This window comes from Podospora pseudoanserina, chromosome 1 (assembly GCF_035222485.1).
Source record: "Podospora pseudoanserina strain CBS 124.78 chromosome 1, whole genome shotgun sequence".
NCBI lineage: Eukaryota > Fungi > Ascomycota > Sordariomycetes > Sordariales > Podosporaceae > Podospora > Podospora pseudoanserina.
This window is the reverse complement of record NC_085920.1, coordinates 7448147-7579231: the sequence shown is the minus strand read 5'-3', so window position 1 is coordinate 7579231 and position 131085 is coordinate 7448147. Positions and strand designations below refer to the sequence as shown.

The 131085-nt window shown below is 52.8% G+C and overlaps 36 protein-coding genes across 36 annotated transcripts; 16 read left to right on the top strand and 20 right to left on the bottom strand.

The window, feature by feature from the left end:
- Positions 1-1599: 1599 nt before the first annotated feature.
- QC764_121140 (uncharacterized protein) lies at positions 1600-5346 on the bottom strand (the record flags this gene model as incomplete). Its single annotated transcript, XM_062943373.1, has 1 exon — positions 1600-5346. The coding sequence occupies one exon, from the start codon at positions 5344-5346 to the stop codon at positions 1600-1602; it is 3747 nt and encodes a 1248-aa protein (XP_062806465.1).
- Positions 5347-5513: 167 nt separating this feature from the next.
- Positions 5514-7756, top strand: QC764_121130 (uncharacterized protein; the record flags this gene model as incomplete). The annotated part of the gene is made up of 3 exons (XM_062943372.1): positions 5514-6376; positions 6434-6865; positions 6926-7756. Exons 1-3 carry the CDS (start codon positions 6263-6265, stop codon positions 7754-7756), a joined length of 1377 nt encoding a protein of 458 aa, XP_062806464.1. The 5' UTR covers positions 5514-6262.
- A 2526-nt stretch (positions 7757-10282) lies between these two features.
- Positions 10283-12304, bottom strand: SEC2 (rab guanine nucleotide exchange factor S2; the record flags this gene model as incomplete). The annotated part of the gene is made up of 1 exon (XM_062943371.1): positions 10283-12304. One exon carries the CDS (start codon positions 12302-12304, stop codon positions 10283-10285), a length of 2022 nt encoding a protein of 673 aa, XP_062806463.1.
- Positions 12305-17066: 4762 nt separating this feature from the next.
- On the top strand, positions 17067-18591 carry QC764_121116 (uncharacterized protein; the record flags this gene model as incomplete). Its single annotated transcript, XM_062943370.1, has 6 exons — positions 17067-17129; positions 17204-17779; positions 17835-17859; positions 17895-18168; positions 18234-18405; positions 18481-18591. The coding sequence occupies 6 exons, from the start codon at positions 17067-17069 to the stop codon at positions 18589-18591; spliced, it is 1221 nt and encodes a 406-aa protein (XP_062806462.1).
- A 171-nt stretch (positions 18592-18762) lies between these two features.
- QC764_0024840 (uncharacterized protein) lies at positions 18763-25679 on the bottom strand (the record flags this gene model as incomplete). Its single annotated transcript, XM_062940097.1, has 2 exons — positions 18763-19522; positions 20170-25679. The coding sequence occupies 2 exons, from the start codon at positions 25677-25679 to the stop codon at positions 18763-18765; spliced, it is 6270 nt and encodes a 2089-aa protein (XP_062806461.1).
- Positions 25680-28884: 3205 nt separating this feature from the next.
- On the bottom strand, positions 28885-32508 carry QC764_121100 (uncharacterized protein; the record flags this gene model as incomplete). The annotated part of the gene is made up of 2 exons (XM_062943369.1): positions 32065-32508; positions 28885-31963 (listed from the first exon to the last, which is right to left on the bottom strand). Exons 1-2 carry the CDS (start codon positions 32109-32111, stop codon positions 28885-28887), a joined length of 3126 nt encoding a protein of 1041 aa, XP_062806460.1. The 5' UTR covers positions 32112-32508.
- Positions 32509-32852: 344 nt separating this feature from the next.
- sed5 (Integral membrane protein SED5) lies at positions 32853-35292 on the top strand. The gene is given in 6 exon segments (XM_062943368.1): positions 32853-32875; positions 32895-34122; positions 34178-34473; positions 34531-34596; positions 34656-34761; positions 34819-35292. The coding sequence occupies 5 exon segments, from the start codon at positions 33679-33681 to the stop codon at positions 34855-34857; spliced, it is 951 nt and encodes a 316-aa protein (XP_062806459.1). The 5' UTR covers positions 32853-32875; positions 32895-33678; the 3' UTR covers positions 34858-35292.
- A 427-nt stretch (positions 35293-35719) lies between these two features.
- Positions 35720-36938, top strand: GAR1_1 (H/ACA snoRNP pseudouridylase subunit). Its single transcript, XM_062943367.1, has 4 exons — positions 35720-36142; positions 36198-36331; positions 36397-36643; positions 36700-36938. Exons 1-4 carry the CDS (start codon positions 35788-35790, stop codon positions 36897-36899), a joined length of 936 nt encoding a protein of 311 aa, XP_062806458.1. The 5' UTR covers positions 35720-35787; the 3' UTR covers positions 36900-36938.
- QC764_121070 (uncharacterized protein) lies at positions 36910-38521 on the bottom strand. The gene is made up of 3 exons (XM_062943366.1): positions 38115-38521; positions 37300-38061; positions 36910-37251 (listed from the first exon to the last, which is right to left on the bottom strand). The coding sequence occupies exons 1-3, from the start codon at positions 38166-38168 to the stop codon at positions 36952-36954; spliced, it is 1116 nt and encodes a 371-aa protein (XP_062806457.1). The 5' UTR covers positions 38169-38521; the 3' UTR covers positions 36910-36951.
- A 173-nt stretch (positions 38522-38694) lies between these two features.
- Positions 38695-39701, top strand: QC764_0024780 (uncharacterized protein; the record flags this gene model as incomplete). Its single annotated transcript, XM_062940095.1, has 3 exons — positions 38695-38931; positions 38994-39542; positions 39591-39701. The coding sequence occupies exons 1-3, from the start codon at positions 38821-38823 to the stop codon at positions 39699-39701; spliced, it is 771 nt and encodes a 256-aa protein (XP_062806455.1). The 5' UTR covers positions 38695-38820.
- Positions 39111-39448, bottom strand: QC764_0024790 (uncharacterized protein; the record flags this gene model as incomplete). Its single annotated transcript, XM_062940096.1, is given in 3 exon segments — positions 39111-39291; positions 39353-39381; positions 39398-39448. The coding sequence occupies 3 exon segments, from the start codon at positions 39446-39448 to the stop codon at positions 39111-39113; spliced, it is 261 nt and encodes an 86-aa protein (XP_062806456.1).
- Positions 39702-39780: 79 nt separating the features above from the next.
- QC764_121050 (uncharacterized protein) lies at positions 39781-40500 on the bottom strand (the record flags this gene model as incomplete). Its single annotated transcript, XM_062943365.1, has 2 exons — positions 39781-39954; positions 40006-40500. The coding sequence occupies 2 exons, from the start codon at positions 40498-40500 to the stop codon at positions 39781-39783; spliced, it is 669 nt and encodes a 222-aa protein (XP_062806454.1).
- An 842-nt stretch (positions 40501-41342) lies between these two features.
- Positions 41343-41597, bottom strand: QC764_121040 (uncharacterized protein; the record flags this gene model as incomplete). Its single annotated transcript, XM_062943364.1, has 2 exons — positions 41343-41469; positions 41530-41597. 2 exons carry the CDS (start codon positions 41595-41597, stop codon positions 41343-41345), a joined length of 195 nt encoding a protein of 64 aa, XP_062806453.1.
- A 1471-nt stretch (positions 41598-43068) lies between these two features.
- On the bottom strand, positions 43069-43939 carry GNA1 (Glucosamine-phosphate N-acetyltransferase-like protein; the record flags this gene model as incomplete). The annotated part of the gene is made up of 2 exons (XM_062943363.1): positions 43376-43939; positions 43069-43294 (listed from the first exon to the last, which is right to left on the bottom strand). Exons 1-2 carry the CDS (start codon positions 43663-43665, stop codon positions 43069-43071), a joined length of 516 nt encoding a protein of 171 aa, XP_062806452.1. The 5' UTR covers positions 43666-43939.
- Positions 43940-45041: 1102 nt separating this feature from the next.
- Positions 45042-48533, top strand: QC764_121020 (uncharacterized protein; the record flags this gene model as incomplete). Its single annotated transcript, XM_062943362.1, has 1 exon — positions 45042-48533. The coding sequence occupies one exon, from the start codon at positions 45042-45044 to the stop codon at positions 48531-48533; it is 3492 nt and encodes a 1163-aa protein (XP_062806451.1).
- A 298-nt stretch (positions 48534-48831) lies between these two features.
- QC764_121018 (uncharacterized protein) lies at positions 48832-49815 on the bottom strand (the record flags this gene model as incomplete). Its single annotated transcript, XM_062943361.1, has 1 exon — positions 48832-49815. The coding sequence occupies one exon, from the start codon at positions 49813-49815 to the stop codon at positions 48832-48834; it is 984 nt and encodes a 327-aa protein (XP_062806450.1).
- Positions 49816-51142: 1327 nt separating this feature from the next.
- On the top strand, positions 51143-53265 carry QC764_121010 (uncharacterized protein; the record flags this gene model as incomplete). The annotated part of the gene is made up of 3 exons (XM_062943360.1): positions 51143-51265; positions 51335-51639; positions 51783-53265. The coding sequence occupies 3 exons, from the start codon at positions 51143-51145 to the stop codon at positions 53263-53265; spliced, it is 1911 nt and encodes a 636-aa protein (XP_062806449.1).
- Positions 53266-54801: 1536 nt separating this feature from the next.
- QC764_121000 (uncharacterized protein) lies at positions 54802-57553 on the top strand. Its single transcript, XM_062943359.1, has 6 exons — positions 54802-55702; positions 55758-56102; positions 56154-56315; positions 56368-56955; positions 57262-57432; positions 57460-57553. Exons 1-4 carry the CDS (start codon positions 55627-55629, stop codon positions 56910-56912), a joined length of 1128 nt encoding a protein of 375 aa, XP_062806448.1. The 5' UTR covers positions 54802-55626; the 3' UTR covers positions 56913-56955; positions 57262-57432; positions 57460-57553.
- Positions 57554-57663: 110 nt separating this feature from the next.
- Positions 57664-62092, bottom strand: PMT1 (Dolichyl-phosphate-mannose--protein mannosyltransferase 1). Its single transcript, XM_062943358.1, has 5 exons — positions 61144-62092; positions 60791-61080; positions 58981-60731; positions 58394-58796; positions 57664-58332 (listed from the first exon to the last, which is right to left on the bottom strand). The coding sequence occupies exons 1-5, from the start codon at positions 61434-61436 to the stop codon at positions 58184-58186; spliced, it is 2886 nt and encodes a 961-aa protein (XP_062806447.1). The 5' UTR covers positions 61437-62092; the 3' UTR covers positions 57664-58183.
- Positions 62062-64266, top strand: PRP21_2 (SF3a splicing factor complex subunit). The gene is made up of 2 exons (XM_062943357.1): positions 62062-63655; positions 63713-64266. The coding sequence occupies exons 1-2, from the start codon at positions 62341-62343 to the stop codon at positions 64009-64011; spliced, it is 1614 nt and encodes a 537-aa protein (XP_062806446.1). The 5' UTR covers positions 62062-62340; the 3' UTR covers positions 64012-64266.
- Positions 64267-64554: 288 nt separating this feature from the next.
- On the top strand, positions 64555-65576 carry PRP21_1 (SF3a splicing factor complex subunit). Its single transcript, XM_062943356.1, has 2 exons — positions 64555-65331; positions 65399-65576. The coding sequence occupies exons 1-2, from the start codon at positions 64932-64934 to the stop codon at positions 65425-65427; spliced, it is 429 nt and encodes a 142-aa protein (XP_062806445.1). The 5' UTR covers positions 64555-64931; the 3' UTR covers positions 65428-65576.
- On the bottom strand, positions 65497-68306 carry RIM2 (Pyrimidine nucleotide transporter, mitochondrial). The gene is made up of 3 exons (XM_062943355.1): positions 67805-68306; positions 67010-67751; positions 65497-66945 (listed from the first exon to the last, which is right to left on the bottom strand). Exons 1-3 carry the CDS (start codon positions 67978-67980, stop codon positions 66724-66726), a joined length of 1140 nt encoding a protein of 379 aa, XP_062806444.1. The 5' UTR covers positions 67981-68306; the 3' UTR covers positions 65497-66723.
- A 415-nt stretch (positions 68307-68721) lies between these two features.
- On the bottom strand, positions 68722-71751 carry QC764_0024660 (uncharacterized protein). The gene is made up of 2 exons (XM_062940094.1): positions 70807-71751; positions 68722-70748 (listed from the first exon to the last, which is right to left on the bottom strand). The coding sequence occupies exons 1-2, from the start codon at positions 71698-71700 to the stop codon at positions 69630-69632; spliced, it is 2013 nt and encodes a 670-aa protein (XP_062806443.1). The 5' UTR covers positions 71701-71751; the 3' UTR covers positions 68722-69629.
- A 2766-nt stretch (positions 71752-74517) lies between these two features.
- Positions 74518-75862, bottom strand: ARC19 (Arp complex subunit). The gene is made up of 5 exons (XM_062943354.1): positions 75548-75862; positions 75141-75467; positions 74918-75043; positions 74817-74861; positions 74518-74758 (listed from the first exon to the last, which is right to left on the bottom strand). Exons 1-5 carry the CDS (start codon positions 75548-75550, stop codon positions 74750-74752), a joined length of 510 nt encoding a protein of 169 aa, XP_062806442.1. The 5' UTR covers positions 75551-75862; the 3' UTR covers positions 74518-74749.
- UBP6 (deubiquitinating enzyme) lies at positions 75827-78032 on the top strand. Its single transcript, XM_062943353.1, has 2 exons — positions 75827-76044; positions 76117-78032. Exons 1-2 carry the CDS (start codon positions 76029-76031, stop codon positions 77790-77792), a joined length of 1692 nt encoding a protein of 563 aa, XP_062806441.1. The 5' UTR covers positions 75827-76028; the 3' UTR covers positions 77793-78032.
- Positions 78033-78164: 132 nt separating this feature from the next.
- On the bottom strand, positions 78165-79435 carry QC764_120920 (uncharacterized protein; the record flags this gene model as incomplete). Its single annotated transcript, XM_062943352.1, has 5 exons — positions 78165-78614; positions 78789-78821; positions 78901-78954; positions 79076-79289; positions 79347-79435. 5 exons carry the CDS (start codon positions 79433-79435, stop codon positions 78165-78167), a joined length of 840 nt encoding a protein of 279 aa, XP_062806440.1.
- A 16614-nt stretch (positions 79436-96049) lies between these two features.
- QC764_120900 (uncharacterized protein) lies at positions 96050-97406 on the top strand (the record flags this gene model as incomplete). Its single annotated transcript, XM_062943351.1, has 2 exons — positions 96050-96637; positions 96714-97406. The coding sequence occupies 2 exons, from the start codon at positions 96050-96052 to the stop codon at positions 97404-97406; spliced, it is 1281 nt and encodes a 426-aa protein (XP_062806439.1).
- Positions 97407-101782: 4376 nt separating this feature from the next.
- QC764_0024610 (uncharacterized protein) lies at positions 101783-102552 on the top strand (the record flags this gene model as incomplete). The annotated part of the gene is made up of 2 exons (XM_062940093.1): positions 101783-102493; positions 102541-102552. The coding sequence occupies exons 1-2, from the start codon at positions 102200-102202 to the stop codon at positions 102550-102552; spliced, it is 306 nt and encodes a 101-aa protein (XP_062806438.1). The 5' UTR covers positions 101783-102199.
- Positions 102553-102942: 390 nt separating this feature from the next.
- QC764_0024600 (uncharacterized protein) lies at positions 102943-104496 on the top strand (the record flags this gene model as incomplete). Its single annotated transcript, XM_062940092.1, has 3 exons — positions 102943-102990; positions 103145-103387; positions 103682-104496. The coding sequence occupies 3 exons, from the start codon at positions 102943-102945 to the stop codon at positions 103769-103771; spliced, it is 381 nt and encodes a 126-aa protein (XP_062806437.1). The 3' UTR covers positions 103772-104496.
- Positions 104497-104970: 474 nt separating this feature from the next.
- SHB17 (Sedoheptulose 1,7-bisphosphatase) lies at positions 104971-106612 on the bottom strand. Its single transcript, XM_062943350.1, is given in 5 exon segments — positions 104971-105237; positions 105308-105376; positions 105438-105665; positions 105718-106352; positions 106370-106612. Coding segments are annotated over 4 exon segments (738 nt in total). The 5' UTR covers positions 106158-106352; positions 106370-106612; the 3' UTR covers positions 104971-105236.
- Positions 106613-106824: 212 nt separating this feature from the next.
- QC764_0024580 (uncharacterized protein) lies at positions 106825-107825 on the top strand (the record flags this gene model as incomplete). The annotated part of the gene is made up of 2 exons (XM_062940091.1): positions 106825-107223; positions 107670-107825. Exons 1-2 carry the CDS (start codon positions 106957-106959, stop codon positions 107823-107825), a joined length of 423 nt encoding a protein of 140 aa, XP_062806435.1. The 5' UTR covers positions 106825-106956.
- Positions 107826-108767: 942 nt separating this feature from the next.
- On the bottom strand, positions 108768-111681 carry QC764_120870 (uncharacterized protein; the record flags this gene model as incomplete). Its single annotated transcript, XM_062943349.1, has 3 exons — positions 111393-111681; positions 109846-111344; positions 108768-109793 (listed from the first exon to the last, which is right to left on the bottom strand). Exons 2-3 carry the CDS (start codon positions 109981-109983, stop codon positions 108768-108770), a joined length of 1164 nt encoding a protein of 387 aa, XP_062806434.1. The 5' UTR covers positions 109984-111344; positions 111393-111681.
- Positions 111682-113286: 1605 nt separating this feature from the next.
- On the bottom strand, positions 113287-115183 carry QC764_120860 (uncharacterized protein; the record flags this gene model as incomplete). The annotated part of the gene is made up of 5 exons (XM_062943348.1): positions 113287-114404; positions 114454-114828; positions 114896-114928; positions 114992-115071; positions 115129-115183. 5 exons carry the CDS (start codon positions 115181-115183, stop codon positions 113352-113354), a joined length of 1596 nt encoding a protein of 531 aa, XP_062806433.1. The 3' UTR covers positions 113287-113351.
- Positions 115184-116415: 1232 nt separating this feature from the next.
- PAN3 (PAB-dependent poly(A)-specific ribonuclease subunit 3) lies at positions 116416-122373 on the top strand. Its single transcript, XM_062943346.1, has 9 exons — positions 116416-116464; positions 116554-118515; positions 118593-119310; positions 119417-119550; positions 119616-119730; positions 119851-119984; positions 120046-120146; positions 120209-120542; positions 120610-122373. The coding sequence occupies exons 4-9, from the start codon at positions 119481-119483 to the stop codon at positions 121797-121799; spliced, it is 1944 nt and encodes a 647-aa protein (XP_062806431.1). The 5' UTR covers positions 116416-116464; positions 116554-118515; positions 118593-119310; positions 119417-119480; the 3' UTR covers positions 121800-122373.
- On the bottom strand, positions 116559-118677 carry ucp10 (UBX domain-containing protein 10; the record flags this gene model as incomplete). Its single annotated transcript, XM_062943347.1, has 2 exons — positions 118048-118677; positions 116559-117968 (listed from the first exon to the last, which is right to left on the bottom strand). Exons 1-2 carry the CDS (start codon positions 118183-118185, stop codon positions 116559-116561), a joined length of 1548 nt encoding a protein of 515 aa, XP_062806432.1. The 5' UTR covers positions 118186-118677.
- Positions 122374-122492: 119 nt separating the features above from the next.
- On the bottom strand, positions 122493-123585 carry lsm7 (U6 snRNP-associated protein Lsm7). The gene is made up of 3 exons (XM_062943345.1): positions 123154-123585; positions 123021-123092; positions 122493-122955 (listed from the first exon to the last, which is right to left on the bottom strand). The coding sequence occupies exons 1-3, from the start codon at positions 123395-123397 to the stop codon at positions 122819-122821; spliced, it is 453 nt and encodes a 150-aa protein (XP_062806430.1). The 5' UTR covers positions 123398-123585; the 3' UTR covers positions 122493-122818.
- Between the last annotated feature and the right edge of the window lie 7500 nt (positions 123586-131085).

The window sequence follows — 131085 nt, the reverse complement described above, 5'->3', positions numbered from 1 at the left end:
CCTATCATACCCAAGGAAAAGGTGTATGAGAATAGGCGAGTACCGTAGTTGGGTTAAGCCTTGCGGTCGTGTAAAGTATACGTGTCTAGGTATATACGTATGCCGTTGTACATTGTCGTAGTAGTCTCCCCAGGTTCTATTCTCCCTCCAAGACGTGCCTTGGGCGAGTGGATCCGGTCTAGAAAACGGCCAGCAACGTGTCTGTAAGTGATCTGCCGCCGGTTGTGATGCTTGGTGGTGGTGGTGGTGGTGGTGGTGGTGGTGGTGGTGGCGGTGGTGCGTGGAATCATGGTCACTCGACCTTTACAACGAGACAAGCTGGTGACAGTGAGGGCGTGGCACAAGTGCAAAGACGCCGTACTGGTCGTGTCTTTCTCCTGTCTCTCTTCCTTGGCAAGGGGCAGAAAGGGTTTGCTGAACAGCCCCCCTCTCCCACCGTATCCGCGTCGTATTGTGCGTTCGATACCACATGCGGCTGAGTCATGTGGATGGCAATATGGAAACTAGACGGGACGGCATCCGGTTGGGGAGAAAGCTCGGGGTTCTGTTTTGGAGGAGTTACAGGCCCGGGTGGTCCATTAGTTTGTCCGAGCAAATTCCCACAAAGAGTAACCACGAGCCACTGCCGGGGACTGAGTGGGTAGGAAAGAAAGTGAGGAACCGATCTCTGAGGCCCTTGTGTGACATTGTTGGGTGGGGATTCCTGCCGGCGTGTCGAGAAAGTCCCCATATATCTGATCCAATGGAAGGGGTATGTTTTGACTAGGTCGGAGGGCATACGGGCCTTTCCCATGCAAATGGATGTAGATGGCAAATATACTGCTTCGGCGGTCCTCCTCTCACCATAGCCTCCTTACCTGGTATCCATGCCTTTGTCAGCCCAGCTAGTCCGGTCGAAAGGCCCGGATGAGGGAATCGTAGCCGAAAAACATGAACTGCTGGTTTGGGGAGCTGCCACTCTGATGGGGTGGGTCATGAAGCATCCAAAATAGCCTTGCCTCTGCGAGCTGAAACATGTACCGTGATGACTTTTGACTCGATAGACTACAGTGTTGTACAGCAGGCCCTAGGCAACCGGGATGCGCATTACCGCCCGTCTGGTTGACTGGCCCCCTTGCGTGGTGCCTGGTAGTGGCAGTTATTACCCGAGCGTGGTGCGATGGTTCACCTTGTGTCCAACTACCTACCCAAGATTTGGTAACCGCATGTATATTTTCTCGTGTCTGTCTGCCGGCTCCAACGGGTGAAGTGCACATCCCAGCGGCAGGATACAGTGGTGGTTTTGGGTACAACATTTGAGCTCAGTGTGGTGCAAAGATGCGCCCATGCTTTGTTGACAAATACTTCATCTCGACATAGGTTCGTACGTAGTACTAAAGCTCCGAATCAGACCAGCAAATTGAACGCAGCGGCGCCACGGTGAGCATGTACCCAGAGCAAACAGTACAACGACTTGACTCCTAATATGGCCTCCATCCGCCTGCAGGGTTTGGCGTCCCTGAATCCATTCAGCATCAACCGGCCGGCCTGCTTACTCTAAGAAACATACACTGCACACTCCAGGAGCCTCAATATAGACCTAGTATGCAAACCAGCAACCTAAGCCTCAGAAGGTCGGCCACTCCCGAAGAGGTCATGGGCCTCCCTGCTCCAAGGCCCTACATCCACCCCAGAGTCCTTTGCTGTCTCCTTCGCCGAGGTAAAGCCCGGTAGCTGCATCTTATATTTAGGGCGCCCGCCAGCGGCTGCTCCGGGCCGTGCTGTCTCAGGTGGCCGCACAGTCAGCCGTACAGGGGCGGGCTCCAACGGTAGAATAGATTGGGGAACTTGACCAGCAGCGTGTGACTTGAGGGCAGCCTTACGGCCGCGAGTGGCCGGGTTTGCGATTTTCGGTCTAGTAGGAGCAGCAGGTGGACCCTGCAGTGCTTGACCGTTGGGGTTATTTGATGCAACCAGAGAAACCCCAACATCCCGCGGGACGGCAATTGGGTTCTCCTGCACCTCTTGATGACTGACGGCTTCGTGTGACCTTGAGACACCCTCCGCTTCCTCTGCAATCAAATTCGGTCCCTTGGCAGAAACTGGTCGCATCGATACAGAAGTCGAGCTCGTGTCGAGCGATGGCATGGTCTGCTGATGAGCAACTGCAGACTGCCCAGCCTTATCTGCCCCCGGAGCAGAAGCGAGGTGGTGGTGCGGGGGCTCGCCGCTTGGGAAATCGCAGATAGATTGTTCGAGGTGGGCTGGCGTGGGAGCTTGGGCAGACTCCGTGACCAGTGTTTCCCGGCTTGTGATGGTAGGTTGCAAGTTATCCCGTCGAACAGCCGAAGGTACGTCTGTTGTTGACTCGAAGGCGGGCAAAAGGGGCAACACCCTGCTGGTTTGTAGACTTTGTACGACTGGCACAGTCACGGGCTCTGGTTCGGGGATGCCTGTTCCTGGTGCGGGAGCCTTCGGGCCATTGGAATAGCCCAGAGAGCTCATATCGTTGGCCTCTAGACCTGGGGGTGTGTCCATCAAACCGGGAAATGGGGAAAGAGGTGGCAAAGAAGAGGGCAGAGGAGCAGGGGTACGAGCTGGAAAAGAAGTCGGAATAGGGGCTGGCCGAGGCTCTGCTACGGTAGCCACCTCCATGACGGGGGAACTCGACGGTATGAAGCCAATGACTTCCCTGCTTTTGACACTCTTTCTGAGTCTGGCTAGCCTTGGAGCCACAGGGACTTGGGGAAGCTCCTCGCTGTCGCTCTCTTCCGAAACTGCTACTGTTGTGTTGCTCCTGGTCTGACGTGTAGGCGGGCGTTCATCATCGCTTCCAACAAATGCTTTCGCTGTGCGTCTGTTACTGCGGCGCATTGGCCTCTTCTCACCGGCACTCTCTTCTGATACCGATATATCTCGGCTGGTGCTCTGGCAGCTTGCTGGCCTTTCATCATCGCTTTCGTCTAATGCCATTGTCATTCGCTTCTTGGTTTTGCGAGCTGGCAGGCTGTCATTGTCACTTTCATCCAGTGCCAATGTCACCTTTTTCCTGGGTAGACGAGCTCGAGGCCTCTCGCTGACGTCCTCTTCATCTGTCATTTTGTCTTGCAGATACCTGAGGCTGGTTTGCGGTTCAGCGATCGGTCCTGTCGGGGCTCGCGGCAACTCCGGAGGTTGAATGGTGCTCCCTCGATCCTGGGTGGTATCTTTGACCAAATCGGCCGTCCTTTGCTGACCTGGTGATCTCTTTCTTGAGCGCTCAGCGTCGTAAAGGCCTGCAGTGCCCTCGTCATTGGCTCCCATCATATTGGTTTTTGAAGCGGCAGGGGGAGGAACGGAGAAAGTGTTGTTAGAGTCCAGAGATGGGTCATCATTGGCCCGAATGTTTGATGGCTGATCCTCATTACTGGCCTGAGAATTTGCCAGGCTCTCGTGTCTGGCTCCCAAGCTATGTACATCTTGCAGGAGAGGCGGTGTTTTGGGCTTGGGGACTGTCTGTGCCTCTTGTGGAGCATCGACAAAGGACGCAAACAGATCGTCCTTCTCTGACATGGTCATAGGCGCTGGATTTGGAACAAAAGGCTCTCCATCGTATTCCAACTCGGCATGGGATTGAGCATGGCGTACTTTGGGCTTTTTGGACTTGTTTCCTTTCTCATTAAACACAAGCAGGCCACGCTTCTGGCGTGGTTGGATACGCAACTGTGGCCTTGGCCCTTCAGGTGGCATAGTAAGTCCAACACCCTCAGGTGCTCTTTCATCTTCGACTGGAAGGTTAGAGCCAGTGTCCTGGGCCTTTTTTGTTTTGCTGTTCCTTGTGCTCATCGATGATTTCGCTTGTTTCGTGGCAGGGGCTGCATTTGTGAAGGGCGTCTTGGTCGTGGGCTTCTTGGAACGTTGTTTGGGCATGTTCCTGGGAAGCGTGCGACTCTCTCCAATATCTTTGTCCTGTGTAGGCGCCTGGTTCTTGTCGTTGAGATTCGTGTCATCCTCTCCGCCCTCCACATCGTCATCATCATCATCATCATCATCATCATCGTGATCAAGAATTAGCACCGGAGGTGGCTTTTTCGGCTTTGGTGCAACGTTCTGGCCACGGATCTGACCTCTGTCGATATATTTCGCTGCGTTTCGGTTCCTCGTCGCAGATAAATCACTGTCCCCGGGGTCAGAATTCATGCGAGTATCCTCCGCCGGAAACTCAACCGCAACATCTCTCTGTCTTGCGCCGGCCTTATCAGCCTCGTTTTTTGCTGCAGGTTTTGAGGCGCTTCCCAAGGGCGGTAAACGAGTCTTCAAGAGAGGCGCTGTTACAGTAGACCGTGAAAGACCAGCTCGTACAGAAGGGTTAACTGGAATCTCCTGGACCCCACTGGTCGGTTCTTGTGGCTGTGGCCCATGTTCTTGAGAGGAGGGTGGTTCTGTATGCTCTCGTGCCACCGATGTAGTTCGTCGGAGAGCCGGGGCAGAACTCATAGGGACAGCTGATAAAGTGAGGGTGGCGCCAAACAGACTCTGGGAATACCCCATCTTACTAGGCGGCATGTCATCGCGTTTTCTCCTCTTTGACGGGTGGCATTCCCGCTCTTCGGGCTCTCCCGCCGGTGAATCATTTTCTTGGGAGGACGCAGGGCCAGAATGCATCCGCGTCGCTGATGCCGCAGGCCGCCGGACAGGGGCTGAGCTCATGGGTACCGCCGAGAGAGTGAGGGAAGCACCAAACAAACTCTGGGCGTAGCCTAGCTTGCTCGGGGGCATATCGTCGTGTTTCCTCCTTTTCGCCAAGGGAGTCTCCTTGTTGGCATCAGGAGTCTCCTGGTCTCGCTGACGCTGCTCAAAAGGTGATTCAGTCGGCACGAGAGCTCGTCCATGGTGGCCCGTCGGAGTTAGAACCTGGTCAAGACGCCTGTGATGGGATCGGGGACCGGCAATTTGAGCTGGATATACCCTTGATGGAATTGCTGGCGTGCGTAGTCCAAAGGCCGCAGGAGCCATCCTCGTCGCCGTACGGCTTTGACGTTCCTCCTTTTCCTTTGCTCTTTTGTCCAACAGATCAGTCAAATCCTGGTTTTGACGTCCAACACACTCCTGAACCTGCACAATGACCCCTCCCCGATCCAGCTTGATTTCCTCGCCCTCGTCAAAGTCCCAGTCTCGCTGCCAGTGCATGTCGCCCACAGCGTTTCCCCGGTCATCGTACACCATGACCCGCTTGTTGAAGGTATGATACTTGAGGCGTCCATCTTGCCATCGTTTTTGTTTCCGTTGCAAGTCGTGGGTGAAGAGACAGAGAAATTCCAACACCAGGGCGCTGCTCCCACCGCCGGCGAGCTCTGGCCTGGCTCCCGACGAAGTGATGGCGGGCATTGTCGAAAAGCATGTCGAGATGGTCGATACTACCACATAGCCTTTGACTGGTGATTGAGAGGGTGATTCCGGCAAAGTGCCAGGTAGGCAGCACCTTTGGACTCCGAATCGATTGACGCGCGCGGGGACATTGGGGTCGCGTTGCTGCGCGCCTTCACGTGACCCCAACCCAACCTACACAAGGCCTGTGCAGATATCCGCTATTTAGGCTTTTCCTAGCCATGATTGGTTGGCCAGCGGGCAAAAGCAAGACTTCACACACAAGTCGACATTGCCCGTTGGCCCTGTTTCAACAAAACTCGCCAGTGGATCGGACCATTGCTTGGGGGGTTTCGCCCACTGCAGTGCAGGAGCCTCCCGCTCGTTGCCTGGGCGTGCTGGGCAAAATACTCCGTATCGTGTGTCGGAAGTTGGCTGGAACCCCCTCCTTCTCTTTTTCTAAAATGCTCATCAACGCATATCACTGACCTTTTTGGGCCTGTTTTTGCTCTCTTCGCCCTGTTTTTACCAGGTGCCAGACCCGTTCCGCAACAGCTGCGCCTCGAAAAGTGGTGTTGGGACGAACATGAGTCTTCGCGCCATTGCCCATCGTTTCTGCGGCTTGTGAGACCCTACAGCCGACAAACAGGCCAGTTCAAATTACATTAATTACCTTGACCCCTTTGCTGGTTTTCTCTGCATCCTTCTCTTTTCATCCTGCCTGGCGACGGCTCATGATAGCCTCCTGTGTCCGGATCTGAGCCTGTCCCCTTCCACAAACACATGGCTACTGCATATGTGGCGTAAGTTACGTGTTGCACAGGAAGACCCCCTCCCCCAATCCAAACGAACGCCCCTCGGCCGAACAAAAACCTGGTTTCCCCCTTTTTCGGATTCTCACCAGGCATCCACCCCGTGGTGAAGTCGAAACGCCATCATGCAGTCAATGCAAAGACAGTTTGGCAAGCTCTTGAACAAGGGCCCCGGAGACAATGCCAAAGTGTCTGTTCTCCTGAAGGATTATGAGGATGCAGACAAGGTTCTTGCTACGGTAAGCTGATCGAATCCGCGATGGTGGCAATGCAGTCATGACTGATGTTAGAAGTAGCTGATTGAGAATGCTCGTGCATGGAGAGACTCGTGGGATTCCCTGATCAACTCGCAACACAACATGGTGGTTGAGTTCGAGGGCCTGTATGATCCCATTGTAGGAGCCACGGATGGCCATGGCCGTGAGGCAGCACCGACCCCTCAGTTACAGCTAGAACGCACTCTCCGTTTGAAGGAAACGTATGGCGACCTCAAGACAGAACTGTTGCAAGAGATTGTGGCCATTGAGGAACGGATTCTGAGGCCGGCAACGGATGCTCGGTCCTACATCACCCCCATTCGCAAGACGATCAAGAAGCGCGAGAACAAGAGACTGGACTACGAAAAGGTCCAGGACAAGACGCTGAAGCTCCAACGAAAACCCGGACGCAACGCCAAGGAAGATGCATCTCTTGCAAAGTATCAGGATGAGCTATCTCGTGTGGCTGATGTGAGCCTGCCCCGGAGCCCAGTGTTGCTCTCGGATCTCTCATGACTAATTCCCATCTAGGAGTTCAACATTGCAGATGAGCACCTCCGCCAAACGCTGCCCCCTATTGTCGAGGCGACCTTCAGCATCGTCCCTCCCCTCCTCGCTGCTCTGGTCCTCATCCAGAACAGGCTTCTGGGCCTCTATTACACCACCCTCCACAACTACTGCGAGGACTCCAACTTCCCCTCGCCGGCACCCCCAATGGAAGACGTGATTGCAGTCTGGAACGCCGCCTGCAGCCCCATCCAATCCCAAATCGAACACATCAGCTTCATCCGCCACAAAGGCGGCTACACCCAACCTCCACCTTCAAACGGCTACAGGCGCACGCCTTCTGGCCTCATCCCCAGCACCAACAGCAGCAGCAACAGCCTCCAACCCCGCCCCATGCGGATCCCATCATCTCACGCCCTCAAACCACCCTCTCCCTCCCCATCCCCGGCAAAAACACCCCCTTCGTCTTTCAGCTCCCGCCGGCCGGAGTGGGCCAACCCGACAGAATTCACCACGGCGTCTCACCTCGGCGGAGCGAATATCGATCGTTCAAAGCCGGCCCGTGAGCGGTCTGTTTCGCCAAATCCAGCGGTGGGAAGTATTATGGTCAACGGGGGGTTGGTGGTGAAGAAACGGCCTCCTCCTCCACCGCCGCCGAAGAAGCCCGCGTTGGTGCAGGAGCAGTGGGTTGTGGCGCTGTACCCGTTTGCTGGGCAGGGGCAGGGAGATCTGAGTTTTGACGAAGGGGAGCGGATCAAGGTGGTGACCAAGACGCAGACGGACCAAGATTGGTGGGTGGGGGAGTTGAGGGGGGTTAGGGGGAGCTTTCCGGCGAATTATTGCCGGCCTGCTTGAGGGTTAGGGAAACGGACAGATGGAACCGGGGTTATGGCTGGGGGAAAGGTATCAGAGGGGGGCATTTCTTGACGTTTCTTCTCGGGAATAAGCTTTGTTATTTGTGTTTTGCTGGTTTGAAAGGATAATGGAAGGATGTTATGGGTGGATGACTGGGCATATATGTATATATATATATGTATAGCAGCAAACTGTTTGGGTGGTGGATATAAAGGCATAAGCATGTTGAACTAGTTGTTGTTATCCCATGTCTGCTTCAGAGCGGGAGTAAGTATGATTCAAAGCGAAAAAGGAAGATGTCTGCCGAGAGACCACTTTCTGGCTCTGGGCGTTAGGTCAAGCAGGGGTAAAAGTAACACCTACGGTGTTATTTAGGGAGAGTCTCGATAGATGTGATAGCGGCTGTCGAAAATAAACATTTGGGTTTCTTCACTTTCCCGGTGAGGTTCGAGACCATTGTCAAAGGTCTACAAATGCTGAGCTTTACTTAGACATTGCCTCCCTCTTTTGCCCCTAACCAGGTTACCCCTTCATCACCACCACACGTTCCTTCCTTCCTGGCGCCTTCCACCACTGCACCCCCCCTTTTACACATTACTAAGCACTTTACCCCCTTACCATAATAACACGTTATTACCACTCTTCCATTCACAACAGCACCATATCTACATCTCACAGCACATCATATCTACACCCATCCTGGACATCACTCCTTCCACTTTGTTGGCTTTTACAAAGTTGGTGGCATAGCCTCGCCTCCTATCTCCCAACTTGAACCTGCTGGGATGACACCATGTCGTGAGGTAGAATTGGGATCTCGCCCTGTTCTAAAGAGTTTTACGAGTTGCTCAATAGTTCCTACATTTAAACTCGGGTCTCTCTCACCAGTATGCTCGCCTCCCTCTGCCCTGGGTGGGTGCCGAGCCCATGTGATTGCATTGAACCGTCGTCGATATGTCCCCCTCCCCCCTGTCAACCCCCCCCCCCCGTACGCTTCGTTCCCTTATTGCCAAGGTATGACCCATAAATTCCATAAACAACCGACGACCAGACATCACCTCCTCCATCAACTCAGCCCCGGCCATTTTTTTTTTTTTTTTTTTTTTTTCAGCAGCCTTTTTTCCCCGGGACCTCGAACAAAACCTTGGCGCTTTTTGCCTCTTTATACTCCCCCTTATCTAAAACCCAACCCAACCCAACCCCCCCAAGGTGTGAGCTTCCCTCTTCTTCTTCTTCTTCTTCTTCTTCTTCTTCTTCTTCTTCTTCCAACACAACAGGCCAACACAACAAAGACAAAACTTGCCGCATACCTCTGCCTCTCCCCCCCCCCCCCCCCTTCTCCACCTCCCTCCGGCACTCCACCACATCCCATACCCTTCCCTCCCCCATTTACCAATCTCACTCCACCGTCCACCAGCCATACGCCGAACAAAGTCATCTATCAGATGTTTTTATTTTATTTTTCACTCTCCATACCGATGCCGTAGTGTGGATGCGAAAAAATTCCTTTGCAGTGACATCTGATGTCCAGTGCCTGATTCCATGGTCGAGTGGTTTTTTTTTTATTTTTTTTTTTTTTTTTTCATACGAAGGCCTCCTTCTGGAAGCGCATGTTCCTGGTTCGAGGGACAGTGGTAATAATCCCGAGATTGGGAAGATTCAAGGTCTATGGTTTGGCCCGAGTTGGGGTTTGCTGAGGGAGAGAGTGTAAAACCAAAACAAATAACACAACACATTAATTGCACAGTCACAAAAGGGAAGCAGAAAAAACATCTTCAATGGGAATCTAACCATATCTTCATCCAAACTTGATACCCCCCTTTCTTCAGCCCCCTATCCTCCTCATGGTAAGGTAGACAGGTAATACTAATACTATGTATGGAAAATCAGGAACAGCATAAAGGTGAACAACAGAAAAGAAAAAAGAAAAGAAAACCACAATCCATTCGTTAGGTATCCTTACAATCCAGGGGTTCTTCTTCCCCCCCTTATCCCCCTCCCTCTTATCCCCCCCTCTTATCCCCCTCCCTCTTATCCCCCTTTACCCACCCACAACCACAACCATCCATCCATGATTTGCATTCTGCTTTGCCAAAAAAAGAAAAAAAACAAAACCAAAAAAAAACGAGAGCGAAAAAAATTGAAACAGCGACACAAGGAAATCCCAGATGAAACAAAAAGACCCAAAAACGCCAGGAATGGTAATGGTCGCTTTTCCCCCAAAAGAAATCTCAGTACCAAGCCCAGACCGGATAGAGATAAATAGGAAAAAACAAAACGAATGAATGGTATGACCGAAACGCCAAATGTGCTTCTGCTCATCTATGACTTTGCCGTTTGTCCCCAAGAGGAAAACCAAACCAAAACAGCAGGTCGTGAGCCGGTATTAATACATTATTAAATGTCCTATAATCCAGGCTTTTGGGCTATGTGCTTATGTGTCGTCCATTGTCGAAGCTGGAACTTGTGTCGACAAGGTTGGGAATTATGTACTGGATTGGCGTGCTCGCAAAGATGAACAGCCAATCAGGGTATCGTCAAAGACAGAGGCTTAACCTCGACTTGTTGGACAGATGGTTGCGGCTTGAGGGACTGGACAGGCTCATCAAGGGCTGGTGGCGGAATCTGAGACTCTTCCACTGCGGGTGGTGGTTTTTCGTCCTTGATCGCCGCCAGGGGTGTTTTGGAGTCGTCCTCGACGACGGCAGGTGGTGTCTTGTCGTCGTCAACCTCCTCCACTTTGTCAAGCGCAGGTGGCGCTTGAGGAACAGGCAGCGTCTCGTCTGCGGGACGCTGCTCAGGCGTTTTGGGCAGCTCTTTGGCCGCGTCGACAGGTCCGGGAACCTCGGGTACATCTGCAAACTTCTCCGAGATTTCGTGGCTCGGCCTGGGGCTTCGCTCGCCGCGGATGCTAGGCGCAACACTGGAGACTCCTCGATGAACATGCCCTCCAGGCACGACGCCACCTCCGATGCGGCTCCAGAACATCTGATCTCTCAACCGAACGCTCTCCTCCCAAGCGGCCCGTTCAGCATCCTCGTCCTCGGCACGCCAATGGCCGTCCTTCACAATACGCAAAAACCCGAGGAAATCGCAAGTAGACCGAACCCGACCAAGACAGTATTTGCAAAGGGGATATGCGTTTTGTGCCGAGTCGGACTCGCTGGTGCGGAAACGATGTGTCCGAAGATACTGCTCTTCAGTCCTCTGCTCGCCGCATAGAGAGCATGGGATCAATTCAGGTCTCATGATTCTGCCAAATCTGCCAGTGGTCGTGGACGGCGCGGGCTCAACAACCAATGTTCCTTCCGTCATGGCAGTCAATACGCTCCGGCGAGCGAGCCAAGAAAGGCCAGGCGCACTGTCCAACCGAAGGGTCGGCTCGATATCCTCCGTCAAGACCCTCTTGTAGAACTTGGTCTCCTTCAAATGGGGCAGGACAGGCGCGGCGGCAGAAGAGGTTGTGCTCACGGTGGAAGCGGGGGTATTTGGCGTCTGCGGCGAGGTCGCCGGCGAGCCGGCGGTGGCATTGGTCGCAAGAGATGTACTGGACAGGTTGCCCGCCGTGACATGGGACGCCACAGACCCGAGACCGAGCCCAAGTGAGACCAATCCAGAATTTGAAGCATTCGAAGGAGTGCGCTGGGACGAGAGCCGCTTCGATGTTTGGACAAGATCCTTGAAATCCCGGAATGCCGCCAAGTCTGTGCGAAGGACCGGGTGTAGCAGCTGCGTGAAGCTGGTTGGGTATGACGGCGAAAGCGCAGCCGGGAGACTCTGACTATGGGTGTGGTGCGGGTGGTTCATGGTAACGGAGGGACCATCGCAGTCCTCGAATTTGCTGAAGGTCGGTGACGATGGGCAGGTAGGGGGAGCCTGCTCCTCATTCGCTGCCGTCATCTGCTCCATAACGTTCTTCAGCTGGACCAGCTGTTCCTGTTGCGACCTAAGAATGGCTTCCGTGTCGGCAAGCTGGGATTTCAGCTGATCATTCTTGCGCTGAAGGACTTCCTGTTCTCTTCGAGCCTCCTCTTTGGCCGAGATAACCATCTTGTTAGCCTCTTCAAAGAGAGCTGCCGTCAAGTTCTCCAGTTCCTGCTCAATCTTCTTTTTCTGCTGTTCCATGTCGGCACGCGCCCGCTTCTCCTCCGCCACACGCGCCAGAAGATGGCTCTTTTCGGCCTCGACGGTTTTCCTTCGAACCCAAACGTCCCCTGCCAGCATCTCCCTCTGCTCGGCCACCTGGACTTCCAACTGCCGAACCTGCTCGCGGGCCTTTTCCAATTCCAACCTCGTCGCAGAGAGATTATCGTCCAAAGTCGTCTGGTGGTTGATGGCGTTGATGAGCTTGGTGCTCAAAGTTGCGACCTCCTGGTCGAGATCGGGATGGTGGGAGGCGGCCATGGTTTCGGGGTCTGCAGGGCTCATCGCCCTGCTCCTAGGGTCGGGGATGGTGCTCAAGTCGTTCTCGTCATCATGTTCTTGGGGTGAGAAGAGCCGCTGCGGCTGGGGCGTAGAGGGAACAGAACGGGCAATGTCGGCGGTCATGGACGATTCGGCAATAGAATTGGCCCTAGCGTGGCCCGGCGAAGGCTTCGGCGAGGCGGCTCTCAAGATACTAGAGAGCGATCTGTTGTGGGCCACCCTGGGGCGACCGACGGACTGGACAGGCTGATGCGAGGACCAGCCGGCCACCGTAACGAAGCTTTGCCACAGCTTGTTAGTAACGGCCATGTGACGCCTTGCGGGGAGCGTTGGGGGATTATTGAGAGAAGCGCGTTCCCTGTCGTGCACATACTTGTAATCCAGCTTGGGAGATTTGCGAAGGACCACACCAGAAGCTGGCGGGTCCTTGAATCACCAAAAGAAGGCCGCTGCTTCCTCCGTTACTCGACCTCGTGGCCGCACAAGGAAATCGCGTCTGCTACCGGCGGGTGAGACAGCGAGATGAATGTCTGAGGTGTTTTGTCGGACGGTCACGGCCACCGCCAGCCGAGGCATGCGTCGATAAGCAGAGAAGAAGAAGAAAAGAAAAAAAGAAAAAATTGAGTATCCTAAGCAGCGCGCTCAAAATGGAACAGGAACACACGCAGTTAGTCGATGGTGGGAGGCAAGCTGTCCAAAACAAGACGATGAGGAATCTAGAGATGCAGCAGGAGGAGCAGTCTCCGGGCAGCGAAAGCGGATGCGGGCAGAGAAGGTGATAACCTGCAGCATCAAAGATGTGCAGAGCAGCAACGGTAGGACACACAAGACTCTGAAAAGGAAAAGCGCCCCCAGATTTACAGCCTCTAGACAGGGGTCAGCTCGGCTCCCATTGGACCCTGCCCAGTCCCCGATTGCTTGGAGCGGAGTCCAGACGTGCGAAGAAGGCACAAAAGCGCCTGTGGATTTGTGAGATGGGATGGGGTGAGTCCGAGGATATCGCTCAGTTTGGTAATGGATGGAGGGTCGGAGTCTCCATCCTGCCTATCTTGGGGTTGATTCAATTTGACTCTGGATGTCCGGGATGGCTCAACAACAGCTGGCCCGACTCCTGCGGCCGGACGGGCTGGCCAACGTTTGACCCGGCCGGAAGAGCCTTTCGGTTGCTGACTAATGAGAAATGATACGCTATGGCTATGGCGAGCGGGCAAACAGCTCAGCAATTGTGGCTTCCCTACGAGGAGTCAATCAGCAAAGCAAAAGTTGGCCGAGTTTTGGTGGTGCCTCCTCCCTCTTTGGTTCGATGGCCGGCCAACAATTTCTTCACTGGCGGATTTGAACAACGTCATCGATCAAGCCAAAAACCGGGATTCTTGTTTCGAATGCCATTTCTTAAAGGCCCCTGCTATGCGGCTCAGCTGGTCAAAGCGTTTGCTGATGGAGCGGAGAGGCGGGTCGGGGTCTGGAATCCATCTCCGGGTCGGGGGCTTTGACACATGGTCCGTGGACGACAAGCTTTGGTCTTTTTGCCGACTCGGGTCCTCGGGGCAGCATCCGGGTCCGTGTTGAGGATCAGGTCCAGAGTTTTGTTTTGGTGGACAGGAGACGGTAGAATGGACAGTTTCTGCGGCTTGAAATGCAAACTCTGTCACACTGTTTGTGGACTGACAGAGAGGCACGATGAAGCCAACACAAAACCCCGCACCCGTATCTCGAGTCTCGAATGATAAACCAACCACAAGAACTATCACCAAGGGCGGAGAAGGGGCAGCAGCGTTTACGTGATGGTTCCAAAGCCCCAAGATGCTTACGGGCATAACCCCCAAGACGGAACTTTTCGTCCAGAGATGATTGAATCAGGCAAGACTATGCGACTTCCCCCTCCCAACCCCTCCTCCACCTTAGCCCTCCAGGCGCGGAGAGGAATCAGACAGAAGGTGCCAAACTACAACATCTCAACAATCGGGGAAGCAAGAGCCAGCCGGACCCGAACGGCGTTCCGATCAGCAGGCACATTTGTGCTTGCTGTGCGTTCTGTGATTGCCTGTGCATATTTCTTGCTGGTTTACACCACAACAAGGTCCGTCATTCGTCCCCCCACTGAGAGCCATCGAGACAGCTGCACGCTATCATATCTCATTCTAAGACCTCAAGGCCTCGTGTTTCTGGCGTCTGTCTTGCCTGCCATGCATATCTGCAATGTGGATGGGATTGGGCCAAGCGGCAAGTGCCTGCTTGACGCATCTTGCTCAGCCCAAGGATACTGTTCCAGGTTTGTGTTGTCTTGGACGCGAAGGTCGTTTGTTGCCATCCCGAGATCTTCATTTTCACCTCTTACAGATAGATACATACTGAGTATACATACACAGACGTGGTTTCTATTGCTCAATACTCCTGTTGACAAGTTGACATTTTCGGCAACACCCGTCTGCTTCGGCTATCTCTGCACTACCTATCTCATCGTGGATGCCACACCCTTTCATTCGTTCGTTCTTCCGGAGCATCGCTGCCAAGTTGACCTCCACGCCGACTGAAACAGTGGCTGCATAGCAGCTGGGGAATATGGCACAACGGACGAACACTTGGAGCCACCTTGGCCAAACATTGCCACTCAACCTGTCAAACGACATTAGTGCGAGTTGCACGGCATGGGATGGGACGGGAACTGCAACCTGCTGTCACTTTCCCACTGTCACATATCCCAAGGTTTCTGTCCCAGGTTATGATTGTTTGCTTTGTGATCAGGGATGGGTCAATACGGGCTACAAAGACTCTCAGCATGTGGTGCTTTTTGGTCATGTTGAAAGGTTGCCTCATCTACGGTATTTGAATTTACCTCGCGGAGGAGTCACAAGGACTCAACAACATTAAGCCGTTGGAAGATGCGCAAGTCGACCAAGATCTCCAAGTGAAAGTTTTCCTCGGAGCCCCAAACAATCTGCTTGGTTTGAAACACGCATGGTCTGGCAAGGCGACACACCGTGAGAGAACTCCAGGCTTGATATCGACAATCTCCGGCAGAAACTTATCCTGTGCAGTTTCAAAGAGCGGTCAACTGAACACCACCTCCAACGGGAACAGGCGATAGCTATATCAGCTTCTTCTCACAGCACATCCCATGAACCGCCTGCAGGGCGGGACAGGAAAGGCTGCCAGCCCTCAAACATCGACCTCTTCTGGTTGGCTTGAATCGATCACCCCTTAGCCACCATTGGTACTAGTTGGCATGCCCGCATACCCCAGCATTGACGAGCCAACAAGAAGGACAGGAGGCTCGCATGCGCACACCATATGAGGAAGCAGATCGTCGACCGACCGAGCCAGCCTGTTTGTTCTTGGCTCCCGGCTTTTTCACCGACAGGTAGATTACTTCTTGATACGCACGTCGAACTCGAAGGGGTAGTTGGCTCGCGCACTTGATTTAGGAGCACCGACAGACGCCCTTGATGACCAATGATTTGCGCTAAGAAACGGGTGGGATCTGTCTCGGGCTCGGGAGAGGGGACCACCCAAGTTCTTAGATTTCTGCGTCCCTTCTTCGACTGCTTCTGGCATGGGTTGGGGGGTTGGGGGTTGGGCCATGTTGGGAGACTGCAGCTCCCAGAAATAACGCAAGCAAAGCCTGGAGCCTGGCCCCCTCGGAACAGGGTGCACGAACTGCTGGGACCCTGGATCTCTGCGGTTAGCCGCATTGTTGGAGCCCTGTCAAACTTCACGGGAAGGCTTAGTTCCCGCTAGATCTGCCAGAATCCGGGGAATAAACACTCACTGTCACTATCGACGTGACAGCTTCCAGGAAGTTGGAACGATTTCGAGCCAGGTTTTCCACCCATTTTATTGCCATTTCATTGGCTCGATCTTTACTTACAATCCTACGAATGAGAATCGATCAGATCTGACGCCCTTCGACGAGGAAATGCGGCGCATATCAACGGACTTGGCGCACTCCTGCAAGGCATCGGGTATCATTCCCCACCCCCTAACCATGAAGTTCGAGTCCTTCCTGCTTCTTGCCTGCCGCTCGGCATTTGCTCACAATGCCCGGGAAATAAGCCGTGCGAAGAGGCTCCCGACGACGAAGTCCAGCATCACACAGCATGGAAGATACATCCGTACCACCCGTACCACCCATACCCCCCATACCACCCATACAACCCATACCACCCGTACCACCCGTCTCCCGCTGCCATTTGAGCGCGCCGTTGGGTGTAACCGAAGGCACTTTATGCTGCGATGGAGGCTTCTATACGACATCTGGAAGAGATCGGAATACGCCATTACTAACAAAATGAAGTTTTATCTCGCCTCAAACTCAAAACTATTGGAAGTTTGCAAATGGGACTCGTTGAACTTCATCTGAAACGGGCTGACAGGCGTAGGATGGGAGGTCGCCGTCCTTTTTCACACAGTGCTGGCGGTGTCCAGAGCTGCTTCGGAAAGCTTTGGTCCTTTTTCCGAGCAGATATTCCAACACCGACAAAACAGTTTTTGTATGGCTGCGAGAGACCCGATTGGGGATGCCTCAGAGACTGTCCCCCACGTGGAGCTAGCCCTAGTTTTGAGGGTGTGAAGGGAGCAAATGTCCCGGGATCACGATCGACCTCTTGCAGGGAATTACTTCAAAGTTGGTAGACGCTGGGCCGAGGGGCTACAAGTCGAGTACTCAAGCATGGACTCGGTCTCTCTGACATCTCGTTGGTTGAACAGTGCAGATGGGCGACAGCTGGCTGCAATTCAGCAGGCCGAGATGGATCTTCCTGTACCTGTTACAGGTATAAAGATGAGAGTTTTTCTCTGATGCCACCCAGTCTTCGGTCGTCCTGTCGAGCTTTCATCTGCATCCTGATCTCTACAAACATACCTTGTAGGGTTTGACTCGAGAACAATGGTCGACACGAGTGCATATCCCGTCCCTCCACTCGCCGGGGACACCCACGGATACTGGTTGGTAAGTTTTCATTGGGCTATCCCCTTTCACACTGGGGTTCTTGCCCTGATAGTCGTCTTGCTGACTTGGAATAGGAAACACGGCCTCATGATGAGTCTCTAGACTCTAGGAATGTCGTGGATTTCCCCCGTCCCTTGAATCTTCCGGCTGATCTTAGCGTTCTCACCGCCGGAACTTCCGACTACGCTGGTTCGTACATCATCTGGCCTCCCGACCATGCCAACTCTCCCACGTCCTGGTATGACTGGGTCGCGAGGGAGCATGACTGCTACGAATGCCGGCGCAACTCACTCGGAAGTCATGGTCAACAACCCGAAGGCACCCAACAGCTTCCCCAGGGCACTATGGCACCACTCATGGAGATGCTTCCCCCGTCGTTCTTCGCTTCCCAGCCGGATGCCTTTTCATTCATCCACGCCCCGTTCCCCGAGACAACATACTCCTCTCCAGCTGTTCAGAACAATATCGGTGGAATAGTCTCCCAGCTGCCCCATCCGCAACAACACCCACCTCCAGAGGTTCAAGCACTGCCCGTAGCAGCTTTCTTCCAGCCATCGGCTCCTGACTACCGCCACCAAGCCTTTCAGCCAACGCGACACAACCCGGCTCAGCAGCACTACCAACCTCACACCATTGCAGACATGCAGCAGGTAGTTACACCCCAATATGACAGTTTGGCCAGCATCGATATCAACCCTCATCCAGACCCCCACTACCCAACCGCCACCCCGTTCAACTCTCCCACCACCACCACCGTCACCACAGACCCCTTTCTCTCCGACCTCCTCCCAGCCCCAGCCCCCCTCTCTCTCGACAACAACGCCCCCCAACACCCCGTACCGAGCCCCCCTATAGCCCACGCCCGCCGAACGGTCCCCCCCAACGCGGAGGAACGCTACCAGTGCGCCCACCTCCTCCCCTCCGGCCAGGTCTGCAGCGCCGAGTTCCCCCGCCACTGGGAACTAGACCGCCACATCGACACGCTCCACATCAAGTCCACGCGCACCACCTGCCACGACTGCAAGCCCTCACAGACGTAGTAAGTTTTTCTCTCTTGTCCCCTTGTCGACAAGGGGTGAGTATTGAGCAACAAAACAACAGCAGCCGACCCGACTGCTGGCGCCGCCACTGGAGGAGGACGCACGCGGTGAGATTTATCGAGGAGAGGGGGGATCAGTTTTTCGTGGGGTTGCTGGAGCGGCAACAAGAGCGGGCTGGTGACGGACAAGCAGGAACGGGGCAGCACAAGGGGGAGGTGGCGTTGACGAGGAAGAAGGTGAGGAGGTATGATAATGGGCTGGGGGGGGTGACGATAATGGGGGGCGATAATGGCGGGTTGAGCGAAGAGGAGGAGATTGCGTTGGACGTGTGGGAGGCGATGAAGAAGAACGGGAGGCAGGGGCCGTTGTTTGAGGAGAGGAAGAGGGCTATGAGGTGGTACATGAGGGAGGGGAGGAGCTGATTCGATTCCGGGTGGGTAGACTTGGGTTTTGGGACAGGTACCTGATAGATGTTGATGCCCCGCAGAGACAAAGCTGCTAGGCTTTTGTTGGCGTTTTAAATATCAGGCTTTTGTTTGCGCACCCTCTCAACAGCTTCTACCCAGCCCGGCGGCGGCGCTGCCCAAACCTCTTTAAAAGTCCTGCACCCCCGTCTCCCCCGTCAGCACCCTCCCCACCCTCCCCCCTCCTTCTCCTTCACCCTCACTGTCAGCCCACCCCGGCTCCTCCCCCTCGATCCACTCCTCCTCCCTCTCCCTCCGCTCCAACTCGTCAAGCTCGTCCCTGTCATCGACCTCGTCATACTCAAAATCCTCATCCTCACCCCTTACGAACCGATCCCTTAGAAACCCCCTCCACCTCTCCTCCCCCTCCTCTTTTGTCTCCGGCGGGGGTAGCAACTCGGCGCTGAAGGAGGTGAAGCTCGTCCCCGCGGCTTCCACCTTGCCCCCCCTCCCTCTCCCAGCCTGCGACACACCAGCCGCCGCCGCCGCCGCCCCGTTCTCGCCGATTTCATCCCCGGCCGGTTTCTCCGAGGAGAGCTTTGCCAACCGTTCCTCGCCCCGAAGGAGGGACCCCTCGAGGACGCGGGCGTACCCTTTGGACTTGGAGTCTGCTTCCCGCTCCCGGGGGGTGAGGAAGCGGCGGATCAGCTGGTCGTGGAGGAGGGGGTCCGAGAGCTCGTGGTCTGGCCGGTCGAAGTAGGACGGGTTTCTGCTCAGGTACTCCCGCCGGCGGTTTTGGACTCTGAGGCGGGCGAGCTCGGATGGGGATCTTTGGGGTCGGGGCCGGGGTCGGGGTCGAGAGTGGGCATCTTCTAGTCCCGTTTCATCTTGGGTATTGTTCTGAGTGGGGTTGCTTGATGGTGGTAATATCGGGGCCATGATGTCTGTTCTTGTAAAGTGGTTTTGAGTTTTGGGGGAAGGGGGGGCGCGATTGTGCGCGCCAACAATGGCTATTGAGTTGCAAGTGATGATGACGAATGGTGAGAACTAAATCAGAGCGCTGGAGAGCGGGAAAATTAGCGGTTTGGAAATGTGGGGTTGGCGGCTTAAGTGCTGTATTTGCCACTCTTTCAGCAGTGGTCAACATTCTGACTTTTGTATATTTATTGCCTTCTCACCTCTTGGTTCTCGATTTCAAGACGAGGATCGTGTCCACAGCGTGTCAAAATAAGTAGCAAATTGGACCATTTCACGTTCGTTACTGGCTTGCTAAGCGGTGAGGCTATTCCCATAGACTAAACCAGGGAGACAAGACGTAGATACACAGCGGTGATCAAAGTAAATACTGTCAAGAAACAAAAAAAGAAGATCAGATTAGATATTGACTTGGTAGCTTTTTTACCCAAAGAATAAACAAGAACGCTCATCAACAAAAAGAAAAAGAAATAGATCGTCTGCTGATATCGTCATCTCCCAAAAAAAAACTACCCCAAACAAATGAATAAACATATCCACACATGTATATGTACCATTCCAAACATTACAATGACATCACATCACTCACTCACCCACTCACTCACTCACCCACTCACTCACTCCCACTCCTGGAACTCCCCATAAGGATTCCACTCCTGCCCCGGATAACTCGTCGCGCTCATCTGCACCTTCTCATCCTGCTTCTTCTTCCCAGCATTCATCATCTCATCATCAAACACCGGAATCTTCTCCTCCATCACCATCCTCTCCTGCGCGATCCTCTCCTCCTCGGCCTTCTTCTTTGCCCGTTCAAAAATAGCAATGTTTTCTCTTGCGACCGCCCCGGTTTGTGTTGTCTTGTTGCTTGGTGAAGCAGGCTTGAGTGTCGCGACAGTAGCAGAGGCGATGATGGGCGATTCAACATCGGACAGGTCGTCATCGGAGTCGTGATCGACGGCCGGGGGAGAGCTGGAACGGGGCCGTGGTTCAGCCGGGGGCTTGAGCTCGAGTTTGGGACGAGTGGTGTCGTGGGATGGGCCGGCAGACTTGGTTTCGGTGGGCTCGGAGATGATTATGGTGTTTTCGGCCTCCATAGGGGAAGAGCGAGTCTGGACAGGCGACTGGCGTTGCTGTTCCTCTTGTTGTTGCGGTGTCTGTGGCTGAGGTGGAGGTGAGGCTCGCTGCTGCTGTTGCTGCTGAGACTCAGGTTGTTGTTTCGGCTGCTCTTGGGGAGCAAACTGCGAGTTGCGCGGAGTAGCATCGTAAATATTGTCATCTGGCACACGACTCGGTGACTGCAGGTGCTGAACCGGAGCAGAAGGGCCTTGTATGATTGGTTCTGGGCTGACGGTTCTCGAATCCTGAGGCGGACTGACAGTTCTTGACCCCTGAGAAACGATGCTGGCGCCTGCAATATGGATCGGAACAACCGTGCTTGGTGCCTGTCGATCCGGGCTCCTTGGCGGTAGGAACTGGCTGCCATTAGGAGGGGAGGGCGACTGCTTAGACTGCATGTACCGCTGCTGCGAGGGGAGAGAAGCAAGTCCGTTGCCGGCGGAGAACTGGCGCTGGTGAGTGGCGCTGCCGTTTTGCGGCGGGCTGACATTCCGCTTGAGGGGACTTGGCTGCGCAGAGGGCAAAGTGTCACTGTCCCGGCTGTCGAAACGAGCTGGTTCTGGCCGAGGTTGCACTTGTCTCTCAGGAGGCGAGACGTTAGGCGACGGTGCCTGAGGCGCAGCTGTCCGCACAGAGGATTGAGGTGACACCTCTATTTGGCGGGGAACAGCGGTCAAAGTACTTGCCGGGTGTGACTGCGCTGGTTGCTGCACTGGAGGAGGTGGCTGAGCTGGCTGAGCAGTTTGTGGGGGCTGAGTCTTCTGCGTGGGTTGGGCCTCCGGAGAAGGAACCCGCTCACGCAGAGACGGTTGACTGTTGAATACTGGAGGCTGCTGTAGAGCAGGGGCAGCACTGGCAGGTGGGGGTGCTGGAGGTTGAACCGGAACTGGTGAAGGTGCTTGGATATGAACGTGACCCTGAGACGCGGGAGAAGGATCACGAGCGTTGACGGGAACCGAAGAATTCGAGGGCTGGGGTGAAGCACCTTGAGCTCCATTGACCTGCTGAGAATTCACTTGACCAGGGACGGCTCCAGGCGGGATTTGAGTTGGCATCCCTCCTGGCTGTACCCATTGCTGGGGATAGCCCGCTGGAATCATCTGCCCTTGAGGCATACCATACAACCCGACAGGTGTAGGGCCAACATAGAACCCAACAGGCCCAGGAGCAACACGTCCCTCGCCATGAACATACCCATACGAGGCAGGAATAGGGACCCTCTCGTACTTTGGCTCGGTGGGAGGCGGACCAGGGCGAGGAGCTTGCTGCTGGGATGGCGGCGATGGTTGGATTGTTGGCGCAGTCCCTTGCTGTCTCTGGAATTGAGGCTGATTTTGGTATGGATGCTGACCAGCAGGACCAGTTTGCTGGGGCCTTTGTTCCTGAGTGGACGCACCAGCTGGAGGCTGTTGTTGTGGCTGCGGCTGGGCTTGAACTCCCACCTGATGAGGCGCGAAAGGCTGGGATTTCTGGCCTTGAGAAGATTGCCCGGCCAAGAACGGTTGGCCACCCATGGGCGGCAGAGCGTTGGGTGAATGAATCTCCATCTGCTTCGTCCCCTTTTTGAAAGCACCAAGGAACCCCGAGAGATTGCCACCCTTCTCCTTCTCGCCCTTTTCTGGCTTCGGTGCCGACGGCCCGGTTGCCTTGCTGCCCTTGAAGAGTTTCGAAATTGTGCTTTGTTCCTTTTCCTTCTGGTGAAACTGAGGAATCATAGGGTTGCCATTCGGACGAGGACCCGGACCGAACGGTGCGCGGTTGGGCTGAGGACCACTTTGGGCCGATCCCCAAGTGGGCTGAGTGCTAATCCCTTGGAGAGGTGCCTGACCTTGTTGAACTTGAGAGGACTGAAGGCTAGACTGGTAAGAGTGTCCGCTCGGGGGGCGAGGCCCAGCTCCTGGTCCCTGACTCAGTCCCTGAGGATGCATGTGGATAGAGGGCGTCTCAACGGTTGGCGAAACAGCAGAGATCGACTGTCTTGACGGGGCTCTGCTATCTTGATCCGGCAGCTGAACTCCGGCAGAAGGGTGGAACTGGGATGGTCCAGCATCTCGCGTTTCTTGTTGGAAGCTAGGTCCCGACACCCCGAACTGTGTCGGGCCCTGTCCTTGATAACCGGCAGGAGGACTTCCGGGAGGAGCAGATTGATCGTTATTCAACCCCTCCGAGGCGTTCAGAGGCTTGCGCGTGGGGTTTTGGGTTGGACTGAACCGAGAGCCCTGTCCGTAGCTCTGAGCTGGAGGCTGGCGAACTGCAACAGCTTGCTGAACAGTGAAGCTAGCAGGCGAATCGTTCAGATGCCGTCCTTGCTCAACGGCAGCCTGAGAAACAGGTTGCGATTTGCTCGAGACGGGAGACTCAAAGGCGGAGCCAGCAGGGGTTGGGTCGAGCAATTTGGTTGGCTGGTGTAACTGAGCATTCTGCAAGTAAGGCGTGGTTTCTTGCTCTTGTTGGCGGCTGACGGTAGATAGATTCTCTGCCTGACCATGCTGAAACGACAGCTGACTCTGGCTTTGTTGAGGAAGCGGCGGCGGTCGATGTGCGATAAACTCATCATCTAGCTGACCGTTATCAGAGGGCTGAGAGACAGGTAGCGTTTGGCCTGGCGATCCCGGACCTCCTCTCCCGAATTGCGACTGGAATAGTTGCTGGTTAGCCGCAGTGGAAGGGCGTCCATCTGGACCCAATGCTGGGCTCATGCCATATTGCTGTTGTCCTCCCCGCCCCGGCGAAAAGGGAATTGGTTGCCCCGGGGGAATTGGCAGCGAGACAGCAGGAGGACCATCCTTGGGCTTGGAGTCAGCTCGGTTGCGTAGGAATCCAAACATGCCACCATTGGGCTTCCGGGTCTGGTCGTATTGCGCAAAGCTGCCCTGCTGTTGTTGCTGGGCTTGTTGCTGTGGTTGCCCCTGTTGCTGTTGTGGTGACTGCTGATTCTGGGCGCCCGGAGGTGGCAGCGCATGACCTGGCTGCCGTAAACCGGTGACAGTTCGCTCAGGTCCAGAGTACAGATTGAAAGAACCGGGCTGCGGGCCAGCTCCCGCCGGAGGGGTGGGACCCTGAGGGTGCTGACCTTGTCCTTGGGCCTGTCCCTGAATCTGACCCGGTGACTGTCCCTGGAACTGCCCCTGAACCGGCCCCTGAGGTGTCCTTGGAACCTCCCCTTGAGGGATGCCTGGCAATGGACCGGGAGGTGGCCCCTGGAGGAACGACGCCGGAGGTGGCCCCTGGTTCATGCCCTGAAACTGGGCCTGTGCCTGAGGGGGTGATGTCTTGATAGTGAATGACGGCGAATGCTTATGCCCCTCTGATCGATGGAAGACATTCTTAAGAGCAGAGAAGCGCTTCTTCGGCGGTCCACCGATGCTTCCAGCTGGCTGGTTTTCCGTGGCATTGGTCGACGTGGAAGTTCTCGACATGTCAGGCCTCATCGAGTTCGGCTGCTGAGGTCCGGATGGTTGTGTGGCACCGATGCCGAAGAAAGTAGTCAGCTTCCGGCCCGGTGGCGCAAACTGCGATGGCGGAGGCGGGACACGTTCACCCATGGGCGTGCCCGGGCCATGCGCAATCATACTATCGTTGTCGGCCGCCCTTCCCCCAAATGGACCGATTGGGTTTGGTAAGTCGCCCTCGTCATCGCTTGAGTCAGAGACGACGTCGTTGCCAACCCCCTGATATCGCGCAGTACCGTCACCATCCCGGCGCTCGACTGGACCGCCCGTGGCTAATCTGTCTCTGAGTCCTGAGTACACGCCCGAGTTGCGCTTGATACGCCCATCTTCAGTAACCGTGATCCCAGGAGCGCCGGAGCCTGGCGGTGATACATTATTCTTTTGCTGCTGGTTCTCCTGGTCGGATCCCTGCGGGATGACAGGGCTTTGTTGAATAGTCGGGAGAGCAGGAAGAGGTTGCGTTGGGTGAGCTCTTTGGCTTGGTAACCCGTTGTAGTGCTGCTGATCCCTAAAAGCCGGATGTGTTTGCTGAGATGGCTGGGAAGCCTGTGGTTTTGGTCTTTGCGAGGAGTGCCCTCCAGAAACAGGGCCGCCGGTCTCCTTGTCAAATCCGTAGTATGATTGCTGCTGTTGCTGCGGGGGTGATGGCTGCTGATGAGGCTGCTGCTGCTGCTGCTGCTGCTGCTGTGCTTGCTGCTGTTGCTGCTGGTGCTGTGATGAGGCATTGCTTGGTGAGGAACGATGGCGGCTCGAGGGATGTAGAGGCTCTGCTAGATGTGACTCCTGCGGTACCCAACTCTGAGGTTGAAACCTCTGGGAAAGGTTGACCGGTAGCATATGAGGAAGCATCGGTCCCTGTCGACCGGAACCATCTGTATATTGCTGTGGGCCCTGCGGGGGCACTCCGTTCACTCCGTGTGGAGAACTGACGGCAGCTCCCGCTAACCCGCGGGACAGGCCCGGGGATGGTCCTTGTTGACCTTGACCTTGTAGCTGCCATGTTTGTTGCCCTTGAGTAGGGGCCTGGGTTTGCGGACCAGGCGCACCTTGGGTTGGCCGGTAAACAGACTGAACAATCGATTGCTGTTGTGGATGTTGCTGTCCCTGATGACTGGTGTTGGGGTTTTGTTGCGCCGTGCCGGAGTGCTGTTGATGTTGCTGTCCATACTGTTGGAGCTGCTGCTGCTGCTGCTGCTGCTGATGACCGTTACTATTACCCGGACTGTTGTTGTTGTTGTTGTTGTTGTTGTTGTTGTCACCAGAGAATCTTTCAGCGTTCAAGCCAAGCGATGAGCCACGGCGAATGGGCGGTAGACCAACAAAAGACGGAGGCCGCTCTATCCCATTTTGGCCCGAATGCTGCTGATGCTGCTGATGCTGCTGCTGCTGCTGCTGTTGTTGTTGTTGTTGTTGTTGTAGGTATTGTTGATGTTGTTGGTGATGATGTTGGAGCTGCTGATGTTGAAGCTGTTGATGTTGATGTTGCTGCTGGGCGCTGAGATACCCCTGCTGGAAGTTTCCCGGAGGAGGTAGTGGCTTGTAAGCCGGATTGTAGGATGCCATTGTAAGTTCGTGATAGCGTAAAGCGAGTACTTGGTGACGTCGACGACGTGTCGCGAAAGTAACGGTGGGAAAGCCAGCGCGGACGCAAGTGGGAGCTCAGATTTAGTTGTGCGTGGTTTGTGAACCGACTGTACGACCAGGTTGCAAGTGACTGCCGTCCTCCTTGTGTTGCTTCAAACTAATTCCCGATCTTGTCGCTAGGTCGCCGGCGCGGCGACTGCGAGTTGTATTGTCCACTGACTTCTTTTGGTTCGTATCTCTCACCAATTGCTGGTCTATTGCAGGTTGAGCCCAAGCGCCGCTTGTGCCGGTGTTGCGCAGCGCCGAGGACACCACCGGTTTTCTGGGAAAGTCTGTGTTGGAGGAGGGCGTTCGGTCGAGCTCCGATTGCAAGACCCGACAATCCGGTACAATTCGATCACCTAGGTAGGGCCTCCGTTGTGTCGGAGGACGGATTGTGTTGAACTGCCGCCCGACCGGAGGTGACTCGGGCACCGTATATATAACGTCGCCGCCGTCAGCGTTGGAGCTGAGACGAAGAGGGGAAAAGCAAAAGCTCAAGCTCAAGCTTGTCGATCGTCCCATGTGGAGGTGGGGGCTGGTCGCATCAGGGTCCAGGACGCCCACGTTTGTTCGCGATAGCTGGGACCGAGCCGTTGTCGTTCCCACGGTTGAGCTTGAAACAATGACGACGGTAGCAAAAGAGTGCAAAAGAAAAAGAAACACGATGCAGAGTAAGACGCGACAGCAGTTTCCTGTTTTTGAGAGGTCGAAATTGCTGGCAGAAGAGGACCCTTGTCTTGAATGCGAGGTTCAGCCCCCGCAGACAGGGGGTCAGCTTCTTCAAGGCCCGGGTTTGTTGCTGCTGATGGGCTGAGATGGCAGCCTGATGCCCTGTGGACCGGTGATGGGGACTTACAGTGCAGTTTCTGTTACTACCGGTCTGCTTTACACTGGCTCGTGTTCTTCTATCACCACTCTTCCCCTTTTGTTTATTGCCGTTTGATGCTGAGATCATGCTGCCTCGCTGGGCTGAGAGCCGTAGAGCAAACATTTCGCAACCATGCTATTTTTGCGTGGGAAACAACGGGCTCTGGGACACGATGAGTGGGTGCCCACAGATCCTTGCTAGAGTTACTGCGAACGTGGAGAATGGCTGGCACTATCAGTTCTCCAGGCGGGCTGTGCCGTAGGGTAGCATGTGCTGAGTATGCTGCCTCTTGGCTCCTGGTGATCATCCTCACCTTGAGAGTCTTGTGGTGCAATGCCCGGCTTTTGTGTTGCGTTGGAAGCCAGAGAAGCCGTGGAACAGAAGAGATATTTTGGTACGCTGGTTGCGTCTTTGGACCTCTCAGCAGCAGCCGGCTGGGCATTGGGAACACTGCAGGGCAGATCGGATTCGACTCCGAGGAGGTGATGTGGGTTTGGCCATGGAGAGGAAATCGATACTTGTGTAGCAAGATCCTTCAATTTGTTTCATCGCCTTTTTGCGGCCCCAGCCTTGTCCCAACTTCCTTTCTTTGCTGTGATCAGCAGTGCCCCAAACAAGACCCCCGAAATCGCGGTGGATGATGTGATGAGAGAAGCTAAACTACGGCGCGTGGCAGCGAGAAGGAGCATAAGAAAAGGGCAGTGTGTGTGTATAGTCCTTCCGTGGTAGGTACCGACCTACCTACCCACCTTGGTCACTGTAAACTGTAGCACATGAAATTCGGCATCATTGTTTTTTCAAGTGTTATATCACTCGCGTGTAGAGTCTTTACCGCCCCCCATACAAGTGGTCTTTGAACTCCATCTCTTTGATCAATAATGCTACTACGGTAGTGGTTGTCAGTCAAGCACAGAACTGATGATTACTTCAGGCATATCCGTATTGAATTCCACTGCTCTTCCTGAAAAGGGGCCCGCCCTCTATTCTCATGTCATGCTGCTTACCAAAACCTCCTCATCCATATCCTAATCTAACAGTCCCCCTGAGGTTCAAAACCTACGCTCCAATACTTCGATTTCGTCCTCCTCTTCGATCGATTTCCATCATCAAGAGTATCTTATAATCTTTTATCAGCTGCTTGCAAGCCCAAGCCTCTCCCAACTCCACAACAGCACTCCCTTCTTATCCTCTGACAGTGAACTCGCCACACCACATTTCTCGGCAATCATCAACTCCAGCTTCCTAACAGCTTCCCAAAGAGACTTGAACAAAAGAATTGTACCGCCCAGCCAATCGATGTTTTTCCCCCAGGGGAATGATTTTTTTTTATATATAAAAAAAAAACGGTATCAAGCACAGGTAGAACCGGCCCCAAAAAAACATCCATCCTCTGCACCGGTTTCCGCAGAATCTCTACCAACAACTGCTCAAACGACACGCGGGAATGTCCCCGGAACTAGCCGTCGTGACATCCCAGTGCCGTAGTTGATGGAGGGAGTGAGGAATCCCGATGCTGCCCCTGCCGAGCTTGTAAATGATCCATGCCCGTAGTTGATCATGGGTGTCGACCTTGAGTTGGTGACTGCTTGTCCATGGTGGGTAGGTTGATGTTGGCTAGATGTGCCTGATGATGACTTATGGTGTCTAGATCCCATCGTGTGCAGTAGAAGCAAAAAGACCAACGTGAGCGAAGTGTATCTAAAGTGCCGAGGACTGATACTGCAGGAACAGGAATATATATGAGGGAACTAATGTAGAAGGGTGGACAAGCCACTTGCTTCATGCAATGGAACGAGACTTTATATAGACTCCGAGGCTGCACAAAGGGTAGAATCACCTGGCGGCTACGCAGGGTCAAGAACTGATCGTGTTGCTCTCAGTGTGGCAAAACGCCGTTGACCGGTGATGATAACTGTGTTTCGGTTGCTGCAGAATGACATTTGGAGGTATTGGTCTGATGTGTGAAAGACAGGTCATGCTCTTTCAAGAGGTTCCATGGGCGATGATAGCTTTTATCTGTTCAACAGTCTGTGTGTAATTCCCGTGATCTTCAACGTTTGTATGCCATACCCTGATGCCACCTCCCTATATGAAAAAGAAAACCCTCCTCCTAACCAAAACAAACCACCTACCCACCTGCCCAAACCTGACTTCACGTGGCTGATGCCTGTACCTGGAAAAAGATAATGTAGTTTCCAACCGTATTAACACAATATACAACCCAACCCCAGCTGGGCAAGTTCGTGACCCAAAAAAAGAGAAAGAAGACACATATCATGAACTTGAAAACACCTTGTCACCCGTTTCCCGGAGCTTGTTTCTGCCCTTGCTGAACAGTCCCTTTCCAGCTTTCCCTGCTGCCATCAAGAGCACCTTGCTCTTCTGTACCTGTGCACTATGTTGCAGATGTGAAAATCCACTTGCGCCGTGTTGATGTGGTGGTGGCATAGGAATGTTCGCCGGGAGGCCATGAGCGCCGTTGCCACCAAACTGTTGAGATGGGGCTCCGGTCGGTGACAACCCTTGCTGCGATCCAAAGCCTGCCACAAATGCGTTTGTATGCTCGGGGTGCCGCGATGTCATTATCGTGAGCCACTCATCAAGCCCGGTATCGATTGCGGCGAACTGGGCTCTGGAATCGTTAAAGGTTCGAATCCTGTCAAGCGGCATTGGCATCTCCAGAACCTGCCGGAATGGAAGGATGTTGATGGATCCTTTTCTCGGCGTCACGGCCCAAGAAGCAAGTTGTTGTTGTTGTTGTTGTTGTTGTTGTTGTTCTTGTGGTGCAATATTTTCAGGGGTTGGCGATGTACGCTCTTCACCCGTTGGCGGCTCAACAGCAATCTTTTCATCTGCGTATGCTAGGCTTTTGCCATTAGGTCTGTCTGAAAGGACTGAGATAGGAGATGGTGGTTCAATGGGTGTCGCGTTGGCTGATCTAGGGGCAAGGGTACTGCTTGCTTGAGAGACGGTGTCCGCAAGAGGCACAGCGTCGGCTTTCAAGCCAGGAGCAGGACTTGATCGAGCGGCATCCAGCTCGGCAGGTAGTGTTGTGATGGTCGGAAGTGCCAGAGACTTCGGCTCAGCGGCCGGTTCTTTTACCGCAGGCTGAATACTCACAGGCGCTGGATCGCTAAATCCAGCCTCCCATGAGAATCGCTTACGTGTATCTTCCATCACGGGTGTGTTGCCAACTCCGCCCTCCGACGCTGCGGGTTTCGCGGGGCTAGTTGGTGAGCTTGCGGAAAGGGCGACAGCTTTCACATCCAGCGACGGAGCTGTCTCTTCTCGGGGGGGTTCCGCGACAGAAACGCTAGGGGCATCGGAGGGTCTCCCTGCTTCCGGCTGCTGACCAGTTGCGGCAGCGGCAAGCAACCCGGCTTCTACCTTTTCTTCGCTCGCAGTCCAGTAGTCATCATAAACATCACCCAGATAGCTGCTTTCCCGAACAGGGGACCGCGCGGCTGCTTGATAAGCGTCTGTGGTGTCTGCGTGAATATTTCCGAATCCTTCTGTTGACTGGACAGGACTGAGTGACTTCATAATCTCTTCGCTCAGAACATCGTTCTCCTTCAAAGGCGAGCTTGTGTCTGCCTCCAGCGTGGACCCAGTCCCGTAGGATGGCGGAGATAAGACAGGATGTACATCAGTGGTGATCTCTGGCGGGTCGCGACGTGGATTCAGTGGCGCCGTGGGCGTGATTTCCGAGATTTCCGTTGTCGTAGTGGTTGGTTCGGGAGCCGCAAGAGCGTCGCTCTCCACCTTCTCGGTCGTTTCGTAGCTCACCTTTGATTCGGGGCCGGGAACCATCGCAGATGTTGTGCCGAGCGAAGGGCTTGTGGTCCTGAGTGGTGGCAGCGCGCGAGGAGAGGCGGGGCGTGGAAGAGGTGCTTTTTGTGTTTCAAGCAGCCCGCTTTCTTTGACAGGACTTGCCCCGCCGTAGCTAGGTGCGTGGGAGCTATCCATATTGAAAGCAGCGTGTTCGGCTGGCGTGCCCGAGTTTGCGTCTCCGCCAGCCCTCTCAACTGCTGCTGGGACGGGCTCAATCTGAAAAGGCAGCAAAGCTTCACCTGGCGTCGCTGGGGTTTCGGAAACCCAACCACCCGGTAACGACGGTCTGAGAATCCCTTTTTCGTTGGACTGTTTGTTTGCTGCGGGTTCCCGCGGCAGATCTGCGGCTGGCTGCTGTTGGGCAGGAGTGTTCGAACCCGGCGGCGCACCAGAGTCCTGTTGAACCGCAATGGCGGAACTGGAAGTTTCGGCCCCGTGCTTCATGGCAGCCGGGCTGACCGGATGGTTTGAATCGTGGGTCAACGGTGTCTCCCCGGCTGTGGTTTCGGGTGCGGTCGACGCCAAATTGATACCCTGAGTTGCTGGTGTGCTGGGTGATTGCTGCGGCTGATGTTGACGAAGTGTAGGGGCTGGCGACTGTGTCCGTGAAGGATCATTTGAGACCTGCGCGGTGCCAGTAGTAGTGCTTGTTGTTGGGACACCAACGGCTGGGACACCAACGGCCGGGACAGAAGGTTGCCGGTTTGAGCTGTCGAGAAAGCTTGATGGGGAAAATAGGTCTTCGCCAAAGCCCGACATGCGGGTCACGAGCGGTAGCTGGGGGCTTGTTGAATATCGCCGGAGTTGCTTGCCTACATCAACCTTGGAATCTTCAACATGCGCCGGAGGTTGAGCCTCTGAGGTTGTATAATGAGGAGTGTAACTCGCAGGTTCATTGCTGGGCTCGTCGGATCCGTAGCTGTCAAGAAGCCCTTCAAGCCCATATTCGCTCCTTCTCTCGGGAACCGTAGCCAAACCAGGTCTCGAATCTCGATTCACACCAGTTCTTTCCTCATCTTCCTTGCTTCCCGCTTCTGCTCCTGCGGCATGTTGTGGCCGGTCGACAACAGGTGGCCCCGTAACACTGCTCAAAGCTGGCCTCGGAGACTCTAACGAACGCTTTCTTTCTTCCTCCAACTTGCGATAGATATCGGCCGGTCGGACGAACGGGGATCTGGACGGCGAAGCCAGCGAGCTCGGGCTTGTGGGCGATGTTGCGGCATCTAAGCTGCTCTTCCGTGGCTGCTGGTGAGATTGTGATGGAAGCGTAGCGAGCGACCCTGTGCTCTCCGGCATGGTTACAGCGCGCTGAAATTGCTGTGGTTCCGTCGGGGAGCGCGGTCCCATCGGTTTCGACTGCGGCGGTGGGTTCGGCTCAGGTTCGTCGTCTTCGTACTCGTCGCCCCAGTCATCACCATCATAGTTCTGAGGTTTGAAGTTTGCCCACTTTCTCGTCTTTTGTCTGCTAACGTTGACCTTGTACATGTCGTTTGCTTGCGCCGGAGACCCTACAGCAGGTGACCTGGAGAAGAGGGGGTGTTAGTTCAGCAGTATCATCGACGCACTGCTGTGCGCACCGAGGTTGGGCAACGGGAACGCAGCGGGGTGGCACAATCTGCTTACATGGACCGGTTTGTAGGAAATACATTCCCATAGGAGCCGTCGTCCATTGTGCCGTCCAGTTGGTTTTTCAGCAGCTTCGAGCCTGCAGACGCAGTAACAGCTCCTCCAATGGCGCAAATTCAGAGGCTTTTCGGAAGGGGAGCTTGGAAGTAGGAGAGCGCCCCAATAATGCAAGTTGGGTCTGTCGGCCAGAATGCGGCAAAACAGAGCCCGCGGGTGTAGCACGGGTTTCGTCCAGTGGCTCAAACCGGATCAGTTGTCGGCTCAAGTTGGTCGCGAGGAGTTGTTTGAGAACCAAAGCTTGAGGGACAGGTTCACGAAGCACGGCTGGTCGGGCGAACGTGGACAGTTATGAAGGAGAGAAGATGGGCAGATGTCATTCGGGGTTTCCCAGCGGTCCACCCGATCATGAACGAATTCCACTATGGATCTGCTGGGGTTCACGATTTGGGGACAAGGATCAGAGGCGCGCGGATTCGGGGTGGATTTGACTTTGTGGGGTCCGGCCAAGTCTTGCTGATGCCCAAAAAAAAAGAAAGGCATTCATTGTCTGGTCGAAGACAATCGGATTAATTGTGCACATGCATCTTGAAATTGTTTGAGATTGAGGACATCCAAGACACGAGGCCAGTTTGCTGAAGAATGACGCTTTGGAAGGCGGGTTAATCCCTGTGGTTGAGCTTCCACCAAGTTCTCATCATAGCCAATGAGGAAGATCCATTCCAGTTCTTCCAGAACCTCGCTCTTAACGGTGATGCAGCTGCCCCCAGCATCTCACGAAGTCTTGTGACAAGGCCACGGCCCCTGGTCTTTTTGGTGTGTTCCTGCAGTTACTGAACTGGTGGATCGAGAACTCCATACGACTGTCGGCAGACCTCATAGCTTATCAAACTATCACGAGCAGATGGCCCGGTCCCTTGCGCGGGGCTGTGTCGATGCTACCTGGCTAGATTGCGGGCACTGGATGCCCATTGCCGCGCGTCATCGGATTGCCCAGGAGGCGAGTGTAATTCGTACGGAGCTTCAAACCAGGCCTGGCTTTGCTGATTGCTCTCTGGCAGCTCTGCCGTACATAGATACACCTATTTTCATAAAGTGCACTCTTGCTGTATCACTCCAAGTAGCACCTGTAACTCTATATACAAAGTCGCTACAGCGCTGCTGATTAAGAGAGTGACGAGATCAGGACCCTGCGCTATTCGCACAGTCCCAGCCACAGTTCCCGCATCGTCTGCACTGTGCCCACACCTTACGCAAGTCAAAGGGGGTCCAAGCGTTCCTTGCCGAAACAACACCACGTTTCCTTCAATCACGACGACATCTTGGACATCGCCAACCGTTTCCAGCCGTCATAGGCGCCCCATTCTGACCATTCTTCCGACAAGACCCTCGCTGCCGGCTTTCGCATTTACGTACCCAACTTTTAATTAATCAACATCGCGTTCCCTATCTGGACACCTTTCCTCAGCTCGCCTTTCTTCAGTCCACACGGGCGCATCGCGACAGCAAAAAACCCGTATCGTATCCTAATCGTCTTCGATCACATCATCGGGAACAAATACCAGAGACAGCCACGACCGATATCCCAGTCTTCGTCACCGAGCGGCTTTCAAAATGGCCGTCGCGATCAACGACCGCACGGCGGAATTCCGTCACATTGTCAGCGCCGCGAAGCGCAAGCAAGTGGCAAAACCTGGATCGCAAAGACTCCTCGGCGGCAGTCAACAAAGCGCCGCCAACGGCGATGCCAAACCCAAGCGCTCAGAGTTTGCACGGAGTGCGGCAGAAATCGGCAGAGGAATCTCGGCTACTATGGGCAAGCTGCAAAAGCTGGCTCAGCTGGCCAAGAAGCGATCCCTCTTCGACGACAACCCGGTCGAGGTGAACGAGTTGACCTTCATCATCAAGCAAGATCTGTCCCGCCTCAATGAGGATATCCGAAATCTCCAGGCCCTTTCCAGACGGCTGCACCCAAAACCGGACCAAGAGGGGGAGAACAACAAGAACATTTTGCTTCTCTTGCAGGGCAAGTTGGGGGATGTCAGCGCGAACTTCAAGGTAGGACAAAACACACCCCAGTCGGATATCTGAACGCGCACTGATGCCGTGACAGGACGTGTTGGAGATCAGAACCAAGAACATCCAGGCCTCGAGGTCAAGGACCGAGGCATTTGTCTCTAACGTCGGGCAACATGCGCAGCTTTCCTTGCAGCAATCTGCCTCCCCGCTATACGGCACGCCAAACCGGGGGACACCATCACCGGGGAATGACTTGATTTCTCTGAACCCAGTGGTAGACCAGCAGATGCAGCTCCAGATGATGGAGGAGGGTGGCCAGAACAACTACATTCAGCAAAGAGGGCAAGCCATCGAAGCCATTGAATCTACCATCAACGAACTGGGGTCCATGTGAGTTCTTCTCTGAACCTGAAGATCAAGATGACCACAGCTGATCAATTTCTCCAGCTTCGGTCAACTAGCTGGCATGGTCAGCGAACAATCAGAGATGATTCAAAGAATCGATGCCAACACGTGAGCCCCTTCTTCCACCACTCTATTACGTGATGCCATTAGCTAATATCCGTATGCAGAGAGGACGTCGTGGACAATGTCGAGGGCGCACAGAAAGAGCTTCTCAAGTACTGGTCACGAGTCAGCAGCAACAGGTGGTTGTTAGCCAAGATGTTTGGCGTTCTTGTGGGTTACCTTCCCTTCAGGCCATGTCTATGCAGCTCGCTGATATGATGTTTCTAGATGATATTCTTCCTGCTCTGGGTGTTGATCGCCGGGTAGTCTTTTGGGTTGTTCCCAAAGTTACGATTCTCTTGTATAATTATGCCCTTCCTTTTTTTTAACTGCTGCTACTCGCATACGGGGACTACCGCGTACTTCATTTTTTTTTGATGTTCGCGCCGGCGTTTTCTCGGTAGAATCTTTCGTTGCAAGCATGGTAGACAGAACCTTGGTAATAATGATGGGTGGGCGTGTGGTCTTTTTTGTATCTTGTTTCTTGGGAAGACAAAGAAGGGGGCTGCCTGAATGGCTGTGTACAGAAAAGGGAGGCAGTGAGGCAAAGCGTGCCAGACTATCGCTGGTTGTCTTGAATGGGAAAGCATTGAGAGTTTGAAGAAGCCTAGCTCTGACCTGCAGATTGAAAGACTTGAAGACACGGGGAAACTTGTCCTGTATTTCCTGAGACGAGTGGTAACGGGAGCAATTTTCCACCTATCAAAGTGCCTAAAGACGGTGTTGGAGACCGCAGCGGTACGAGAGGGGGTCGGATGTGACTGTGGGGTTTTTGATGCCATCATGAGGGGCAGCTTTCACGTTGAGATTGTAGGCAGACCTCAGACTTGGCCGTCTTTGTCCCTATCCAGACGAGAGATCCCTGTATTTTCAAGCAATACGGAGAGAGCAGAACAGTCGCCTTCCGCCTGCCCGCTGTCGTGAGACTCCATGATCTGCCCTCGACGCGCTTTTGCTCCGTCCTCTCATTTAGCCGGATAGCTCTCTTTCTCCGCGTGGGATCCATGGTATAAGCTGGATACCTGCTGCTACTTAGCCGTGTTGAACACTCCTTGATCTGTATTTTACTTCCAGTCCAAAGCTGTTTCTCAATTCCTCTTTTTTTTTTTGTTTTTTTTTTTTTGTTTTTTTTTGCCCAGAATCAAACTGTCTCGCCTATTCGTCCGTCACTTATCTCACCTCAGGACAAATCCCAAAATGCCCCCCAAACACTTCACCCTCAACACCGGCGCCAAAATCCCGTCCATCGGCCTGGGAACCTGGCAGTCGCCCCCAGGCCAGGTAGCCTCCGCCGTCTCCTACGCCCTCCAAAACGGCTACACGCTCATCGACGGCGCCTACTGCTACGCCAACGAAGATGAAGTCGGCCAGGGGCTCGCGGAGGCCTTTTCCGCCGGCAAAGTGAAACGAGAGGACATCTTTGTCGTGAGCAAAGTCTGGACTACGTACAACACCCGCGTCGAGGAAGGATTGGACAAGAGCTTGAAGAGTCTGGGGTTGGATTACGTTGATCTGTTCCTGGTTCACTGGCCGCTGCTGATGAATCCTGAGGGTGAGTACGGCTTCGGGGCAGGTGAGACCAGGGGTTTGATGTTGATCGGAGATAGGTAACCACGACCGGTTCCCCACCAAACCGGACGGGAGCCGCGACATCATCCAGGGGTACAACCATGTTGATACCTGGAAGCAGATGGAGGCGCTGCTGAAGACGGGCAAGACAAAGGCCATCGGTGTTTCCAACGTATACCCCCCCCCCCCGGCCTTACCCTCCCTCTCCCGAGTTCCCGTTGCTAAAGAGAAAAACAGTACTCCAAGCTCTACCTTGAACAGCTCCTCCCCCACGCCACAGTCATCCCAGCCGTCAACCAAATCGAGAACCACCCCGGTCTTCCCCAGCAGGAGATCGTCGACCTTTGCAAGGAAAAGGGAATTCACATCATGGCGTACAGCCCCCTGGGGTCAACTGGTGGACCGCTGTTGAGCGCCGAGCCGGTGGTCAAGATTGCGGAGAAGCATGGCGTGAAGCCGAGCTCGGTCCTGCTGAGTTACCATGGTTTGTCCCCACGCCCAGTGTTTTTGAAGACGTGAGAGGCTGACAGTGAGAAACAGCCCCGAGAGGCAGCACCGTGCTCGCCAAGTCCGTCACCCCCGAGCGCATCAAAGAGAACATCGAGTCTCTGATCGACCTGGATGAGGAGGACCAGGCTGAGCTGAAGGCGTACTCTGACAAGCTGGTTGCGGAGAAGAAGTGGCAGCGGTTTGTGTACCCGCCATTCGGTGTCAACTTTGGTTTCCCAGACAAGCAGTGATCTGGTGAGCGGAAAGGGTATGGGTATTCAGACGTCTCTAGAGATCTCAGAATTACATATTGACCAGCACCTTGATCACCAATCTTCCCTCGTCGTCTTTGACTCGACCCGCCATTCCAAACGCTTTGGGTATGTTCTCAATACCTGTGAAGCGTTGCGTGATCAGGTGATTTAACCCAGGCAACTTTGATCGAAGACCATTAGCGAGCAGCTCAATGACTTTTGGGTAAGCATTTGCATATCTGAAGACTCCAACGAGGTCGACCTCTCGGATCGAGGCTGCTGAGATGGGAAGAGTCTGAACTGGGTTGCCCATGCCGATGATCATGACTTTGCCTCCTGGAGCCGTGGCCTGCTTGATGTCAGCAAAACGCAACGAGGTCAAGACTTCGGGACTCACAAAGATGGCAGCCTGCAGACAGCTCTCCACCCCCGTACACTCAAACGTCCCATCCGCCTGTCCCATTTTCTCCCCTACCATCTCCGCCACCTCCCTCGCAAACACCAGCTTCTCCTCTATCGTCTCCGGCCTCTTCATTGGCACGACCACCCCCTCATCCGCAAACCCATTCTCGGTCGCGAACTTGACCCTCTCCTCCTGAATATCCGCAATAATCACACTGGCCTTACTCACAACTTTACTAACGCCCGCGCAAAGCAAGCCCACCGTCCCAGCCCCAAAGACCAAAACCTTTGCCCCTTCCTCCAACTTTGCCCTCTGCAGCGCGTGAAGAGCAACAGCCATCGGCTCAACCAGTGCTCCATCCTCCAAGCTCACTCCCTCGGGTAGTTTATGACACCACTTCCGGGGGTGTACAATCTCCTCCTGCAGCGTCCCCTGGGCATGAGGCCACGCCTTGGCGGAAGAGCGGAACTTCATCTCGGAGCATATGTTGTACCTCCCTCGAAGACAAAGATTGCATGATTCACACGGTTGTCCAACTTCAAGAGCCACCTTGTCTCCGGGGGACAGATTGGTGACGGCTGAGCCGACAGCGGTGACGATTCCGGCCGACTCGTGGCCCAGAGTCAGAGGCTCGCGGACAAGGATGTCGCCATTGCGGAAGTGGTTGTAATAGTGAAGGTCTGAGCCGCAGAGGCCGGTGGCTTTGACGGTGACGCGGACGTCGTTTGGCGTGAGGGGTGGAAGCGGGCGGGTTTCCTGCCATGTCAGCAGAAGCCTTCGCAAGAACAGAGGGGGAAAAGGAGACTTACAAGACGGAGGTCTTTAGCCCCATAGAGGACCGAGGTTTTGACTTCAGTGGACATGGTTTTTGGTGTTGAGGTCCAAGTCAAATCGGTAGGTAACTATGGCTGAGGAGACACGAGGTATATGGTGAAAGATGTGACCAGATCTTCCAAGGCATGATGAGAATGATCAACATCGCTCAGGAAAACGATAGGATAAATAAATATCAAAGGGACCCCTCGAGCTCAGGCAGCCCAACGGCGAATCAAACCTCCCTGCCCAACATCTCCACTTGTACCGCCCACTCGCAGCAAGTGGGAGCGGCCATGTGATCGACTATTGGTCATGATGGAGGATCACAACCAGTCATCATCGACAAAAAAAAAAACAAAAAAAAAAACAAAAAAAAAACAAAAAAGCAAACACAATCATGAGATGTTGCAGATTACCAGGACCTTCCATGCGCCTATCCGTAGAAAGTGACACAAACATACCGAGAACCAGGGACGTGGGGCAGAGCGAGAAGAATGCGAGGTCCCATCCGATGACGGCTGGTGTCGAACGAGCAAGAGCTGCGGGTGTAAAGTAGACAGGTGGGGGAGGGGTCAGTCACAGTCTGGCCTCTCTACCTTGAGGCATCCCTTCCCTTGCAGCAGGCTGAAAGTTTGACTGCACATCCTGTACATCTATCTCCCTGGCCGAGTCTGTGAGCGATACGGACAGCCTAACGCCATGTTTTCCCTCAAAGATCACACTGCCCTCGTGACCGGCGGAACGCGGGGTATCGGGCAAGCTGTCGCCATTGCACTCGCCGAAGCCGGTGCAGATGTCATTTTGGTCCAGGTGCCTCTCCTCAGCATGACGGAAACCCCCCAGTCTCGAACCTGGACTGACGTATCACCCAGAGAAATGCAAAGGACGAAGAGACAGCAACCGCCATCCGGAAACTGGGGCGCAGAGTTACAGTCGTTGCGGCAGACCTCAGTTCTCCTGCAGAGGTGAAGAGGATCGTTCCCGAGCTACTAGACGAGGGCCGGGAAATACGCATACTGGTCAATTGCGCCGGCATCCAGCGGCGGTACCCCTGCGAGGAGTTCCCAGATGAGGACTTTAACGAAGTCATTCAGGTCAACCTCAACAGCGTCTTTACCCTCTGTCGGGATATTGGTGCTCACATGTTGACGCTTGAGCCCTCGCCCGTCACTGGCCGCAAGGGATCCATCATCAACTTTGCTTCTCTGCTCACCTTCCAGGGAGGACTCACCGTGCCGGCTTATGCTGCTTCGAAGGGAGCTGTTGGGCAGCTCACCAAGAGCTTTGCCAACGAGTGGACATCCAAGGGAATCACGGTGAACGCCATTGCGCCTGGATACATCGAGACGGAAATGAACACTGCGCTGCTGAACGACAAGGAGAGGCTGGCGAGTATCAGCGCGAGGATACCGGCCGGAAGGGTAAGTACACCCACCATAATACCTGGGCAATAACTGACAATCATGCAGTGGGGCACCCCTGAAGACTTCAAAGGGACAGCCGTATATCTAGCCAGCAAAGCAAGTGCATATGTGAGCGGTCATGTCCTCGTTGTGGACGGCGGATGGATGGGTCGGTAATCACCAACTTTATAATTCGTGAGTATGAAATACGAAGCAGACTCAAGCCAAAACCCTAGCGAATAGACCTCTGATTCCCTCACTTTGATCCCTGAACCGACTTCATCACAGACTCCATCCAGGGATACACCGAGCTGTTGGCCATCGGGTAGCCCATATGCAGAGCATTGGCGAAGAACCTGGCCTCCTTGGGCGAGCCATGCTCAAACAGCATCATCGAGTCCTCGATGGGCATGAGACCGTCCAGCGTGCCCTGTTCTTTTGTTAGTTTCATGCTCGAGGGGAGAGGCATGTAAAAGCTCACATTGATCAACAACAACCTCGCGCTCTCCATCTTCAGAATCCCCGTCTCCAACAACGAAAACTTCTTCTGCACCTTCTCCTTATACTCGTCCACGCTCCCAAACCCATGCTTATGCGCCATCGCCGGCGTCAACTTGAAGGGATACTCATGCCCATCCGCCCGCTCCAGCCACTCCCTATCATAAAAGTAATGAACCCCCGCCCCCTGAGCAACACTCCCAATGATCCTCTCCTTGTGCGTATGCGCCACCCGCACGGCATAATAGCCCCCGCTACTCAATCCCCAGACCATGACCTTCTTCATATCAAACCTCCCCTCTTTCGCCATCCAATCCAGCAACGAACTCCACAGCCTATCCGGGCTCTCAGGATCGGCACTATCAGCCGGGCAGTCCGCCGTCCCAGGGATCTCCACAACAACAGCTGCCCACCCCCGAGCCAAAAACTCCTCACACCGAACGGTATTGTCAGGCCGGTACCCATCCAACCCAGTCATGAGAACAACAGCAGGAAACGGCCCCGTCTTCCCGTCGGGAACCCGAACGTAGACAGGAATATCCTTCCTATCCCTCCCCTTGGCCTGGGAATGAGGCACAACCACCTCCTCCAACGGGCTCTCCCACGTCTTCCCCGCCTTGGCATACGTCGCCTTTTGCTTCTCCCACGCCTCCCACTTTGTCTTGTCCGTCACGTCGGGAAAAGAGGCAATATACGGGAACCTGGCGATCCTCAACACGGTACAGGCCCTCAGGTACAGCTCCGAGGCCTTGGTCTTGTTGCCTTGGGCGAGAAGCTCATCGCCCTGCCGTTCGAGGTTGTCGGCCGTGGGGATGAAGGAGGAGGTGTACTCGGCTGAGGTCCCATCGTTGACGTTGCGCGCGATGAGAGACTGGAAGATGGGTTCAAAGTCGGAGAATCGGCCGTCGTGGAAGGGGTAGAGGGACTTGGTGCACTTCCCCACTCGTCAAAACATGCCCGGGGTGGTGGGTGTGATTGTCGTTTTTTTGGTAAACAGGAACTTACGGGAAACCTCCACTTCGTCTCCCACAACGCCTTGATCCCCTCATGATGCGGCATCGTGGCCTCAAACGCCTCCCGGCCCATCAGCCATTCTCGCTGTTCCCCCGTGCCATCCACCCCCGAGATACCCCCGATGTTCTTCTTCGCCGGGACAGAGTGAGGAGACATGGTTGTTGATGTGGCTTGATTTTGATATCCGAAAGTTTTTGTCAAGTTCAACACAAATGATGAGAAGAAAAAGAAAAAAAGAAAAAAAAGACCCCAGAGAGCAGCCCGCAATGCAATGCAATAAAGTACAAAATAAACCAAATAAAAGAGTTAGATCACTCTGACAACCTTCTGCTTGGAGAAAACTGGCACTCCGTCCTTGGATCCAGCGTACACAGCGGTAGTAGTCGATCTTCTGCGGGCTCTCCTGACGGGGGAGGTTGCTTGATCACGGACTCTTTTAACAAGGCGTCAGCACAGGAGACATGCCACAACATATATAGAAGGGACCACTGACTGCGACTGAATCAGAGCAATGCGCACACGGGCGACGGTAGCGTTGAGATCCTCAGCAATGACGCCCATTTTGGTTAATATGAATGATCTGTCGGGTTTGGTCTTGGGGAATATCCGTAGTCCGAACGGTAGGTAAGCGGCTAGGCTGACGGGTTGTATCTATGAGTCGGGTACGGGCGAAGTTGGTGAGACGGTTATGTGTGTGATGTTTATATGCGTAAAAGCTGTTGTGGTAGCGAGGACTTGAAACTGCTGTGAGCTTGCTTGATAACTTCGAAAGAAAGCGTCAATAAACAGAAGCCGGGGAACACCTGAACATATATAGATCACCCAAATTGCAAGGTGCACAAGAGCAAGGCAAGGCAAGGTCGCATAGGTGACTGGAAGGTGGTCAGATGGAATGGCTTCCGGCCCGTCAATGGTCACCTTTTTCGCATTCACCTGGGGAACCGACATCCAACCTTCCAGACCAGGAAAAGCCGGGATGCACCTGGCGGAGCTGAATCAATCCGTCGAAGGCCGAACCTGCGTAGAGCCAGCCCATTCCTGGCCCATCTCCGAGGACAAGAAGCATTCGCGGTGCTCAGCAGACCATCCTTCATGGCTGCACAACAGACGCCTGTGTCGATCACCATTGGATAACGGGGAATTGGGGAATAAGAAAGTCCACTAGAGGAAGTCCGGTGGGGTGTCAGAAGAGCAGAGTTCGGCGTTTGAACTGCTGAGCCTGCAGCAGAAATGGCCGACCAACCAGTCAGGACGTGGTGTGTGTCGAGTTGGCCTGCTGCTGGTGGATGGGTTGTGTTGTTTCCCTTCGAGACCGCCCAGAATCACATGCCACAGGGCCGATGGATGTGTCCCAAGTGTGAGAAAGGGGGCCCTGGTGTTAGTGTAACGGTAGGGCCATTGTGGCAGCGTGCTAACTGCCGCCGACAGGGCCAACGGGGCCTTTGATTCCGCGCGGGGTTGCACCAATCTCGACTGCGTCCTTGGTCTCTGCTTCTGACGAGACTGGCTCCAATCGTCAAAACAAAGTCGTGCTACGGAAAACATCTTCTCATGCCGACATGTCTCGCTTGTCTGAATGGGCACACCGGCATCCGTCGAGTCTGGCTGTACAAGAACTGCGTATTGTCAATACCGAAACACAAGCACGCCAATCTAGACTTCTGGTTACATCACAACGGAATGAAACAACAACGCTGGCTTCATGATACTGTGCTAACTTCAGCAAGTGTTGACAGGAACATATGATATCAATGTGCCGCCCTTTGTGCGCCAAAATGGTAGCGTATGTCCGACATATCGTGTCGTCGTGACATTACCGATAGATCGTTGATCGTTCCTGGACAGTGTGGCAGTCTCGGTGCCAAGCTCCGTGGGGTTGCAAACACCAGCCATACTCCGCCCCCCAAGTATTTTGGAATGGGCCGACGTCAGAGGTTGGGTTCTTGACATTTGAGCTGCTGAACAATCCCGACCCCCTCCCAGTCAGCAGCTTCTCCGAGAAAAAAACAAAAGATATCCTGCGAAACAAACATTATTTGTTGTGATAATGGGCCATCTCGAGCCCCGCTCTCTTAAATCCACACTTGACATAGAAGCCCTCATTGTGCTCGCTGCAGTCCAGGATTGTCTTGTAGCAACCCGTCTCTCTGGCGATGAAGTCGAGAGCCTGGATAATTCTAAGACCCAGTTTCTTCCCTTGTTGGTCCTTCGCAACAGCGATGTCTTCGATGTGTCCGACCTTCCCAAGGCCGTGAATGCTGGAGTGCAACGACCACGTTAGCCCATCCCTGCTGCTGGGACGATGGTGCGAGACGGCTTCGGGGTGATAGGTTACTCACAACTTGCGCTCCACGATCAGCGCACCGGTACCCACGATCCTGGGTGGGTTGAGGTTGGTATCTTCAACCACGAGAATAAAGTAAGTGCCGTCTTGCTTGGCCAGCCACTGGTAGCGTTCGTCAAACTCCTGCCGGGAGATATCCCCCACGGTTGTCAGGACTCGAAGACAGTCGAGAAAGCCATGCTCGTAGTCTTCTGACCGAAGCGCGCGGAGCTTGTAACCCTCTGGGAGCTCAGCCTGGACACTGGGAGAAAGGAGGTCGGCCGAGAAAAGATCTTGGGTGCTCATTGTGAAAGTGATCGTCTGCGTGTTCTGGCTACGTGCGTTGGGCTGGATCGATCGAGCGATGTCGGACCAAGCGGCGACAAGATGGTACAGTTTGTCGAATTGAGGAAGGTAGTCGTAAGAGAGGAGAAGACGTACGGAACTCCGTGGGGGAGGTTCTCCTACCGGTTGGTGCAAAGACTGAAAGCGAACGTTGTCGGCTCAGTGAGAACAAAGATGGATCACGAAAGGGAATGCGGATGTGGAATCGATGTGTGGTCAATGGTCAAGGGCGTGGACCAGCCGCTAGGTCAGCGCTTCCGATTCAAGGGCTCGGGAACGGTTCGGGCCAGTCCTGTTTGTTGCACAGCGATAAGAAAGCGGGATCGCCTGCTGTTGGGAAACCCACCAGCTAGCTACCTAGCTCCCACCACGAAACTCGGACAACAGATCGATAAGAAAACACCCAGCCCAACCTGGAATTGACCTCTCACGAACCAAAGTAGTTTGTCGTTGATTTGTGCTATGGCCCCGACCCAGTCCGCCGGGAAAGGAACACTGTAGGCGTACCGCATTAGAGGCTTGACCGTTCATGTGTAAAAGCTTGGATGGGCGAGTGCTCGCTCCTCCTCCTCCTCCTCCTCCTCCTCCTCCTCCTCCAATGCTTTGGCATCCGTCTTGATGGCCCCGCAGAGAGAACAAAAGAGGGCAGCCCATGGCCGTGGAGTCTTGCCGGCTTTTGAGTGCCTGTTTCTGGCGGTCATGATGAAGTGATGTAGAGAGGACCGCAGCGCCGGTCAAAGCCAATCTCCAACTCATCAGCCCAACATTTGTGCATCGATACCCGCCACATCTGCCCCGCGTTGCTGGAGTTAGTGGAGTGCGAAAGGCGGGGTTAGCTGGGTTGGGTGCTGTTTGGCAGTTGGAGTCTGCTCGCTAATGCCGCTATGGCGCCCCTAGCGACCGGCAGATGACCGTCCCCACGTCATCACATGCCAAATTAGCCTTTGGGGGCCACAGAAATGCAGAGCCCAGTGACGCTGTGGAATGCCTCCAGCACTATCATGGAACGCATAATTGTGACAATCTCAGGGCTGGCCAGCCGTTCTAGCTGTTTCGCCACGTCCACCGCTCTTTTCTTCCTCCCCTAGAGTTCAGCAATAATAGCTGTTTCTCCTTGCTCTCGCCCCCTCCGTCGCCCATGATGATGAAGGTCCTCTTCTGGCCCTCCTGTCGTCCCCCAACACATTACGAAAAGTCCCTTCGTTGATCCCTTGCGCGTCGAACCAGCCTGCCTCGGGATGACCAGCCGAGGCCCTGTGCGATATAATCACCCTCACGTCCTTTGTTAATTTGACACCTATCCCATACCGCCCTCTGTTCTTGCCTTGCGCTGAACGATGATTATTGGAAACTATGGAGCCACAGACGATGTCGATATGGACGTGGATCCGGAGGACGCAGGTCCTGCTCGACTTGCCGTGATTCCTGACGAGGACATCGGAACCCAGATTCGCGATATCTCAGCCTCGAATCCCGGGAAGACCCTTCTGCCAACCCCGGTGGCCAAAGTCGTCAGTTTTGCGACCCGGTCTACAGGTCTAGCTCTACGTATGAGCACGGTAATAGGTGGATATGGCTTCGATGCCGCAAAGCTCACCACCTTGTCGAGTCTGGAACTTGGTCGCAGTATTCTCGGAGGCATCATCAGCAGAGCTGGAAAAGATGTCATCTCGCGTTCTGGCACAGATCTCGGAAGAGCAGATGCTGAAACTACACTTGAACGGAGCCTTGAAAACTTGCACAGGACCATGACCCAGATCGTCTTTTGGACCACAACCAGTTTTCACATGACGGGTACAACGCTCGCCATGTTCTCTGAGACTTCCCAGCTCCTCCTGTCGACCCTGGATCAGTTTTTCGGCTCAACAGATTCATCGCGGGCCATGGCAAGCATCATCACTTTGATCCGTCGCGAGTTTCAGAACCCCGCAACGGGCAGACAGGGAGAAAAGGTCGGCGTGATTGACTTGATGCTGGGCCTGTGTGGGATGGCATATCTGCAGAGATGGTGTCGGCGCCTGCTCGAAGAGGAGAGTCGTACCTTGAGGGTCGAGGAGGTAGTGTGGGACGTGGTAGTGCTGAGTGATGGTGTCCGGGTTGATGTGCATGAGGGGAGTCTGTATGGAGTACACAACGGATCGTACGCCGCCGAGGAGGCCTCGTCGAAGGAAACAGTGATCGCCATCAACAGCAACGGCGAACTCAACGACGATGACCGAAGTCGCCTTCCTGTGGCCCAACTAGAGCAACAAATCATGAGGTCTCTTCCCGATAACGCTAGAGTGTCTATCACCCGGCAGATTCGCACGACCGAGATTATCACAGTGGAGGTTACCGGCGGTGATGAGGATATCAGGGTTGACACACCTCCTGGCGTGGAACTGATTGAGGAGCCCCGGGCTGTTCGCCACAGCTTGTCCCAGACTCAACTGCGTGGCCGCCCGGAGAACAGCATCTCTGATTCTCGGTTTGTGTTCCGGCATTCACGAAGTCACGAGAGGCGAAGCTGGTTTCAAAAGGAGCACGGAGATGTCAGCCAGGTTCCCGGGTTTGTGGAACGGATGGACACGGAGTCTCCCGGAACGTCAGACGTGGAAACGGACGAAGAAGACCCGCCACCACCACCATCGGTCCCTCCTAAGTCATCGAGAGAACAATTACGACCACCTATCCGACGCCCCAACTTCCAAGGCTCTGGTTCGCCGATATCGCCGTCTTCCATCAGCAAACCATCCCGTATACCTTCTGCATCGAGACACGGGGTGGAGAACGCAGCAAATCAGAAGCGACCAAGGATACCCCCAACCGATTCCTCATCAAACAATGACAGGCCGAGCTCCTCTTCCGGGAGACAGTCATTCAACCGATTGCTGCCTTCCTACAAGCAGCAGAAGGAAGATTCGGGTCCCAGTATAGGCTCCTCAGCCAAGAAAGGGGGTTTCAGAAGCGCGTTTACCAAGCCAGGACGGCTCTTTAATAGAGAGGATTCTGGCTCAGAGAGCAGCGCCGGGAAGACCAAGGAAACTGCGAAGCCTGTCAAGCCCGCCAGGCCACCATCACATCTAGCAGTTCCTAGCAAACAGTCCTCTCTGATTCCAAAACAGCCTGTAATTGTGCCGCCACAGAAGACGACAGCGACAAAAACATCGCGGCCAGGGACTGCTGATTCACGCCGAAGTGTTCCGAGGAGCGAGTCGCGGGCTAGCTATATTTCAGTGCACAGCCGTCGGGACTCTTCCATCTCCCAAACCGAAACATTCTCTATCACAACCGCGGATGACTATCGGCCGGTCTCACCTTATCAGGAGAATTCGTCAACCAATCCTGTTGTTAGGAAGGCGAGGTCGGACAGAGAGCTTGGTGGTCCGCTTGGTGGTCCAGGGACTAACCATCGTCGGGTCAAATCTCACATGTATGCGCCCAGCATCTACACTCTCAGGGCCAATGAATCGCAAAGTTCGCTTGTTCCATACCAAAACTACCAGTCCAGGAGTGCCTACAGCGATACCGAGGCGTTGGGCACTCTGCGAAAAGCTGGGAAACTGGACACCATCTTTCCCAACGACCATTTTCTGACCAACATCACTCGATACATGAGATTCGCTTCTGCTTCTTATGGGTCAAACTTCCTCAGAGTGCTGGGCATTGCCAAAGAGATGCCCATCTTGCGCGCCCTCGATGACACCCACCACGAACTCCGCTGCTTCGCTCACCACACCGAATCCGATGCCAACAGCATTCTGCTCTCCTCCTTTGTCGACCCCCAAGGTGGCTCTGACGGCACGGGCTCCACCAACACTGGCGTACCCCTCGTTCATTACATCTCTCTTGACCACAAGGCCAAAGCCGTTGTGCTTGCCTGCCGTGGGACGCTTGGCTTCGAAGATGTCTTGGCAGACATGACGTGTGACTATGATGACCTTGTCTGGCGTGGCAAGGCTTACAAAGTCCACAAAGGTGTCCACGCTTCGGCCAAGCGGCTGCTCTATGGCGGTGACGGCAGGGTCCTCAACACGCTCAAGCAAGCCCTGGAAGAATTCTCCGATTACGGTCTCGTCCTCACCGGTCACTCCCTTGGCGGTGCTGTTACCGCTCTCTTGGGAGTTATGCTCTCGGAGCCACACCCAAGCAGTTCCACCTTCATCACCTCACCCAACCCTCATACTCGACTCCTCGGCGACGGCACCACAACTACTGCTTTCCGGCATCAAGAGATATGCCTCCCTGCTGGCCGCCCGGTCCACGTTTTCGCCTATGGCCCGCCTTCGACGATGTCGGCTTCTCTGAGCAAAGCTACTCGCGGTCTGATCACCAGCATTGTCAACGGCAACGACCTCGTGCCCTATCTTTCACTGGGAGTCCTCCACGACTTTCAGGCAGTGTCGCTGGCCTTCAAGACAGACAACAATGAGGCCAAGGTGGAAGTCAGACAGCGAATCTGGGACGCGTTGCAGTCAGGGATAGCAGACAAGTGGTATGGCTCTAGCGGGAGCGGTGGCGAGTCTTGCAAGAGGGAGGATGACGATCAGTGGGCTTATGCTGCGCTCAAGGTTCTCAGAGCGAGCATGATGAGCCAGAAGTTGCTGCCGCCTGGAGAGGTGTTCGTTGTGGAGAGCACACGGGTGTTGAGGCGAGATGCCTTTTTGGTGCCGGAGATTGGCGGAGAGGATCTGGGAAGACCAGCCCACCGAGTGGTGTTGAAGTATGTGAGGGATGTAGAGAAAAGGTTCAGGGAGGTGAGGTTTGGGACGAGCATGTTGACTGATCACAGTCCTGGGAAGTATGAGGATGCGTTGAACAAGTTGAGGTCTGGTGTGATGGACCACTGAATGGAAAGAGGAATAAGTCGGAGTAGGCGTAGCGTTGATTTCTTTTGTTGGGTGTTGTTAGATATGATGGATGACAATGGCGATGCTTTACAACCCCCCTACAACTATACAACTACTACATACACAGACACGAACTTATCCCCTCACGTCACCTCACCACTACCTTAGCTTAGCATATATCACGAGCAAAACACTATATCACAATTAGAAAAGTTTATACCCTTCAAAATATTTGACTTGATGTCTTTTCGCCTATTTCACTGTTTTTACACTTTTGCCATCCAAAAGACACCGGTTTTTACTCGGGTTTCTCGGTAACAATCTTGCCATCCTTGTCATAAAAGATCTCCTTGACCTTGACAGACCGCAAGTGGTCAACACCCTTGCTGAGCTCGCAGTCGTGGTGGAACAGCCACCAGCGCCCCTTGAACTCGACAATGGAGTGATGGGTGGTCCAGCCCAGCACTGGCTCCAAAATCCTCCCGCCATAGGTGAAGGGACCGTAGGGGCTGTCGCCGACACCATAGGCGAGGTAGTGGGTGTCGCCGGTGGAGTAAGAGAAGTAGTACTTCCCGTTGTACTTGTGCATCCACGCCGCCTCAAAGAAGCGTCTGTCGTGGTCGTCGGCGAGGATGGGCTCGCCGGTCTCGGGGGCGAGGATGACCACATCCCTGACCTCCTCGGCGAACTGGCGCATGTCCTCTGTCAGCTTGCCAACGCGGGCACCGAGGGAGGGGACGCCCTCGCCCGTCGGCTCCTTGGGCCCCTGCCAGCTGGCGTCGAAGACGTCGTGCCCCTTCTGGTAGCACTGCAGCTGCCCGCCCCAGAGGCCGCCAAAGTAGAGATACGCCTCCCCGTCATCGTCAACAAAGGTGGCAGGGTCGATGGAGTAGGACCCCTTGATGGGCTCCGGGTCGGGGGTGAAGGGGCCCTCGGGGCGGTCCCCGACCGCGACACCGATGCGGAAGATGCCCTCCTTGTCGCGGGCGGGGAAGTAGAGGTAGTATTTCCCGTTCTTGGTGGCCGCGTCAGGCGCCCAGAGCTGCTTGGACACCCAGGGGATGTCTTCTGTCTTGAGGACGACGCCGTGGTCGACTACAGGGGCGGCGGGGTCGAGGGACTCGGTGGAGAAGACGTGGTAGTCGGCCATGTCGTATTGGTCGCCATTGTCGTTAAACTGGATATCGGTTTCCCGATCGTGGGAGGGGTAGATGTAGATTTTGCCTTCGAAGACGTGGGCTGAAGGGTCGGCCGTGTAGATGTTTGTGATGAGGGGGGCCATCTTGATAAACTGATAAGGGAAGGGGGTTTGGTTTGTGGGGTAAAGTTGGAGGAGTAGTTGGGGTAATTTGCGGGGGGGGGGTTAGATCTTGCGGGGAGGGGCAAGTTTGGCTTGACTTGTGTGGTGAAGATGGGGGGGGCCGAGGAGGGGGAGGGTGATGAAGATGGTATGAAAAATAATGAAATCAAACAGAAGGGAGGATGTGACGGAGGAACTACCTCAGATATATACACATCCGGAGCACACAACTTGTCCACCCGGGTAGAAAGCACGGGGTGGGCGTGCCATCACAGTTCTTCTCCAAATGCTCTCCGCCGCGCTGGGTCATATGGATCGCGTGGATGTCGGAAAGAAGGAGTTCCTGGTCCCATTCCCTATTTATCCCCATTTAACCGTGCGGGCTGCATCCCGACCAAGACGCTTGGCGGGTATCGGCGGGGTGCTGTGAGGTCCGGGTGATATTGAAAGTCAAGAGACTCAGGTGAGAGAGGAGCTATTGGAAGGATCAGAGGTGGTGGTTGGAGGGGCTGGAGGTTCGGGCTGTGAGAGCATCGATTTCCATGATGTCAGTGAGAGAGCTCTTGGGCGAGTGACAGATGCAGAGGAATAGTTGTGCTCCATCCCATCTTACAACCGCCACTTTATCAAATCTGAGCCACGAAATGGCTCACGGTTGAACAGGATAAAGAAACCATCGCACCCTGAACCGAGACGGGGACATGGTGTTGAGGAGTTGTCGTTGTCGAAAAGCGGGTATGACGGGAATGAGCAGCGACCCCTGCCATCTACTATCACACTCGTTCCGCATTTTGTCTTTGTCCATCGATCGGCCAAGCCTGGAGGGCTGCTGTAACTCACAACCCAAGTCTTCAATGAAGCCATCCACATCGGCTTTTGAAAACCCCATCATGATCCCCAGAGACGGGGTGATAAGACGGAGCAACTTCATTCTCAGGAGCCTGTGAAACCGCACAATCTCGGCCAGCTCACCTGTCAGGGGCATCGGCGTAACCTTCAGCCGCACCCCAATAAGTGCTGGCCTGCAGCCATCACACCTATCAGAGGCTGTTCGCGACGCCGTGTTATGCACAGCGCCGTCTATCGTCCAATGATCCCATGGACCCTGATCGCAACCCTTGCCCAGCTCGACACCCCGGATAACAAGAGGAAAATGAAGGACATGTGTTTGTGGTCCCCGCCGCAGGGCTGTTCAATCCCCTCTCGTCTTCTGTCAAGCTTCGTTTTTTCCACGCGTCTTTCGCGTCGACTGTGTTGAAGAAGGGAACCGTCCTTTGTACGCCAAGCCGGTTGATAATCAAGAGCCGCAATGCTGGTCCCTTCAGCATCACTGGCGTCGCCGACGCCGTCAGTGACTCCGACTCCGACCTTTGATGTCTTTGGCGCTGCTTTGCTTCGACCACGCCAAACCGACTTCTATGGGGATTGCTATGTATGTCGCTCCGTCGAGATCAAGCAGCACAAGCTGGGCTGTCCTTTACTGACCTCCCTGTCATACTAGAATTACGGATCCAATGTTTACTCCTGCACGACCCATCTGTCAGAATGCTACAGTGACTTTGACTTCGTGACAGCCGGAGGAGGGCCGGAGAATGGACTGGCCTACAACAGTGCCGTCGACTCCGCTGTTCAGTCATGTGTCTGCACCCATGGACAAGCCTACTGGAACTGCTGGTATACTAGAATCGCGACTGGAACCTGCTCCAGTTTGTATGACGGCTGGAATGAGCTATACGCCTCAGCCCTCGGATCAACATGCAGCAACATCATTGGCGGCCCCCAGGGCCAGCAACAACCTAACATACCGTGAGTGAGACGGGGTGCCATGTGTGAAAAGCAAGGTTGACTAACTGTTTGATCTTCAGGACTTCTGTGTCTCTCGCGTTACAGTAAGCATTGTGTTTGGTCTAGGTTCCACTTCAAAGGTAGAAACTGACTTGGAATCGCAGAACCGTCAACGTCGTTACTGTCAGCACTCGTATCAACACTCCCGCCTATGACGGACAGCCCAAATTCCAAGGCACAGGTGCTCTCCTCAAGGACGAATGTGGCCAAGCCAGCTTCACTCTCGTAGACGCTGGGAATACCGCATATTACGCTGGCTTCCTCGGCTGCATCAAAGACCGCCCTGATTGCTGTCCTTGGCCCGTCGAGACCGCCGCCGCAGCAGTTGCCTCGGCGGTGTCTGGATCCAACGCGGCAGAGCTGGAGAAGCTTGGCTTCGACTACCCCATTCCTGTCGACGCAAAGCAAGCCAGACTCCAAACATGCGCTGAGGATTACTATTCTGTGGATGGCGGCTGCTGCCCCAACGGCTTCGTACCATTCACCTCAGCGGTGGGCGGCCAGACGCCCTGCTGGTCTTCTATCAAGGCTGGAACTACCCGACCCCCTACCCTCACGGTGGAAAGGGGCAAGGAAACCAAGACGGACCGGGAGACCTCGGCGGTCGTCAACATTGTCTGGTCTATGCGTTATCCGGTTGTGGAACAAAGCTCTGGCGGCCTCTCGGTAGCAGCCAAAGCTGGCATCGGTGCCGGTGCAGGCGTAGCTGCCATCCTCATCGGTGGTCTCGCCTTTTGCCTCTGGCGTCAACGCAAAAAGAACAAGCAGCTCGAGGCCCGGCAGCCCGCCGACCCCAATTCCGCAGCAGCGGCAGCAGCTCAAACAGTCCCCCAGCAGCAAATGGCACAAACCCAACCCCAACCCGGGCAACCTCAACAGTTCCCTAACGGCCAATTCCAGCCCATGCCAGGTCAGCAACAACCACCACCACCACCACCACCACAAGGCCAATACCCCCCGCCGGCCCAGTTCCAAAACGGCCACCCCTCTCCCAACCAATACATCGCCGCTGGTGCCATACCCCCGGGAACAGACCCCTCCCGCCACAGCGTCAACACATCCATCTCCTCCCCCTCCGCTCTCATGCCGCAAAACACCGGAGCCTCCAACACAACCAACGGCCACGCATCCGAGCTGTCATCTCTGAGCGGCGGACAAAACCCATTCAACACCCACCCTCAGAGCACCCCTTCCCCGGGAGTGGGTGCTGGACCAGGCGGGTACCCGGCGCCTATTGCCGAGGCAGATGAGGGACAGCATCATGGTCAGAATCAGTTTTACGGTGGTGGTTATCAGCAGCATCAAGGGCAGTATTACAACCAGCAACCACAGGGAGGGTTCCCGCAGCAGCAGCAGCAGCAGCAATATGGTGCCCCGTACGTGCAGCAAGGGGGCCAGCAATGGCAGGGCCAGCCGCAGGGACAGAATCCGTGGCAGGGCCAGCAGTATCACAACGCGGCGGAGATGAGTGCGCAGAGGGAGGCCGATCCCCCTCAGGAGGTTATGGGGAGTTACCCGCAGAGTAATCAGCAGCAACAGGGCCCGCCACCCCCCCACCACCACCACCACCACCAGCAGCAGCAGTGAGATGTGCGAGTCTAGAAGAAAAGGGGGGAGCTGAGGATATAATGGTAATGAATTGGCATATAGGTTTACCGGGCTATTTTAGGCAGGGTGGCACATAACAAGGATGGGAGGCAAATCTGTCTGGGTACATCCGACACCAGTGCTTTGGATGGGTTAGGTGGGAAGGAAATAATTCCGAGTTTGGGCAGGTAGCCAGTTGCATAACAAAATCCTTGGTTCAATAGCATGGTTTTGATGAACTTGAGGTCCGAGCATGAGCATCAAACGGCGGTGAGCCCTCAGTATGGTTAGGTGTAAGGGGCTGGCTGAGCTGAGTAGCAGGTCACACGACACCCATCCGGCTCCCATGCATCTTTTTCACCGGTCAAGTACGGGCCTCATCAAAAGCGTGGCATCACCCCCCTGATCCTCTCGGGCCGCAGTGGCGCCAACCTAGGGGTCAGCCAGTGTGCCCGGCGTCCGGTCCCGGCCCGATAATGGGGCGTGCTGGTATCCGATCCAAGTCTGGAAATCTGGATATGGCTTCTTGGCGGGCGTGAAAAGTGCTGTAGAACCTTGGCGGTGGATGGCTTAGGAGGGAAGTGTAATGTGCACGGTTGAAATGGAAAATGCACATTGGGGTAGCATCATGGGCAGGCTTTCGGGAGAGAATGGATTTGACATCAGGTCATTGTCACCTCATGAAGGCTTGGGCTGCTATCGAGAGGGGTGTTGGTCCTCGAGCCTTGCCGTGGGGAAGGGAATGTTCCTCGGATCTGAGGCGTAGAAATTAAGAGAGAACCTGGATGTTTTTGAAGTAGCTGAAGATTCCAAAGATGAACAGAGGTGATGAGGAGAGGAGAACCCGGGGTCTTGAATTCGTCAGGGGGGTTATATGAATCAGTACGATAAGAGAAATGACGGGCTTGACGAGGCTGACCAAGGTTGTAATCTGAGACGATGACAGGTTGTGATGAATAAGGACCGCTCTCCTGCGTGTTGTATGGTCCACGCTTCACCAGTCAGCGCCTCGCGGGGACCTACAATATGGAGTGTATCAGGTATGAGGGTGAGACGGCTGGCAAAGGTCGTTCGTGTTTTCCACATCATGATGTTACCAACACGATGTGGAAATTCTGGAGTTATCTCGGGAAGTTTGGCCAAGACCACTCCTGAAAATGGAATTTGTGTAGTTGAAGTCAGATATGGAAATCGCCGCCCAGGTATGGCTGAAGGTCAAATGTCGCCATCACTGATATGCGGTAAGACCAAGGAAACGTCTGAACTGAAGCATATGTGCAGTTCTTTTTTGTCGTATCAACAGCCGAACTTGGTGCAAGTTGGTGGTGGTAAGGAGCCTGGTCCAGGGTGAGGGGGCCTTGGCCGATTTGAGGTGTCCCAAATAGGCGATTGGAATTTGTGCCACATCCATCGACGAGGCTGCGCAACATCGAGGTTACCAAGCCGGTGTTGATCGTGGGATACACAAGCTTGGGCAGCAATACGTAGAACGGCCGCTTCCAAGTGTTGAAGCTGCATGAGCTGGCGACCTCAGGGAGGGGGTGTCGAGAGAGAAGGGGGACACGGGAGGCGAGGTTGACGACAAGGGGGCCATGGCCGCAGCTGAATTTGAATGTTCAAGATTCCAATCAGCGGTCGGCGTCAAGCATATTTGCGCAACGGCGTAAGCTTCGTTGCTTTTTCATATCAAGTGACACCCCCCCACCTGCCGTCACAACACCAACTTCAAAACCTCCCGAGGTGCTCCTGCCTCAGGCCTCGCTCTAGGCAGATTAGGACTGCAAGTGCCACAAAAAGCACCTACCTGTGGGGCATATACTGAGCCTCTCTCTCCCTAAGCAAGCCCACGCTTCTGCCATGTTTTGCTGCTCAGTTTTACATTGCCCGGCCTGTATATGGAATTGGAATTGTCCGCTGCAGCCTCCCTCAACAGCACATGGAAATTTGGCTTGTCATTCCACCCGAACCTGCATTTTCCCGCCCGCTTCGGCACTTGGCCCGCAGCCTTGCCTTCTGGTTCTCTTGATCCATTATTTTCTTCCTTTCGGAGCCTGCCACGATCGTCTGTACTCCCGACTGGACCTTGGTTCACTACGGTTGCTTGAGATACTAGCTCGGGCTGTTGTACAGCGCCAAGCTGGACGGACTGAAAAGCACCACCAGAACCCCCTATTCCGTCCCATGAACCTCTCCTAGCTGCTCAGGCTTCACTCCATGTGGAGGTTTGGCCCTACACGAGGGCTTTAGTCCCATCATACATTATATCGACATTTTGCATTACAGCTCCGCACATACTTGACAACGTCGAGAAGAGGAAGTAGTCCTGGTTTATGTAAATCTTGAGCCCATATCGTCCAGACAATGACTGTCGCAGCGATGGGGCAGAGACCACCGCATGTTCCTGAGCTTGGTATTTTTACGTTGGGTGAGGATCTAGGTACGTATACACTGCTCTGTCTGCATGATTATCGAGACTGATCTCTGAACATCAGTGAATAACCCAGAGGCAATTGTTATACCTGCGGTGGACATTGCGAAGCCTGTTGAAATTGTTGCAAGGCGCACGGAGATCAGCTCCCACGGAGCCAAGGGTAGAAGCGGTCCTACCAAAACCGAAGTCTCGGCTGCTCAGGAAGTCAAGAGTACGAACGGTCAAGCGACCAAGGCTGAGACAAAGCCTGTGAAAACAACTGGTTCAAAGTCGAAGGATGCAACCGAGGAAGACAAAAAGAACGCCAGGGCCACGGTAGACTCTCAGAGTCAAGAAGATAGTGTGGACTACGGCGATCAGTGGACCTGGAGCGAAAGGGACCAAGATTACATCCGTACCGATGAAAGTGAGACTTCTCCTCACATTTCACCAAGCCATAATCACTAAAATATCACAGACGGCAAAACACTCCATTACACCAACTTCCAGAAACCCCCCGACCCAGATGCTACATCACCACCCAGTCCAACAAAACCCGGATCACCAGCTGGAAGTAGACAGAACTCGACCGGACCCGAAGCCGCAACCAAACACAAATGGGAGCAGCCCTTAGACCCTCGTGCGTACCTCTCGCCCCTTTTGTTTTCCAACACTCTAACACTTCCCTCCAGGCTTCCAAGTAGTCACCAAACCCAAACGCTTCTTCGCCGTAGGCCGCATCTTCAAAGTCCCCTGGTTCGAACCTCTCGGCTCCCCGGACCCTTCCCCCAATGACCCGTTCCCTTCAGCCACCCCCCCGAACCTCGAGTACTCTACGAAATGCCCCGAATTCCACGGTGAGAAACCGCTGGCCAAATACCGCTGGTTCGTCGTCGTCCGGCGCCGCCTCCACCACTCACTCTGTTTCTCCATCACCACATACGCAGGAGCCAGCAAGTCAGCCACCAACAAGGCATGCAGAGGTCGGGATGTAGATTTTGTGGTCTTGCACAACAGCAATGTCGTACCTGCGAAGCCGTACGAAGAGGAGAACATCACCCGGAGGCCCATCGGGGTGATAATCGAGGATCAGGAGACGTATATCAGCCCGGTTGCGAGATTGGATTGCGGGAGGATTTACACCGTCGAGGACCACCTCAGGGTGATGAAGGTGGGGAGGGTGCACCCGGGCAGCTTGGCGGCGTTGGAGGAGTATTTCAAGGATAGTGTTTCCTAGTTAAAGGGGATAAGTGTGCGTTGCTGAAGGGTGGTGGGATATGGTGGGGGTTTTTTTTATTTTTTTTTATTTTTATTTTTTTCTATTTTTTTTTGGTTTTTGTTGGATATAAATCGGGATCCGATTTTGGAAATGGCGATGGGTGGTTGGGTGTGTAGCCTTTTGGAATTGTGTTTAGTTCCCTTTTCAGATGTTTTTTTCTTCGTCACTTCTGCCTTTTCTCATGGACTTGCCATACTCTCGTTGAATTCTGACAAGCCAGAGCCGGAATTTCGTACCATCTGTCTCTCTGGCCATCCTTGTCGGTGCCTCTTTCTTGTCTTTCTTACTCACATTCGTTTTCTACCAGTTTAACCTACCGCCCGACACAAGGCATGCCAAAATTTAACCAGCTTCATTTTTGCCTTTGCCTCGCTCGACGTGGTGTTCAGCCCTGAGAGAAAAAGGGAGGCAGAAAAAAGCCAAAAAGAAAGCAAGCGGCTGAAAATCACAAACGCTGTGTGGCGAGGGGCCAGGAGTCAAACCTGGGTTCTTCGCTCAAACTCGGGAATGCACTAACCGCTGTACTACCGCACCACGGAGACAAGCTGATTGATAAAACCGTGGTCTGGTTGTGGTCTGGCTGTGTTCTCTGGTTGTGGCTCCTCTAGTATGGTGGAAAAAGGGGGGCGTGGCGTTGACTCGGCTGGGTTGGGTGAACCTCAAAACTGCCCTGAGGACGGGAACAGCAGGGTCCACAAGACAGTGTGAACATCTCAAGCACATAAAAACGGATTTGGTTCAACACAAGGAAATAACTTCTAGTGGGGCCTACAAAAAGTGAAAACAGGTACCCCTCTGATGAGTGAGTGAGTGTGTGTGAGAGTGTGGTGTGAGTTCACCAGATAGGTAGTAGCTCTGGCATACCTCACCGCGTTCGACTTTTTCGCAATGTTGACAAATGACAACCATAAATGCCATCATATCACAACAATGACAGCAACATGGTGACGAAGAACTCCTCCTTTCCTTCCCCTCCCCATACCCCCCTATAAATTTCCCAAAAAAAAACGACTGCTTTTTTTGCGCTCTTTATCCCGCCAGACTCCACCCAAACCGTTCCGTCCCAATGTGAAAAGTCCTTGGTGTATGCCCTCCCTTCTGTCATTAGTGTGTATGGTGGTGGTACAACGAGACATTAAGTGAAGTAGGTGTTGGGTGGGCCAAGGTGTGTTTGGGTTTGCGGTCGTCTCGTACGCATCATCGGATGCGTCATCGTATTCTCACTTCTCTTACAACTCCTCCTTGGCGGTCTTCTCCTTGCTCTCGCTAGCGGGTTTGGGGACCTTACCCTCGGCCTCCTTCTCGCCCTCGACGCTCTTCTCAGCAGCCGGGATGGATTCGTCAGGAACCAAGTTTTTGGGAGTCTCACGGTCGACACCTGAGAAGTCATGCATGTTAGTGGTTCACTCTTTGGGAAAATGGCTCAGTGGTCCACCTACCCTCAACATCCGGGTGTGGAGGCGCCACAGGAACCGGCGCGCCCTCCTGAGCGTCGACGAAAACTTCGTTGCCGGCAGCATCAATGATGCGAGTGCGAGTCTCGTAGCGGGTCTTGAACTCGACCTTGCCCTCCAGGGCCTTGACTTGCTCCATGTCCAGCAAGTTACCATCCTGGTCTCTGTACTCAACACGCTCCTCGGTGTGGACAACACGCTGTTCACCAGCCGCCGGGGCTCCCGAAACCTTCTCCTTCGGCTGCTCCACGGCGGGGGCCTTGGCCTGTTCGCCAGCAGCCACCGGGTTCTCAGCAGGGGCTGGGGCCTGGACGTTCACCGACGGCTTGCTTGTCGAAGTGGGCGAAGCCGCCGCAGGTGAGTTGGCGAGCTGGTCATAGGCCTCATACTACGTCAACACAGATGTTAGCACCTCGTCTCGGTCACAAAACAATCTGTCATGTGCCATTATTCTATGTGCTCATGAATCATGCCTCCATATCCACCGAACCTAAATACTTGCTCGTTTCTTCCACAGAAAGCCTTCATTTCCCCCTGACGGGCAACTTCACCTCGGGGATCGATGCACTTACGCTATCTAGGAAGGTATTGCAATCCCAGTCCCAGGTGTTGAAAAGCTTGACACGCTTGCACTCGGCCTTGGTCCAGGCGTTGCCGTAAGCAAGAGGAGAAAGCAAGGTGAAGGCGGCGACCGAGATAAGCAGGAAAAGGAGAGCACCGGCCTTGCCGATAAGAGGGTTCTTCTTCAAGCCAAGAGCCGAAATCCGCGCAACAACAAAGTCGAAGATCTGGCAGAAAGCAATGACGGAGAAGTAGAGAGCGGGGAAGTAGTGGTGGAGGAATAGCTGGCGCTGCATCAGATAGAACGGGAAGTAATGAAGAGCCCAGCCGAGCACAGACGTGCCAATCTCGTAATCAAAGCGCTTGAAAACCGGGTCAGCGTAATCATTGAAGCTACGCTGCCAGCGGAGAACAGCGATTCCCTTGAACAAGATGTAGATAACGACGGCAGCTGTGGCGCTCCACCAAACAATGGGGTTGCCAATGAGGTAGATCTGGCGGTGGTTTCTGCCCCAGAAGTTGATACCACGGCGGAGGATGGGCCAGGAGTCTGGGCGGGAGTCCCACGCGTGGGATTCGACAAGTCCAGCGTTGGTCTTCCACATAACCTTCTGGAGCTCCCAGAACTTGCCCAAGAAGCCAGGGTTGGCATAGTTGACCTTCTCGGCGTCGGGACCAAGCTTGGCGTGCTCGTTGGACTCGATGTACCAGAGACTGTTAGGAAGAGTGCCACCACGAGCGCAGGTAACCTCTTGCTGTTCAGAGGCCCACGCGGGGAGCTTGACCTTGTGCGAGAACAGGACACAGCCGGTCATGACGTGGACAAGTCTGAACTTGGTGTCAATGGTGCGAAGGCGCTCCTGAGCAACACCGGCTTTGGACTTCTTCTTGACAATTTCGACACGGAAAAAGTCATTGGCGTCTCCATCGAATCCCTCATAACCATAAGCAGACACCTCGTTCTGCCACTCAGCTTCGGTAACAGGGGGGCGAACATCGTGAGAGTGAAGGCGGCGGTGAGTGGGAACATGGTAGACACGAATGATGGCACCGTTCTTGATGTAAGGAGTCTCCTCAAGGTTGTTCCACGCGTTGGTACCGTTGATAGGCAGACCGTCAGCCCCAAGAGGCTGGGTCTGGTTCTCGAGGAACCAAAGGTTGTTGTCGTCCTTGTGAGGGTAGAGAGTGATCTGCTGCTGCTTGGATCCGGTGGGATACATGAGCGGGTGCGAGTGAAGATAGCCGCCCTGGGTGTTGACGTGCCTGATGGAGACCTTGCTGCCCATAAGAACATCGGCAGGGACATCCTGCATGCCCTTGGAGTTGAGGGTAGACTGGAACTCGGAGCTCATGAAGCCATCACCCTCGCCAGGGTTAACCAGGCAGAGGAAGTGGATACCGAACATGGCCATGTAAAAAGCCACGGGAATGGCAATCAAGCAGAAAGCACGGGCCAAGAAGTGCTTGGAGAAGGTGCTAATAGTGACGTTTTTGTGATCACCCCACAGAACCCAGAGCTGGACCAAGGTCAAGCCGCCAACCCAGGCAATCGTGAACAGGCCCACCCACTTGATGCTGACAGTCATGCCGAGACCAAGACCGGTCATGACAAGCCAGAACCACCAACTTGGGGAGAAAGCTCTAGAGGGGCCGAGCTCCTGCTGGTTGGTGAAAGAGGTGAAAGCAAGCGCGGTGAAAGCCGTAGCAATCATCAGGGGGGAGTCAAGCAAGATAAGGCGTGCCTGGGTAAGCAGACCGTTCTCTGTAACAACCCAGTGTCAGTCCGTAGCCACATCCATATCCAAGGAGGAGGGTACCCACCAAAAATGATCAAGCAAGCCCCCATGGCGGCGATGAAGGTGCGGCAACCGGCAGCCTTGAGCGTGAGGAACATGGTAGGAGCCAGAAGAACACCGCAGATAGCAGGGAACAAGCGCATGGCGACATAAGGAACGCCAGGCTCAAGGTAGTCCTTGCCAATCTCCTTGAAGTCGAAGTTTCCATCAAAGCCAGCGAGGTAACCGAAGAGCGTGATCATCAATTTTGCCAGAGGAGGGTGGACGTCCATGAAGAACTTGCCCTTGATATACTTGGAAGCGAAGCCGCCGAAGCTGTAACGACCACATGGTTAGCTCTATGTTGAGAGTCTGGGCAGGTATCGGTAGCAAACGTACTGGACCTCATCGAAGACGACGCTGGTGGGCTGATAGATGCGGAACAGGCGCACCGCAGCGGCCAGGAAGGTGATACCAAGCAAGAGTTGGTAATCGGAGCCTGGGAGCAGGAAAACATCGTTATCGGCCACGCCCTCGGACGTGTAGTCGTTGGGGCGCTTCGAAGCTCCCTTATTCTTGTTCTTCGAGCTTGTCGAGACGGTGCCTGGGATAGGTTGGGTAGGTGCTGGGTTCGGTGGCAGGGGAGGAGATACCCGGCCGGATGCCGCTTTTGCGGCTGCCGATCGAGCCATTGTCGATGGTGGAGAGGACGATGTCTAGCTAGAAATCGTAGTTCTTATCGGGGTCGGGGGGTGTTGTTGACGGTGTGATAATTCAGCCGCCAGGATCGTTGTTGGGCAATCCGGGAATCGGGAGTTAACGAGAGTCGAGAAGGTCAAGGTTTCATTACAAGGCTGTCATTGGATGCTGAATTCCGAACAAGAAAAAAAAAAGAGTCGAGTGAAGAGCACTCGGCCACGTCCAGAGCAAGACAAAGGTTGGACGAGAAGAAGAAGAAGAAAAGACTTGGTCAGTCTTCAGTAGCTGACTTGACCTCGGAAAAGGCTGAAGAGATGGAAAGGGGGTTGCAGTCGCCAGTGATGAAGCTGCGTGCCGACAAGCATCCCATAGTTATTTCAATGTAGCTTAAGTGGCCTCAACCCCCTGTTGGGCTAAAAACGGCCGTAGCGTGTTGTTATTGGCTGACATTCCCCAGACAGCACGGAACACGGGCCACAAGTAACCTCGCAAGAGCCTAGCACCGTTCCCTGGGACCAACTAATTATTTTTCGACGCGTCACAACCACTCTCCCTGCGTGTGTATTCGTATTGAAAGGGAACATGTCAGGGCAGGCAATGGAGAAATTGGCATCGATATGTGAGGGGAATCCGATGGATTGACCTTCTCTTATCTGGCCAGATGTTCAAGTCCCAGGAGGAAAGTGAATCAAAGTCAAGGTTGCATGTGAAGATGTGGTGATCCCTGAGACGGTCAACAGTACAGTACCAAATGTGCGCACGGACCATTTGATCGCAACCCACCCGCGCTCAGCCGCGCGCCGATAGCAATTGGCAGTGTTCTGGAATTTCGATAGGCGAACTCTTACTTTTCATCATTCCAACCACCACATCGATTTTGCAAATACCTGCATCAAAATGGCCGTTGCAAACGGAGACTCGGCTGCATCGGCGGCCGCGGCGCTTGAGAATCTCAAGCCGCCGCCAGGAGTTATCATCCCACCACCGGGTGAAATCCGCGAAGCGATCGAGAAGACGGCTGGCTATGTCATGCGCGGCGGCCTTGGTCTCGAACAGCGCATCCGCGAGAACCACGGCAAAAACCCAAAGTTCAGCTTTTTGATGAAGCATGACGATCCGTACAACGCCTACTACGAATGGAGGAAAGAGGAGATCAAGGCCGGCCGTGGTACCGCGGTGGCGGCTGGTCGCGTCGGAGAGAATGCTGCGCCAGCGAAGGAAGAGCCAAAGGGGCCTCAGAAGCCTCCCGACTTCCAGTTCTCAGCCCGTATGCCTCGAATGAGCCAGAAAGATTTGGAGATCGTGCGACTAACTGCCTTGTTCGTCGCAAAGAACGGGCGCCCTTTTATGACACAGCTTGCGCAGCGTGAGCATGGCAACCCTCAGTTCCAGTTCCTGGCTCCCAACCACACTTTCCACAACTTCTTCCAGAGCCTCATCGATCAGTATTCAATTCTCCTACGCGAGAGCGGCGTCAATGGCGAAGGCACCAAGCTGCACCAAGCCCGTGTTGAAGAACTTCGCCGCAGTGCTACCGACAAATACCATGTGCTCGCGCGCGCCAAGCAGAGGGCGGAATATGCCAAATGGGCCGAGGCTGAGAAGGCGAAGAAGGAGGAACAGGAGGAACAAAAGAAGGAGGAGCTTGCGCGGATCGACTGGAACGACTTTGTCGTGGTTGAGACCATCACTTTTACCGAAGCCGATGACCAGGCATCCCTTCCGCCCCCGACGACTCTCAACGATCTCCAGTATGCTTCTTTGGAAGAGAAGAACAAGATGTCGATCAGCTCCAGTCTCCGCATCGAGGAAGCGTTCCCATTCGAGGACACCAGCTACAACGCTTATCCTCCGCAGGTATATGGCGTGCAGGCCCCGGCCGCAGTGCCGCAACCAACTCACCAAACGCCTGCCTATCCGGCTGCCAATACTCCGCCACCTCCATCGTATGGCTCATCTGAACCAGTTGGGGGATCCAGGTCTGCAGAGGAGGAACATGAGGTACAGAGAATTCGAGAAAGAGAGCAAGAAAGGCTACGCATGCAACAGGCACAGACCGAAGCCCGCGGTGGCGCCGCGCCCATGAAGATCAAGGAGAATTACGTTCCACGGGCGGCTCAGAGGGCAGCAAACAAAATCGGCGCCCAGACGGCCATGTGCCCCAACTGCAAGCAGCAGATTCTGCTCAACGAGATGGATGAACATATGAGAAGTGAGCATCTGATCCATGTTATCTTTGTTTTTCAGCAGTTACTAACACATCCGGTAGTTGAACTCCTCGATCCACGGTGGAAAGAGCAAAAGGCCAAGGCAGAGGCCCGGTATGCCACCACCAACCTTAGCACGGTGGACGTGGCCAATAATCTCAAGCGCCTGGCCAGTCAACGCAGTGACCTGTTTGACAATGCCACTGGCCAGACACTGTCGGAGGAGGAGCAGGCACGGAGAAAGAAGATTGCACTGCACTCGTTCGACGGCAACCCAGAAACCGCCCATGTGAACCAGATGCAGAACTTCAACCTTGACGAGCAGATTCGGGCTATTCACCAGAAATTTGCGGACAAATAGGTATGGCTTGGGCACAAGAAGTTGAGGGCGGAGGGGCTTTGGATGAGAAAGATTTGTCGAACTGGTTGGTCGAGTTTCGGATGGCAAAAAGAGTAGGCTGGCCTGAACAGCACCTTTTACACAGCCATCAAGGAAACGCGCATAGGAGTGTGTATTGTATTCATGAGGATTTATACCTGCGCTCATGGGAAGGAGTTCTGGGCGCTTTTCGGGGGGCAACTATTGGCAATCACAAAAGCCGTTCCGCATGGCCTCATTCCGTACTTGGCGTTTTGTGGTCTGTGACATGTTTCTTTGTTGACATGTTGAGAGCAAGCGCGTGCTTTTGAACTGCCACCGCAGACAATAACCAAGTCACTAATATCTGTGTAGTGAGATATTCACCGGTAGATAGGGTGTGACATGGCAAACATGGGCCCAGATCCCGGACCCGAGATCGTCGAGCGGCGGGAATTACCCCACTCTTCCATGACCCCGTTCCTGCGAGCTTGGCTTGACTTGGCTGACCACTTTACCATCGATCATGAGGAGCGAGACTCTCGCTCACTTGCATCACATCACCGCCTCGACCTCAACCCTCCTCCACCACCAACTTTTTGTACAACACCACCGGCCAACACCGCACAGCTTTGACTTGCTCTCCCAGAAGCATCTAACCACCGCCCGCAGCTTCGGCCTTGTTTTCGCGCGCATCTGCAACCCCTCACTCAAACCACACCATTCCCCTCCCCCTCCCCCCTCACAGCTAGCCACAAGCTCCCCTTCAACAAGGGAGCTTTCCCACTGACTCGCCCAACCTGGCTTCCAACTCTCCCACCGAGGCTGGCAACACCGGAAGCCAGCCTCCCAAATCCCCCACCTCCCCCACAGGCTCCCAGTCCGAAGCCCTCGCCGCCGCCGCCCGCCTCCACCGACCCATCATGCAATCCCTCCCCGACACCCGCACCCAGTCCTTTGACGAGATCTACGGCCCCCCCGAGAACTTTCTCGAGATCGAAGTCCGCAACCCCCGCACCCACGGCATCGGTAGGCACATGTACACCGACTACGAGATCGTCTGCCGGACCAACATCCCTGCTTTTAAGCTGAGGCAGTCGACGGTCCGGAGGAGGTACAGCGACTTTGAGTACTTTCGGGATATCCTCGAGAGGGAGAGCGCGAGGGTTACGATCCCGCCGCTGCCGGGGAAGGTGTTTACGAACAGGTTCAGCGATGACGTGATTGAGGGCAGGAGGGCCGGGCTGGAGAAGTTTCTGAAGATTGTGGTTGGCCATCCGCTGTTGCAGACGGGGAGCAAGGTTCTGGCCGGGTTCGTGCAGGGTAGGTCGGCTTCCCCTTTCCTGGGGGACCCATCATGAAAACGGAGCTTGCTGAACAGGGGAGACAGATCCAAACTGGGACAGGAACGCCTGGTGACGAGAGGTCATGGGGCAGCTGGTGAGGACTGACTCGGGTTCTACTGCCACTACCAATACGACCACGACCACGACCGCGACCACGACCACGACCACGACCACGACCACGGTTTCGGTTTCTACGAACGGCAGCAGCTTTTCGACAACGGGGAGGGGTATTTCGCGGTTGTGGTCTGCCGGGAGGGAGAGGGCGGCAACGGACATCAGCAGGTCGGTGTCGGCGCCACCGCAGCCATCACTCTCTGTGCAGACGAGACCGAGAAAGCTGCAAAAGAAACCACCGAAAGGGATGTTTCCAGAGTCGTATAAGATGGGTGATTAGAAAGCATGACGGCTTATGATGGTATGCGGGCTTGGTTGGTCATTTTTTCCAAAATGGAGGCGAGTAATGTTGTTTGTTGCATCAGTTGTACTTGTCTTGTTTTGTTGTGTTTTGTTTTGTTTTGTTTTGTTTCCTTTCATGTCGATTCACTGCCAGCGGAGGAGAATGGAAGCCAAGGAGAGAGTGTCTTGAGGGTTTAGCTTTTGGACTTTTATTTGGTTTCATTGAATTCGAGATATCCCGTTTTTCCACCTCCCAGTTTCCCTATCACAGTTTACTATCTCGTGAACTCCGGCTCAGTGTGAATTTTGGCTTGATCTGCCATGTTGTTTATATTGGATTTATTTGTCTTTTTGCAAGAGCAGGGATCCTGTTTTACCTTTTTGTCCTTTCCGTGAATTTTCCGTTCCTTTTCTTTTCCACCCATTGGAGAACCCCAGCTTTTCATCCCCTGCTGAATGCATACATCCTCCCCCCGTTTTTTCCCTTCATGCATCATGCGCCCTGACGTAGGTATCGTACATTGAATCCCTCCCTTGTATCATTACAAGCAACAACGAGTAACAGTGAGAGGGGTAATCATCCCGTTGCCAAACCTACTCGCATCATCCCATATATACCCAAAAATAAAAACCCACCCAACAGAAGCCCAACCTAAACGCCGGATGCCATGCTTTGCCTTCTCGAACCATCCCCATGCTGTTGCCGCCCCATCCAGTCTTTCCAATGTACGAAAAGAGGGCTAACACGCCCCCGCCCCCACAGTCTCCCGTCGTTCCCCGTGTCTCCTATATACGCCAATCGCTCGCCAAAGCATATGTTCTCCGTAATGATACGTCGCTGAAAGAAAGGTAGGGTATCGATTGTTGGTGGTGCAGAGGTGTAAGGAGAGGAGGTTGGCATGTGCGCCTGGGTCGGCCGCATCGTAGAGTTATGACCGTACAGCCGTCATCGTTTTCGACTCGGTCGTCATCCTCATGGCTCATGATGCGAAGGTTGCAGCAGTCTCAGGATGCCCTCGTACATGCCAAACATGATGGCCGCACTTGGGACGGTCCTGAGCAGGTGCGGCGTCATGCCTCCATAGAGACCGACCATGCCCTCCTCCTTGGCCACAAGCTTGAAGCACTGAACCAGGCCGGTATATTTTGGTCTGCCGTCCGCCATGGGCGCTTGACGGAGTCTTGTCCGGGCAACCTATTACCATCTCGTCAGCGTTCAAGAACCCTCCCAAAAAAAAATGGACAGTAACAAAACTCACCTCATGAGGGTAAGTCAAAATGGCCGCAATCAACTTCGCCCCTCCCGCCGCGCTCGCGTTCCCCATCCAGCTCACCGTCGTATCCCACCACGTCCTCTCCTTCCCGCTAATCACCAATCTCTCCTCCCTCCTCGCCAGACTCTTCTTCGCCCGCTCGTACAGCACCCACTGCAGGGTCGACTCGGCCACGCCCAGATAACTCGCGCTCATGCCCTTGTACAGCCCGTAAATGCCCTCATTCCTCAGCACCTGCTTGATGCAGTCCAAACTGTTCTTGTACTGCCTCGTCGCGATCCCGCCCTCAGCCGCGAGGTTCTTGTCAAGCTGCAATCTCGTCTTGACCATCCAGATCGGGTTCGTCGCCGTGCTCGTTACCACACCGGCTATCATGGCCGAGGAGAGGTGGATGTATGTCGAGTCGTCTTTCCCATCATTGAACCATTGAGCCAACAAACGTTTACTGTTGCCGTATGTAAAGAAGTTGATCGCGCGGGCAGGGACGACGCCGACGAGGTTGGGGCCGAGACCCTTGAACAAGGCGCGCGGGCCTTCTACCTTGTACACGGCCGCGAGGATCGAGGCGGTTTCGTTGAAATGGTAGACTGCCGTGCGGAGGGGGTTCATGGGGCCGACGTGGGCGGCGCGGGAGGCTTTGAGCTGGGCTTGGTAAAAGTCGGATTGGAGGCGGGTTTTGAGGACGTCGAGGGGGGCTGTGAGGGTTGCTGCTGTCATGCCGCCGACACTGAGACAAGAGGTTAGTTGGGTCTGGGCATGGGCATGCGACAGGCGACTAACCCTCCAGCTACAAAGTGTGCCCATGACTTTGCGACTGCTGGCCTTTCTCCAGGCTTTGGCCTGGGGTCAACCTCACCGGTCTCCCGGGACTGAAGAAGTTGTACAGGAGCACCGGACACGGTTTCCATCTTCTGGTTGCCACCAGGTAGGGTCCTGGTGGTGGTAACCGTAGCCATGTTGAAAAGGTGGTGGTGGTGTCTGGTACTGTCGCTCGTCGAGGTTTTTGCTGCCGCGGTTTTTGGCGGGGTTCTCGGCTTTCGTCTTGTTTTTTTCCTCGCTTCAAATCCGTAGAATGATATTGAGATATTGGCAGCGCAACTCAGCGGCTAGCGACAGTGGCCGGCAATGCTGATGGCAGTGGGATGGTAGGCCGGGTGTGGAAAGGAAAGTGAATCGCAAGAAAGGATATCAACTGACAGTGGGCGATAAGATAAGAGGGCCCTCGGGATTCCTGAACTTTTTTTTTTTTTTTTTCGCCGTGCACGATCGAACGCGTGGATCCGTATGTGCAGCGGCGGGTAATTGTCGGCATAAACCAGTGGCACAAAAAAACAACGTCATAGGCTTGGGTCTGGGTGTCTGTGCACTGCCTCCTTTTTCTGCTGTGTTTGGAGGACCCGCTTCCCCTGAATCTGTCACCATGGTGATGTCGCCACTGCTGTTTGGTGTGGAGGAAAAGATGAACAGGAGGAAGAAATTAGCATTGATGAAAGATTTGAGACTTGATTTCCTGGTGATATGAGGTAGGTTGAAGTGACTGGATGTTACCGGCACTTTATTTCTGCAAAAGGCGCCGCTATCCCATCATCATTCATCTATTTACTTTGGACCAATTTTGGACTACCTGCTGGGCATCATCAACACACTCAAGATCATATCACATCATGCATGCATCAGGAAACAAAAATATAATAGGCCAATGACTTTATTGTCTAAAATACACCAGGAAGGTTCCTCCGCTCCCACTCTCTACCGACCAAAGCCCGCAAAAAGCATCTCCAGTTTCGTGATCAATCCACCTTTTCCTGTTTGTGACAAGTGATAATGGGTTCCAAAGAGGCCTAAGTGTTTTCATATGAATGCTCAAAATTTTCGAGTTTTTTGGTGATTGTTTTGTGGCTGTTTCGAGTTTTTTTGGGGGTGTTTTTGTGGGTGAGTTTTCTGGGAAAAAAGAAAAAAAGAAAAAAAGAAGAAAAGAAGAAAAAGAAAGAAAGAAAGAAAGAAAAAATTCCGCCATGTTGGAACCCTTCGTAAAGGAAAAGCTCTGCAAACTGGTTGTTCCCATCAGAAAGACAAATGTCGAACTAGAAGACCGAGCAGACCGACCACGACAGGAATCGCCAAAGAAAAAAAAAGCAAAACCCGTCTACGCCTATCCGTTCTGTGTGTTGTCTGTCCTCCTGTCCAACAACCGCCAACCCAAACAAGAGGGAACATCCTGACTTTCCGTCTTTGCTGAAAGCCAAAATCTTTGATGAGAAGAAGATGATGATGTGCCATTGTGAAAGGTTGCCGTGTGCTCTGAAGGCCATTGTTCGTTCCTCGCCATCTTCATGGGAGAATCAAGGTTACGTTCATGAAGTTCGTGATTCTGTGCAGTCGTTGCGTGTCGTGAAGGAAATTTCATAAACAAACCAACAATCGCTAATGCAAAGAGCCACAGCCGCCAGGGAGGAATGGATGATAGCCGTAAGGACCAAGTTGTACCAGGTTGTTGCGAATGGCACTTCAGGACGTCTAGAACAGAGAGGTGGAGTGTTCCCTGTTCTTAGCCGTACATACCCACGGCAGTGCTCATGGCGGCCAGCCGCGGGGAAGTGCGGCTTTAGATCACGATGTAGTGATCCGGATGCTGGTAAGCAGCATCGGTAACCAGGTGAGCGTGGGCGTTAGCGGCGGCTCGGTCCAGGATCCGCTTGATGGCATCCAGCTCCTTTTCAGCCACGTCCCGAAGAGTCATAGCGGCGAGTTCCCTGCCTTGAGGAAGCTGGATCTCATGCCACATATACCCGAAGTAAAGACTGTCCTCCTTCGCACGCTCCTTGATAGAAGCCTGCACCGACGCCGGGAGTGTGTTGACGTAGCGAACTGTCTCCTCGCGGATGAGGGTGATGTACCACTCAAGCACGTCGACCGGGACACCAGGGCGAGGGCACAAGTTGTACAGGTGCGCCCAGCACTCGGAGAAGGGGGGCATGTTGAATTCGGCAATGGCCGGTCCGGACATGTTCACCAGGTAGGCGATGTTGTCCTTCTGGAGGACAGAGAATCCGGGGCAGAGCATTGCTGCGTGAACAAGACGCTTGTATAACTGCTCATTCAGAACCGTCTGCTGGCGATGCTTTCCAGGGGTCCCATCACCCTTCTGGAGGAGCTCACCGAGGAACTCGATCAGCCGGAAGGTTGCATCATAGATGATCTGACGCTGTTCAAGAGTGATCAGATGAGAGGCGTACCACGGCAGCTTTTTGAGCGTGGAGATCATCGACTCAAAAGGGCGCTGGGGACAGTCCTTGGAGTAAGGTGAGCGAGAAGGCATCTCGATGTGCTTGATGAGAAGGTTCAACTCTTCCGCCATGACAAAGCCGCGGAAAGTGTTCCACGGGCTTTCGGGGTCTTCAGGGAGCAATGTGACGCGGCCATCGTCGAAATTCACGCCGCGGCACAAGGGGAAAAGTGCCTCCATGAGCTCCTTCTGACTAGACATCGTCATCTTGATGGGGCGATCGCCCAAGCGAGGTTGGCGGTGCTTGCGGATAGCCTCGTGATGGCGCTCGACGGTGCGAGCCGCAGCATGAATGCTGTTGAACTCGACGAAAGCATCCCCAGTCTTCGAGGTAACCCGCTCCATAATGATATGGACTCCCTCCTGCGCATCGGTGATGATTTTCGAATTGCGGCCAAGCATAGCGATGATCTCTGCTCGCATTGTGCCGAATGGAATCTGCAACAAATGTCAGCCCGGCGAAGCAAAGCATCAACACAAGAGACGGCAAACTCACGTTGCTGATTTTGATGACCCCCCAAACAGCAGGCATCGACTGACTGGAACTCTCAATGAACGGAAAGTTCATGACATTGAGTAGGACCGATGTGGTGGGGATCCCGTTAACACCATCGATCAACCTTCTCAGGGCATTGGAACCCATAGTCCGGAGTCCGGAGAGCTTGTCTCGAAGCAATCCCCATTGGACTTCCAACTCCTGCTCAGCCTCAGTCAACTCGCTGTAGTCAATCTCGTGAGAGTTGGCAAGGAAGTACGCTGCTTCGTTGACAGCGTTGATCGCAGACAAATCCGGCGAAGTGAAGGGGTCAGTGAATGCCTGGTTGGTGATGATGTCGCCGATTTGACTGCTGGACCCAGGGCCCGAGGTGAAGTTGGGAGGGGGTGGAAACATGACTGGGATGCCCATCGGACGAGGTGCAAAGTTTCGCGGCTCCGACTGATTGTAAATGGAGTGATCGGCATACCTATCCTTCTTCGACTCATGGGGAGTCGAGATGGTTCCGTCCAGTCTCATTGTCTGGCCTGTGACAGGATTGAAATAGGCCTGAAGTGTTGTGCCGGCATTGGATGGAGTTGGGGCAGCAGCATTGCTGTGGCCAGGCACACCCGTGCTGTTGTTCTGGGCAAGGTTATTGTCGCCTTGGGGAGGTCCCATGTTGCTGTTGTTGAGGTTCGCCATGTGGTTGTTCTGACCAACCTGATGACCGCGATGAGGGGTGTTGCCATTGTTCTTGCGACCAACGTTGTTGTAAACAGACGGGTGGCTTTGAGGGTTGTCGTGCTTGAAGGCAGCAGAGCCATTGCCAGCGTGAACAGGCCTAGCGTTGCTGTGGGAAGGGAAGTGGCTCTGAGGGATGGCGTTGTTGAGTCCAGCAGGAGGCAGAACCATTCCGCTGTAGATAGGTCCGGTGTTATAAGTAACGTGGCCTCCATGGGCGGCAGGGCGGACAAAATTGGCGCTAGGAGTGAGGCCCGTCTGAGAAGTCTGAGCTGGGGGTGCAGCGGCATTGTTCGTGGCAGCATTGCTCGTGAGATCTGGGACGGGAGAAGACAGTCAGCACATGAGCACAGAAGAACAAGAAAAAATGACAACAACGGCGGAAAATGCGGAAGACTCGCCACAAGGCGTCCCAAGTGGTGTAGGAGGAGGAACACCACCGGGCACCATCGGATGATGAATGAATCCCAGGAAGGCAGAGGGCATAGGGATACGGAAAGAGCCATTCACGACACCGGGCGGCATACCTAGTTTGGCCATGGAAGGCTGGGGTGGGGACTGCTCGTTGTTAGCTGATGTGACCAAGACAAGAGAGTCGGGGGTCCTACGGCAAGAAATGGCAAAGTGGGAGCAGAAGTGCTCTGGCCGAGTTGAGATGCACAGAGCTGTGCGCTGGCAAGGTGCTGACTAGTGAGCAGAGAGCGCTGTCCCGTGCCTCTGCTGAAGCCATTGAAGACACGAGGAGCCATCGGAGACTTCAACCCGACGTGACGGACCGGGGTGTGGCTCTCCTGATGGGATCTGTTAGCTGTTGTGAGATAGCAAACGGTCACGAAAACATACCTGAATGGTGTCCATGTTGTGGCCCATGTTCTGGCCGGAGACTGACATAGCCTTGTGGTGGTGGGAAAAGGCACTGGCAGTTCTCACTGAAGACAAAGGCGCCTGGTCAGAGTCGTTGCGCGCGCTCACATTGACACCACTGTTCTTCTTGTCATTGGTGGCGTCGTTGGCGAAGTGCTTGAGAGAGACGCCGCCCTCGGGTTCCTTGTTGTCGGCGAGAGAGGCTCCAGTCGTGCGCTCAGTGTCCTCGTGAAGAGAGGCACCGCCAGTGTGCTGCTCATGATCCTCAGCATGCTCACGAAGGGACACACCGCCTGTATGCTCACGGCTCTTTCCAGAGCTGGCGACAGAAGACTGACTCTTGTTAGAGCCGTTGGCGCTCACAGTCGAGCGACCACGTCCAGCGAAGTTCATCTTCGGTTGCTTGGCCGAGTACTTTCTCCGGTAGCCTTTTCTCATGTCAGTGCTCAAACAAGCAATCGGGCGTCATGATGCGCGAGCATGGGTAGCAATAAAGCAAAGCAAAGAATGTGATAATGTTGGTGAAAAAAAGCGACCCTTGAGGTCGCAAGTTGATGAGAAAAGAAGGAAAGCAAAGGAAGTGAGTATGCCGGTGAAAAGAGCGACTTTTGAGGTCGCAAGTCGAACGGGAAAGGAAGAGGACAGTGGAAATGTGAGCAGTGGGAGTTGAAATGGAGGAGTGCAGACTTTGAAGAAGGGGGTTGAGCTTCCGGAATAGAAGTAGACCGTCAATGATGTCGCCGGGGATGTTTAACGGGGATGTGAAAGGATGATGTCGCCTCTCGGGGATGAATCCGGGGAAAACGGAGCTCGCGGCTGCGACTCGCAGATCACGGCTGGAGAGGAGCGGCTGGAGATGTTTACTTACAGATGTAGTTGACGACGGGTAGCCCCTGATTGTCGGCGACAAGTACCCCTTGATGGTCGGCGTGGCGATGACTTCTTGAGAGTTGGCAATTGACGACCTGAGAGGCACAACGTGTTTGGTTGAGAGAAAGAGAAAGGTTTTGGAGTGGGAAGAGGAGAGAGGAAGTTGTGGGATGGGAAGATGAGAGAGATAATTGTGGGGTGGGAAGGGAGAGAGAAAGAAGGGTCTGCAGAGTTTTCAGGAATAAATACCTTGGGAGGTGGCAGTTGCGGGTAGTTGGTTGGCTGCTGGATGCCAGGAAGATATTAGAGAATGAGGTAGCTCGGAGTGTTGCAGGGAGAGAGCAAGCTTGGGGGGGATTTTTGTTTCCGGGGAAGAAAGAAAGGCGTGGAAGTTCTTCAGGGCTTAGATTAAATATTCATTAGTGCCTCAGGTATTCGAAAGAATCTGCGAGGGGGTTTGAGGTGATTGAGATGGGGGAGACCTATTGTTTGCTCTGTGGGGCAAGAGCCCTTCGCAGCAATTGTTGTCGTCGAGTGAGGCTATTGTCGTCGAGTGAGGCTATTGTCGTCGAGTGAGACTATTGTGCTCGAGTGAGGCTATTGTCCTCGAGACACAATAGGGGAGGCTGGCACAAGTTGGACACTGGCTGAAAAGGGTGATATGATCGACGGCAGAGGGGAGGATTGCGAATATCAAACCGAAAAATACCAAGAGCAAACAGACTTACCTGAGCTCCAGACGGATGTGAACGTTGGGAATGGTGACAAGACCTCGAAGATTCCGAAAGCTGGTTGAGAAGGTGGAGAGCGTGATGATCTTGCTGGCTCCGAGAGAACAGCAGGAAACGAAGATATCGGGATATCGATGTTTCAACTGAGAACATAAAATTGAAGAGCTTAAGGAGTAAATCTGTTGAATGGGATTACCAGAACGGCGGAGTAGGATTAAGCTATCTCCCCACCTAGAACTCCCAGGTGTTCTGCAAGAACCAGATTTCTCTTCAGATGAAACGTCCTTGGCCTCGATCTGAACAAAAGAATTGGCAACGCGCCTGCCAAATTCTTGACACAGGACGGGATTTCAGACGGAATCAAAGGCCAGGCGGTCACGGATCCAACCAAGTCCACACTTCACGCCGAACAAGGTAACATGCAACACCCTTGGATGTCGAGGGCTTTGAGCCGTCATCTGGCCCGGCCGGCGGATGGCGTAACGGGGGTAGTTTGGGCTGATGGAACACAGAGAAAATGGGAGAGACTTCTGTAAAACCCAGACTTTATTTCTAGACCAGAGACCGGCAAGGACCCATGACAAGTGTCGTGGATAGTAACAGTCGTGAAATGGCTCGCTTACAAACTTCTTTTCTCCAGAAACGCCAAGCATGATGGTCTGAAGCCATAAAAGCGACAAGAGTAGTGACATCAGGGAAAGCTGTTCAATTGCATGCAAAATAATTTAAGTGAGGTAGTGTAAAAGCGGGCTCGCTCAGTCGAACTGTACAATGGCGGTCAGGATATGCCAAGACATTGGAAAGGGGGGCGGCTTGACGTACTGGAGTGAGGAAAGATTCCGCTACGAAACGAGCCCGCGCATTCAACTGATGGCAATGATTAGCGTGGTCCTCGACATAAGAGAGTCGTAACTGGAACATACAAACAGCTTCATCTCTGAAATCTCTTTGTCAACCTCCTCCATAAACTGGATGATGAAATCAACCAGCTTGTGCTTGAGCATTTCCTCCGTGTGGAAGTTGGTTATCAAAAATGAAATGTCATAGCCCTGTGATGCAGACACACGCGTCAGTCACGGAAAGACGTCCCAAGACAGCCAAAGCGAGGAAGGTGGGCATCTAGGTTGACCCAGCGGTCCCTCATACCTTGATGGGCTTCCTCCTCAAAATGAAGAATGACTCGGCGCGTTGCGTCAAGAATCTTGTAAACTTGTGGACAAGAATGTGTTCAATTTCGTCGGCCTGCTTGATCTTGATGCTGATACGAATACTGTTGATGCTGGGCTCAATGAGTACCCGCTCGTTCTCGTTGCGCGCAATCGTCAGGGGCGTCAAGAGAACCTCAGGTGATGTTCGGGCCTCGACTTCGGGAACATTGTGTCTTTCGGCGGTTTGGGACGCGAAGTTGGACAAGCAGAGGGCGGCGGTCAGACTGCTGCGGACAGCCTGGAGATACGGTCGAAGTGATTGCGACTGTCAGGGATACGGCATGTCAGCTTGGCTACTCGGGATGTCTGGGATGTTGGAAGCTCTGGGCGCCCTGAGGAGCTCACCATGATGCCTGTACTGGCAGGATGCCTCCAGATCTAACTGTTTCCTGGTGATCCGGTGGTGGTGTTGGCAGATGAGGCTCTCCTGGAGCTGTCGTCGTCGCTCTGGGTATCCTTGGCAAGCTCCTTGCTTGTCGAGAGCTGCGTGCAGTTAAGGCGGGCCAGGGCGGGGCGGCACAGGCACGTAGCCCAAAGCACCCGGCTGGCTGGGTTACGTAATGCTCTTCAGCCCAGCAACCCCTGTTTCGCAGCTGTGGCGGTGGGTGCAATCCCTGTTGTTACCACTGACAACCCCGCGCCTTTCCTTTGCCTTCCACGCGCGCTCCACAACCTCCAAGCCAAGTGACGAATCTCAAAGGTTGCCTTGGGAGCCTTTGGTTTGGGGGCAAAACATTTAGAATCCGAGGCTTTCAGCTGTCTATTCTGCATTCGAATTTGGACAGGCTTTCCTCACATACTTGCAAAACGCCAGCAACCCCCCAGGATGGCGACAGTCAACGGTAAGTCAACGACGCTTCCTCCATCCTCCTTCCTGCGTGTATCTTTGGGTGGGTACTAATAGATCATGTTAGTGGTTATCAAGCACGGGCCCAAGAAGTACGATGTCGAGGTCGATACTACCGCTCCCGGCGAAGAGCTCAAGTACCAGCTCTTCAGCCTCACAGGTGTCGAACCCGACCGTCAAAAGATCCTCGTCAAGGGTGGCCAGCTGAAGGATGATACCGACATGAGCAAGCTGGGCCTCAAGCCTGGTCAGGTTATCATGATGATGGGAACGCCAGGAGAGGGCGGAGGTGCTATCGTGCGCCCAACAGAGAAGGTCAAGTTTCTCGAGGACATGACCGAGGCGGAGCAAGCGCAGCAAGCTGGAGCCACACCGGCCGGCCTTATCAACCTGGGCAACACCTGTTATTTGAATTCGACACTTCAGGCTTTGCGTTCCATCCCCGAACTTCAAGAGTCGCTCGAAAAGTACGAGTTCCGAAATGCCGCGCCCAGTGGTTCGCAGCTCGGTCTCACCACCACCACGCCGGGAGCTGATATCACCTACCAGCTGAGGAATCTGTTCAGAGATATGTCCAAAACTCAGGAAGGAATGCCACCACTGGGCTTTTTGAGCGCCCTTCGCACCACGTTCCCACAGTTCGCCGAGAAGAGTAAGAAGGGGCCAGGCTACGCCCAACAAGACGCTGAGGAGGCCTGGTCGCAAATTGTGTCTCAGTTGAACCAGAAGCTCCAGATCAAGGAAGGTGGGGAAGGCTCTTCCGCCGAGGCCTCGTTCATCGGCAAGTACATGTGCGGAGAGCTGTCCAGCACACTCGAATGCGACGACCCTGCCGCTGCCGAAGCGGGCGAGGAGCCGACCCATTCCAAGGATCAGTTCTTGAAGCTCAACTGCCATATCGACGGCCAGACGGCGCATTTGAGGGATGGCCTCGCCAACGGTCTCAAGGAGAAGATAGAGAAGCGATCAGAGGCTCTCGGGAGGGATGTGACCTACACCAAGACCTCCAAGATCTCTCGGTTACCCAAGTACCTCACAGTTCACTTTGTGCGCTTCTTCTGGAAGCGTGACGTCCAGAAGAAGGCCAAGATCATGCGCAAGGTGACCTTCCCGCACGAGCTGGACGTGGTCGAGTTCTGCACCGACGACTTGAGGAAGGCTCTTGTTCCCGTCCGTGACAAGGTTCGCGAGGTGCGCAAGGAGGAGGAGGATGTCGAGCGGGCCCGTAAGCGTCGCAAGAGAAACCCGGTCGAGGACCAGACTCCCGAGGAGAAGAAGGAACAGGAGAAGAAGGAGAAGGGAAAGAAGCCGTCCACGTCGGCTGACGGTGACGTGGAGATGGGTGAGAGTTTCAAGACTGATGCCGAGTTCGAGGCTGAGAAAGACGCTGCGCTCCTCGCGGCCAAGAAGGAGCTCAACTCCCTCATCGACCCCGAGCTGCGCAAAGACGACGGCGCCAATCAGTCTGGCATCTATGAACTTCGCGGCGTCGTCACTCATCAGGGTGCCAGTGCCGACAGCGGTCATTACACGGCGTACATCAAGAAGGCCGGGCCCAAGGATCCTGTGACTGGAAAAGTCGGCCCTGAGGACGGCAAGTGGTGGTGGTTCAACGATGACAAGGTTACCGAGGTGACGTCGGACAAGATCGATGCCCTTGCTGGAGGCGGCGAGTCCCACTCTGCGCTCATCTGCCTTTACAAGGCCATCCCCCTGCCCACCGCCGAGGGTGTCATGGAGTAGGCGACTCTCGTCCGCAAATCACTTTGTCCTTTTACGCAGACATGACGGCATAGCACCAGGAGAAAGGGCGTTGGTATGGGTGGGGCTTTATCGGACGCAGACTGTCATTGGGTTCAATGTTTTGTATTCCGGTAGAACGCAGAAGCATGGGATGGTGTTAAGAAAACGGCATTCGTTAGACCGAGGCTAGGTAGTGATGGGTAGGCAATGTTTCACTGCGTCTGATTACTTTTCTGTTGTGATTTGTGGTCCTGCGGCAGACAAAGTGACGTTTGAATGTAGGGGAACAGGTAAGCCAACAGACTTCATTCTACAATCCTATCTTGTCCAGTCCTTCAACACTGATTTGACCCTCACCGGCATGGCATGACTCTACTCCGCCCTCCTCCTCGTCCCCCTGGCCATGAAAATCTTCCTCTTCATCTCCTCCCTCGTCCCCGCAGCTTTGTTGAAAACAACCGCCAGCTCTTCAAAGGCGAAATGCTCTCCTGCGCCGGCATCTTCAAAGATCTTCTGGATCTGCTCCTTGGAAAAGCCGTGGTGGATGACAGTGCCAGAGGCAGGATGGGAGGCGTCCATCTTTTCGTGGGGGAGGAAGTCCAGAATCATGAGCACGCCGGAGCCGGGCCTGAGGCGCTCAACGAGGCGGCGGGCTGCGAGGGGAGGGTCGTCGAAGTGGTGGAAGCCTAGGCAGATGGCTGCTAGGTCGAAGGAGAAGAAGTCGGAGGAGGAGAAGAGTTGGGTTTGGGTGGGGTAGGAAGGGGAGTCAGTGGGGAGGCACAGGTTGCCGACGTGGGCGTGCATTTCTTCGGGGGTTAGGCCCTTTGGGGGACGGATGTTAGCACTGGCTTGTGAAAGGGGGGGCGGGAGGCGTAAAGGGGGATAGATGGAGGGGAGGTGTGGGGATCAAGGACTGGGTGTAGTTGGTGATGGGGGTTGGTTGACTGGCAGCGATAAAGGGGCTGAAGAAGGGGGGGAACCCGGTTCAAAACTTGCCTGATTTGCGGCTCTGGCATTGTAGGTAGCCACCTGGTTTCTTCCTGTCAGCCATGTGTGATGTGTGCTTGTTTGCCTCTGAAGCAAGCTCAGCACCAGGAAGAGGACGTACCATATTCTCGGACAAATCAATGCCGACACACTGGGTGGTATACGGAGCAAGAGCCTATATAGTCACATCAGCATATGGGTTTCCCATACCGGTTGAGTAAAAGGTACCATACCCTCGAAACTACCGTCATCAACACGTGTCAGCCTTGTCCTCTCTGTGTTTTGGATATATGCAGAGACTCACCAAGTCCGGTCCCACAAGCATAATCCAACAACCTCACCTCCCTCACCTCCCTCTTCTCCCTGCTGTCATCTTTTTTCTCCTCCTCGTCACCGGAGCTCTCCTCGTCAGCCCACTCAACACCAATGAAATCGATCCGCTTCCTGATCTCTTCAGCCAGCTTGTCGAGGGTTTTCTCGTGCTTGGAGTCGTAAGAGGATGCTTGTTGACTTCGCTCGAACGTTAGCAACTGGGAACAATGTCTGGGGGAGTGAAGGGTGACGTACTTGAAGTACTCCCTGTTTTGAGCCTCTCCGTGGCCGTGCGCGTGGGAGTGACCATGATGGGAACCGTGAGTGTGAGGGTGATCGGCCATGTTGAGATGGTGAGAGTTTCGGCTGAGGAAAGCCAGCTGGCTACGTGATCAGCAGGTCGGTGATATGGATGGTTGAACGGTGCTGACGGGCCGATCTTGGTGATGGAGTACAAATATCTGCGAAAGCATTCTCGTTAGCATCTGGATTCCCGCCCATTGATTGATTTCTGGTTAGTGATTCTCATCAGTGATAGTCGTAGAAGCAAGTAGTGATCCAACCCAGCGAGAGCTTCCTCGTGGCTGTCGAAAGCTCCCACCTTGAATCCAACCTTGAATCCAACCTTGAATCCAACCAACCTCAACTCCCCAATCCAACACCACATACCTAATCAAATCAGAAAGTGCGAAATCTGATAATGAATATCTCTACACGTCAGGAACTCTTGTGATCTCTTTGGCCTTCCACTCTGGACATTTAAATACGCACATCTTCCCTCTTCTCCGGAAACATATCGGGCACATATTCACCCCAACCCTCACACGAGCAACTCAAATGACTGTGAATATCTACTCACAATTCAAATACCCCGGCGAGTTTCCCTTACCCTCTCCAACAACTCTGCGACAGCTTTGGTTGCTTTCACTCCGTTGTCGTCGTCGTCGTCGTCGTCGTCGTCGTCGTCAACACACTCGGAGGCCAACGCTGATGATGACCAATCTTTCAATGACAGACCTCACTGATGGTCATCAAACCCGACCGTTTACAAGACTGACTGTATTTCGCTGCCCCCAGCGTGAAATCGTGTGTAATTAATATTTTAACAAGCCCACTCTTTACCCCATTAGGCAGCGTCTCTCTGCCTGCGTATCAAACCGTAAACTGCCCCCATCCACCAAAATTACACACAGTGTGCCCTGTATCCGTAAGCCCCCCCAAAAGGTTTCCCCAACGGGGGCACACGGACAAGAAAAAAATAAAATAAAAAAGAACGCCCCACCCTATGGAATCACCCCGACGCTCAAGCCCGCCCAACGGGACGGAGCGGGACGGAGCAGCAAAGCACCACCCCCAAACCCCAAAACCAACCAAGTTTTGCCTGCCCGCCCGCTCTGCTTGTTTTGTACCCAAGCCAGCCGGCCAGCCAGCATCATTGACAAAGGGAGGAAGGATGGTATGGTGGTTTGGTGTGGTTTGGTGTGGTGTGCTGTGCTGTGGTGTGCTGTGCTGTGGTGTGCTGTCCAGAACATCTCCTCTTGGTATGCCATATACCGTCCACCCAGAGCACAAGCACCATCGTATGTCCCCAAGACAAGACAAGACAAGACATCATGAAATATATTTTTGGCTCCAACAGAGACATTCCTCATCCCTTTGTTGCCTCGCTTAAGCAACAATATACACACACACACACACACACACACACACACACACACACACACACACACACACATCAGCTCCCATCAATCAATCATTGTCTGGTTCACTGCACCATAATTTCTTTTTGCTTGCCCCCCCCCCAGATTTCATGTTTTGCTGATCAGAAACAACATCACAACACTCACTCCAAGACAACAGCGAGACAGAAGAAAAAAGACAAGACCTTTCCCACGCCCCCTGCTAGGTCGGTAAATGCACCCCCTCTCCTCTCCAGGAGTCACCACCACCAACAATAGGATAAACACATAACTCTTCGCTAGCGTCCCAGACATCATCCACCACCAAAAACGATCACCTGCATTTCCAAACAAACGACGATCCTTTCCCCCTTCCCCCCCCTCGCGTCGGTCCGCAACAAGTGTCCCTTGCTTGTTCCAAGAACTTGGAAGAAAGCAAAACAAGCCCTTGCGTGATAAAAACTGCCGGCCGGTGTGTGGGGAAGAGAAGACGGCAAAAGGGGACGTCACGAAACAAAGCCAAGGCAGGCATGAATCCTCCACACCATCTGATCTTCCCGCGCGCATAAACAATCGAGTAGATCAAACCGTTTAGTTTCTTTCTTGTCCTCACGAGAGGGTGCGGTGACGCCACACTACGCACACTACGCACACCCCTTAATCCTGTCTAGACCTCATATGACGACTGCTGCATTGTAATTTAATCCACGGCGTAACAATCTAATATCAGATGGATAAGTCCCCAGGCCGTATAGTTACCAAGTACCAACCTTCGGCTCAGCCCGGGGTTTGGTTCACGGTGGTGGGTGCCCGGCGAAACATCAATATCAGTCCAGACCAGTCTCATAGATTACCTACCCTGTCTTACCACGGATAGCTGCCCCGCGTTTCTCTCTCTCTCTTTCACCATCTCTCTGTCCATCTTCCTGCCTTGATCAACTGCAAGTTCATATGATAGAAAAAAGCCACCGAACCGAGGCAAATCCCTCACGCGCCGCTGCCTTGCTGCACCTTGGTCGCCTTTTGCTGTCGTGCCATGGTGCTTGATGCACAGCCAGGCAAAAACAGACCGGCAAGCGGGCTGCGGCGGGCTTCCTGCAACCTGATGTCGGTAAGCGGGGTTGTGGTGGAAGGGAAGGGCAGGGCCACAAAGCTAAGGAAGCACGCTTCGCGAAGAGGGTGGTGGGCGGTGGTATCAAGAAGGAAAAAGGTGCGAGCCCTCTTCGGACCCTGTGACTGCGTGGAGGGGAGGGGGGGGAGGAGAGAGAAAAGCAAGCCATCAGATCATCATCATGAGGAGAGGAGCAAAAAGTGACCGTGGCATGGGAGTTTTACCCACCTCCACATGCGTATGCTGTGTGATACTCATCACAACCTGCTCCATCTCTTTGGGCTCCTGAGAACAGTCAGGACACCCATGCTGATGGGGTACCTGCTCTCCCTGTGTCTCCCGCCCGTACCCGTCCCCGGGCGGAAGTGTCAGATCTCACTTTTTTTCCAGCCGGGTCACTGCACACTTAGATAATACCCGCTGCACCCAGCACTGGCTGGCGGCACCCTTCCTTGGTGCAACCCCAGTTCCTGCCAACGGGGACGGCTTTCAACGGGCACCCGTCAATGAGGCGTTTGTTGGGCCGCAAAACAAGACGAGAGAACGGCCCAGAAAACCGGATTGCCAGACATTACTCGATCGACCCGTGACCCGATGGTTGTCGGACTGGTTGGATGGTTGGCTAGCCAGCTTTGCTGGGGTGCGGGGAAGCTTCAAGACGACACATCATGTCTTGATATAGCCCCTTATGTTGCGGACATATACCGGCAGGCAGCCGACCAGCTTTCGGTGGCCTGCCTGTACCAAGCCGCATCAGAGGAGCGGGACAGAACATGCTTGCTGCGAGTATCCAAACATCATTCGAAATGTTTTTCCGTGGGCGCACAGCACCGAGCCCCGCGCGTTGGGCAACCAGCAGGTCCGAGATTGACTGATGGGGTGAGGGTCCCAAGGTGAGTGAGGTGTGATGCGGTGCCGTGTTGGCAATGGTCGGCCGGTAGGCGATACGGGGGTCCGCCATCCTCACCGCCGTTTGTCCGGATTCGTTTCCAATTGAGTGTTTTATTGCGAGCTGACCGGCTCTGTGAGTTTTTTTTTTTTTTTTGGTTCTGCATTGGAAGGGCGTCTCTGTGCCTGTTCCACGAGCGCTGCGTCTGTCTGTTTGCCCACACTGCCCGCATCGGCATCGGAGGGAGCAGGGGACTGCAACGTCACCACAAAACACACAAGGTTTATCGGTTTTCCTCTCGGGCCACGCAGGCAGTGAGGGAAGTGGTCATATCCGGGCCGGCGTCAAGATGGAGGCGCAATCGGCTTCGTTAGAGTGATGACTGAAACGAATCTCACATTAGCCTGGTGGACAAGCAGAGGGAGGATCTCTCCGACAGGTTTCCAACCACCTGAACCGTGACCGAAGTGCGTGGGTTGATATATGGAGCCTGCCAACCCATTGCTGCAAAATCCCAACTTTATCCCTACAAAAGCCTGGCCGGCGTTTCGAAAAACATGGGACGGCAGCATAAGACCCTCTTCGACCGGCCTGTCAGATCCAAACAAGTCCTGCCGCGCGGGAGACTGGAGGTTCGGCGAAGGGGCTGCCGGATGACCAGATTGAGAGAAACCTGCGTCCGAGCTATCACCTCTCCCAAAGTGACCTGTGCCACCGCAGGTACCTGTATGCACACAGTGGTCTCCTGGCGGCTGTGTGAGTCGGATGACATCGGTTGTGTGAAGCTCGTGTGTTCCCCCAACCCCTGGTGAGGAAGAGCTCTGGAGAGCTGCGGTTGTGGTGAGGCGACCTGAAAAGGTTGGTTGCACAGGACCATCTGCACCATCAGCAGTGTTTATCCATCCAGGAAGTCACCTCGACTGGGTGCCTCTGTGCCACCACGGGGCATATCGCCGCAGCAATTGCTGCAGGGCCCGCGCAGCAGCAGGCGACAGGTATCGCAACAATCCCTCGGCCGCTCGAAGGAGGCTGGCTGTAGTTTACACTTACACTGTGACAAGAACCGAGTCTAGCGAGATCGGCCGGCCGGCAGGCAGTCAAGGGTGAGGGGGAGCAAGAGGCCAAGGGTCGTGTGAACTTCCTGATGCTGATCGATTCCACCAAAAGCGGTCAGGAAATTCCCGCTCAGCCCTACACCTGGATTCGATGTTGGGTCTGGTCAAGGTGTCGACAGCCCGACGATTACCCCCCAACTCCGACCACTTCGGGTTGTTGGACGACAGTTGCCCGTGTGCCAGTGGCTTTCTCCTCTCCGTCAGCGGGACAACAGAACTGCAGGAATGAGGCAATGACGGACATGGCACCCGGGAAGCGCGGAACGGGAAGGTACAGTTCGCGGCCCTCAGTGTAACATGAATTCTACAGGGCCCCTTGGATGCCCTGTCTCCCTTTGTTCGACAGCCCTGTTGGCCTGGAGGGGCCTTCTCACCGTGATTGTGCCGTCGCATGTAAAGATGTCACGTACTGAGGGCGATTTGGGGGTGCGGTGTGCTGTGGTGTGCTGTGGTGTGCGGCCTCGGTGAGGTGGGTGGCATTAGCTCATGTAGGGGAGTGTGCTGGTGAAGGGGGTTTGATTCGGATACATGTTGCTGCATCGAGCACCAACCAACAAATCGTCTCTCGTTGGGTTCCTTCGATTCGTCAAGCGCGCGAGACTCGTCCCCTCTTGAACAAAAAGCGATACGGGGGAGAGGGAACGGCGGTGTCGCTCGGTCCGTGTATGGTATCAAGTTGCTTGGGTGGATGTTACTGTTACGGACTGCCCCCGCCCTTGATGGAGGTTCCCATTTTCTGCCAAGCGATTGCAAGAGCTGGGGCATTCCCAGATCTGATTTCGGGGAAGGGCGATACGGAGCAGCCAAGCAAGGACCATCCACGGTCGCCACTCACGCCACTCCGTCACCGAAGACAAGGGGATCCAAAACAAGCCACTCCTGGACAGGCCATCCTGGGACTTCTGCTACCTTGACACCCTGAACACCCCCAGAAACGCCCAGCACCTGGCATCACGATGAGCACGATTGTGCGCAAGGGAGGCGCCTGGCCTCTCCGCATGTGGCCCCGTCCCCCTCCATTTGCAAAGCCCCTTCCAGCCATTCCCACGCGAGGACCGTTTTCTCTTACGGAAATTCGCGCGGAAGCGAATCTGTGGAGTACAGCAGCTTTTGCTCACGTGACTGACATCTCGTGCACTCATTCGTCTCAACCCCCTGCAAGTTTGGCTGTGCGGGTTGCGTATGCTGTTGTTTCACGGAAAAGGCAATGAGCCGTAATATCCAATCGTAGCCCTTTTCAGCTACACGATGGGCGCCGCCTAAACAACCACTCACAACCGCTTTCTGTTGTCGTGGCCCGTTGTTCTCCCTCTGCTTGTGACAGACAAATGTGATCAGCATTCGGGCGTCCGGCTCATTGTTAGTTTTTTGCTTGAATGTTGACCGCCTTTTTGTCGCTTCTGGACGTTGACGCGCCCGTTCGCTCTCGAAGTGGTTGTTTTGTGCCGCTTTGCTGCGTTAAAAGGGCGTCTCGTTGGCGGCCATTCGGGCCCGAACACCTGTTCTGATAGCTATTCAAGATCCAATCTGCGCATCGTGAGATTTGTCCGACCGCTCGCCCGGGCCGCGGGTGTTTGGGCCAGATACACTATCCCAAGCGACGGATCCCTTGCCTACCCCTCGCCACGTAGCCAGCGTTTCGAACAATGCACCTGTCGAGTATGAATTTGTTTTTCAAACACGCCCGCCTTGGCCAATTTTCAGCCAGCTGGCCCTTCCAGACGACGTTCGCAGTGCTGGAATGGACATATAACCCACCGACATTAGCCTTGGCTGACCTTGTCGTGGCCATTGTTCGGACATCGCCTCGCTTCGAAGGGGATGTATGGAAAGGGCTCGAACTGGACACTCCGGATCATTCCGCTGCCAGCGAGGACCTGGCCCGTCAAGCACACTGAGGTGGTCAGACCGGTACGGAGGTCAAAGAGGCCATCTGCGGACGGGATATGCCTCTACGACCTCACAGCCATCCCATCCATGTCAGGGCCGAATTGGAGTAGCAACAGTTGCTAAGCCACGCCCGGAATCTATACATGGAGATCAACAAGGCGACGAAGAAAATGACTGGTCATATTTGATGCCATGTTGAAGTTGACCGAAGAGTCGTTGGTCCAGCAAAACGTGAGCCAAATGACGCCTAGTAGAAACACACCACGCGCTGCTGTCGTGACACCCTGCTACTGCTCCGAAAGTTGGTCAGCATGGCTCGCGTGCTCTCCAGCGATCTGGCTACCCGTCGACTGGACGCTGGGCCGGCATGAGAACTACCAAGTACTTGCACTACAAGAGAATGCTCGGCTTTTGTATGAAGACACGCAAGATTGCCTTGCAGCAGACCTGCGACGTCAGGAACTGGCGACCGCGCGATTCTGCTTTATGGAGCTGGGCAGACTATCGTGAGCTGAGAACTTGGGGCCATGAAGGGCCATGACGGGCGATAAGTCCTCGATCGTACATGACCCAACCGAGCCTTTGGTCATGTTACCATTGAATTAGTGTCCATACGGCCCAAAGAGAGAGGTGGTGCTGAAGAGAGATGGTAGGCTCAATTTCCCCCCGCCCCCCCCCGGGTGGAACTAGCGGATGGATTTGAAGGCGTTTGGAGTTCAGCTCGCTTGATGGATGTTTCTGCCACCAAGAAGAAACATGCCGCGTGTCTTGAACCATGCAAGACATGTCGGTGGATAATAATATCTCTCCATGGACCCGTTGCTCAAGACAGGTGTCACTGTTGTGGGGGTTTGCTCAAACAGACTTCAGCTCCTGCTGTGATACTGTCTAGAGTTGTGTGCAAGACTGACCGAGCCCTGTGTGTCTGCAAATATCGGCATTGCTGCTGTCGTACAGCCTTGATGAGACCTGCAACTCGTCTTCGACTGGTTTGCAATACCAACATTCGGTTGACCGAAGTGAACGCTTGGCTAGAAAAATTACTCTTATCGGTTGTCACAAGTAGCTGTGACGATTTTGCAAGATTGCTGATCACTCTCTCCCTTCACTGGCCAGGCATCAGATGAGACGGGGGTGCAAGACCCAAGGCGAGGGAACAGACCCTCGGGACGTCCCCCCCCCTGCTGCCGCTGCCTGTTCCCAATTTGAGAAGGGGATTCGCGGGGGGTACCAGATACCACTACTGTAGATGCAGGGCTAGGATTCTTCTCAGATGCTCTGCTTGTTTTGGTCACCCCAAGTTTTCGTCAGTTCATGATGTCTTGTGCAGTGTGCAGCAAAGCGAGACCTCATATATGGTTATGCCCGAAGACACGCCCGAACCCGAAACTGGGCGCTTCTTCTCCCTCACATGGACACAGTCCACATCGGAAAGAGGTTGGATTGTCGCTGTCAGGATTACCATCCGGAGATCATCCCCCGCTCTCATCCTGAATCAACAAACATCCCATCAGGCCTGACGAGACGATGGGACCGGTGAGCCGGGATTGAAACGCAAAAGGCTATCACTTTGGCCAAACATATTCCCGCACAAACCCAGTTCAATACACATTCCCAGCACTCAATTAAATCTTGACGGTGAACGTATGCAGCCCATAGCGGAGGATGGTGCGAAATGCACGCCCACGGCCGCGGCTGAAGTTGCTCCCCCTGGTTGAGCACACCGCCCAACTGCGCTGATGCTTGTCGGCTTGGATAAGCCGTAACCGAGCTCAGTAGCACCGAAGTGCAGAACCGAAGCGGAAGGAGTGTACCAAGGTTGTGACCATGTATGTTCAGATATCGCTCCCTCAACATCGCGACACCTTTGTACCGCAGAGGCGGTGCTGGAAAGCCTGTCATGACGACGAACCGACGCACAACAAAAGCAAAACTTCGCAGCAACGGGCATCACAAGCGAGGCGGGTGTGACCAGAAGATCTCGGACCTCTCCCCGCATGCAGCTTGTGTGCGCGAGCTATATGACTTTCGCAGTACCTTTGCGTGCACCCTCTTACGCATTTCAAGATAGCTGCGCAGTAATAGCTCATCCTCCCACCACGGTTGTCCAATGGGGGGGCCGGAAACCCCGTGTCATTGATGGCATGCAGCGAACCGAACATGTGTACAAGTGAGAATGGTAATATGGAAGCAACTCGTCCATCGCGGAGTGGTGGGGTGGCAGGGAGTCCTGCCTCAGTTTCCCCCCCGCGCACCAAGAGTTATGCTTGGCCTCATCCCATGGTAGGCACGATGTCGGATTGGCTTGCTGTGGCCCCTGATGGTTCCACGTCCTTGGAAATGGGAAGCTGAGGCTAGAAAGAACGTGATCGAGGACCAGCCAATAGGTTGAGCAACTTCCACTGTACCGTACTCGAGCAAGCCATCGCCGTGCAGTTGCGGTCAGAATGGTGCAAGGGTATGGGCTCAGGTGGGCCTATCAGAGACCAGGTCCGGAAGAAGGCCAGCGGGATGAGCCTAAAAGAGGAGCGGGCGGCACGCGAATCCCCATGCCGCAGTCACTCGATCCATCCGATCCTTGGCTCCACCGGCCACCGATCACCGAGGCTCGAGGCTGTCCCAGACTGCTCCGTGCGTTGTGTATGCTTGCCAAGAGGGTCCTTCTGGAGGGGAGAATAGATGTGTATGATTCCCGGGACGGATTGCCAATAGCGGTTGTCCGTTCGTCTCTGGTGGAGGGCCGGGGGGAAATCGTCTGGTTGACACATCTCTTGATGCGGTTTCTGACGGTTTGCCCACCCGTCCCGTCGTGTTACAAGGCCCATCGGCTTTTCTGGGTTGGCACAGGACCCGACGCGGGACTGCAACGCACGGGCGACCCTCGCACACCCGCTCGTTAGCGTGACATCCGGCGAGGAGCTCCACCCGCACGGTTGGCACCGCCCTGATGATGAATCGGTCGAATCAGACTGCAAGGCTCCTGGGCCATGAGGGCAGCACAAACACCGTTCACCAAGCCCTGCCAGCCTGCCGGCTCACCCTCCCCAGGGCGGGCTGCAGCGACAGCACCGGAACAAAGTCGGGCTCGGTTGCTGGACACAAGTGCCGGTCGTTGACAAGTTGACGGTCTAACAAGTATGACCAGTTCGTTGTATATGGCGCTCGATTCTATCGTTTCCCGTGTCAAGCCGTCTTACCACACCAGCATCATCTTCCACCATCACCTTTGGCCCGGGAGGGTGTGATGCAGTGGGGTCGAGGTTCAGAATCGCGGCGATGCTACGTGACGACTCCCACCTCATCATCGAGTTCGTCCGTCCCTTCGCACCCTCAGTGGGTATATGTGAGAAGCTGTAGGCCTGGATCTAACTGCACGTCGACAGAAGCAGAAAAGCCTTCTGGCTCTTCTCACTCGTCCACGGTGAAGGCGGACGAGAGGGGCAATCGGTCCATTAGAGCAGTGCTCCGCGATCGGGAATGCTGGCTCAAAGAGGGGGCAAGGATGCTATGCGAGGGCTCTCTCATGTTAGCACAATACTAGCGCATGGCTATACCTGCAACTGTCGTCCGTCATCAGCGGACAGCGGACACAAAGGCCGATGCGCGACCCACAACTCACCAACAACATAACAGGCGGCAGGCCGGGAAAATGCAATGGCAGAGCCGTGAGGTTGTGACTTTTGTAAGCTGTGAGCTGGAGTCCAGCGGACAGGCCCGAGAGTGATTCAGCACTCCAGTGGGGCGGGCTTCGCTAGTCTCCGACTTGGATTGCCGCCAACTCAACCCACTGTCCTGGACGCTGGGACGGGAACGTCCAATAGATCTCCAGCACGAACCCTGCCGACACGTTTCCGGATCGATGGACGTTTTTTTCTCGAAGCTGGGGAGCAACAGCTCCTCACGCGTCATCAGAACCGGCCCTTGTGTTCTCCCATCTCCCTTGCTGCTCGCCGAGGACTTTCTCAAGACAGTCCAATCCATTACAACAGCAAACCACCATCACCCTCACCACCACCATCAATATCACACCCTCCGTCTTTTGCCAGCCGGAGGAACACCGCACCCTTGCCACTGGCCCGTCCCATTGTTACATGCATGTTATTTGTTTCCCACCCCACCCACGGCAATTCGGGTGCCTGGGATATGACCCTGTATCTGTCCTGCTCATCAGCAGCGTGATCGCTTCTCGTTTTCTTGTTGTTGCCTCCACACACGACGCTTACTTTGCCAACAGCATGCCATTCGCAGAAAAATCTTGGAGCCATCCCTGCTGCATGGATGATACCACGCACACTAACTTAGCGTAGCTGTGGGCTAGTCCGTGTGAGCGTTTTGCCATGGCAAAGGTTTTTTTTTGCTCTTGGGGCGGCAGGCACAGGGCCCCCTCATAGCGCTCGTGTTCCATGGTAAGATCTGATCAAGAAGCGGGACACGGCGGCGGCAAAGTCGCGTATTGGAGCTGCAGAGGCGGTCGGCCCGGTTCGCTTAAAGATCCACGGCGACAGTGACACACTGAGCGGGAGTTTTTAATCAGCAGTGCTTGGCCCGGCCGGAAGCTGCGGAGGGGTCAGTTGATGTCTGGGTGGGAGAGTGAGAGAAGGGGAGGGGGTGGATGGCTAAGTCCGTGAGACAGCGTGGCTCAAGACAGTGACAGACCAAGAGACAGCCAGCCAGATGGCGATGGCGCGGCGGAGGTATTGTCGACGCTCGATGCTGCTGCTTCCCGCTCGTACTGGTCCCTGTTCGAGACCGCTGCTTCGCAAGATCGATCATGCGAGTCAGAGCGTGAGATGCAGAGGAATGAAATGCAGTGTTGCCTACTCTCCTGCCTGCCTCCGTCTCTTGTGTTCCCATCCCCCGCCCTCCATGAGCACTTTCCGTTCTGGGCGTGCTCTTAGCCTGTGCTGTTCTGTGATTGGTGCAATGCAGGGTCATAGCTTTCGGAGGGGCAAACGAAGGAGGTGGGCCCTGACGTGCAAGTGAGAGCAGGAGCTGAGGGTGTGTGATCAGCTGCCATTTTTTGGCCAAAACTGAACTGAAGAACTTTAGCCAAACCCGGGCCACTTTTGCCAGCTGCACTGGCCACCTCTGAACTACCTGCTAAGGGCCTGGATATTTCACTGAAATACGTGAGACTATGCCTGACTATACGAATCATTTGTAGTATTAATTATATTACCAATACTAGATGCACTGAGCAAAAGCTTATAAAGCCTATGGGCTTATAGCTTATAATAGCTTATTATAGCCTATAGTAGCCTATATATAGTAGCTTATAGTAAATCATAGTGGCTTATAGTAGCTTACAGTGCTGAAAAGATTTAAAAAGTAGGCATTTAGTTGGCTCTTAAAACTTTCAAAGCAGAGGTACTCTTTTAAAAGATTGCAGAATCTTTCTAATAGTTTTTTTTTTTTTTAATTAATTAACGTAGAAATATAAGCTCGTGCTTATTTAACTAATCATTTTAATAGTGAAAAAATTCAGTTGCCGCTAATCGCACAGTTAAATATTAGCTGTTTGTGTAAGTGTAGTGACCGCCGATGACACCCTAACCGAAGCTAATTATCAACCAACCTGCTTGAATACTTTTTCTCCGCTGCAAACACTTTTGGTCGTCGATAGTACTCGACGGAGGGCCCGAAATCTGCGAGGCCCGCTCGCCTCCGTCACTCAAATATTCCTGCCGTTCTGCCGTGCTGCCATCGAGCTGCCGACACCCAACCAACTCCCAATCGGCGCTCATGCACCTCGACCAATCTGGATGCCCTGACTGTCCACATCCAGCCTTATCCCGTGCGATATGAAAAGGGTCGAACGGCGAATCCCCTCCGAGAGCAGCTTGGTATCAACGCTGGGTGTTTTCTGCAGCCGGATGTAAGGCAGCTCGTCTTTTCTGCAAATGGTTCCTTTCAGTCTCACGTAAGTTTTACACATAGCTGGCAACCTCGTGATGCTGGTGGTTCGATTATTCAGACACTCCCAGCATCTTCTTCCATACCGTCCCGCCCAGCCGTCTTCTTACACGCAGAGTAGGCAAAACTCGGGCATGGTTTCGTTGTTTCACCAAACGAAGAGAGACAGGATATTTTGACTGATATCATGGCCGGATCTCATGTGCCGCAAACTACTCAAGCTACATGCCGTCCTTGGCGGTTCGGCTGGTCAAGCCTCCTGGGTCCTTCTGCCCAGCAAACTTTTTCGCATTGTCCGGCACCGTCTTTGTTTCTAACATGACTGCAGCTGACGGGCCGGTCCACACTCCGACCCTGCGGATAACACCAGATGATCTGTTCTGCCGACTGGGGTCCATGATACCTCATGGTAGGTACCGTACCGCCAGGTCTGAAGACAACGTGTCTGTGATAGGTTTTAGCCATCAACGTATTACAAATACCTCAGCTGAGTTCGTAGTACGTACCATCCCCTCCCGGGTACAGTCCCCTGCCAAAGGTTTGTGAGCCATCCTGCCCGTTTTCCTCTCCTCGGAATTAAATCAGTTCCACGCGCTATGGAAATGTAACCTTGGAGCTAGATCATGTAAATTTCGAGCTCTTGGACCGGTCATCTGCGGTCGATTAAGAAACACAAACACCGTTCGGGCTTCTTCTGAATACCCACCGAATTCCGTGCTGGGCCCAGGCCTCAAACTGACGAGACACTGATAGGTTATCCATCTCTCTTGGCAAGCCTGTTGTGACTTGTCAACGGCTCGGGATCAGATGGCGTATCTGCCACGCCTCTAGATGTTTGACATGTTACCCAGTGCACTGCCTCAGCACGATGTGATCAGCCTGGTACCGGTGGAATGGGCTCCATGCCACCGGGAAGGCCGCCGCCGAGTATGGGGTACGCCTGTCAGTTTTGGCGCAATGCCTATTGGCCCAGACCAAAGCACATGAATGCCTCTCGAAAAGGAGGGACGAGGAAGGGAAACCCGGCGAGCTGCTGCTGCAGGTTGCGGCTGGCTCCCCCAGATGAGAGAGATCCAGTCGTTCCACTGCTTGGAAATACTGTCAGCCCATATATCTCTCGAATTCTTACCACTGGCCCCCAACCCCCAAGGAGATTATTTGTGTAGCTCAGGCATCCTTATATGTGGCACAATCAGTTGAAACTCGGAGCTTCTCGAAGCACGGCACAGCATGTAAGATATGAGAGCAAGCAAAGCGCCCGGGGTGCTCGCCATGTCATCGAGGGGCGAGGCAGGTACCGAAACGAATATCCCGGCAATGTGACCACGTATGACAAGATCTCGAGGCAACAACAATGGTTAGAAGAACATAGTCACCATATAGTGTAGGTAGAAACCAGTGTGATGGAAGAGACACACGACGACACTAAAATGTTCCACCAGTGGGGGGGAGGAAAAGGTCTGTTGCTGGGCTCCCAGATCCTGCGGCCCAGCTGCGACCAGTGCGACCGGCCGCCCGGGCGGGTTCTTTTGAGCAAGGAAGGACGATTGGCTGCGGGAACGTGTGGCATCATCAACGACGCAACGCGAAGACAGATGGGGCAGATGGGGCAGATGGAGCTAGGGTTTTTCTTGGGGCTCTTGGGAACACTGGAGGTTGTGCCAATCAACCGCCTGTCCAGGGACCCGACGGCCCGCGCCTGCTCCCAAACAGGAGTCGCACCCATGCTCCACCCGCTGGTCGCTCCGAGCCACCAGCTCCGTTGCTGGGACCAGTGATGCGCGAATCTTCCAGGGTCCCTTGAAGGCACCACAGCGGCCAACCCTGGGAAGCCCACTTCCGACTGGCACCTTCCCTTGAAGCCACCCCCAGCGCCGAGGGCACGCCCCAGGCTGAGGTGGCTGTTCACACGGTTCACACTGTGCGCGATACGGTACCTACCTACCTAAAAATTCCCATTCTCCATCTTCTGGAGAGAGCGAACACACCCTGACGCCCTGACGCCCTGACGCCCCCCCGCGCTGCCTGGTGCTGATGGAGCCATGCCATGGAGCGATGGAGCCTGTGACCCAAGTTCCAACAGCAAGCTGCGGCACCGATCCGTCATAAGCCGGTGCTGGGCCCTTCCCTCCTCACCACCTCCACGTTCCCGCTCAGCCCGTTTTTTTTCGGCCTCGCATTTCTTGCAAACCCTTCCAGGTTCCGCGCAGCTGGAGACGGGCGTGACCGAATCTGTCTGTTGGTCAGAGGTTGGCGCTAGTAGCCAGGTCGGATGCTGCTGCTCCATCGATCAGATCGCCCTTTGCTGTCTTCTCTCTCACCTTTTCTGTCTCCTGTTTCTTGCAGACACCAGGCAACAAACAGTCGCGACCGACACGCAGGACAGACAGACACCATACCACTCAGCTAACGTCTAACAGCCTTTTGACTTTGGCGCTCCGTCGACTGCAATCTTCAGCCGCCGGACCTAAAGAGGTACAGTGACACTCCCTTCCGCGCCGGCCCATGCCGAACCCATTTGCGGTGCATCGCAAACATGCGCAGTCGAATGGGGTCACTGACACAACTATGGTAGACCTCGAAGCCCGCTCTTTTTCCTTTCTGGACCTGGTCTGCTTTTTTCTCTTTTCGCAAACATCAGTCGACACCACAGCCAGGGCAAGACGGCCAACAGTCGCACACGCAACAACCGCATCATCGAAGCAGCCAATCTTCTGCTGCGGCAAACACCACCATTTCCATCATCTTTGTCCTCCCCCTTCCCGTTCTGCCCCGCGCTGGGCCGTGCCGTACCGTGCAGGTACTGTTTCTGTACCCCCTCCGTCGCCCAAGAGACGCCTTTGTCCTTTGTTGCTGTTCGAGGTACGTACTTGACTCTCGTTCTCTTCTTTGGCTTATTGTCCCCCACGGCATCTCGACTCGGGCTGCCTTCAAGTGCCCATGACCTGATCCAAGCGAGCGCAGCTAGCCTGGGGAATCGGCCGTCGTCAGAAGTGGACGGATATGTCTTGTGGGGGGGGGGGCGGTCAGGCAAGGAGGAACGGCAAGGTCCATCCTTCTTTTCCTCGCATTGTGTCGTGCGCTCCAGCAGTTGGGGTTGCTGCACTGGGCCAAACTACTACCACTGTACACAAGGCCAACGGCAGATTTGTTTTTCTGAGTCCGGTTTTCCATTTTTACCATCCAATGCCACAGCTTTTGGGTGGATGTGTCTGCACAGCAGTTGGCCGTGCGCAGCAACATTATCTCACATCACACAACGGGCACACACACCCCAGGGCCAATCTGACATCCTCCCTCCATCCTCTTTACATACGCCATGAGCACATAGACACACACACACACACACACACACACACACACACACACGCTCTCTTTCCCTCTCTCTCTCTCTCTCTCTCTCTCTCTCTCTCTCACACACACACACACACACTCACTCACTCACTCACCCGCACCTTGTTTCCTCTCTTGCGTCTCATCCCCATACTTTCTTTACAGCCGCTCCTCCCCCTCCCTTCTAGACTCCCCCCTTGTCCCAAACGGTCCTCCTGCAATTCCTTACTGGACCCAAAGTGCCTCTTACCCCTGCTAGTCGTCAGCCAACACTTACCTTCGGTCCACTGCTGCCCGCTGAGGTGCAGGGAGCAAAAATGCTAAATGTGTCGGTTGATGCGCTGGGAAGGTGCTTGATTCGCTACGACAGCACTTGGGAGGGGGGCTCCTCTATTTTCACTCTGGGGGTTGCCGGTTTCGTAACAAAGTCGCTTGCATTTCCCCTGTACCGAGTACATACATGTACCTCGTTTTTTTCCTTTCAGCCCAGCCGGTTCTTCCCACCCGCTTCGAATCCAAACTAACTCTGGGACCCAGCAGACCCAGACCTCTAACAACAAGGGAGCTCCCGCCCATTTGAAAAAAAAGGGCTCGTTCCAAAGTCTCCGTTGCGGCACGACATACATACACCCGCCTTTTACCACCTTTTCCTGGTCCGTTAGGACCATCCCTCCCTCACCCCCTCGCACAAACCCTTTGACGGGTTTAAATTCCACATTTCCTCCCGCTTTCGCCGCGCCTGACCCTTTTCTTCTCACTTGCAACGTGCTGCCAGACCCAGGATCTATCACGTCCCCCGTCGCCAAACCAGTGGAAAGGTTTCTAAGCCTGAGCTTCAAGGCTCCTGAGATAGCCCTTGTATCGCTGTGCACAGTTCAAGAGTTCCATAAGGTGACGGACGCAGCTTAAGAGTTCGGGGCTGGAAAAGGTCAGCGTTGCTACTATCAGTCGGATTGTGGAGGATCCGGCAGCATTTGGCTTCTGACCTTGCCACTCGGGAAGCAAAGTAGCCCCTTGGAACATACGACATGGCCGACAATCACAGAAGGGCGTACCCGCCGCCGCGAGAGGGTCCAGAGAGCTCGCATTATCCACCGCCCCCAGAGGAAGACGAAGATAGGAGGAGGCTCCCGCCAGTTGGGGGGAGCGGCATGAGCTTGCCGTCAATCTCTTCTTATCCACCACCACCAGCTTCGTACCCGCCGTCTGACCCACGCTATCAGGATCGAGGGTATTCTGCAGACCCGCGATATCATGATTCAAGGAGTTGGCCCGCAGACCCTCAAACACCTGGTGGATATCCTCCGCCACCTCCGGACTCACGATACCCGCCCTTGCCGTCGGTGAACGCGCCGCCACGGCGTTATGATGATCGGCCGCCATACGACGACAGGAGGCCGTATGACGATCACAGACCATACAATGACCCTTACTACGGGCCGCCTCCACACGCGTCCAGGCCCCCCAGTTACCCACCCCCTGGATCTGATCCATACTACAGGTACCCGCCGGGAACTCCGTATCCCTATGGGGCTCCTCAACAGGCACCGCCTCAGCAGCAAGCTGCACCGAGGCAAAGGACATCGATTGCGTGCCGCTATTGTCGAAAGAGAAAGGTAACAAGGGACACATGTCACGCATAATCAGATGGAATCAGGACGGGAGTTGCTAACTTTGGTTTCAAATAATCAGATTCGCTGCAGTGGTTACCAGAACACGCAAAATGGAAAGTGCACCAATTGCGACAAGCTTCGAATCGACTGCGTATTCCAGCCGGTATCTTCTAATTCCTCAGCCGCCTTCGTTCCAGTTCAGGCGCTCCCGGGAGGAGTGCCTCCCGGAACACCCCTCTTCGGAGCGTGGGGACAGCCTCTCGGTTCAACGGGCTCACAGGGACCACCTCCGCAACGGCCTTACCCGCAACACCCCCCGTCTGACTACCCGCCACCTTTGAATTCGCCCACAGCTGCGTATCCTCCATACGACGACCGGGAAGGCAGTCGCCGACGAAGCCGCCCACCCGAAGACGATCCGAGTTTGCGACCTGGCCCTCCCAACTACCCGCCTGACGACGATCCGCGACGACGCTCTCCCGCTTCAAACCACAGCAACGGCACTCCCCCGACGGGCTATCACCAGTATCAACACGGCGTCTACGACCAGGACAGGACCCCAACTCCTCAAAAGCCGAGTCCCAGCGGTCCCGGTGCTCCTCCGATGCACCCTCAGCAGCCGCCGCCTCTGGTGGCTCATTCACCGCCTTCTGGTGCCTCCACCAACCCAATGAGTCTCGGACACCTTATCAGCACGGATGAGCGTGAACGAGGCGGTCCTAACGCCGGGATCGATCGCGACATGCTTGGGAGACTGGGTCGGAGATCCTAACATATATATGATTTTTCCGCCACGACAAAGCGAGGACCGGCAATTGCATGTCTTATATATACCCAGTAACCTTTCGCCAAATGTCTAGCGCTGAAGTGGAATATGTAATTTTCGGAACGGCATAGCTCATTTATACCTGCCTTTTTCCAGCACCGGCGGGAAATGGAACAAAGATTGGTTTTTCTTGGTTTTTTTCCCCTTCTGTCTATATTTGAGGGTGGAAAGGGAGGAGGGGAGATTTGGATTTGCCTCACGGCAGCGAGTATGCCTTTTTTTTTCCTTTTTTTTTTTTCTTTTTTTACGTTGTCTTTTCCGTATGTACGGAAATTTCTTGGTTTCGGCACATGGAGGAGGGGTCGGGTGGGTGGTATTCTGAAGTTTCTGTCTACCTTGCAGCAACCAATCACGAAATTGGCAATTTTGCTTCATATGTTGCTTTTCTATTTTCAAACATTCCGGTGTCTCTGTCTGCATATTGTATCTTTTCTATCTATCTATCTATTTATCTCTCTGGTTTCGGCGGGTTGGGGGTGGTATTCTGTGCTTCTTCAAGTAATTGGGAAGGTTTTTGTCTGCTGGTTTGCTTGTCATCACTCTGGACATTTTAGATTGATTTTGTGCTGGTTGGTTTGGGTGGTCTTGTGATTTTTTTTTTGAAGTTATCAAATCATGGTCATGCAACGTCTTTTGCCAAAAGACACACACACAAACACACACACACACACACACACAAACATTTCCAGTGGTGATTTTGGCTTGAACATATCACAACTTGGTTTCGTTTAGCCTAGCTCTCCCGACTCTTTAGCTATAGTATCTATATAATTCAAGTTGTACACACACACACACACACACATACATACATACACCAAAGTGTACATTATCTGCAACCGTGTATCTAAATGGAAAGGCTCGCTATTTTGCCTACGGATAGCTACCTACCAAGGTTTTTGGTCCCGGCCGAACCGGAAGTGATCGCGCGGAACTCGTGACGTTGAGGATGTATACATCTTGTTCCCTGTTGTGGAACAGTTACGCCAGCCTTTTTATTTTATATTTTTTTTTTATTTTTTTTTTATTTTTTGGATGTCTACTGCCTCGTTGCCTTGCGCGGCTACCCTTGGTGAACCCGTTGCCCCGTGATGGGAAAACAGTCGGATCGACTTTCCAAAACTTTTGGTCTCTTGTCCCGACGTGGGGGGCGCAACCCAGACGGCTTACTTTGTTTCCTTCTGGTCCTACACGGGGGGCACGGGGAAAGAAAGCGAGGAAGGGTCAGACAGACGGGTGAGACGGAAGGGTGGGAGGAAGCAAAGCTGTGCTCGTTGGAGGGGGGAAAAGGTGTCGCGACAGGCGGGTGTGCTCTGTTGCTCGGAGATATCTTGTGTGTTGTGTAAGTGAAAGGGAACATGTAGGTGTGTCCCGAAAGGGGAAAGATTTTTTGTGTTTGGGTGTACATCCATCCCATGAACATCTTGTCTAGATATCTGCTCTTGTGGTGTGGTGTGGTGTGGTGTGGTGTGGTGTGTGTGTGTTCAGGGGGTTATACCAGAGGAGACGTATGTTGTCACGTCTACCAATCTTTCTTTTTTGGTTCTGGTACAGATGCATAGAGTCAACATGAGGTTGGTGATTGGGTCTGATGCCTGGACGAGGCCAGACTGGGCCAGATGGAATAGTGTACAGAGTCTAGTATCTGAGGGGTATCCAGCACCGCCTCTACTAGTCGCAGATAGCCCAGAAAGCGAGCGTCCTTTGAACGATGTGACTGTACTTGCAAACGTGTAAAGTCAACAGGTACCTTGACTTATTCATGGCTTCCCCTCCTCTAAAGAAGCTATGCTATGCCACCAGCCAAACTATCCACTCACGAACAGTTTGTCGATATTAAACACCATACACACCTCCCGTTCACCCATCCACTCATCCACACCACACCCACATACCGGGCCACACACATACACACACACACACCACTCTCTAGCGTCCACACCGCGCCCGTCTCGTCCGCAGGGCCCACTTCCCTCTTCTTTTCCTTCTCCCCTCTCTTCAGGCCTCACCGATGTACAGCAACACCAGGATTGGGTTTTCTCATCCCACCGTCGATCATCAAAGGTGGACAAGACCCGAAACTCACAGCAGACATCCCTCACCCTTGCAATCATCAAAGCATGACAAAAACAACGCTAAGCAAAAAGTCTCCCCTTCATTACTCCATCCCACCTTTCGATAGTCACTTTTCGGATCACCGCTCTGTTGTTGTTCTCCAACAAGCACAAACAAGGTGGTGCCATGGCTTGCGCTTCTAGCTCCACTTCCTGCTTACCGGTACGGCCCATGACGGGAGCAGGTTTCCCACACCCCCCAGCCCCTGCTGGTGTAGGGCCACCTAGCTTCAAGGCAACAACCTTGTCTCCTCCCCCTTCTCGGACTTGGCTCCGATTGTAGAATGGGGTTGGCTTTTTTTCTTGGAAAACGGTGGTGATGAATAATAAACGGCAGGGAAGGTGTAATGGTACGGAGTACCACCAGTGGAGTGAATGTAAATAGTTGTGTGAAAGTTGTGATGATGGTGACTGATCAAGCTAGCATGGCTCGAGACACGAAGCGAAGGAGGAGCTGTTGTTGCCGCGACATTTTTGTCCCTCTGGATCCACCCCCCACACATCAACAATCATCGGGACATGCAAGCGCACGGGTATTACATAGTGCACATACCTAGCCAACCGCCTCTATCAAGAGAGGGGATCTCTGTTTAATGAAACGCTGACTGCCGAGGACAACGGCCAAAGAGGGCGACGTCTGGTAGACTAGGAAGCAGCCCCCCTTGTCAGGGGATGGACTTGTTTTGTCTTGATGAACAACTTTGTTCCTTCTGCTCAGGGCAAAGATGTTTTATCTGAATCCACATTTGGGGCCGACTGCTATGCAATGACTGGGAGGAGTGAGGGCCGGCCACGTTGTCACTTCTGGGTCTTCTGCCAGCTAGCAATACCAAGAATACACTAGGGAAACTTGAAGAGGATAGAGAGCTTTTCACTTACGTAGATACATGCACCTTCTGTGGATCCATGTCGCCATGTGTAGTCGAAAAAGCCTCAGGAAATACGAGGCTGAGTATGTGCCGTAGAGGCAGTTAGCAAGCCAGGCTGGCGCCCATGAAGAGATATCACAATATGCAAACGGCACGGCGCATGCCTGGCCGGCCCTGCTGCACTCACATACTCACCATCTTTACCCCAAGCCCGTCTGACAAGTACCGGGCGTCAACGGGGGCCACGGGGCTAAGGCAGCGTCGAGGCAGATGACGGGTGATATAGTTACTGTGCCGTCCGAGTATGCAGCGCTCCCAAAATGGTGGTGAAAGCAGAAAGCCCCTGGCGCCTGTAAAAGAAGAGTGCCACATTCCTCTGCACGCCTCTGCGTCGACGAAGGTCTTGGTGGTCCGCCCGCCTGGCGGCCGCATGTGAATGTTTCTTTCCTGCGAGGTTTGCCCGCTAACCTGAACCAACAGGGCCAACCAACTGTTGCTTTGTGTTCGGCGGCGCAAAGCTGGAGCCCGCTCCTCCCGAGCAAGTGCCGCACCTGTACTCTTTGAGTCGTCAGACTTTCAGTTCCATCCCAGGACATAATTCAGCACAGCTGATAGTTCCACGCTCATCATCTCGGTTGAGGTCGGCTTTGCGTTCCATGTAAGACGATGGCTGTCGTCTGTGGACGGCCCATTAATGACGCTGCGCAACGTCACGCTGTGCACCCACTCTGGCTTCTTCCCTCATGGATGTCAACTCAACTGGGTTCCACGAACGGAGGGATGTTGGTGCTAAACGATGCGCACGGTCGGGGCCTCTGAGGAACCATGACTCGCCTCTGCTCGCGACCATGTTGCGGGATAGGTGCACGCCTTGCGCTGTTTGCGTATTGCTGGGACAGACGGCGGGCTATCCGATGTAACCGTCAGCAGCAGTCCCCCGGGCCACATAGCCCCCCGTACGGGCCGACCCCTTAGAAAGCTGGACCCGTCAGCCGGGTGATGAGCAGACGGACCGTGGTGTCATTGATTCTCCGATGCGGGACGACACAGGCGCTCTCCAAGCTCCAAGCTCAGGCAGGATGTTGAACTTGAAATCCAGTGACCAGTCGGCAAGGATAACACTTGCCTGCAAAAGGCCAGCTTGGGGCGAGAACTGCCGGACATATGCAAGATAGTCTGGGTGTGGAATGCACATGCCATGGCTCGCCCACAATAGAATGCAGAGGTTCCTGCAGTGGCGGTCTGGCGGTTTTGTTTTTGGACGGACGGCGGGAGGTTCCGAGCGTGTGTTGGCCTCGTCCAGGCCTTGTGGTGTTACCGGTCTGGTCTCCAACGGCGAACACGACTGACCGAGCTTTGGTTGGCCGCTGATACGGTGCGAGATGTGGTAAGATCGGTCGGTCTTGAATGTTTGAGCAGGTTGTTGATAACTCATTATCGCTGGTTTTCACTGGCTTTCACCCGCGTGGCTTCTTTGTTTTGGGAATGGCAACAGGGTTCGGAGCCTGTTCCGCTGAGCTTGACATTGGCTCCCAACTAGATCCTGGCCTCGGGGGGGGGGGGTTTTCAAAGGCACGGCCGTTGGTGGTCTGTTGGCGAGAAGGATGGCCCGGGAACAGTGGACACCTCTCCTCGTTCCCTCCAGGCAGTTTGACTTTGAGCTAGGTATCCAAGTTATGTCGTCCGTCAAATGCCACTGCATTGGCACTGCCATAGGCTGTTGTGATGCCGATGGGGGGTTCAGCCTCTCTCCAGCAACATGACATCGATTGACTGCGGCTCCATCTTCCTCTGGCCACCTTTTGCTGTGCATAGACGACATTGGACCTTGCATATTCCCGTTCAGGGTCAAACTACGCGCCTCGGACATCTCGGTCTGCGCATATCAACCCAAGTTTGTCGTTACTTGATTGAGTTCACCCTGCATCTAAAGGATTACAAGCGCACTCTGGATCACACCGAGCCCACCGAACAAGGAGCACGAGGTTGCGAGCATGGAGCCCGGGTTTATCATGGACCTTCCCAACAAATCCGAGAGATGTCGACTGCCCCAGTATGTTACCTGTCACATTGTTTCGGAGAAATCTGACATGCTTCCAGACACCGCTGTGATCCGTGTCATTCATGCCACCTGCGAACCTCCTCCATTCGGTATGATTGCGTCCTTCGCGACACGCTGCCCGTCGTCCTCCCCATGGATGTTTCGGTATCTCCCGAATCTGGACTGTCGTTATCGAATCGTTCTGTCGTCTTTGCCCGAAGTACCCGAGGGACAGTATCGTGGCGTTGTGATGGCAGGGGACAAGAGCCCGCTTATCTGGGAGGCGTCAAGAACCTGAGCGGCGGGTTATGCCAAGCTATGACAGTGTGGAGGGCTCGCGACCCAACAGCATGGCGATGATTTCGTGATCTCGTCATAATCAATAATCAATCCCAGGGAGCTATTGACCTGCTGGATCGGGGATAATTCCCAACTCGAGGATATTGGTCGCTGTGGCTGTGATGCCGCCATGCCTGCTCGCCCTTGTGCAAGCTCATTCTACTGCTTTGGTCAGCTTACTCTACCCTCCATCCTTTGTGGTTGCGGTTGCCAACTGTTCCACAGAGGAAAGTATCGCGATTCGCTAATCGACGATCAACACCCACAGAGATGGCAAAATGCAGGCGCCCCCAGCCCGAGGTTCCAAGGTTTCCACATCCCTAGTGGAACTTTCAGCTGATTCCCCTTCTCCGACGCTCGACCCCCCTCGACACGCTTCATTGCGCTGCCCAGCCAGACACCAACAAGCCACGCAATTCCTCGACGAGCCAGAGGACTGTGACATCTTTTGAACGGTTACCACGCCTGGGTGCGGCGTGGACCGCCAGCCATGGGTCGACACATTGTCACTGGTACCCGTTCTACAGACACACCACTGCCAACCCCCGGGGCGCTGGCTTGCTCGAGGTTAGAGACAAGGCGGGACAGATATTGTGGAAGCTGACTGACTTACCAACCCGACTGCAAAGGTGTCGCGGGCCTAGACAGCTGATCCCTCCAGCCGCTCAACACAGCATCGCCCATCTTGCGCAAGGCTGCCTAGTCTTGTGCTTCTGATGATACTGGGAGCGCAAAAGGCAGGTGAGTTAAGTAACCGATCAAAACTTGCTCTTATAGTCAGGAAGTAGTGTTGAGTAGTTTCCCTTCTGCTTTGTTAGTTATCCTTCTGCTGGCCATTGCCAACGCTAACTTGCACAGCAGAACCAAGTTCGCCGCACCTTGTTGAGAGACCCAACCCACGGCCAGATACCGCTGCCCCGATCCACCGAAGATACACATTTTGTTGTTTGAACATCGCATTCAATCAAATCTCTGCACTTCTTGGTGTGATGGCTTTGCTGTGGAGCCATCCCCTGGCTGTCGGTAAGGGGTTGCACGGACCGGCGTTGTGAGGTCAAACTATCACGAGTGGAGTCAACAATGGGAACACCAACATGGAGACTGAAATGAACGAAGTTCTGTTGAGCTGATGGGAATTGAAAGACACCAAATTGTGTCCGACCAGAATCACTTGCGCCGAAGGTATGTTCGGATGAAACACCTGTTCGTTCGGTGTCAAGTCGGGGCTGGAAATCTTTATGAACCTCACTCTGACACTTTGGACCAGGTGGAATGGCGGTACACGACGTAGCCCAGTTGTTTGAATTCCACGGCGCGAAGTTCGGGTCCTTTGAGATCCATGCGGCATTGTCGTGTGGTGCGATCTCATCTCAGTGTCATGGCATCAAGGATGATGGAGGTTACGTTGATCTTTCAGGTCAATTTCGCGATGACATGGCCGGCGTGTTGTCAGGATGATGTTTGCCGAACCGGTGCGTGTTTGATTTCGGAGGTCCCGATGGAAACAGGAGAGACATGGGCGAAACACGCATGGAAAACGCCGCATATCCCCTCTCCCATATTTTCCTTTTGGGGCGGTACCGCATAGGTATTGGGCCATTGCAGGCCGCCCCCTCATGCAAGCAAGTGGTCCACTAGTGTGCGACGTCTACTTTTTGGACGTAACGATGGCCGGCAGCACGACAAGGAGAGTTCTTTTACTTGTGGCCATCATGCGGTGCCTTCGTGCCGATGTTCCAATGTGGCCAGCATCTGGTGTGTGCGTTGCAAAGTGTAGTGCAGTCGCGCAACCGGAAAGGGAAAATATTGGCATTGACTGTAACACCACTTGCAGTGTGATGGGCCACTGTGACTGGTTGTTATATTCTCGGTTTCCCCGTTTTGCAATGGGCTGGTTGTGACTGGCATGTTTGTGCCGTTTCTTGTCTTTTTTGCCTTGCTCGATCAATCTTCCCTTCCATCCAAGTTCTGGCGCGATGGCAACTGGGTAGTGGAAGGGTGGGAGGAGGAATCGAAGATCCGCACTTCAGGGGAAGTAAACAAACCGCTTTGCTGCAGCTTAGCGGCCACGGCGGTAAAACAATGGGCCTCTTGTGTTAGCGTATCCAATTGGATGGTTTAGGATTCTATTGGAGGAATAAAAATATTGATGGCATCATGCTGCTCGAGATTTCCGACATGATCAAGAAGACGACTCTGGGATGCGATAACGATGCATTGCAAGCGGTATTCCAAAACAACTGTAATACCACAGGTAGCATACCCACCAAGGTGTATCCTCGCCAGCAACTGGTCACAATACCTATCTAGAAAGTCGCATGTACACGATCTCTACAGTCCTCGGCTGCAAGTCTAGGTGCGGCGTCGAGTGATACGTGTACCGCCATGATTCTCTCACAGTGGCAACTCTAGCAGCTCTGCCACATTGGCTTGGTTAGCTATCCCATCCTCGAGCTCATCGTCGATACCAGGCAAAGGACCACTCACCAGTCGTCCCCGACGACAAATGCACCACCAAGTAAAATGGCAGGTTCGTTGATATTGTGGTGTTCATAACTGTCGTTTCTCAGCAGACCGCTCGCACGTACCCAGAGCAGAGTCGGCGCGCAATACATACCTCAGCGTCCCGACACCTCCTGCCTCGAGCAAAAACGTTGGTCCGTCATGGAGTTCCTTTCCCGCCCACCTCTGCGCAAAAGCTCGGAGTATGTGCCCATGTGCAACGATCAGGACGTCGCCCTTCTTCCCCTCGCCGACATTCTCGCCCTCCATCACTGGACGATGCCATTTCTCCCTGATGTCCTTGATCAGTCTATCTAGCCTAGCAGTAATATCCGCTGGGCTCCTGCTCACAGTCAGCCATCCCTCCAGTAACGAACAGTCATGGTCTGGCATACTCCCCACCAGGACACCCATCTCGCCAGATATCCCACTTCCTCCCTTCATCCAACCCCTGCTCCTTTCTAATCCTGTTGATCTCGGGGGAGGTGATCCCCTCATAGTCGCCGTAATCCCACTCTCTGATGTCCTCCGTGATCTCAACCTCAGCTGGACAGGGGATACCCCCTTCCCGAGCCGGGCTCAGAAGAGGGGTGCGCGACCGGTAAGCAATGTTTAAGAGCTCCAACGTGCGCTGGGCGCGGAGGCGAGGGGAGACATAGATGTGGGAGAGCTTGGAGGGGACGATGAGACGGTCGTTGCCGACGAGGGCGCGGCCGGTGGCTAGGACGCGCTTCTCGCCCGAGGGGGTGAGAGGGATGTTGGTTGTGGAGGTGTGCTTGCCGGAGAGGGACCAGGTGGTTTCGCCGTGGCGGATTATGAAGACGCGGGGGGTCATGTTCTCGAAACTGGAATACTATGGAGGGAAGGATATGAGGGGGTCTGCAGATGTGTTGTCAAAAGGGGGTTGTAGGTGCAAAACAGGGGATAAGTTGAGGTCTTGGTTGTCTCAAAAAGGTGTCATCAGTGAAGAAACATTGGCGATCCAGGAGCTGACCTCACCACTCAGATTGAGCGAATCGCATCAGACACACAACACGTGGAGCTGGAGCGGGAAGACACCAACCTCGCTTATGTAGAACAAAATGCCACTCGAGGCAGTGAGACTAAACTGTCTGGTAAAACCACACCTGAACATCCTGCACCGTCTCTTCGAGACCTAATTACCATCTCCATTTTCCCCCTCTCCCGATGGGACATGAAACGCAGGGCGATTACTCACTACCCCCTCAATCATCTCAGTCAGCCGACATACTTGCCTGCCCAAGAAAGCTGCCAACTGCCCGGTTTGAGTTGTGTTCTTGAGAGAAGGCAGAAGTCAGCAGCCCCCACTTTCCCGGCAAAGCAAACCAAGCAATCCGTTTAGCGCTAAACGGTCCGTCCCGGTTATCCGGCCCTGACATACTGCAGGTCCGTGCGCCTCAAACCCTTGCTTTCACTCAAGAGACATCACAGCTCACTCACTCAACCAATCTTCATCATGACAGTGTGAGCACCACTCACCAACAAACCCTCACCCCACCCACCCCTTACTTGTCTATCAAATTGTGTACTGGAAAAAAACAAAAAACAGTCTCAAACTCACCACAAGCTCACCAAATCATAAGACTTTACAAGTCACAACAAACCCACACAAAATGTCCCGATCACCACAAGCCCTCCTTCGACTGCCCCCCAAACGAACCTTCACAACCTCAGCCCCCCACCTCAAATCCCAACCCTACAGCAAATCTTCCACGAGGCAGCAAACCCAAGGAAAAGCCGACCCAAAGTCAACAACAGACGGGAAACCCGAGCCAGCACCCCGCTGGAAACGCCTCATCTGGACCGGCGCCTTCGCCGCGACGGCATTCACCGGGTCCATCTACGGCGCCGGGTTGAAGACGCAGAGGGAGTGGAACGAGGTTCGTCCCCCCCTGCCGCCCTCTCTTTTCTCTAAACCCCTATATCCACACTATCCTGCATAAGATTTTTATTTTTAATTTTTATTTTTTTAATTTTGTTTTTATTTACTTATATTTTTTATTTACTTATATTTTTTTTTACTTATATTTTTTTTTACTTATATTTTTTTTTACTTATATTTTTTTTTACTTATTTTTTTTTTTACTTATATTTTTCATTTTATTTTTATTATTATTTTATTTTTATTATTATTTTATTTTTATTATTATTTTATTATTATTTTTATTCTATTTTCATTTTCAATTTTTATTGTATTTTTTTTCTCTCACGCAACCCATTTCCATTTCTTATGTCCCGAAATCAAGCATAAATTGCGTCTTGAAATTATACATCGGGGTAGGTAGACGGTTGTGAAGCTCGGATGTGCTAACAAAGAGTCATTAAGGAAAAACAAAAGGTCCAGGAGCTCACCACCGACGAAAAAGTAGCCATGCTCGAAAACTCAAAGGCGGAACTCTGGAAGCAAAAGGTGTCGCTGGAGCAGAAGCTGGGGGAGCTGAGGAGGAGGATGGAGAAGGAGGAGGAAGGCGTGCCGAAATAGGGGGAGGGGGTGGTAATTCGAATAGTTACCTAGTTGGATGTGGTGATTTGTAAGAATAATTTCTGTAAAATATAAGAAAACAAACATATCGCCGCGAAGTATTCCGAGGTCATTCAGAACTTGCTGACAGGAGGAGCAGAAGACGCGTGGTCACGCATGCGATATTGGCTGATCTTGTTCAGTCACAAAGCACGATCAGTGGGTCGAGCACGGCAGAAGGCAGAATATATTTGCTTATCCACTGCCCTGGCCACGCCGCTAGATGGTATTCTGTCTCCAGGTCCTCATCAGGAAAACAGCTTTGTCAGTCTCTCCGTCCTTGCCGCATATCTCTTGCACCGCCAGCGAAAACGCCCACCCAAACCCTCGACCCCTGGCTTCTCTATCCTAATACCGGCAGACTGCCACCCGAAGCAACCTCCAGACACCAGCCCAAATGAGAGATCATCGCCCCGTGCCTTGGAGCAAGTTCTTGAAAACCAGATCAGCCTTGAACAATTACCAACTAAAACGAAATTGCCCGAGAGGAATGACTTGAAGCAACAAAAATCAACCGCACACTACAGGCTGCAGCCTGTCATCAAACACAGTAGAGAGAAAGCCAAGAAAATCATCATCAAGTAGTGATGTACCAAGATGAGGTCGGTCATTGACTCACTCATGTAAAAGAAGTCGAGAAGAAGATGGTCAATGAAAAAGAATGTTGGCGAGGAAGATACGAGTCAAGAACACGGGAAATGATGGGCAAGAAAAGCAGGCAAAGTGTCCAAAGCCAAAAGGAAACTAACAAAGCAAAAGGATTAAAGAAGGGACGAAAAAGAAGCTGAAAGATCCAGATAAGGAAACCCAATTCTTGTCAATGGAGATTGAAGCATCGAGTCTGCCATGTGATGAAGTCGACCAAGCACTGGAAAGTAGAAGAGATGTCATGCCGGACAGCCTTCAAAAAGACAAAGAAATCCTATCCAACGGCTTCGACGCCAACAAGGAGCGCAAACCATACACCTCGTGATAGAATCCCATCCTGTCACCACTCTGCCCGACAGGCTGGGGACGTCTTGCCTTCTTCTTTTTTGCGTCGTCCAGCGTTGTGGCACCCTCTGCTCCAGCACCCGTCATTCTGGCCATTGTTGCCAACAGCGCCTGCATGTCGAATTTGTTGAGGTTTTCAATGTGCATCCCTTCATTGACGGGGCCGATGTACTTGAAGTAGTAGCCTGGATGCAGCCCGGCGTTATCCCACATCTTCCACTCCCCAAACAGGACATAGATGTCTTGCCACTTGGTATTGCCGAATCTAGTTCGGAGCAGGAGGTGGATGATGCCCGCGGCCAGCTTATACGCGAGGTTGTCGTGGGCCTCCTTGAGGGGTATCTGGAGCTGTTGGAGAAGGTCTGTGTCGGTGGTTGGCAGCTTGGGCGGAAGGCGGACCACAACCGTGTGTAGACTGGGACATTCGCAAAGCGTGTGAAGACTCGGTATGACTTCAGGGCCCCATTCCATGTCGAAAACCAACGTCTCCAAACGGTGCGGGACTTGCGAGATGACTCTGAACAGGCTCGTCAGATGCTTAACCGAGAATAGCATGAGGACCTTGAGTTGAGAAAAGTCCCAGTTGTTGGTGCTCTCTTCCAGAGAGTGTCGCCAGTCATAGCTCTCAAGAACCAGCTCCAGAAGGGGTGGCAATCTCTCATTGCTCACGAACTCGAAGGAACGCTCGGCAAAATTGCGCAGGTGGAGTGTTTCCAGACCACGTATCTGCATGAGCCGTTGCTTCAGCATGTTGAGGGTGACAAACGATCCCGGTCCGGTCACGCTCAACCAAGTGAGATGCCTCCTGGGGATGGAGCTGATGTAGTCGCAACTGTCGGCCCGCATAAGTGGAAGCCCCAGCATTTGCACCCTGGGCCGACGAGACGTCGAAGCAGGTGGCTGAAGAACTGTTGTAAGCATCCATGAGCGGCCTGTCTGTGATATGTTATGTTAGCTAGCAAAACATCAGACAGGGCGAATAACGTACAACTCTGCTGGTGAATGAGAAGAGAATGCTCTGAAGCTCGGGGAGGTTGTCCCTAATCATCACAGTAACCCTATCAGGATGGACATCGTGTTCTATACTGTCCCCTATCAGATTGTTGCCATGATGAACCGATGTCATCCTGCAGTCAGCACAACGCCTTGTTGACTGGAACCGAGAGCCCTGGCTGCAGAAATATCGACGGGTAATCGTCGATGCTCAAAAGTATCAAGGCTAGCTTCGACAGCTGAGCGGCTTCAGGTGGCAGGTAGTTTGACTGAAATGGACTAGCACAGATGGTTGCAAGTGCCAAGGGTACTGACCGCGGTCACTCAGGAGAGAGCCGTCAATGCCGGGGGTCCTAATAGACAATCACCACACGGTGTTTTGTGGGGTGAGGCAAGAAGACTCGGATGGAGGCCCAGACTGGCAGACACCGTCTTCCTGGAGTAGATGCCAGCGACCCTGACATTTATGCACAGAAGACCTCCATCATGAACCCATTCTTGTCTTGCCGGAAAAGCATATGAGGAGGTGATGGAATTGAAGACAAGCGCGCACAGCGGTCGTATTGAAACATCAGGGGCGCTAGAGCATGTGTACCGGGAGCAAGGCGTTCTGGGCAGTTGCCGCGGACTATGCTCCGTGGAGAGCACACAAACTCTGTCACAGTGACGTGAGGTTCGGGAGACTCAATAGGTCTAGACGCTCAGGATGGTCATCGGGACGGAGGGAGTGAAACCGCGCTGTCCTCAAAAATATGATCATGTCAGGGAGAGAGCTGAAGATCCCATCACTCGCCTTCCCCCCTCGTCTGATTATCAGCAAGGTCGCTTCCGCTTCGGAACCGAGGGTGATTTGATCGGCATTTTGGATTTTTGACTTGTCTTGCTTTTGGCCTGCAGAGTAGTACAATAGGCGTGAGAAAAATCGCGCTCGTCTCCTTGTCAAGTTGAGAACTCACCTCTCACAAGCATTTTTGCTCGCATCAGAGCAGGACACGGATATTTTACGGCACCCTACAGCTATCCATGCCACGGCACCTGGTCATCTGCCCTCGCTGACAGCGTCACCTCAGAACAGAGCTGCTCAAATGGCCCCCACGATCTGGGGTAGGACGACTCTCAACCAAGCCAAGCACCCGAACACAACATCCGCTGATGGTGAGGTATCGTGCGGGATGCTTACCATCTTTAGAAGTTGCTTCTTTGACCGGTGAGGAACCTCCTGTCCCTCGACAGAGAACATGGTGGGTGAGGGCGGTCAAGGACAGGTCGACAGCCATCCTGCCTCGCGAACTTCCTGTGACCGGTCAACTCTGCCCAACCAGACCTTCTCCGTAGCTCTCATGCTACACATTCTAGTGGGGATGGATGAGAAAAGCCACCCGCTCCCCTACCCTGACCGAGGCCGTCACGGGGTCCATGAGATGGCCCAACAGAGACTTCCCACAAACCGTATGTTCTATCCCTTGTCATTGTCCGTGGTCGTTTTGAAATTGGCTAATCATTCCAGTCAGAAGACATGGGACGAGTTTGGAACTGGCTTACATCTGATGTCTGTTCAACGTCGAGATAACCGCCGGAACTCGACCGTCTCTCTCCGCGCAGCCCCCCAAGGTAACGATCCACTGTCTTTCCCCATGTTCAAAACTTGTGCGACATCCGCGTGGAATGTCCATGTGAGAATGAAACTGCAGAGTGGTAGGGTAGAGGACAGGTTTGCTACTGACGCACTGGACATATTCAGATAACCTTCAAAAGGCCTCTTCCAAACCAGCTCACCGCAGGGACGAAGCATGAGGTAGGTATGCTGTTCTCATGGAAGATTCACCCTCGGCCACAGTATCTCTTGAGTTCCGCGGCTCCCTAACTTTGATGGCAGAACTCATCAGCCAGTCAGGCGCGAAAGTCGTCAGTGCTTCGGCCCGTGCCGTGAGTTACCACAAAACTCCTTACAAGGCAACAACATCCGCCTACCCGCACTGTAATACGAATGCCTTATCTGCGTAGACTTTCACATGCGTAAGCCACTTCCCACTTTGTTGCCTTCTTCAGCGCACTTTCTCGCCATGCACATGCAGCTTCCCGGTCAACCTCACCCAGCTGGGAGTTGCGTGATCGGGAACTGGGCCGGGCTGTCCCACCGGCAGCCTTGCGGTTTGCAGCCGGGCCAACCAAAAGTAACGTTGTCTCGTGCTCGAGGCTTAGGGGGATGCGAGAGGGTAAGAAGAAGATGGGCACATGCTTGGTCATCATCGATCGAGGTGCAACCCAATGCCTAGAATTGCTTTTTTTTGTTTGTTTTGCGGTAACCCCTATCCTCCAATCATCGGCCACTAGGGCGTTTTCCTCCGGCATATGGTGGAAGAATCACGAATCACCAAGAAGTCCCCAGTACAGAATCGTGACTGATTAGTGTGTGAGAAATCATGTTCAGAAATGATAAGAAGCAAAGAACTACCTGTGAACTAGAAGCCGATGAAATTAACAGATATGAACGCTCTTTCCGCCGCATACATGACGGTGATATCTGAATAGGAAACGTAAAAAACCCTCTCTTTGCAATATGTATCCCTCCCCAAATTACCCTCCCCTTTTCGAATCTGCCCATAAACCCCATCGGATCAAACCCCTCCACAGTGATAAGGCATGTATATGAGCTCCAAAGAGGCCTAGACCTGGTCCAAGACAAGCCCAGAAAGCCCGACGGCGAGTCATGGTGCTAGGTAGCAGCCGACGAACACCCTATCGGTGTGGGTTTGGTGTGGCGTGGTGTGTGTGTGTGTGTGTGTGTGTGTGTGTGTGTGTGTGTGTGTGTGGTGCAAAGTGCGCTTGCTGTAAAGAAAAGTGATATGTTTTCTTTTTCTTGCCTTTCCCCTCTTTTTCTTCTCCCAACGACCGGCTTCCTCGCCAGACCGTCTCTCCCACTCAAAACCTCGCCAAGCTTACTCCCTTTTCGACAATACCCTCTTCATCACCAACTGTTCATCGGGCATCTATGCACGTTGAACTGAGTGGGCGTCTGTCATCCAAGACATCCCCCTTCCCCTCCCCCGCGCCTCCCCAAAAAAGCGAGAGACATAGATGACTGAGACCTTTCTTTCTCGCCGCCACGCGAGACCACAGCCGCATGGACGCCCAATTGCTAAAAGTCCAGACCGATGAGCGTCTTCCCGGCCACGCTCTCTTCATCGGCTTGCGATTGGTGTAGCGTCGAGCCAGCCTGTCAGATCAGCAGGAACTGACGGCTATGGGGCTCCCGCCCTTGGACAGCACACATATCCATCACCACCACACCGCACCACCCTCACACCACGAGCTCACTTCCAGAATCGTCAAACCTCCCCGGAAAAATTGATCCATCACTTCCATATCACGCTTCCTCCCCCTTTTCATCGGCCGCCACCACCCTGACAGCCCTCCAATCCCACCCCTCCGATCCCTCTCTCCCATCTCCTACCCGACCATCACAACTGCCCCTTTCCGCTTCTCGGCCCGAGTCGCAGTCTAGTACCTGTACAGCGGCCCCGGGTCCTTCACCACCTGCTCACTCCCACTCCCCCCAGCTGTCGGCCTCTCCCTCGCGGCCCGGGTGTACGCATCATCCTGCTCCTCCGTCGTATCCGATATGGGCGTCACCGGCTCAACATCCTTGTTCTTCTTCGACGACGGCCCTGCCCCTACCTGCTCCCCTGCACTCCCGTTCCCTGCCCCTCCCCCTCCAAACCCGGGATGAAAAGGCTCATACCCCAACCTAGGCGTCTCATCCTCGCTGACTCTCCTATTGTTCGTCGAGAGTCTCGGCTCAGGATCACGGAACGGATCATCCTCCTGCTGCGCAGGAGTACCCGTATTCGACCTCGACGGCCCAGCCATACTCGCCGAAGGTCCATACGCCGGGTTGGGGTTATTCGTCCGGTACGACGGTTCGGCAGATGCCTTCCCCTTTCCATTGCTGTTGCTTCTTGAACTCGACCCTGACGGTCCAAACCCCGCGCCGCCTGCTACCCCAAACCCGTTCCCACCATAGCCACTCCCCATTGGTTTTCTGGGCGGGACAGGGGGTTGGTCTTGTTGGCTCGAGGGGGAAACGGGGGTGTTGTTGTCCGATCTGGCCTCGCCGAGGTGTTTCTTGGCTTGGAGGACGGCGCGGTGGTGCTGGTTGAGAGCTTGCTGGAGCTGCTCGTTGGTGTCGATGAGGGACTCCATCGTGTCGTTGTCCGGTGCGGGGTTCTCGCAGGACATGTACCCCTGGATGGACTTGCTGGCGCCGGTGCAGCGCTCGGAGAACTCCTTGATGAGGTCGTTGGCGAGGACTTCTTGGGTGGGCGTGGAGGCGACGAGCTGTTCGAGGAGCTTGGCGGAGGTGCGGGCTTCCTCGAGGCGATTGGCGAGTTCGATGGGGTCGGGGAGGCGGTGGCGACTGGATCGGGAAGAGGAGTGGTGGTGGCCGTGGTGGTGAGGGGGTTGGGGGTATTGCGAAGGGGGTTGTTGGGGGTACTGCTGGGGGTAGGGGGGCACGTTGTGGTTGCGGGGGATGGCGTAGGTGGATGGTGTGGTCTATCTCGAGGTCAGTACATCTCAATCGATAGGTGATAGGTGACCGCACTGAGTATGCTTCGTAGGCCTTCTTCTTTTCCTTCTGCCACATGGCGATGATGAGGTTCAGCCCCTCGTCGTACCCCTTGGATGTCTCGAACGTGTCCAATGTCTCCATCAACAGCTGCCTAACGCTGGAATCGCGACCGGCGCGCAACAAATCCTTGCAAACATCGACGAACTTCTTGTCGAAGTTTCTGGTGAACCCAGGGCCGGGGTTGTCGGAGAGGATGCGGATGAGCATGATGGCATTGTACTGGCACGCCGGTCTGCTCCAGTAGTCGCGGCTCAAGAACTTGCGGATCAATCGGGCGGACTCGGTCGCTGCGACAGGCGAGGCAACGGCGGCTTCGACGATAGCAGGTAGGTAGATGACATCGTCGCCCTGGATCACATTTGTCTCAGATCTCGAACAGCGTCAGGGCTTCTGGAAGAGGGAAGCAGGTACGTACCGTGGAGCTTCCTGTTGATTCGCAAAAGGCTTTCTGCAAGAGAAACCGCAATCAGTATCCCGTACAAGCAGGAGAGAGCGAATGGCGCAAACGTACCACACAGCGCGCAGCAGTGTCTTGGGGTTGTTCAGTTGCAGGATCGACAACGGCTGGGATGTCGGTGGTGCTGTCCGAGGCTGCAGCAGGGTTAGCTTCGGTCCATCACTCGACGTCGTGACGATGCTCAGGCATACTATTTCTCTTTTTTATGGTGCCCAGCACCTTGTTCATACTGAAATTCTTCATCATGTTGTCGCTCTCCGTATGTATCTGATGTTCCTAGATGTGTATTCATGCGAGAGCGTACTTGTCGGCGAAGGTGGATCTGGGGCAGATGCGCGCGCGTCCTGTCAGAAGCCGCCGGCGCCGTATCGTGAGTTGGATTGGAGATGATTTCCACACCGAAACTGCCTGACAAACACAAGCGCAGCAGATCAGGACGGCAAGAGAAAAGGTATGGAGAGGATTGAGAATGCGCAAAGATGCGATTGCGAATTCGTGTGTGCCGTTACCCAGAAGCTTGCGGTTTTCCTGTCCGGGTTTCGGGTTTGTTGATGGGCGGCCTGTTTGCTGTTTCCCGTCTGGCTGGCGGTTGTGTTGCCCCCGCAGTGCTCTTGTTGTGTTGCTTTGGGTGGGTGCGTGACCTGCGGGATGGTTGTGCGTTGCGTGCCCACCCCCCAACAGATGTAACAAGGGTCTTTGGTCTAGGCTCCGTTTTGTAAAATGTAGATAGATAACTGAGCCACAGGCAAAAAGGGATTCCCCAATGTTCTCCAAACCCCGACAATTGTATGTTAAGATAGACCGAGTGGTGATGAACTGGTCTGGTTTGCGGTGAGCAGGCGGGCTGGTTGGTGTTCAAACTGAATGGTAGTTCCGAGCTGCCAGCCTGTCTCAGTCTTTTGTGTTCTTCAACAGCTGACAAGGAAGCTATGAAAGCAGTGAAAATAGAATATTAAAATCACAAGACGCTACTCAGGTAAACACATCGGTCCTGTATCATATATATATGTATATATATATATATATATATATATATATATGTATGGCAGCAAAACGGTCCACACTCACGCCAGGCAGCCGCCCGTCCGGGTTCCGTTTCCAAATCCGAGTTGGGTGTAACCATATCGAGTTGGTTAAGCAAGACTCCAGTCAATGTAGGATTGTCCTGACGTTGACTGTTGTGGACACAAGGTCTTCGCATAAGGCACCAACACACGAAAACCACCAAGATCCGGATATCGACACACTAGAGAAGAAGAGTTCTTGTCAGTGTCAGTGTCAGTTCTGTCTCGTCTCATATCAAAACCAAGGCCAAGACATCGACAACGTAGCACACACACACTTGACCGTTGTAGAACGGTGCTAAACCCGCACAGCCCCCCCTTGTCGTCAATCAGACGCGCAAGCAGCTCCCCGTGGATGCCGGCCAAGCGCTTGTCAACGTCAGACTTCAAGACAACATTGCGCATCACCTGGCATGAAGAGTACTTTTATTCTCCTATTCTCGCTGAATACTACCTGCCGCTGGTCCTTGCACCTGTGCAAGACCACTCGGAGTCAGGGTATCGACCTATCCCCTAACTCCTAAAACCCAAAGCATATTCCCTTCCTCCCTTCTCGTCTACTCTTCTTCCTCTTCGTCTATTAAATCTTCAACCACAAGACTTCCGCCCCGGCCCATCTTTTGCCCAATCGTGATTGTCTTACTGGGGTGGAAGGTCTCCCGTGGTAGCACCGATGCAACTTGGAAGCCATACTTGTGCTCGTACCCCTCTGGCTCAGCCGCCTTCTCATTAAGAGGTCCTTCTTGTAGAAGGCCATAACACTCCACAAACGCATAAAGTTCCTCCAATGTGGTGTCGCTGGCAAATCTGCGGATGACCCGCCCGCCACCAGCGGAAGCCGGCATGTTGAGAGCCAACCTGACGGCATCCTTCGTGTCCGGCTCCGGCGCAACGGTCGTGGCCCGCCAAATTCTCCACTGCCTCCGTAGCTCCTCCTGCCGGGCTGCCCTTTCGGCTTCTTCCAGAGCACGCTTCTCAGCCGCTGCCGCTGCCGCCTCAGCCTCGCGCTTTTGTCGGGCTCGCTCGCGGTCACGGGCTAGCGACCTCTCGTATGCAGAGTCCTGCTCATTCCTCAGATTCCGGGCATGTTCCTGGGCCGCCCTCTCAGCCCGCACGCCGTTAAGATCGGGAGAGTACTTCGTAATCGCATCCTGGAGCCCAGAAAGGTAAGCGGCTGGCGTCATGGGTCCGACCAGACGCTTGACAATCCCCATCCTTGTGCTGCCCTCCTTGGGGGTGAGGCATACCAAGCACGAAAAGGGGTACTTGAGACAGGAATACTCGTTGGCCACCTGATGGGCTTCGGGGTCGGCCACGTTTCCTCCCCAAAGGATGATGTTGTTGGAGGGATCCGAGATGTAGCTGACAACATCGGGGCTGAGGAGTGTGTTTCGAATAAAGGAGTCGGTGTCGTCATGCTCGGGCGATATCAACACCATCAGGAAAAACTTGAGGTCCCTCTTTGCCGTGTCCAGAGCTTGGGCATGGCCTCCCTCGAAGAACACGAGGCCGTGAGTGCCGTATGCCTCCTCAAACTCGCGCCGAAACCTCCTGGCTGCCTCCTGTGGCAGTGTCGCAGTCCGTCCATGAGCCTGGCCCAGGCCCCTGATGGTCGTACCCAGGTATCGTGGCCGGAACGAGGCAGGTAGGAATGCGAAGAAGAACGAGATGATCCGGCCAAAAACACCCAATACACCTCTCGTCAAGCTCCATGTGGTTGAAAATGGCGCCAGAAGAATCGACAGTAGTCCTCGGGGCCGGATGCTAACCGGCTGCTGCGGCACCACTCGTGGGGCAGCTTCTGTTCTTGGGGACCTCGTTCGTCTCGGCCTATCATCGTCGGCATCCAGGAAGCTCTCGTGTAAGTTCTCATATCTTGCCGCGGCTGGCCGAGGATTATCCTGTGCAGCCTGGGCCTCAGCAACCAGGTCGGGCCCGTCACCGTCAAAGAATTTGGCGATAGCTATCTGGAGGGCGTGTCAGCACTCTTTCCAAACGTTTGCTCTCATGCGAAGTGGCTGACTGGGTGGAGGAAAAGATACGCACTTGGACATTCCACTGTGACCTCTCCAACAAGGGCACCGCATCCTTGATTTCTTGGCCTGTGACATCGGTGTATTGCTGAAGAGCCTCCTGCTGCTGGGAGGAGAGCTGGCCCAGATCAAATTCAACGCCGTCCGCCATGTTGAGGGTGGCGTGGTCCCAATTCCCGAAGCTGTGGTTGGTGGCCCAGAGCTGCCGTCGTGGTCAAATCAGTTTGCCCAAGGTAATGCTTTGCAAAGAACACGTCGGTGGTGCGGTTGAGAATGGCGCTAAGTCACGATTAATTGTTAGATGCACCGAGCTTGTTCTGGCTGTTGCCAGCTCTTGAGGCGATGCCCGGCGTCCGGATATCAAACAGATAACACGTTGTACGAATGATACTGGTGCGCTGGAAGAGATAGCCGCATCGGGTCGCAACACGTCAACCTCCGCGTCCCAGAGTTACGGCACCGGGTGCAAACTGCTCAACAGGGTTGTTGTGCTTGCAATGCCGGCACCCCTCAGTAAGCCAAGCACAGGCCACAGTTCAGAATCGAGCCTCCCTCTTGCTTGTCTGGGTGAATGAGAGGAAAACAGGAGTGGCAGGGCTCAACAAGTTGAGGAAGGCGACAGAGACAGATGGTGAGGGTGAGGTCAGCCTTGGTCCTCAGATTCACACAACGAATATATATATCTATATATCTCTATATGCGGAGCACGATGTCAGCAACCCCGCTTAGAAGAATGGCCTCCCAGCAAAGAGTCCGTGCTCCTCCACCTCCTCCTCCTCGAGGCTGAATGGCCAAGAAGCCAGGAGTTGGGGCCCCCACCCCACTCTTAGCGCGCGGGCACCCGCGACGACCCTCTCGAGAGTTCTCATGCTTTCTCTTCACCTGGGCACAGTCAGCACCGTCCCCATTCTATACCCGGTGAGCGCATTGGTTCAGAGCTTGTCCAGATTTTGGCAGCGACGTCAACTCGAAATTCTTTCCATCGTCCTTTCTGCCGCCATAACCCCTCCTGGACAGCCCAAGGTTGCTTCGATATAGAGCCCGACCACTGCCACCCGCCCCATTGATCGCCTGCCGTGCGCTTCCTTTGTCTCGTGCCGCTGCCATAGCCTCCAGTTTGATAGTAGCAGCAGCCAGTCGCTTCAAAACACGGTTTCTTCTTGGCTTGCGACCAGCTGTGTATTGCGCTTCTCTTTCCCAGCTTGTGTCCAGTTCCATGGATGCCTTTTCGGCTCTCTAAAGCAAAACATGGGAGGATTAAGCTACCTGTCTTCAAGTAAGAGCCCATGACTGCTCGCTCATGTCTTCTCTGGATTGCCACCCAATCATGGCATTTGTAGCTGTTGGCGCCTTTCAAACAGTTCACTGACACAATGCGCCAGATCTCTTAGAAACGTCCGAGGCATTCCCATTCTTCCATCCTTGATATAGAGTAACCGATTCGCCATGGCCGCATCACGGTACAACTCCAACGACCTGCGGCGGCAGGTCGGCTCGCCGAGATCGAAAGGACGAGGTGGGTTGATCTCGACAAGCATTGAGCACGTCGACATGCGGTTCAACTGACAGCGATGCCCAAAGATACCAAGGACACCCTTTGCCGCAACGTTGTGATATACGGGCACTGCCGATACATGGACACGACCTGTAATTTTAACCACGACCAAAACAAGCCAGCTTCTGGCCCTTCCGATTTGTAAGTCGTTAGCCGTTGGTGAAGGTGGCATGCGGCCATGCGAAAAGCCAAGAACCGGGCTTGTGTGGCTTGTGGATGTGGTATCATGCTTGATCTTTGCGCGTCTAACCGTGCCGGCAGTCTTTCCAAGAAATCTTTCAATGCCGATTCACCTTCCTTCACGCCCTCGGGCCAAAACCTGGGGCAAGCCAAGAAGACCACCCTTTCTTCTCAAGCAGCAAATGCTGCGCCCTTCACCCCTCGCGGTGTCACCGGTGAGTGTGGTTCTCGTCTAGACCCGTCATCTCTTGTTCAAGGCTGACGGTCTTGCAAAAGCGAGCACGCAGCAGAATGCTGATTTGACCATGTTCAACCCAGCTGGTGCGCGAGAGTTCACTCCGTCAGGCAACACACAGAACTATGAACTAGGAAACAGCGTATGTTCACGATGCCACCCTATGTGAATTTACCCTTTTCGGCCTGACTGAAAGAAAAGCAGAATATGGGGAATGGCGCAGCCCAAGACAATGGCGTTTTCAGCGATCCGTTTGCCATGAACTCAATGGCCCCTGCCCTTGCGAACAATGCACCTTTCAATCCCTACGCGGGTGATCCCAGCGCGGTCTCGGGTGCTGGGGCGGGCTTCTATTCTTCAGGGGGCGCGTATGCCTCTGTTCCCATGCAACAACCAAACTATCATCTGTATCAGCCGTACGATGCCTATCGAGGAGAGCTGCAACCTTGGCAGCGGTCCACCTATGACTATTTCATCCCAGCTGCCATGCGAGAGGAGATACAAAAGAAGATGTTTGCTACACAGCATACAATGCCGGGTAGGTCCTTCTGACTGCCGCTTCTTTCTGGACCCAATGCTGGACCCAATGCTGAACCACAAAGCAGGCCTGCCCAAGCTCGAGAACTACCACTCTCTGTTCTCACTGGACACCAGCCACAGGAAAAACACTGCCTGTTTTGGCTACCACAGTTGGGTGTACAAGGCTCAAAAAGTGACGACTGGGCTGCACTACGTCCTCAGACGTTTGGAAGGGTACCGCTTGTCAAATGATCAATCGGTTATGAGTGTGATGAGGGACTGGAAAAATGTCAGACATGAGAATATTGTGTCGTTTCACGAAACCTTTACTAGCCAAAACTTTGGCGACAGCTCCCTCATCTTTGTGTACGACTGGCATCCTCTTGCCAAGACGTTGGCCGAACAACACTTCTCTTCGCCCCTGGGGAACAACCGACAAAGATATCCCGCTGTGCCGGAAGGCATACTCTGGAGCTACGTTTGTCAGATCGCAAGCGCTCTCTATTACCTACACAACAAAAATCTTGCAGCACGGTGTCTGGACCTCAGCAAGATTCTCGTGACGGAGAAAAGCCGGATTCGACTGGGGTCATGTGCCATCTTGGATGTGGTGCAATATGACCACAACCGTCCGATTCAGGAGCTGCAGGGGGAGGATCTGGTCAAATTTGGCAAAGTCATTCTGTGTCTGGCCACGGGCATGCCTCCAAACTTGCTGCAGTCCAGCAATACGAAGGCAGCCCTCGACTCGCTGGTCAAATACTCGCGCTCCTTGAGGGACGCTCTGCAGTTCCTTCTATCACCAGTCGCGTCGAACGGCCAGCCACACACCATTGCACACTTTCTCACCATGATTGCGCCGCAGCTTGCTCAGCAGGCAAACAACACGCTCCGAGAAAACGACGAGCAGCAGTACTGGCTCGCTCGCGAGATTGAGAACGGCAGGATCGCACGCAATGTGATGAAGCTATCAGCCATACTGGAACGTGGCGATTTGGGCAGCCAGTCCAACTGGTCAGAGGTGGGGGATCGCTTTCAGTTGAAGCTCTTCCGCGACTATGTTTTCCACCGTGTGGATGCCAGTGGCAAGCCCGATCTTGGTCTGGGCCACATGTTGAGTTGCATGAGCAAGCTCGACGCTGGCGTGGATGAGCAAATCATGCTGACGAGCCGCGACAACGAAACGGTTTTTGTCATTACATACCGAGAACTCAGGGGCATGTTTGAGCGCGCGTTTAATGAGCTCATCAAGTTCAGCAAGTCGCCTGGGCTTTAAGGGTTTGCTATAGGGGGTGGGCTGATTGCTCTCTTTGGTGAGAGGCACGTTGCGATCTGGAGATATTCTGAAGGAGGTGTTCGGGAAGCCTATTCGAACGACCACCCTGAGGAGAAACAAAGGGGATGAAGGCAGGCCAAAGCTTTCAGTGGGGGGTAATAACAAGCTGAGGGGCGGGGAGCGTCAAGAAGAACAGCGGAATGGTGAGGGGCTGGACGACGAAAGGCACTGAGGATGTCAAACAGTCGGACAATAACGAGCCTCGAGACAACGAGGATGAGGAAACAGCACGGCAGGGAAAGGCATTATCCAGCCTCTACGCGAAGGCCAGCACGGACCCGAGGACGATAAATCGAGGGACAAACTGCCATCTGACGAGATCCTCGGGGAGGAATATCCGAGGGGGAAAAGAGAAGCGGAAGGAAGTTGACGAGAAGCGTTGGCGGGATAGTAGATGGATAAATGTAAATCGCAGATGAGGGAGACCTTGTGGACAGGAGTGATGGAGGTGCGATGACGTGGACAGTGTAAATCAGGTGAGCAAAGGCGGCAGAAAGGTGAAAGGAGATGAGCGGAGAGGATATATAAGCGGTTGTCATAGCGAGGCGGTAGCTGTCATTTTCTTATGATGAAGAAACAAAATTGAAAAGTTTATATCTTATGCTGCTGCCCACTCGCTTAGTGAATCAGGCTCGAAGCTGTGGTGTTGAAGATTGAATGGTATTGCTGTGCTTTTCATAGCCAACCATCTCGAAGATGATTCTGTTCCTTTGGTGCTGATGGTATGGTGTGGGATTTCATCACACCCGCATCAACGTCAAGTACTTGGTTCCCTGGGTATCTCTCCCTTGTCAATTTTCCGCTGTCAAAGCACTTACGGGTCTCGCCTCCCATGTTCCTTTCGACCGTCGAAGATGAATTCTAAACCTGTTTTGCCGCACCTTAGACCCAATCAATATTACTATGCCAGGGACATTATTGACGAGACACGCTTTCTTTCCCCCTCTTCGTCATGCATCTCAATCCTCCATCTCCTCCTGCTGCAAGAACGGGTTGGCTATCACCTCGCTGCCGTCCACGGGAGAAATAACAACCAGAAGGGTGCCGCGTACCACCACGAGACCCAGCGATCGCGTAGTTTCGTTGCCTTCGTCATCTGTGTCTCTCATGTTAGCCCCCCTTTCGCCAACCCCCAGCACGCCAACCCGCAAACGAACGTACCTCTGACCGCCTCCTGAACCTCATCCAGCACCAAATTCATCAACGCATCATACCCCTTTAGCGTACCCGTCACTTGTTCATTCCTCCATGTCAGCACCTGCTTACCATTTCCCCAAGTTTGAGAACAACCTACCCTCCCGTCCGCCATTAAACTTGACCGTAATCCTCTTGTCCATGTACTTCTTCAGGTCAAGAATATTCTCCTTCTTGGGACGCTCCGTCTGGTCCCCGGACCCGCCTTGGTGCTGTTGTCCCTGCTGGTTCTGGTGACCCCCGCGACCGCCGCCCCGATTGCCGCCGCCGCGATGAGGACCTCCCCTGCCTCCTCCGCTCCCTCCTCTGTGACCGCCTCGGGGCTGGTAGGGTCTTTCGCTCATGATCGGGATCTGTTTTCTGTCTCTTTGTTTTTCGTCTTCGATGAGATGGGAGGGGGAACTTGATCGGGGATCGTGGGGTGGGTTATGTTCGTCACAGGTCGTGGTGGGTTTCGAGACAGGTGGGATGGTCAAAGTACTGGTTTGGTGGGGCTGGAAGCTCCAAGCTCTCTCTGGTTGTGGATGGCAAAGCAGTCAACAGTCAACAGTCAACAACCCCAACCCCCAAATTCCAAAAAGAGTCAAAAAGGTCGTTAAAAGTGGAGCCTTTTCCTCCCTGCCTGACCCCGGCGGTTCTTTTTGGGTCGTGGCAGGGGTGGCAGGTGGGCTTCCCGCTTGTGGCTAGTGAAGCTGCAGGGGCGCACGGGGCAGGGATTGGAGTTTGAAGATACGCGTGGTCAAAGCTTTGGGTCTGTTTTTGACATCTTGGGGAGGGGGCGTTGAAAGAGCATTTTTCGGGATTGAGGCAGCAGTCGTTGGGTTGACTGGGGGAACATGTACCGGCGGGTGCCATAGGGTCGAGAAGGCTTCAGACTGATTTTTATTTTTTTCAGCTTGGATTACTCACTTGTTGTGAAACGAGCTGGCTGGTCAGCAGATAGATGATGGCCGCCGACTTGGAGCTTGCTTACCTCAGGCACGTCACAGTATAAGGAACAAAGTGACCTGACATTACAAAACAAGAGCCAAGCTACTATTAAAAGGGCATTAAATGAGTAGTCGAAATAGGGTTAAGCATCGTAGTACTATATATAAAGCTTAGTATCTATACTGATTTTTACTCTGGATCTAATCTTATAATATTTTCTTAGTTTAAACTTTATTTATATTTTTGTATTTATTTTGAATATACGTTAAATATAATTTAATTAACTCTAAAATAGTTTTTTAGTACACTTTGAATATTTTCTAAAGATACACTAACTTTACTCTATATTAATTATATAAACCCTTTGTATTAAAATAAATCTCTATTGTTACGGCTTGATAGGTAAATTCTGAGATAAAGCAACAGTAATATAATAGCAATTGATTTAATTGTAACCCAAAAAAGAAAAGAGAGGAAATTCCAACAATGTCTGCAAAGCAAGGCTTTTTAACAGAGCAAAGCTTTAACTACTTACTCTTACCCTTAGTGTCCCACATGTTCCACGTGGCCTGCACATGCCTAGTATCTATCAGTCCGTTAACGTCAAGCCAGCGCCGTGACATCTATAAAGCTTATTTTATAGTAAGTTATTACTATTATATCATGTAGCTATAGCTGTAGCGGAAATATTACAAACGGTAAAGATATCTCACAAAATACTTAGTATCTACATAATACTCTACAGCGTATTTGCTCAGTACTATTAAATATTTTATGCTACATAATTAGCGCTAAAGTAAATTATACTGTAAGTATCTTATAAAATTTATAGCCTGATAAACCTATAGCTATTTACATTTTCAGTAAGCTAAATTGTGACGAACCTCTATCTAGAACCTCTAAAAGGGACATTAGTTAAAGGCACTTCTAAACAATCCTGGTCCGGTATAGCTAAATAGTATACAATAACGGCTTATTTCTATTATAATAGTCTGAATATTAACGATTGTAACTTATATTATATACTATAAAACTATTTATCTACGCTAGCCAGTTCCTCCGTATATATAGACCCGTGGACCGTAAACCGTTAATTTATAAACGGTCTTCGGTCCGCTCTTAATTAGCTAATGCCGGACCGTGGACCGTAAGCCCTACCGCAGTCTCCGGTCCCTATTTTATTAGTCCGTTGCCCTTCTAGACCGTAAGCCCCGCTCGATAGCGCGGTCCAGTCTTAATTAATCCCTCGTGGCCCTACTGTTTTCTAAAACCGTAATATAATATTCCTTCTCTAGGCCGAAACCCCTACGGCTTAATCTTCTTCTATTACTAATTATATTATAGGTTTTTCCTTTTCTTTTTTCTTTACCTTTATTATATTTAACTATATATAAAAACATTATTATAAAACTAAATAGGTTTCTACCCTTTCCTCCCGAATCTACCGCCGTAATTTTACTATAATACTATATTCTACTTATTTTACCGCCGAATTCCTTTATATTATAGCCCCTAGGTCCTTACGGTACGCCGAGTATATATACCGTAAAATCCTATATAATAAATTTAATATTAATTTTACCCGTAAATAGATCTTCCTTTTCTTTTTATACCGTAATTAACCGTTTTATAGTAATCCGAACGATAAAAAAGTAAAATAGATTCGAGCGTAAGGAATAAAAGCTTAAAGATTAACTTTCGTAACTAATTATTTAGTTTATTCGGGTAAAATAAATACGTTACTCTTTTCGCGTACGTAAAAAGCGCCTTTTCGCGCAGGGTATTTAAGAGGAGGATGCCTAAATAGCGTAGTCTACCGCTACGGCGCCTCTTACTTCTTTACCGGGTGCTCCTGCGCGGCCGGACGCTGCCTAGGATACTATTCCGTAATCTCCTTACGCCCTAGATCCTTCTTTAGGCTTAGGCTAGCCCTCCGACCTTTCCTTCGATCCTAACGTGGCCGGTCCTTCCTTCCTAACCGCGCTAGATATCGCTAGTAGCGCGCCTTTTATTTCTTAAAGTACCTAAAGCGCGTAGTACTATTTATATTTAATCCCTTTTATATTTTTTAACCTCGTAGTATAATATATAGTACGTCGATTATTATATCGAAGGCGTAGGTTCGACTCCCGTCGAAGTTCTTTTAGCTTTATCTTATAGTTATTTAATTATAAACTAAAGCCGAGTTTTTTTATTTATTTAGGTTTTAGTCGGTCCGGATATCGTTAATAAAATTCTTTTTATTTATTTAAGTAATTAAAATATACCTATAGTTCCTATAAGTTATTTATAACCGAATATCTTAATTAACTAACTAAATACTTTAATTAGCTTTTATTAAACCGTAAATCTAATATTTCTTTTACATTATACTTTTTTTCTTTATTCTCCGCTATTACCTATATATTAACCTTACTTATATATAATACGGGTTCTAAAAGTAAAATATAAAAAGTATATAACCGTAAACGTATCGTACTAGGTAGCTTTAATTCGAATACCGTTTCCGATAACTTCTTTTTAACCTTAAATAGTCTTACTCTTTTATAGTTTAGCTTTTTACTAAGTCTTTTAATATATAAATTATATATAAAAAGGAATACTATATTTCTTTCTTTAAAGCGAGGTTCCTCGAGCCTTTTAATATTATAGTATTTCTATATCCTTTCCTTTATAAACTTTAGTTTTTATTTAAGCTTACCGTAGAATATATATATTTTATTTACTTTAACCCTAGCCTTAGGTACCTTAACCGTAGGTCCTTATTATAGGTTTACTTCGTAACCGAAGTTTATAAAGAACGGTATAGCTTTAATTATTTTAATTAGTAATATATTATATACTAGCTATACCGTAAGTAATAATTTAATTTAATCGTTTTACTCGAAATTAATATAATTTTATAAATACTATTTTATAATTTAGTTAAACCGTTTTATCTAACCGTCCGTTTAAAAATAGTAGGCCGAAAACGCTTTATTTATTACCCTTAGCCTTATTATTAACGCTTTTTAGAACTTCGATATAAATTTAATATCGCGGTCTATAATAAACTCCTTTAACTATATATATATTAATATAATATACTATAATACTATATCCGTTAATTATTTTACCGATTAGGTCTCCTTATAAAGTAGGAAGTATATTTATTTAATAAGCTTATCGATTACCATTAATATATTATTATACTTAACGCCGGTTACCGTATCCTTAAACTTTAGTAATTTAATAATAAAGTTTATTATAACTAAATTCTATAACCGTTTTATTATTAGTAATGGCTTTAAAAATCTATAGGGCTTATACCTTATAACCCTTATTTTTTTATACGTATAGTATAATTAAATAGCTTTCTTAACGTCGTCCTTAATCTTTAATTAGTCGAAGTACTACTTAATCTTTTCTATAGTCTTAATAATACCTATATATCCTCCGAGCTTTAATATATAAATCTCTATTATTAATACTATTTTATTACTTAGTATTACGTACGCTCGATTCTTATATTATAGTCTTCCCTAACTATCTTTTTAAATACCCTATAGCTCCAGCTCTTCTTACTAATATTACTCTATAATATCGTTACCTAACTTCCCTTAGTACTTACTAAAAGTGGCCCTCTCGCGATATACTACGTAATACTCTATTTACGGCTATAGTGGATACTTAAAAGTATTATTTAGCGCTTTCTTAAATAATAATAGTAACTTCTTAGGTATATCCTTATAATAGTCGGTACGCCGGCTAAGTACGTCTACCCTAACGTTCTCCGAGCCCTTTTTATAATTAATTTAAAAATTAAATTTTAAAAGAAACTTTAATTATTATATTTACCGCGCGTTAAGGATTTTCGTAATAGTAAAGTACCGTAGATTCTTATAGTCCGTATAAACCTATACTTTATATTTAGTACTATTAAAGTATAACCTTTATTCCTCGAACGCTTTAATAATAGTAAATAGCTTTTTATTATAGATTAGGTAATTCTAACGTACCTCCTCGAGCTTCTTTAAAAAGAAGGTTATTAGATATAGTTTACCGTTATTGTTTTACTATCCTAGCTATTTACCGATCGTATAGTTTAATATATTTATCTCGACCTTAAATAGTCGACTAGGGTTTAGTAATTTAAATATTAAGTCCTCTAAAATAACTTCTTTTAGCTTTTAAAAGGCCTACTTTTCTTTTTACCCTTACCGGAACTCCACGTTTTTTTTAATTAAGTAATTAAGTAGCTACGCGATACTTACGTATTTACGGATAAATATTTAATAGAAGTTCGTAAACTTTAAAAATTCCCTAACGTATATTTATAATTATAATATAAGCTAATCTTTAATTACTATAATTTTTTTAAGTTCTATACGAACCTTATTTAATAATATTAAATATTTTAAATATACTATTTTCTATACGTAAAACTCGTTTTTTTCTTTATTAACGGAGAGTCCGGCTCCGTATAGCGCGTTAAATATCTTTTATACGTATCGCTTATATTCCTTTAAAGTACGTAAGTAAATAAGAACGTTATCGAGATAATATATTATTATTTTATCGAAGTACTTTTATATAGTATAATTAATAAAAAATTAAAATATTATAGGTATATTAGTTAACCCGAATAGTATTACGAAATACTCGAAATAACTATAGGGTATGCGAAACGCTATTTTTTATTCGTTTCCTTTTTTAATCCGTATATAGGCATACCCGATAAGTATATTTAAGCGTATAAAGTATTATACCTTTATTAATTAACTCCCTAATTTAGATATTAATAGTAGCGGGTAACTATTTTTTATCGTCTCGTTATTTAATTACCGGTAATCTATATATAATTATAAACTACTGTTTTTTTTCGGTACGAAAAATATAGGGTATTCTACTAGCGATATAGACTTTCTAATATATCCTTTCTTTAAGTTTTTATTTAAGTATTTCCGTAGCTCCTTACTTTACTTATCGTTAGTATAATAGACCTTAAATAGCCGTAATTTAGTTCCTTCTTTTAATTTAATTTTATAATCCTACGGTCTTTACTTTAAAAGCCCCTCTAAATACTTAGCCGTAAAGGCTAAGTATCCTCGATATTCCACCGGTATTACCTTTTTCTCGCCTTTCTTTATATTATTATAGTAAATGTATTTATTAACCTCCGATATCTTTATTAACGTCGTTAACCCTACTTTTTCGATTTTACCGCCTATATCGATAAAATATATTATTATTTCCTATACTCTTTACGGTAATACCGTAGAGAGTATTTATTCTATACTTTACTCCGTACGTACTTTTAATTTTTTATCGTTAGTTAAATACTTTTAAAGCTTTTTTAATCGTAAGTAACTACTATCCCTTTAATCGATATTTAGATTATAATTTTTATACTATAGTTACCCTAGAATTATATTTTTCGAGGGTCTTATATTTATAATATCGAATATAATTAATATTATTTTTCCTTCGACTATAATATTTAAGGATAATATTTCTTTATAGACTTTTTATATAGGAAATAGATTTTATATAATTATTTTTTTTTTTTTTTTTATAGTATACGGGCCTAATATACGAACTATAGCGAAATTAAATTCGTTTTCGTACTATTATTTACTAATACTACTATTTAAAGATCTTTTTATCGTATAGTAACTTAAAGATATTTATCTTTTTTACTTCCTTCTTATACGGTAGCGACCTCGCTAACGAGCGCCGGATTATTATCCTATACTTTCGCTTTACGTTAATACCTTCGAAGATATCGTTTATAGTCCGTTAAAGGTTAACGGCCTCCGCGAAAGGCCGTAAGTTGTTTCCTAAACGGTTATATCGTTTAAAAATATCCTTTTACCCTAAATTATTTAATAATATAAAGTCTTTTAATTATACTTACCTAGCTTCCTCCTATCTTTTATCTTTAATATTCTTTTATATCTATACTCGATAGCAGTTTTTTTATTTAATTTTAGGCGTTTTAGCTTAATAATATTACTTAACTTTCTCCCGTAAGTATATAGCGTAGTATAACGAACCCCTATCTAGAACCTCTAAAAGGGACACTAGTTAAAGGCACTTCTAAATAATCCTAGTCCGGTATAGCTAAATAATATATAATAATAATTTATTTCTATTATAATAGTTTAAATACTAACGATTATAACTTATATTATATACTATAGAATTATTTATTTACGCCGGTTAGTTCCTCCGTATATATAAATCCGTGGACCGTAGACCGTTAACTTATAAACGGTCCTCGGTCTGCTTCTAATTAGCCGATACCGAACCGTGGACCGTAAACCCTACCGCGGTCCCCGGTCTTTATTTTATTAGTCCGTTACCCTTCTGGACCGTAAGCTCCGCTCGACGGCGCGGTCCAGTCTTAATTAGTCCCTCGTAGCCCTACTATCTTTTAGAACCGTAATATAATACTTCCTCTCTAGGCCGAAGCCCTTACAGCCTAGTCTTCTTCTACTATTAATTATATTATAGGTTTTTCCTTTTTTTTTTTCCTTACCTTTATTATATTTAACCGTATATAGAAACGTTATTATAAAACTAAATAAGTTTCTGCCTTTTTCTCCCGAATTTACCGCCGTAGTTTTATTATAATATTATATTTTATTTATTTTACCGCCGAATCCCTTTATATTATAGCCCCTAGGTCCTTACGGTACGCCGAATACGTATACCGTAAAATCCTATATAATAAATCTAATATTAACTTTACCCGTAAATAAATTTTTCTTTTCTTTTTATACCGTAATTAATTATTTTATAGTAACCCGAACGATAAAAAAGTAGGATAGACTTAAGCGTAAGGAATAAAAGCTTAAAGACTAACTTTCGTAATTAACTATTTAGCTTATCTAGATAAAACGAATATATCGCTCTCTTCGCGTATATAAAAAGCGCCTTTTCGTACGGGGTATCTAGGAGGAGGATGCCTAGGTAGCGCAGTCTGCTACTGCGGCGCCTCCTACTTCTTCGCCGGGTACTTCTGCGCGGCCGGACGCCGCCTAGAATACCGTTTTATAGTCTCCTTACGCCCTGGATCCTTCTTTAGGCCTGGACTGGCCCTCCGACCTTTCCTTCGATT

Bases quoted from the DNA above. Each gene is read 5' to 3' on its own strand.
- PRP21_2 (XM_062943357.1), top strand. From the start codon at position 62,341: ATGGCCGTTGCAAACGGAGACTCGGCTGCATCGGCGGCCGCGGCGCTT. The intron at 63,656-63,712 runs GTGAGCATCTGA...CACATCCGGTAG, and splicing joins GATGGATGAACATATGAGAA to TTGAACTCCTCGATCCACGG.
- QC764_121000 (XM_062943359.1), top strand. From the start codon at position 55,627: ATGACTGTCGCAGCGATGGGGCAGAGACCACCGCATGTTCCTGAGCTT. The intron at 55,703-55,757 runs GTACGTATACAC...TCTGAACATCAG, and splicing joins TACGTTGGGTGAGGATCTAG to TGAATAACCCAGAGGCAATT. The intron at 56,103-56,153 runs GTGAGACTTCTC...AAAATATCACAG, and splicing joins TTACATCCGTACCGATGAAA to ACGGCAAAACACTCCATTAC.
- ARC19 (XM_062943354.1), bottom strand. The intron at 75,044-75,140 runs GTATGAGGGACC...TCTGCATCACAG, and splicing joins TGAGGAGGAAGCCCATCAAG to GGCTATGACATTTCATTTTT. The intron at 74,862-74,917 runs GTATGTTCCAGT...CATTGCCATCAG, and splicing joins TTTCAGAGATGAAGCTGTTT to TTGAATGCGCGGGCTCGTTT.
- RIM2 (XM_062943355.1), bottom strand. From the start codon at position 67,980: ATGGCTACGGTTACCACCACCAGGACCCTACCTGGTGGCAACCAGAAG. The intron at 67,752-67,804 runs GTTAGTCGCCTG...CTCTTGTCTCAG, and splicing joins GCACACTTTGTAGCTGGAGG to TGTCGGCGGCATGACAGCAG. The intron at 66,946-67,009 runs GTGAGTTTTGTT...AGATGGTAATAG, and splicing joins TTTTGACTTACCCTCATGAG to GTTGCCCGGACAAGACTCCG.
- QC764_121070 (XM_062943366.1), bottom strand. From the start codon at position 38,168: ATGTCCACTGAAGTCAAAACCTCGGTCCTCTATGGGGCTAAAGACCTC. The intron at 38,062-38,114 runs GTAAGTCTCCTT...CTGACATGGCAG, and splicing joins GGGCTAAAGACCTCCGTCTT to GAAACCCGCCCGCTTCCACC. The intron at 37,252-37,299 runs GTGAGTCCCGAA...GACATCAAGCAG, and splicing joins GTCTGCAGGCTGCCATCTTT to GCCACGGCTCCAGGAGGCAA.
- GAR1_1 (XM_062943367.1), top strand. From the start codon at position 35,788: ATGCCCCCCAAACACTTCACCCTCAACACCGGCGCCAAAATCCCGTCC. The intron at 36,143-36,197 runs GTGAGTACGGCT...GATCGGAGATAG, and splicing joins GCTGCTGATGAATCCTGAGG to GTAACCACGACCGGTTCCCC. The intron at 36,332-36,396 runs GTATACCCCCCC...AGAGAAAAACAG, and splicing joins AGGCCATCGGTGTTTCCAAC to TACTCCAAGCTCTACCTTGA.
- PRP21_1 (XM_062943356.1), top strand. From the start codon at position 64,932: ATGCAATCCCTCCCCGACACCCGCACCCAGTCCTTTGACGAGATCTAC. The intron at 65,332-65,398 runs GTAGGTCGGCTT...CAGGGGAGACAG, and splicing joins TCTGGCCGGGTTCGTGCAGG to ATCCAAACTGGGACAGGAAC.
- PAN3 (XM_062943346.1), top strand. From the start codon at position 119,481: ATGGCCGCATCACGGTACAACTCCAACGACCTGCGGCGGCAGGTCGGC. The intron at 119,731-119,850 runs GTAAGTCGTTAG...CCGTGCCGGCAG, and splicing joins GCTTCTGGCCCTTCCGATTT to TCTTTCCAAGAAATCTTTCA. The intron at 120,147-120,208 runs GTATGTTCACGA...AAAGAAAAGCAG, and splicing joins ACTATGAACTAGGAAACAGC to AATATGGGGAATGGCGCAGC.
- QC764_0024660 (XM_062940094.1), bottom strand. From the start codon at position 71,700: ATGGTTCTGCCTCCTGCTGGACTCAACAACGCCATCCCTCAGAGCCAC. The intron at 70,749-70,806 runs GTGAGTTTGCCG...CATTTGTTGCAG, and splicing joins GGGTCATCAAAATCAGCAAC to ATTCCATTCGGCACAATGCG.
- lsm7 (XM_062943345.1), bottom strand. From the start codon at position 123,397: ATGAGCGAAAGACCCTACCAGCCCCGAGGCGGTCACAGAGGAGGGAGC. The intron at 123,093-123,153 runs GTAGGTTGTTCT...GGAATGAACAAG, and splicing joins GTTTAATGGCGGACGGGAGG to TGACGGGTACGCTAAAGGGG. The intron at 122,956-123,020 runs GTACGTTCGTTT...TGAGAGACACAG, and splicing joins GGTTCAGGAGGCGGTCAGAG to ATGACGAAGGCAACGAAACT.
- sed5 (XM_062943368.1), top strand. From the start codon at position 33,679: ATGGCCGTCGCGATCAACGACCGCACGGCGGAATTCCGTCACATTGTC. The intron at 34,123-34,177 runs GTAGGACAAAAC...ATGCCGTGACAG, and splicing joins ATGTCAGCGCGAACTTCAAG to GACGTGTTGGAGATCAGAAC. The intron at 34,762-34,818 runs GTGGGTTACCTT...TGATGTTTCTAG, and splicing joins CCAAGATGTTTGGCGTTCTT to ATGATATTCTTCCTGCTCTG.
- PMT1 (XM_062943358.1), bottom strand. From the start codon at position 61,436: ATGGCTCGATCGGCAGCCGCAAAAGCGGCATCCGGCCGGGTATCTCCT. The intron at 61,081-61,143 runs GTACGTTTGCTA...TGGTCGTTACAG, and splicing joins GTCGTCTTCGATGAGGTCCA to CTTCGGCGGCTTCGCTTCCA. The intron at 58,797-58,980 runs GTAAGTGCATCG...GTGTTGACGTAG, and splicing joins GCAATACCTTCCTAGATAGC to TATGAGGCCTATGACCAGCT.
- SHB17 (XM_062943350.1), bottom strand. From the start codon at position 106,157: ATGACCCCCCGCGTCTTCATAATCCGCCACGGCGAAACCACCTGGTCC. The intron at 105,666-105,717 runs GTATGCCAGACC...GACTGTGAGCAG, and splicing joins GATGGGTGTCCTGGTGGGGA to GAGCCCAGCGGATATTACTG. The intron at 105,377-105,437 runs GTATGTATTGCG...GAGAAACGACAG, and splicing joins GGAGGTGTCGGGACGCTGAG to TTATGAACACCACAATATCA.